Source organism: Notothenia rossii (assembly GCF_949606895.1).
Source record: "Notothenia rossii genome assembly, chromosome: 8".
In the NCBI taxonomy this organism is placed as follows: domain Eukaryota; kingdom Metazoa; phylum Chordata; class Actinopteri; order Perciformes; family Nototheniidae; genus Notothenia; species Notothenia rossii.
The window spans coordinates 32,781,486-32,918,602 of NC_136906.1; the positions used below are offsets into that span (position 1 = coordinate 32,781,486).

The following is a 137,117-nucleotide window of genomic DNA, read 5'->3' on the forward strand; positions in this document are numbered from 1 at the left end:
TTCCGGATGTTGTCACATGCTACTCTCGTCTGTAAACAATAATGTATTCAAATAAACTGTACTTTCATTTAATATTCAACATGGTAGTATCTCGACATCTATCGTTGTAGTGTTAAATCAAATAGGTTTCGGTTTTCACCACACCAAGTCATTTCGCTCCTCAGTTCACCTCTTTAGGAAATCGTATATTAGCCACATGCTACATGCTAACCGTAGATGAAGGATTTTCAGAATAAAAGCTTAACTTCTTGTGCACAAGAATTTCTGGTTTTTCAGTATAAAAGAGCGTTTGAACTGACGGTATGTTTAAGCTACATTATACCATCAAAACATTGATTTTAATTTCTAACACAACCCATCAGAGACTGCATCGACCTCACCACCTTCAAAAAACTCACAAAAACTCACCTCTTCAATCTGGCTTTTAATGTGTGATTGTTTTTGTATTATTTGACTTTAACTTTAACTATATATTTATTTGTTGTTCCTTTCTTCTCTTTTCTTTTCTCTTCTCTATTATGTGTAAAGCGTCTTTGAGCACCTGTAAAAGGGCTAACAAATTAAATCTATTATTATTATTATTATTATTAATATACATGTTTTGCATGGAATATAGTCGACTCAAGTTAGCTACCTAGCTAGTAGCGAGCACGTTAGTTAGCATTACATTACATGACTTAGCCTTGTCATTTGTATTAGCCATAACATGAAGTAAACCAAAATGTTAAACAATAAGATTAGTCATGATGGTAAGTATTTTGTGAAACATTTGAAGAGGAGCCTATCGCCCCCTCCACCAGGTGCTAAGGGGGCGGGAGGTAGGCTAACGCCACATTAGCATCGGGGATATTTTCTACTTCATGCTATCTGCACAAATGGTTAACATTGAACATTAAAATATCAGGCAGTTCAGGGAGAGTCGAAGGAAGGAAGGCAGGCAGGCAGCTTTGCATGACATTCTTCTGGACGTGTTTCATTGTGTAAAAGAGATAATTATTCAGTGTTGTTACTTTAAAGTGTTGTTACTGACCTTTTTCTCTTTTATTTTCTTTACCTGACCTGTAACTGCTGAGACCCTGAGGAACATGCACACTGGACTGACCTGCTCTGGCAACCTGATTTCCACTGTAGGTAATAGTATTTGGTTATGGTATATTATTTATATACATCAAAGGCACAATGCACCCCCCAGAGACACACATGTATTGAGTGTGATATTTTGCATTGGTCATGTGAAATCATCTTTACATACTAGAAAACTGTAGGAGCGGCAACTTGTTTTGAAATATAATTTTTAATATCCGATAATAAAGTTGATCCGTTTTCTTTATTCTTCTCTCTTCCCAGCTCCATCCATCACCATTCTCTGTTCCTGCAGGTCCTGCTTGCTAATCAATGCTCATATCTTTTTACACAATTACAAATAAAGTAAATGTATTGTATGACATGAAGTTGTGCTTCATTCTGAGTCAATAATAAATTCATTCTGCCTTCAACTGGAGAATTATTGTGGACTGCACTAGGGGTTTCACCAACTAATCGACTAGTCGACTACCTTTACCACTACTCGGCGCTGTAGGCCCTAGTCAACTAGTCGTGAAAGAAATGGAGGTAAACGAGGTGCTGCAAAATGCTCCAAAACACGTCCGACATTCTTATGTATGGCAGTACTTCAACGAAGATGTAACCAACTCCACAGTGAAGTGTCAGTTGTGTACAGCTGTACTGAAGTACAATACAAATGCATCTGCTATGCGCAACCATCTGAAGACGAAACACCCGCTGCCGACAGCTAGCACTAGCAGTAATGCTAGCACCAGTGAGCAACGGACCGGCGTCAGCACTGAACAGAGGCAAACGAACAGCAAGAAACCACCTGTCAACAGTGATGCGGATGATAAACTACGGGATTACTGCCAGCGGACACCGCATATCCCCACAATGGATAATCCACTGGAGTGGTGGGCAGAAAACGTGCACCGCTTCCCCCGCTTTCGAGGAGCTACCTGGCTATTCCAGCCAAGCACCCCGAGTGAGAGGGTTTTTTCCCTGGCAGGCAACACTGTCACCCGAAAGCGGTCAAGCCTCCTTCCCTCACATGTCGATGCGTTGGTGTTCAAACCAAACCAAAAATATGGAAAGGTGTTATCGTGGAGGACAGCGAATAAAGTGTTGCGTTGTTGGGCACTGGATTTACGTGGCATTTATGTAAACAAGAGTTTTTTGCTGTCGATTTTGGTGAGTACAGTTACTGTTTGTTATTTACTCAGCCATGTAACACAAATTTAAAATGCAGTGTTTAATGTTACTGTATGAGTTCCAATATAAAATACAGTTGTACACCTCTCTTTGCGTGTCTTTATTATGACGTTACGACTAGTCGACTAGTCGACTGCTATTTTGAAAAACGTGTCGACTAGTAAATATTGGTAGTTGTGAAACCCACCGACATCCATGTAGTTGCCCCCCAGCAGAGGCGTCAATTGGGTATGGCAAGGTATGGCAGCTGCCACACCTTGGCTCCAGGGGAAAATGTAAATGTTCGTTTTAAAAAAATAAATTTATGGAATTACTCTGTGTCAATTTGTATTGATTATTCTATTATTTAATACATATAAATTAAATACAAATGAAAATCAGAACAACACAATCGATTTCTCTAGTCTAGATATTATCTTTCCCAATACTTATCGTAACGTATCCCCCCTCCCTATCTTGAAATGTGGTATCTCCTGACGAGAAGCCGCCGGAGGTCAGAGCGGGTCATGTTTTCGCGGTTTTTTTTATTTTTCGGCTAAGCTAATTAACTAAAATGAAAAGAAAGCAAAGAACTTTAGAATCTTTTTTTATCAAAAAAAAGGCAGGTGAAGGTGATGGCTCCAATGTTGCCCCAGCAGCAGAGGGAGAAGGACCAGGTAGTGAAGGTGGGATTCAAGCTGTTAACGAGGCTGTTAGCCACTCCAGCACCTGCGCCGGGGATGCAGATGCTAACAGGGAGACGGAGACTACATGCATGGAGGCTGAGAACTCGTCCACACCGACTTCTCGAATTGAATCCGAGTCTGAGTCCCCACCAATTTCTCAGATTGAAAGAGCTGGATCAGACGTGGACAGCGATAAGGAAGGTCAAGGCCCGGGTGCAGCAGCAGTAGCAGCCTCTGGGTCAACTGGAGCAGAGAAGAAGGATATTAGTGGATGTAAAACAGACGGACTCAGGCGTCCTCGTTTGACCCACTTCCCAACTAGAAATGGAAGACGCTTTAATGTCAGTGTGTATCAGGAATATGACTGGGTTGAATATTCTGCGCAAGAAGATGCAGTTTATTGCTTTGCATGCCGTCATTTTGGAGGAGCCTCAACTTTAACAGGTGACAGGCATGGACTGCGTGTGTTCATAGACACTGGATACACATGTTGGAAGAACATGAAAAAAAATCTCCGGGATCATCAAGGGAGCAGTAGACACAATTGTGCTGCATTAGCGTGGTCTAACTTTAAGGCTGTGATCAGCGGACATAAGGAATCCATCGCAAGTCGGATTGACGCAAACAGGACAGATGAGGTGCAGGAGAACCGGGCTCACGTCAAATCCTTGTTCAAAATCACGTCATTTCTGGGAAGACAGGCCCTCCCTCTCCGTGGCCACAACGAGAGAGATGAGGATGAAAATAAAGGAAATTTCCTTGAACTTTTGGACGTTATTGCAACAGATGACAGGAACGTGAAAAGCAAACAGGAACGCAGGTATGCGCACTATTCTTCCCCAGAAGCCCAGAATGATATGGTGAGAGTTATTGGGGAAAATATCAGAAGTATAATCATAAATGAAGTAGGAGAAGCACGGTACTTTTCAGTGTTAGTGGATGAAACGAAAGACCTGTCTAAGAAGGAGCAGCTGGCCATTTTGATCCGTTATGTACATGACGGGATTATAAAGGAAAGAGCCATTGGAACCTATCACATGAAGGACCTGACAGCTGAATCCCTGGCCCAGAAAATAATAAAGGAATTATCGAGTTTAGATATTCAGCTGTGTGTTGCACAATGCTACGATGGTGCAAGTGTTATGCGGGGTAATGTGCGTGGAGTGCAGGCTTTAATACGTGAAAAAGTGCCGCATGCAGCGTATATACACTGTCATGCACATAGACTAAATCTTGTGCTTGTGAGCTCGATAACTGAAATACCAGAGATGGCAGAGTTTTTTGGTGTTGTTCAAACACTATATACTTGTATTGCAAATAGCAATACCAGACACATGCTTTTCATTGAGGCTCAAAAGAAGTTGGGACACAACAAAATACTGCACTTGGAGCGCACCTGTCCCACTCGGTGGCTGTATTGGTATAGGGCTCTACAGAAGATAAAACTGCGCTACGAGGCTATACTAGCTGTGTTAGATGCCACTATTGACGCTCATGCAGAGGGTTCAACTGAAGCTGCTGGACTTCGGACAAATATGCTGACAGTCACTTTTGTTGTGCGTCTTCATGTCCTAGAAAAAATCTTAAATCTCACTTATGGACTGTCTGAACAGCTTCAGACAAAAGACATTGCAATCACGATGGCTTCCAACCTCATACGGAGTACTAAGGCCCAGCTGGAAAAGATGAGGTCAGATAAAGAGTACCAGGACACACTGAGCAGAGCCAAGGCATTTTCCACAGAGCTCGGCCTCCCAAGCAGCGACACTGCCCCTCTGCGACCAGCAAGAGCACGGAGTGTGTCCAAAGCCTTGGCAGGGTTTATTGTCGGATCATCCAGTGGCCAGAGACAAACAGGAGATGACCAAGAAAAAAGACTATACTTTGAAACACTGGACCGCTTCATCTCTGAGTTAGATCGCCGATTTACAGATAATGATGAGCTACTTAATGCTATCCAGGCATTTGATTGTTCATCTCCCCATTTCATGGATGTAGTTCAAATGGAACAGTTTGCACAACTCTATGATGAACTGATCGACACCACCCTTCTCAGTTCCCAGTGTCACACAGCAAAAGCTTTCCTTGAACTTGAGATGAAGGAGGACGTGGAGGAGGAGAAAAACATAATGCTGGCTTTGACACGACTGAAGACCATGTCTGTCGCTTTTTCAGAGGTCATCAAGCTATTCAAGATCGCAGCAACAATTCCTGTCTCCACTGCATCCAACGAAAGATTATTTTCCGTTTTAAAAAGAGTCAAGACTTACCTGCGGACCACCATGAGCGATGACAGGCTCACAAACCTCATGTTGATGGCTGTTGAGCCTGCTGTCGTAAAATCCCTGGACGCAGATGAACTCGTCAATAACTTTGCTGCTTTGAGGACCCGCCGTTATCCACTTGTGGAATAATTAATAAAGTTCATCTCAAAGTAAGATACCCAAACATCTTATTAATATGATTTCTCTTTCTCTTTTCTTCTCCCTCCCTCCCTCCCTCCCTCTCCTCTCTCCCTCCCTCCCTCCCTTCTTTATATTTGGACTTTAACAGTTTACAGCAGTTTACCTGGTATGTTCACGTGATATTGTTGCAATTACATAGTGAATGAAGTGAACAGAAAGAGTGAAATTGTGTCAGAAAGGCTATTACTGCTGTCTAACCCTGCCGCTTGCTATCCATGGTGCTGAAAACGGATGCGTAACGGCGCATTTGACTGAATTGATTGATTGACGTGCGTAGTTAAGTGTTTGTGTCCATAGTTACTTGCGCTAGCGGGATGTGAGTGAGGCTGCATTTGAAAAAGTTCAAATTTTCCTAACCACACAGAAAAGCTACATAGCAGACTTGTCACTTTTGTTATGATTATTTGCTGGGCATGTATATTGATTGATACTGTAGTTAAGTCATGTGAATAGTAACCTTGCCATACCTTAGCTTTGGCTGAATTGACGCCACTGCCCCCCAGTAAGATGAACCAAGCTAAGTTGACATACTCAACATACAGCTGTGCTCTTAAGTTTACATGAAGAATTTGTGAAATATTGGTAATAACAGGTTTAAATTATTATTAGTAATTAATTATATAATTTTCTCATTGTAGACGAGCAGACAGGGAGCCAGATGAGAAAAGCAGAATATGCAGCTGCCATTTTCCAAATGGAAAAGAGAAAGGGCCAAGTGTATTTGAGTGGACAAAAGAGAAATCCCAAATACGAAAAATAAAATTATACAATTTACAGATATGTATACAAATATATATATATATATCCTATATACACCATCATGTATAATGATGGTGTATGATGTAGAAGGAAGTGTGGTAGATAACAAGTTAATATAGAGTTACATACAGATCCATGTTACAGCAAAAGATGGAATAACTAAGAAGCACGCAGTATAATGATAATTACATGCAACAATTAAATAACTGCTCAGCATCTCCACCACAATCCCAATCTGCTGTGTCCTGTTTTCCTCCCCACTGCATAACACCCCATCACACATACGAAAACCAACGCAGAGTCCGAGGGTGTTAAGAGTATGTTTATTTAAATGTCCTCCTCTCTACTGGCCAACACAGGGAGCATATGCTGGGAGTAGAATTTTTCCAGGAGGAAGAGATTTCCATGCCATGCAGGGTCTTTGGGGATGGGGATGATGATCGCCTCCTTCGTGGTCCACAGTAGCAGAGACTCTGGTCTGTGATGTGCAGCTGTTATATAATATACAATACATTTTTGAAAAACATTTGATCAACAAAAAAGGATTTGGTCAGGATCTAGAGTTAGTGTGTAGTTTATTAATTAATCAATGCTCTCTACATTAGGAAAACACATACCAGTGTAGCAGAGGGAGTCACACACAGCTGTGCCTAGATAACCAAACAAATTGACAAGATAACCAAAATCCTTGAATCTACACACAGCAAATAAACTCAAATGACACAACGAGATGTAAAAAGGAGATCACACATATAGTCGATATAAAACTGGCCGCTTCAATCTGAAGAGCAACTAAAACAAAACACGGGAGTGTATCTTGTTCTTGTGAACACTAATGTTATCCACAGCATACACAGAGACCACGAAGTTCTTAAAGAGCATCTTGCAGGGTTTTTTTTTTTCTACATTTATGCTTAAACTTGCTTGAAAATTACAATTCAAAAAGTGAATGTAGGATTTGATATGTTTTAAGAGACATAAGGGCAGGAATTCAGAGGGAAAGGAGCAATTTTGAGCTCTGCTCTTAAAAACGGCTTTTTTTTAAGGTCATACGTCAAACGCGTCATATTACATCACAAAGGGGACACATCTCCGCTCTCTGACCGCGGGTATAGTTAGTAGTTGCGTTGAGTTGAGCGGTTGTGTTTTAGTGAGCTGGTATTTTTCGGTAGTTTTACATTGTATTTCACCATTTGTAATCATGGTGCAGTTTTGTGTTTGTGCAGGTTGCACAAATACCAGCCTGTCAGGACATCGAGTCCACAGTAAAAAGGACCGGAGCTAGCGTTCATTCCTGGGTGCGTTGTGCATCCACCTCCCTGCAGCACATACTCTCCACAGCTTTATCAGGAAACCGTATTACTTCTCTCTCCCCCCCTTCGCTGCTCTCTCTCTCTCTCCCCTCCGGTACACGGCACCGTAAGACGTAGTGTGGAGTTGCATTAGGTAACGCTGTGGTGGCTGTACTGCTCCAGCCGTCTCATTTGTGTTTGTTTGTTTCCCCCTGTCTGTGTTGTTTGTGTGTGCGTGGTGGCTGTCACTCCTGGCTCCCGGCTCAACCTCCACTCACCTGCTGCAATCAGCTGTGCACCCTCCCCGACTACACACCTGCTTTCCATCGAGCCATTTACAACGGCATATCAACGGAGGCTCCACAACCTTTTTCTGCCAGATCGTCAAGTATCAGCCATATCTCGCGTCTCCCCTCCGGTACACAGCACCGTAGTGTGGAGTTGCATTAGGTAACGCGAGATAAAGCTGATACTTGCGCATTAGTTTCTGTTATGGATCAGTATCTAGTGATTGCAGTTTGAAACTGAAGCTTCGAACGGAGCTTCAACCCTGGACTTCCAATTCCATAGAAGCAGTGCTTCGAAGCTTGCTTCAAATCACGTGACATGTGACGTCTGAAGCAGCAAATGCTTCAAATCACGTGACATGTGAAGTCCGAAGCAGCAACGGCTTCATTTCCTGAATGAATCAACTCACTGGTTCGCCGTCCAATCAGGTGATTCAATGCACTGCCTCGTCTCGATTCTGACTGGTTGAAACTGTTTGAATTTGAGCGTCACTTAGTAAGTGACACTTTATAACCGCTCAAAAAAATTCACAATTTGGCAATCTGTGGGATTGTCGTCGTAGTTTGCCTTGTTGCTGTTGAGTTGTTAGTATTGCGTTTGGATCATTATGGAGCCAGCCAGGAAGAGAGGTCGTTCCGAGATGTGGGATCACTTCAATCTGATTGCGCATGATAAGGTTGGGCAACTACAGTATTATAGCTATGGTTTATCTCAAATCTATATTAAGTAGCATTAAAGTACAATTATGTATATGATCAATGTAGCCATTAGGCTAAAGCTTTATAGACTGAAATTGCATTTTTATTTACAAATGCCTTTCTCTACAGGTTCAGTGCTTGGTGTGTTCAACTGAACTGAAGTATCATGGGAATACTTCCTCCATGATTAGGCACTTCACTGCCAAACATGGAGCTGCTGTGAACCAGGGGAACATACATGGTATTTATTATATTATTATTAACTAGTAACACTAACACAATATGCTATGACTGTATTCCATGACTCACAAGCATAGACTGCTCACAAGTCTGCTTCCTTTGAGTGCAATTTCACATAAATTCTTATTTGCTTTTTTTGGTTTTGGTTTTATTCTTTATGTCTTTATTTCTTTGTTTTAGTGGACCGGAAGCGAGAGCTGGATGGGGCTCTTGTGAATATGGTGGTGAAAGACTCACAGCCTTTTTCCATCGTGGATGACTGTGGCTTCAAGGAGCTTGTGGCCTTGCTTGATCCTAGATACACTCTTCCATCCAGACGGGTTCTAAAGGAGATGGTGGTCAAGCGCTATGAGGAGGAGAAGACGAAGGCCAAGGCTGTCATGCAGAGGGTAGAGGCTGTGAGCCTGACTGCTGATATGTGGACCCCCATTAATATGGACCCATATCTAGCAGTGACCTGCCATTATGTGGATGACTCTGCGAAGCTGGCCACAGTGCTTTTGGGAGTGCCGCCTTTCCCTGAAGCTCATACAGCGGTTAACATCACTGCTGCAATGAGGTCTCTCATGGAGGAATGGGGCACTGAAGGCAAAGTGACCTCAATTGTGACGGATGCAGGAGCAAATATGGTTGCCTCTGTCAGAAGTTTAAATCTAAGACATGCACTTTGCTTTGCTCATTCACTAAATTTAGTGGTGAAGAAATCTCTGGATGCAACTCCTGGCCTACAAGACCTACGCACAAGGGCTAGAAAAGTAGTCACGTTCTTTAAAACCAGCAAAACAGCAAAAGAGAAGCTCAGAGAAGTGCAGGAGCAGATGAATCGCCCTGTGCTGAAGCTTATTCAGGAAGTGGACACCCGCTGGAACAGCACCTAGTATTACAACGCCTTTTCAAAGAGAGGCAGTCAGTGGGAGCAGCTCTTGCAACGCTGAAAACAGATGTGAGACCTCTGTCCTCTGAGGACTATGAAACAGCAGATGCATGCGTGCAATTGCTCTCCCCCTTTTTCCAGGCAACAGTGGAACTCACCGAGGAGAAGAGAGTCTCAGGGTCCAAGATCATCCCAATGACGAAAATGTTAATGCTATACTTGTACGACACAATTGGAAAAACAAGCCACGACACAGCAAAACTAATGGGACAGAACATGGTGTCAAATATGCAAAACAAGTTTGACACCACGGAGAGCCAAACTGCATTGACCCTGTCAACACTGCTGGATCCTAGATTCAAAAATATTGGATTCTACAATCAAGTACAGGCAGCGGCATCAGTTAAACGACTGACAGCATTTTGCACACAACTGAGGAAAAACGCACAACCTGACATACCTACAGAAGAACAGCCCTCCACATCAGCTCAACCGGCACCAGCAAATGTTGACAATCCATCATCCACAGGTAATGTTATAAATAGTTAATTGATCAAATGCAGGACAAAATAAGTACAAGTAAAAAAGGATACACATTGAAACCTTTCAGTACTGATGATTACAGTCATGTTTGTCTTTCAGGTCTTAACCTTTGGGAAACTCTGGACAGAGATGCTTCTGAAGCGAGGACGGCAAGGAATGCCACAGCAGATGCTACAGTGGAGGTGCAGCGGTACATGACTGATCCACCGCTGGAAAGATCGAAAGACCCACTGGCATACTGGGTGGACCATCAATCCCAATCTTTTCAAACTGGCGAAACAATTTTTATGCATGCCAACATCATCGGTTCCATCTGAGCGAGTGTTTTCAAAATGCGGGGAAATTGTAAGCAAGAAAATAAATCGGCTCAATCCAAAAACTGTTGAAAAATAATGTTGCTGAATAAAAATCTTTGAGTGTTCCCCATCCCACATGAACACCCCCTGCCAAAGTTAAACAAGCACACCATAACCTATGCCATATTTTGCCAGAACCCTCTCCTCAATAACACAATACACGCATTCATCCATCTTTATTTGTAAATGATATTCATGATACATACAGTTTATATATATATTTATATATACAGGACTGTCTCAGAAAATTAGAATATTGTGATAAAGTTCTTTATTTTCTGTAATGCAATTAAAAAAACAAAAATGTCATACATTCTGGATTCATTACAAATCAACTGAAATATTGCAAGCCTTTTATTATTTTAATATTGCTGATTATGGCATACAGCTTAAGAAAACTCAAATATCCTATCTCTAAATATTAGAATATCATGAAAAAGTATACTAGTAGGGTGTTCAACGAATCACTTGAATCGTCTAATTAACTCGAAACACCTGCAAGGGTTTCCTGAGCCTTGAAAAACACTCAGCTTGGTTCAGTAAACTAAATCACAAGTATGGGGAAGACTGCTGATCTGACTGCTGTCCAGAGGACCGTCATTGACACCCTCCATCAGGAGGGTAAGACACAAAAAGAAATTTCTCAAAGAGCAAGCTGTTCACAGAGTGCAGTTTCAAAGCACATCCACAAAAAGTCTGTTGGAAGGGGGAAATGTGGCAGGAAACGCTGCACAACCAAGAGAGATGACCGCAGCCTTAACAGCATTGTGAAGAAGAGTCGCTTCCAGAATTTGGGGGAGCTTCAAAGACAGTGGACTGAAGCTGGAGTCCAGGTATCAAAAGTCACTGTTCACAGACGTGTCCGGGAAATGGGCTACAATAGCCGTATTCCCATGGTCAAGCCACTTCTGAACTCAAGACAACGGAAGAGGCGTCTGACTTGGGCTAAGGAAAAGAAGCACTGGACAGTTGCACAGTGGTCCAAAGTCCTCTTTTCAGACGAAAGCAAGTTTTGTATTTCATTTGGAAGTCAAGGCGCCAGAGTCTGGAGAAAGGCTGGAGAGGAGCAAAATCCAAGTTGCTTGAAATCCAGTGTGAAGTTCCCACAGTCAGCGATGGTTTGGGGAGCCATGTCAGCTGCTGGTGTTGGTCCACTGTGTTTCATCAAGCCCAGAGTAAATGCAGCTGTGTACCAAGAGATTTTAGAGCACTACATGCTTCCGTCTGCTGAAAAGCTCTATGGAGATGAGGAATTCATTTTCCAGCATGATCTGGCACCTGCCCACAGTGCCAAAACCACCAGTAACTGGTGTACTGACCATGGCATTACTGTCCTCGATTGGCCTGCAAATTCCCCTGACCTGAACCCCATAGAGAATATGTGGGGTATTGTGAAGAAGAAGCTGAAAGACACCAGACCCAACAATGCTAATGAGCTAAAGGCCGCTATTGAAGCATCCTGGGCATCCATAACACCTCAGCAATGCCACAGGCTGATTGCCTCCATGCCACGCCGCATTGATGCAGTAATCCGTGCAAAAGGATTCCCAACCAAGTACTGAGTGCATTAATGGACATTTTCAAATGTTTGATTGTGTTTTGCTGTTATAAATCTTTTTTTTTTACTTGGTCTGAGGAACTATTCTAATTTTTTGAGATAGGATTTTTGAGTTTTCTTAAGCTGTATGCCATAATCAGCAATATTAAAATAATAAAAGGCTTGCAATATTTCAGTTGATTTGTAATGAATCCAGAATGTATGACATTTTTGTTTTTTTAATTGCATTACAGAAAATAAAGAACTTTATCACAATATTCTAATTTTCTTAGACAGTCCTGTATATATATATACATATTTATATTTATTTATAGTTCTTCATACACATATTTATATTTATTTATAGTTATATATATATACATATTTATATTTATTTATAGTTCTATATATATATACATATTTATAGTTTTATATGTATTTATAGTTCTATATATATATATACACATTTATTTATAGTTCTATATATATATAAATATACATATTTATATTTATTTATAGTTCTATATATATACATATTTATTTATACCTATTTCCGACACAATTGTCCAAGTGGTTCGACTGCTTCAAATCACGTGACATGTGATGGTCGAAACAGCAATTGCTTCATTTCCTGAATGAATCACTTGACTGGTTCGCTGTCCAATCACGCGATTCAATGCACTGCCTCGTCTCGATTCTGACAGGTGACAGGTTGAAACAGTTTCAAATTTGAGCGCTTCAACACTTTATAACCGCTCTAAGCAATGAGTGGGTTGTTGTCGTAGTTTGCGTTGTTGCTGTTGAATTGTTGTTGTTGGCATTGCATTTGAATTGGATCATCATAGAGCAAGCCAGGAAGAAAAATAGGTCGTTCTGGCTCGTAAAACACTTCGAAATGTGGAGAAGTTGTGAACAAAAAGAAAATGACTAATATAAAAAGACTTCATTGGTCTAAGAAATAGATAGTCTAGTGGATAGAGCCGGCGGCCAGGATGCAGCGATGTCCTCCGCGCAGCTGGTTCAAAGCCTGGAAGAGTTAAACTTTTAATCATTGCTTTTCAACTTTAATACTTTAATGACTGATAAAAGGCCCTCTCCACCCAAAGAAATGTCTAGCACTCTCTAGTCTCTTCTCAATAACCCAATACACACAATTATCAATCTTTAATTGCAAATACAACATGATATTCAGTCTTAGTGTGTGTGTGCATTTAATATTTTTCAAGGCAAAGATACGTTAAACCCACTGCAGCCTTGCACTTCGCCAGGAGAGGTCGCTGTAACTGAGGTTACCTACTGTAACCCCAGCTTCGATGAGTAAATGGCGGAGCCCTCTAAGGCTATCGCTATTGGGTAATCCCCCTGCGTCCCCGCGCAGCACTGAAACACTTGTAGTCCACGCCCACCCGCAAGGTGGGCACCACCCTCGAGCCTTCTTCCGGTGTAAATAGGAAGGAGGCCCGGCAATCTGCTCCCATACAAAATAACTTTTCTTCAGCTATTCGTAGAGCCAGTGGGGCCCAGCGCTTAGAGGGCTGCGCCATTTACTCATAGAAGCTGGGGTTACAGTAGGTAACCTCAGTTCTATTTCGTATATGGCTTCGCCCTCTAACGGCACGTCTACACTACAGGCATCAAAAAATCTTGAAGCTGGGCGTGTCTGAAGCTTGGCGATTTTTTGCGAGCAACACGACCAACAACCAATCACATGAATCTCCCGCCCCCGACATACAAAGCAATAGCAATGTTAAAACGAAGTAAACTGGATATAAACTCTCCAAACAGGCGAAAAACCTACCAGTTTCACCCACTGTCTCTGCCACCTCCCTCCATGCCTGGTTCCTCCGGTTTGTATCCCGGTAAATAGTTCTGGTCATAAAGAACCGGGTGATTTGCTACCGTAATATCTCGTTTGGAATATGAGGAAATGAACTGCGGTCTGGCTCTCCCAGCTTGCACGGGGTTTGATTGGCTGCGCTTGCACTGGCGGGATTTGCATAAACGGGATTTGATTGGCTGATGCCAAGCATCGAGCCTCAAAAGTTGAACATTGTTCAACTTTTGATGCCGATAGATGCTCGTGATGCTTGCAAAGCCATGCCATGCTCCCCATAATGCAGTTCGGCGAAGATTAAAAATCTTCTACGTCACCCCATTCAAGTGAATGGGCGAAGCGTTGAAAGCATTTTTCGATGCCTGTAGTGTAGACGGGCCGTAAGGCTATCGCTATTGGTTTAAGGGCGAAGCATGATGTAGTCTGCGCCCCACTGGGTCCGCCCGGCACTAGAAGCACAGACACACCTGCTCAATAACACCCCATGCCTGTGGTGCCATGCATAATGGCGCATCACCGTCCCTGGAACATAGCAAAACATGCCGCTTTCCGCGTGCCGAGAGGCAGGAGAGAGGCGCACAGCTAGATTCCTGACATCACTCACTCTGACAAGACACTCCGTACCGGGTGTGTCAGAGAGGAATGGGAGAAATCCCTTAAATACAATTGAATAAATTAACAGGGGGAAGACCAAGATGCAGCAGTGCAAATGTCTTCCACTGACATTCCTCCGTGCAAAGCCGCGGAGGAACTGGTGGAGTGCGCATTGATGTTCTCCGGGGGATCCACCACATGAGGAGACATATGCCTGTGATACAGCCTCACACAGCCAGTGTGACAGCCATTGTGCAGACAGAGGTTGCCCGATCGAGCGCTCTCTATAGTGCACAAACAGGCGCTGAGAATGGCGCAAGGCAGCCGTGCGCGCCACTAGCAGGACAGCGCGCGCACAGGACAGAGGAGATGAGACGCGGCTTCTTCCTCCGACCTGTGAGGAGGGGGAAAGAAGCCATCCAAGGTGATCACTCTTGACTCTAAAGAGCTTGTGATGACCTTTGGCATAAAAGCCGGGTTAAGGCGTAAAACAGCTGAACTGCCATCTCCTTGGATCCGGAGGCATGACGTAGCCACAGAGAGAGCAGACAAATCACTCACCCTTTTCGCTGATAGAGCCAAAGTAATACTACTTTGGCTGATAACAGTTTAAGGGGAACCTGGTCTAAAGGTTCAAATGGGGCTTTGCTTTAGTGCGCGTAACACCAAAGCCAAATCCCACTGAGGCGCCAGTGCGCGTGACACAGGTCTGAGTCTCCGTACTTCTCGCATAATACGGCTGCTGCGCTCTGCGAGCCCCTCTGTTCAATTTGCCGGGAATACCTTGCTCTGATGGAGAGCAACGTGTGTGCGCGCCCAGAACAGCAGCCGCCTGGCTGCGTTCAGAAGCTGCGCAGATCGTACTGCTCCCTGGCGATTGAGGTTGCTTCCATAGCTGTGGCCTGTTGTCTTTGCAAATCAACACATTGATTGTACAGCAACGGGGCGACTCCCCCGTTCTTTTCCGAGATTTAGAAAAATAGCGGACTAAAAACCGCGACAGACACTGTTTCTGGGATGACAGGAATGTTTCTTGTATCCCATGGAACTGCTGGGAGGAGAGGCTTCTCTGTGATGTGCCGTAATGGTCGTCATGGTGACGAGCCACGCCATCGTGGCCGCTGCCCGTGAGGCAAAAGGGCTGCGAGGGAGTTTCCACACGCTGCATTTCACTCCGTCTCTCATCATGAGGCGTGTACACGCCCAGGGGATGAGAGGTGTGTGCATGCTGTCCACAAGAGGCGTTATAACGGTGCTCGTGGGTTATTATGACCGTGTGTAGGAGGCATATCTGGGACAGAGGAATGCCGCGAGCTGCAGTTTATAAACCAATAGGTTAAAAACAGCAGGCTTCTGCAGCGAATGAAAAACATCTGGAGTCCCCCTGTTGGAAGAGACCCAGGGCTATCATCACGTGACCAGCTGACGCCAACGCCGAGCAGCTGCGTCACGGAGAGGGCTGTGTGGGTTGTGACACGCCGGAGGAGAGCTGTCAGTTCCTCCACTCGCTGCCGCGAGAGCCGCGCTCTCATGCTGGCTGAGTTTAACTCCACTCCCAGCTAAAAGATTGTCTGAGAGGGAAGAGGACAGCTCTTCTTCCAAGTTATTATGAAACCCAGGCTTTGACAGATGCGATACGAGATGAACCGTCTGTAAAGCGACTTCCTCTCTGGAGCGAGCCAGCAAATAGCAGGTCGTCCAGAGAAAAACCACACTCTCATCCCTCCTCTGTGTAGTGGCTCCAGGCTTCTCTACACAAAAAAGCGAGGAGCCAGGAAATATCCGAACGGCAGACTATTGTCTTGTCGGATATTCCCTGAAATGAGAAAACACAGGAATTTCCTGTGTTTCGGGATGATGGGTACTGAAGGATTATTTGAATTATTTGAAGTATTAAAGTAACGTGGTATGGCAGGAAAGTTCAATCTGGTATATTCCTTTTAATGTCACCTTATATATATTCATGTGTGTTAAATTTGAAGGGACAAAGTATCTTTTCCCTCCCCCAATATATTGAGGTGAAGTCCTTGTGTTTAGAGAGAGGGGAGCAGGGGACACCCTTATTTGGAGATAGTGCCAATACGCTGGAATGTTTCCCTCGTAAAAGAAGGGTGTGCGTTACACATTCTTGTAGCAGATGTGTGTGTGTTTTCATTGCAGTAAATATAAGTGCTACATGATTACTGGTCAACTATACCTCTGTTCTTATTCTTTCATGTGTGGGTACTAAATGGCTACAAACATTGTGGAGAAATTAGCTTAAACATCTTTTATTACTCTATATGAAATGGAAGCAGCTTTTTATGACAGGGACGAGAGAGTTGGGGGAGGGGACACATTCCGAAGAGTTTCAGCATGTCAATTATCAGGGAAATCGACTTGGTTTCAATAGATGTGTGTGGTTAGTTACTTTGTATTAATAATAACAGTATGTGTAAAGGAAGCTGGAAATATGCAATGTGAAACCTTTTAATTGAAGTAAAGATGTGAACAATAGCTCAAACAAATGGAAAGGCTGTAAGACAAATGAGTGTGTTCTCTATATTAGGCCTGTGTGAAGTTTGACTATTTGAAAAGCATCTCTAATACTGCTTAAGAGCATAGGTAATGTGTTCCTCGTTGTTATTGATATGAAAGTAATTAACATGTATTACGTATATTTAGCCAACTATAACAACTATATCTTAAAACATACTTTTAACTTGTGTGTGGTAACCTGAAGGGGGGAAGATGGACTCAGGGACAAAGGGCCATAAAGGAGGTGTGTGCTGGCTACAAGATGTGAACCAGGTTTCTTCTGCTGTGTCGCACTGATTGGGTGCGACAGGCCATGTGTTGGTCTCTGCCAATAAGATGACCTCGGGGGGAAAGCCCGCACACACCCCCTCCTGTGTTTTTAGTATGAAACACTGTGTTTCCCAGGGGTTCGACCTCTTTTTCTTCAGGCTGACCAGGAGGGTAGGACAAGAGAGAGAGCAGGAAGTACTTCCTTTGTCTTTGTGTTTGTATTTGTATTTTGTGTTGTTACTGTTTATCATTAAAGCAAGATTATTGTTTAACTTGTATTCTGGTGTTTCTTAATCCCTTCCTTTTCACGAATTCACCCAGCTTATCAAACGACACGCGGAGACGAGGTTGGTTTTAAACATCCTCCAAATCTCCAACAGTACGTGGAAGTATGCATCCTTCAGTTGGAAGTGAACCAGTCTTCCTGGTGAACACATTCCAGCACCTGTTTGATCGTCAGCATGTGGAATACTGACAGATCGAGGATGACTCATTCCCCCAGTCTTTTTCGGGATTAGAAAAATAACGGGAGTGAAAACCCCTGATTTTCCTCCCTTTGAGGAACCCTGGAAATATCCTCTTTCAACAGGAGTTCCAGCAGCTCGGATTGGAGCGCAAGACATAGCTTCTGGGAGGACAGGAGTGTTTCCTGTATCCCATTGAACTGTCGGGGGGGGGGGGGGGAGAGGCAAACTGCAGGACATATCCTCTGCTGATCAGCCTGCTCATCCATCTATCCATCAGACACACGTGCTGCCACTCTGAGAAAAACTCTGAGTGGTAGTGGATCGCCGGAGCTGTTAGATTAACATTAACATGTTTATATGGTAGTTCTAAGTGCAATGCCTTGCGGCCTGTAGCACCGTCCTTCATGGAGCATATGTGTGGGCAGGAAAGGAGTGAGCAGAGAGTAGAGTAGTTGTCGATTTTTGTTCTGTTTTCTGTGACTATCTGCCTCACCCTCTCAGACTTTCAGTTGCGTGCGCTACTAAAGAGACGTGTTACCATGGAAACCAAACAATGGTGTAGCTGTATTAAAGTCCGAGTGGAAACAGTCCTGAGTCAATCTGATTTTGTCAGAAATCAGGAGAAATGCGGGACAAATATGACCCCGGGAGGAAACCGGGAGAGGGCAATGAAATCGGGAGTCTCCCGCGAAAATCGGGAGGGTTGACAAGTATGCTCCAGGGACATGCTGCCGTCCACGTGCTCCTGGACGGGCCAATCGTCCTCCTCGGCCGCAGCAGCTAGAGCGTCCGCTCTTCGCTTCCAGTCGGCTGATGGGAGACGGGCGCAATGTGAGCAAGCGACCTGCTGGCTGAGAGCCGCGTCCGCGTGCTCTGGCCCCAGGCAGGATTCGCACATTGCGTGCTGGTCATAGCTCATGATCCTGAGCCACATGAGGGACAATTTCGGACGCAGTTGTTGCTCATGATGATTAATGGTTCTGTGCTTCAGTAACTGCCGCGGTTTGCTGAAGAAAAGAGGGAGCAGATTGCCGTGTCTCCTTCCTATTTATACCGGAAGGATGCCCGAGGGTGGGGCCTACCTTGCGGGTGGGCGTGGACTACAAGTGTTTCAGTGCTGCGTGGGGGCGCAGGGGGATTACCCAATAGCGATAGCCTTAAAGGGCAAAGCCATATACGAAATAGAACTGAAGCTTCGAGAAATGAACCTATTTCCGACACAATTGTCCAAGTGGTTCGACGCTTCATTTGACGCTTCATTCAAAGCTTCATTTTGCCATCACTATCAGTATCAACAGTCCTGCCAGTAACGTTACTATATTATCAATGCTACGATAGTTATAGCCTGATATATGATAGCTAACTTCACAATGTTGTGATGTGACGTTAGCTAACATTCTGTAGCTAACGCCGGTCACTCACCAAGATAGCTGCCCAGTTCTCCACTGGTTCTCCTCTTTTATGCAGAAGTGAACATTTCTTACAAAAACGACGCCAGATGTCACTGTAGTGCAGGGGTCGGCAACCCCTGGCACGCGTGCCAGCATTGGCATGCGGCACCGTAACCAGTGGCACACTAGGAATAAGTGGAATAAGTGTGCAAAATATTTAAATTGTATTTTTGGATCCTGAACGAGACCGCCGCCAGAGCGCGTCTCCCCGTTACCTGCAGAAGGAAGCCATGCACGCAACGCAGCCCCGCTCTCTTTATCTCCAGGTGACTTTCTGCCGCTTTCCTCCGTGGTGCAGTGCTGATCGTTTCACCACGGAGGAAAGCACTTCACTAATTGCAGTACCCATAAGGAGCTGTAGAAAATGCCGCAGTTTTTGCGTGGCTGTGTATTTAATTGAAAGCCCAGTGGCGACCTGCTGATCTCTCATCGAAATAATATGCTACAAAGGGGCGGACTGGCCATCTGTGTGTTGAACTTTCCTGTCAGCTCCCAGACCGTAGTCGAGGAGGGCAGAAGCAACAAGCTTCAGGTTCAATAACCCACTTTAGCTTAAATGACTGAGGCGAGCACTTCTTGGGAGGCCGTTGCATTTATTTAGCTGTTCTTCTGTTTCACAAAACTTCTGTTTGTCTGCTTCCTTGTTTCACTTCCAGAAACATACACACGTTCCCTCACTGTCCCTCTACCATCCACAAACACACATGCACAAGCCACACCCCTCTCTCTCTCTCTCTCTCTCTCTCTCTTAAACGGACAGCGATCTCATCTCACACTGCATGACCCTAATATCATAACATGTGTGCTCAGTCTGGAGAATCACAGAACGGACGATCGTCCTTATTATTATGCCTTTTAAACCAATTATTTAAATGTGTTTGTTAAACTCGGCATCATGTAAGTTGCGCTGACAGGTCCACACACTGCTTCCACGCAGCGAGGCTCCCCCGCCCTCCTGCTGATAGTTGACGAGCGTCAAGCTCCTCAATGCCTCCCCCCCCCCCTTTATAATTCTCGTTCGTTGGCACGCTGATAACATTTTTTTTTTTTAAATGGCACTTCATATCAGAAAGGTTGCCGACCCCTGATGTAGTGTATATTTGTATATTTTTTTGAAAATCTAGTGTATTCATAATTTTCCTACACATTTATTCACAGGTGTCTTTAACCTGGAAGTTGCTCTTTAAGGAGAAAACTAGTTGCTAAAACAAAACACGTGTACCTTGTTAGATAATGTTAGCTAGCTGACATTAACGTTAAACATTGCACTCGTATTACTTACTGAAACCTTGTAAAGCCGGTCCTGCATGCTGGCTCTTACAGAACCGACTAACTCCCCTTTCGTGTATGTTCAGCTCTCAACATGCCCAGACTTGTAGTGATTTTCACCTCGTTTTATACTTTTTCGCCTCATTCTGTAAGAAACAGGTGAAATGTGCTAATGTAACCGGCTGTGTCTGACTCTGCGTTGTGTTGTGTAGAAAGACGACGACCCAGACGTGTAGCTTCATTCAGGATGTACATTTATTTTCACTCCTGACGAAACAGCGACAGAAAGAAAACATTTCTCCAGTCAGTACTCTCTTTAACGTGCCCCTCTCCCACAGAGATCAGTATCAAAAGGGCATAACGTAAAAAGTAACACAACATACCTGACGAAACAGCGACAGAAAGAAAACATTTCTCCAGTCAGTACTCTCTTTAACGTGCCCCTATACAAATTAAACAACACAGAAATACATTGTGAACACCCGTGAGACACTACAACAAAAATAAGTAATAAAAAGTAACTTAAAGTGCATAAAGTCGACACTAAAACACGGAAATTGCTTCTGGCTGAAGAGCCGCCTACCTCTCCCACAGAGATCAGTATCAAAAGGGGAGAAAGATGCATGAACCCCGCGAAAAAAAGGGGAACAGTGTCACATACATAAGGAACGTAGGGGTACACGCTAAAATTATAGTTCCACATACTGATGTGAGTCCTACTGCGTCAGGTATTAACACAAGATGAAACAAGAATAAACACAGATTTTGTGTAATTATATAGACATATTTACATAATATATTATATACAAATGAGACATAACTGTCCCTGTTACACTCACCCCGCTAGAATTATGCAAAATTCTGGGTCGCAAAACAATCCACATATAAACACACTGGCCATTACAACAAGCAACAAAACCATATGAAACAGCAATAAGAGCTTCCTACCTAAAGGATAAGAGAATGAGGGACTCGCTTGGGCCCAGCAAGAACCCACAGTACTCTACAGACAAGGTGAGGTGCAGTTTACACCCCACACCCTGGCCAAACGATGTGGATGAGCGAAAAATAAAATAAAAAAAGGCTCAATACAGCAGTATATCACCAGAGCACAAATAATGGCTAACACGCCACATTTCACACATTAATAACAGCACGCGGCCTTATCTCAACCCTCAAGAAGGGACTCAAGTTGTGCCATGGACTCAATGAAGCGGCGCACAGGTCTAATGACTCTGCCGAATCGTGAGGTAACCTGGCCATCTACATGTGATGCTTGACGCTTATTGGCAGGGGGCCGTTGTGGCAGAGGAGCTGGGAAAGCCATTGGGGTCTCTACAGCAGTTGCAGGGTCACTAGAAACGGGGGTGACCAACACAGAAGGAGGTGGTGGGTGGTCTGGATGAACAGAGTCATCAAAAGGGGACTGCTCAAGGACCCATGAGGCGGTGCGGCCATCCTCCCCGTCAACATCCGAGAGGGAACCAGCTAGGGATGGCCCAGCTGTTGCAGCTGCTGTGTCTAACTCGGACACCTCTGTCCCATGCCAATCAGATGCCGGAGCGGTATCGGTCATGCTAGGGGTAGGTGCGGGCACAGGAGCATCATCTTCACCATCCGAGGCCTCCTCCAGCGGAAGGAAGTTGACTTGCAGCAGCAGGTTTCGGTGAACAACACGCTCATGTCCCTTTAACGCACCTGCCGTCGCAGCAAGAGAGGGGGGAAAAAAAAAAAAAAAAAAAAGAGGAAAAAAAAAACACACACTCCAGTCTTTCCTTCTTCCCGCCGGTGGGCAGCAGCTTTACCCCGGGGACCAGACGGCGCTGGTCGCGGATACAACGGGTCGTCACGGCACCAAGTGTAACCGGCTGTGTCTGACTCTGCGTTGTGTTGTGTAGAAAGACGACGACCCAGACGTGTAGCTTCATTCAGGATGTACATTTATTTTCACTCCTGACGAAACAGCGACAGAAAGAAAACATTTCTCCAGTCAGTACTCTCTTTAACGTGCCCCTCTCCCACAGAGATCAGTATCAAAAGGGCATAACGTAAAAAGTAACACAACATACCTGACGAAACAGCGACAGAAAGAAAACATTTCTCCAGTCAGTACTCTCTTTAACGTGCCCCTATACAAATTAAACAACACAGAAATACATTGTGAACACCCGTGAGACACTACAACAAAAATAAGTAATAAAAAGTAACTTAAAGTGCATAAAGTCGACACTAAAACACGGAAATTGCTTCTGGCTGAAGAGCCGCCTACCTCTCCCACAGAGATCAGTATCAAAAGGGGAGAAAGATGCATGAACCCCGCGAAAAAAAGGGGAACAGTGTCACATACATAAGGAACGTAGGGGTACACGCTAAAATTATAGTTCCACATACTGATGTGAGTCCTACTGCGTCAGGTATTAACACAAGATGAAACAAGAATAAACACAGATTTTGTGTAATTATATAGACATATTTACATAATATATTATATACAAATGAGACATAACTGTCCCTGTTACACTAACGTGACGGCCATCTTTGTGATAGTAACGCATATTGTGCGAGACCAGAGACCTGTAGTTCACTGAGCAGTTTCACACAAAAAAATGTGTAACTTCACAGTATGACACATTTTTATTTTATTTATTTTGACTTGCAAAATGTTCTTTTAATTTGACAAACATCATATGTGTCATTCGTGGCACAATTCAAACGGGATCGAAAGATGACTTTTCTCTCTCCTTCAATGTATAATTTTCCGCTTCCAGGGTCCCATGGGTCGGAAGTAGATGGGCGGGACTTCTCTCTATTGTTGTTGCAGGAAATCCCGACGGAGAATACTTTTTCATCTTTCAGAACAAATTAACAAAAAACTAAAATGGCATTCTTCTCAAGAGAGTACCAGAATGTGTATTTTATGTTAGTATTTCAAAAAATCTCCTAGGGGAGAATCCCCCCAGACCCCCCTGCAGGTGTTGGGTTTTCAGCATGTCAACTCTTTCACCTGTGGGGAAATTGCAGGATTGGCTCCAGGTCGCCCTTTTTATTTACTACAAGACAAATGTGCCTTTTTATTTCATACAGTTCAATTTGGATTGGGACAGGGAAATAATCTAAACCTCACGTGTGGCGTTTCGGTGTTTCACTGTCAAGGGGAGCGTGTACGGTGTATGTAATTACATTGCAAATACTGACTTGAGCCCCACCACTGTATGGGTTAGCCCTACCATAGATTACCCAACAAAAATACTCTGGTGCCGCCACTTTTTCCAGGATTGAATTTTTAGAGCATTGCCATCCTCGTGTCTTTTATTTTGAAATATGTTGTTTAACTTCCGGTCCACCGGACTGCTTTTCTTCATTCTTCAAAACGCAAAATGTAATCAAGGGTTGCGGTCGGATAGTTTAAAAATCAGCTCCTAAGTTCTAACCCTATCTCCTATTCCTTGACCTCTGATTGAAACGTCACGGGGTTAAGGGATAGTGGATAGGAGAATTCAAAAGGACTTAGGAGAAGAGACTGCGGTACTTTAGAGAATCCGAATGCACTTTCACTATCCGACGTGTTTATGAGGCGCCAGCGGACGTCATTGTGTGCGTCTGCTGCTGTGGGGAAACTATGGAAACTACATTGTTCTATACAACGGACTACATGGATGTTTATTAAGAACGAGGGACTACTGTAAACTCATCTAGAGACTCTGCACCGTGCTCTGATGCTGTTGTTTTATGCTTTATGAACGTGGGCAACAGAGAAACATTTTCTTCAGGACCAAAGTTGTAATTGAAATAAAAAATTTAAAGTGAAATGTATAAGCTCGTCACCCTCTCCCTCCGGTCCACATTAATACAAATGATCTCAATACGTATGATTGTATGAAAATATCTTAAAAATAAATACAAATGTATTTATTATAAACGTTAGTCCTTAACATCTATAACTTTGTATATCACCATTCAAACATCTTTTAAAAGTTGAACAAACCCCACACAGCTCAGTGAAATGTTGACTTTATTTGACAATTTCAGTAAAAACTAATGTTCATATTTCTCTTTTTGATTATAATACCGATGAACGTTCAAAACAAAGCACTTTGGCAAGTTACCACAGAAGTTTTAAAATGCTTAATAAGCACCGCAACTTTCATGATATAACTTCTCCGTCATAATCGTTTGTGTCCGTGAACGGCCGACTGTTGTGTGACGGCAAATGCTGCGGCTGCAAGGCATTGTGAGGCAGCATTTTCTCCTCTCCTTTCGGTTAGGGAGGACCAGTGGTTCCTAAGCTAAAGGAGGTTATAAAGGAAGTTTGAAACCTCCTTTCCTATCATTTTAGAGAATTCGAACGGCACTTATCATGGCTGCCACTGAGGGACTTCCGGGTCATTTCACTCCGTTAGGAAGGTTCCTACGCTAAATGGACTATTCGACTTCAGCCAAGTTGTTATCAAAAACCAAAATCGGACCGTTTTTCAATTGGGTCTTCTTGTTATCCATTTTTTGTATTCAGACAACATAAACGGGAAAACGGCCGAAAAAAGGCTGCTATTTTCGTTTTGGCTTTTGGTTTAAACCAGTCTATGGTTTAAACGAAAAATCAAACTGACAAAACATACACGGAGCGAACATGCTTAGACTAGTAAAGATGTGTGCCTTAACTAGTCGACTTTTTGAGTGTGTGTTAACTAATAGTAGAGTGTTTTCTGTTTTGACTTTACCAGTCTACTAGTTTAACTAGCGAGCAGTTCGTTCCTGTTGTGTTTGGTGTAGTCGGGCTTGGACAGCCGTGATCCTCGGCACTTTAGAAGTAGAGTAAAGATGTCCAGCACAACTTTACCCCTGAGGTGAAGAAGGAATATGTGTGAAGAAAAAACTCATCACCTGTGTACAGATCAACTTAACAGACAGGACTTGTGGCCTTTACTCATTGGCTCCGTGTAGACATTGAAGGCTTGACCGCACTGCCAGCACCCCTGACCTACCTGAGAATAATTTTGTTTCACTTCCTAAGCACCACCTTCAGGAGAAAGAGAAGCACTACCTTTGGTACGGGCCACGCTGCGCTCCTGCAGTGAAGAGGGGACACTGGTATTCTCACCGTCTCATTTGCTTTCTGAATAGAATATAAAAGTGCTTGAACTAAGCACAGGAAACGTTCTCATGCTGACCCCCTGCTTGGTGCAGTAATAACACATTTCTGTAATCCGAGCCTGAAGTTAGCATCCCCCTGGTTCCCTCCACAAAAAGCCAATGGGATTTTTCCACTGGATTTTAGAATGTTGCAGAAAATAAGATATTTTATGTGTATAACTCTTAACAAGTTTTTTACAACTGGATAACCCACACAATAACCTTTTTAATAATAGTTGAAGCACAAATGCACAAGTTAACGTTAGGCTATAAACAATCTACATCACGGTCACATGACTTCATGTCGCTTAGTTAAGGCGGCTAATTCAGTTTGTAGTCATATTTAGCGACCGGCATTTAAGACATAGCGTTTCTGCCATTCACCAGTGGGATGGGACAAACTTAAAAATCCCTTAAGCGAGCGAAAAGGAAGTGCTTAAATCCTGACGACTAATTCCTGCCCTACTAAGTAACCAGTGGTTCTTTATCTATTGCGGATTTTTGCTTGATACTGCATTATCTGTCTTATTATATATAGTTTGTTTGAGCAACCTGAGTGCAGGCACTGAGTCTGGATCAGAGGTCATATTACTGGCTGTTGAGTACACACACTCTTCTTCACACTGTTCCATGATAGTAGTGCTAAACTGCCACATGCTACACATCAAAGTACTACAACACTTGATTCCAGGATGGTTTCGGAACATCTCCAGCACATTTAATTTGCTCTCTTTTTTTTTTATATCGTTTGTTGTTTTTTGTGAAAGAAAAAAATAAAATAAAGAATAACAAAAAGGTTAATCCTACAAAGAGACATTTTCTCTTAGCTTTCTTAAAACTTGCTAACTCGTAAATTCCAAAGTCCGATAGTTGTGACACTGGAAGCGGTGCGTACACGTATCAGTCCTTCTCTGCATGACTGATGACGGGGGGGTGGGGGTGATATGTTGGAGGTTGTACATAGTGAGCCGGAGGGAGACTGGGGGATTGGCCCTGTCCCAAACATGCCCCCCACCCGCACATTGAAGTGTCTTTGCGACAGTCTCAGGAGATTCCGAGGAGAAGCAGGATGTAAACTAGGACGCCGCGCACCCAGCACAGCTATTCTCATTCCGCCTGGGTTCTTTTGCCCCCTTTACAATCCTTCTGCTGGAGCATCGGGCTCTGGGGGGGTGGGGGGGGGTGATGGAAGCAGCAGGTGCACACACACCTTCAGAAGACTCATTGGTCACCTTCCGTGTAGAACTCCTCTCTCGTTCCCACAACTTGTACTGTGTGTACAACTTAACAAAATGTTTTTTCAGGAGATGTTGGAGGGATCAGGCTCGGGGGGTGATGGAGGTGTGAACACTTGTGACCATCCCGAGGCTCTAAATCCACCCCAGTGACTACATTAAAACCTTTAGCAGCGTTTCAGGAAATATGCTGCCTTAATATTTTAATTTCTTCTACAGATATCCGTCTAAAATACGTCTTCCAAACCCTCTATTTCCTGATTTGGCTTATCGAGAAGATAAAAAGTGTCTCCAGGCTGTTAGTTCACTTTGGACGGTGCTCAAACCAGCTGTTCCACTATGACTGCTCACTAGTCTTACATTTAAAAATAGAACTAGGGTAGGTGTGTTTTTGACTTAAGGGAGTTTCTTCCTGCTTCTAGTCTAAGATAACGCTAGGGCCTAGGCTAACCACATCGCGGGTATGGGTAGGATGGTATTTAAAGCTGCACTAATCAATATTTTTGTATTTTAACAATAGTGATAGCAGTGTATTTCTCTCTCTGCTAAAGGTGTGCCATTCTTCCTAATCCTGATGTCCATCAACACTGCTGCTTTTAAGTAAAACTACACATATAAAGGTGTCCAAGTCACAAAGAAAGCATATTTCCCATACTCCTTAGGGTGCCTTCACATATAGATGGCTTCAGTTTTTTGATACATCTGCCTAAAACCAAAACTATCTGCATGCGCAGAGCAAATATGTGTTGCATGAGTCTCCGTAGAAAAGACCGGATGAGATATGAAACGCCCAGAGAAGAGTGTTAAGAAGATAATAGTGTCCTGTACACATGAAAGCCTCAGCTGCCGGAAAGGAAACACTTTGGGGTTCATTATGACACATAAAAATAAACGAGGGGGAGGGGGGGCTGAGAAACACGTAGAGGGAGGAGCTGTGCATCTCAGCTAATCAAGTCCCAGTGGATCCACGAGGGGGGGAGGAGGGTCTCAGTGTGGACGGATACGCTGATATGGGGATGGACTGAACACAGAAGAGTGAGCAGGACGACACTGGGAGGGGGGGGGGGGGGGGGTGCAGTGCGAGCACAGCACTGCTTTTGGCTGCATCAGTCTCCACCGGGGGAGGTCGGGGGTCTCTTGTCTTGTCATGCGGGGGAGGGGGGGTCGAAGAGGTCTTGGTGAGTTCTTAACTGCCATAATGCATGGTGTTGCTGGGGATGACCATGGGGGAGGCCATGGAAATGGCGGCGCCCCCCAAGGTGAACTGGTTGGTGACGGGGTAGTACGAACCGCTGCTGCTGGGACCGGATTGGCCTGTGGTGGCTCCTGGGGGGGGGGGGGGGGCAAAGAAAGCATTTAATTAAACGTGCCCTCTTGTAAAGGGTCTCCTTTTTTTTTTTAATATAACTCCCAACCATTTGCAAAAACAGCTACTTTGCACAATTGTTATATATATATATATATTAGTGAGATTAGTGAGATTGTACGGTACTCAATTTATTCAGTATTTTCATTATATTGTGTAGTATTTAGATACTCTAGTGATACATGTCCTTTCTATTGTGAATTTGTATATACGTTAATATACATCGTTAATTATTTTAATATATACATACCTTTAATATATCTGTATCCTATTTTATCTTTTAAATATTTTTAACTCAAGTAATGCTTGAAAACACTGCTGCTGGGACAAATTAGTTTCCCAATTTAGGGTAAATAAAGTGTCTATCGATTTATCTACGTATTGCAAACAAGAATGAAGGGTTTTTGAGAAAGTGACGAGGGAGACGTACCCTGAACAATACCTGTGCTCATGATGGAGCCCATCCTGGAGTGGGTGTGGTTTACAATGCCGGTGTTCACTGTGACCAATCGGAGAGGAAAGCAGACATTAATGATGTGTGCAGGATCAAAACAGACATTTATGCATGTAGCTTCCTATTCTGAGCAAAAGGCGCAAAGATGGCATGTCCTTGTTTCCATTAACAAAAAGCTTTGAGAGATTTTTCCATTGGTTTTTGGTTCACAGGTTTATGATACTTTAGTGTTAAGTTTAGGAGGACATACATTGTCCGCACTTAAATATAACACCACTTATGTAATGGTTGAAGCTTACAATCTTCAGAATTAAAAAGCTCACATTAGGCTATAAACCAACTACATGTTGGTCGAATAACTTCACGTTACCACCGCTAAGCTAAAGGCGGCTAATGTTGGCCCTGATGAATTTTGTTGTCCTATTCAGTCACTGGTTTGCAACCACCTTTTTTAAGACACATAAAGCTTCAAAAATTCACCAGTGGAGTATTCATAAACATTTTGTGTCATAAAACAAGTGAAAAACTGTTAGGCTTGTATAAAACACATATCTTATTTCAGGCATCTAACCAAAAATATGTTCAAAATGACAGACTTGAAGACGGGTTTATTATAACTGTCAGAAAACTTGTTAAAAACACTTTCACATGCTAGTTTGCCCCCTGCTAACACTTAACAGCCGAGACATTAGACAATGCTTAGGTCCTAGTGTGGTAAAGTTTTAATTTCAGTTGGAACCGAAGCTCTGAAAGCAGTTAAAGTGAAGGTGTTACATTGAGTGGGAAGTCCTAAAAGAAAACAGTGCTAGATTAAAAGCATAAACTAAAGATGGGGTAAGCTGTAATGATATGGCAGTAAAAGTTAAAAAGAAGTTTGTGATTTGAAGTATATGTAATAAAAAGACATGCATAAGGTATACAATATAGACATCAAATTATGACACCATCCTCCACAAAGGCTTTGTGATTAGTAACACACCGCATTTTTCCCATTCAATAATCCCTCTAAACAACATCCCCCAACATGTGAGCACAGTGAGAATATGATGAGACCCTCCCCGTGTGAACAGTGCTCACTGGAGACGCGTGTTCCGCACCGCTGTAAGTACCATTAGATGTAGAGAAGTCAGGAGGAGTGCGGTTCGTACCCAGGGGGATGAGGTTGTTGTGAGACACTGATGGGCCGCTGCCAATGACTGTGCTGAGGTCATAAGCTGCAGGCATCCCTGGAGGAGACACAGACACACCCATCAACACTTCATACAGACACATCCTGACAGGCAGTGGTATAACTCAGCCACATGGGAAGCTACGAGGAGGGGGGATTCAGGGCAAACATCACGCAAAACATGATGGCTGTTGCACAATAGGTGGATTTATTATAATATTGGAGCAGGGGGGGGCCAACTCAAACTGCATGGCAGGCCACAGTAGCATCAGAATCAGAAATATTTTTAAGTCCCACAGCAAACACACAAAATTACAGTGCTACAGCTAAAGTGGCATAGCAGGTTAAAAAAAACACCCAAAAAAACACATTAGTAATACAATAAAAAAGACAAATAAGTACACAACTGTGGCTTAACAATGAGTAGCCGCAATTTAAAAACATGAAGTGACATAAATAACATTCAAGTACTAAGACCCTATAAAAAAATCGAGACTCTTGTAAAAATGTATGCTTTTACATAAAAGTGACTATAGCAAATTTGAATTCCAAGTTCAATGATGGTTACCCTCAAAGGGCTGGTGGTAACTTCAAGACTATAAGAAATATATCTACTCTTTATAATATTACATATTTGCTTTACAGTGTAGATGTAGATTTTTTGTTAAAGTAATAATTTAAAAAGCGCTGTGTAGCAGCACACTGCCTGGAGTGCTGCTGCTAGAAAACGCCTGAAAAGCTTCAGTAGTCACAAAACGAGATGCATCGTGGGACATGTAATTTATGGACACTGTACTTATGTAAAGCGGCATATAATTGATGTGCACATTTTGTTTTTGCAAACTCTCGCAGGCCACATAAAGGAGGTTTGACATTCCTGCAATCCAGAAACTCAGTCAACTTTTTGCTAAATTATCGTTAGACTGTGGGATTTAATTCAAGATTATAAAACAGGCACGTCTGGTCCTTTAAAACGATTGGCCGAGACACTATCTGTAGACGTACAGCTGTGACCACACTACAACAGTATCACTGCACCCTTTACTTACATAAGTTGTTCAAAGACAGGATAAAGACAGATGAATAAAGATCTAGGGACAAGATCTTGTGCTACACTCTCCGGTCCAGCAGGTGGCAGTATGTTATCTCGTTAATAATGGTTGCAACTGGCAATAATAAAAAAGAAGAAAATAAAGAAGAATGGAGACAGACGCTGAAATAATAGAGAGCTGATGGGGATTTTTTGCTTGAGCAGCACTATGCTGGCGCTTCATTGGATAACAAATCCAACATCTTTTATCTTCATACAGGCAGACAAAAGGCACCTGACATTAAAGTTATGGGTGAGCTAACATGATATTTTAAATAACTCCATGTTTGTATTAGTAGCCTACCTATTATTCCCACTTTTGTGTAGTTATAGTGACTTTGTGTACTTTTGTGTAGTTATAGTGACTTTGTGTACTTTTGTGTAGTTATAGTGACTTTGTGTACTTTTGTGTAGTTATAGTGACTTTGTGTAGATAGTGACTTTGTGTACTTTTGTGTAGTTATAGCGAGTCGGTGTTTCCATAAGAAAAAATTAATAATTTACAGAACAAATGGGAAATGTCCATCAAATATAATCTATTTATTATTGAGCTTGAAAAAAAAAAATGACATACTCCAGGCATGTGCATTTATATTTTATTGAAATTGTGAAATGAAAGCTTGCATGACTGCAGAGCTCTGTCTGTAGTGCTATCTGTAGCGCAGTGCATCAATAACGCGCACGGTTATGGCTCGTTTTGAAGTGTATACAACCATTGTCAATAAACTATCTCCAGCCAGAATCAGCAAAATAGGAGAGTCAGTAAACGTCCGCTCACAGGGGCGCATTCAAGCTTTAAGAGGAAATATATTGTCCTCACATACATATAACACCACTTTTATGTAGTTGAAGCGTTATTTCAATCTCCAGAATAACTAGCTAAAGTTAGGCTATAAATAAACTACATGATGGTCGCATAACTTCACATCAACACTGCTAAGCTAAAGGCAGCTAATGTTAAGTGTGATGATGTTCAGTTCTATTCAGTCACTTGTTTGCAACTGCCTTGACAAAAGACATTCACCAGTGGTATATTTATCAACATCTTTTATGTCGTAGGATAAATGTGAAAATCTCTTCAGCTTGTATAAACCACAGGTCCTATTTCAGGCTTCTAACCAAAAACATATGAAAAAAACTTTAACTTTGAGACGAGGGAACCCCGAAGTGATCGATCTTGTATAACTGAGTGACAATTTAGCAGACAACAGCTAATAGTACAGCCAATTAGGTATACATAAACTTCTTCACCAAACCAATTGGATTATTTATATCAATATAATAATTGAAGTAACTTCCTGATGTTAAATCGTCCTTCATCTGTCTTTGTGGGACGTGTGCTCTTTAGAGAACATTAGAAAAGTAAAATGATGCGCCCAGGTCGCGCTGAAAAATAAGTGTGTGTGCGGTGGATTTGAGCGCACAAAACTGTAAATATTATTTATCCTCGGAAAATTAAGTCCTGAAGGCATCAATTCTTTTTTCCCCACCCAGTTTAGATTTAGCCACGCCCACTGCTGCATTATGAAAGCATCGACTCAGTCAGCCTTGGATTTTCATCCCACGAAATATGAATTTGTCATCTACAGTCGCTTCATAGAGCATCTTTTACAAAGGCAATTGATCAAAAATAGCGCTTTAAAAAAAAAGATATATATGACTGACGATGAAAGTTATGCACAGCTGAGTAAATGTTAGTTCATCGTTTAATATTAATTCACCCTGGATTTAAGAAGAATAAACAAGCAAACAATCTGTAGCCTATTGCCTTGTTTGTCACATTTTTTACATGAGTATAGTATTTGAGTATATGTAATTTGTTACTTTCCAACACTCAGAGAATATTAAATATTCCTCTTGACACTACATTTATTAAATATAGCGGCCCATATCAGTTTTTATTCACAATCTAGAGCAGACGTGATAATACTTCTGTGTTGTTAACATGGGAACAGCATATTCTCGGTATACGTCCATAAGCAATCATGCTGAGCTACGTCAATGCTGAAGTGGGCGTGGTTAAATCGAAATTGGGTTGGAAACATGATAGACGCGCCCTGGAGTGTTCTCACAGTGATGGCATCTCGTTGTGCGCTTTTGAAATCGATGAGAGCGGCTGAAAGCGTATTACTATTAAAATATGATCCACTTATAGTCTGGTTGCCAACATAGTGAACATGGAAATGTTGACTACCCCAAAGGTTACTGTTAGAAATGATAGTACGGGTCCCCAGAACATAGAAACTGCTGGATGCTAACATGCCTATGTTGGGCAATTTGCACACTAAGCATTAGTTGCGTTTATTGAAATGAATGGCATTATAGCCTATGTAAACAATAGTAAAACAAAGACTTGGCTGATTTGGAAAATGTTGAGGTGGTTTTGGGGGTCATTTCTGACATTTTCAGGATCAACAATTGCCGTTTTAAATAGAAAGTGGCCATATTTGTACTCCCGGCTGGGCTGATTTTAACTACCATGAGTAGTTTTGCAAACATTGAAAATAGAGCACAAAATGAAATGATTACCTCTACTGTGGACAATTATCTTTCAAATAAATAAGCAATGTGTTCAATCAAAATGATCCAGAGCCTCCTAAACCTTCAAAATGGACCCAAAATGTATTAAAATCAGAGGGTACAAATATGGCCACTTTCTTGGCCAGAAATAGACTAAGAATTCTCAATAACCCGCCAAAACCACTCCAAAACTGTCCAAATCGGCCAAGCCATTTTTGAACTCAATATTTCCGGGTTCACTACAGGAATATGAGCTGGCAACTAGACTATTCTCCACGATAAGCATGAAGCGGTGAAGCTGTGCCCCCTGTGAACACATGGACTTCCAGCAGTGTCTGTGTGTGTTCACCTGATACAGCCATGCCCTGCCCCATGCTGTAGGCCCCCGTGTTCCACATGTTCTCAGACGGGGAGGTGTAGTGTGAGCCGGGAGGGGGGTTGGGGGTAGTGCCTGTGTACCTGCAGATACATACACACACATTTAACATGGGCGAGGCGGACAGCGCTCCCCTCTCACATGATTCATGGAGCTGAGATCAAGGAGTGTTTCTGAGCTCAGGAGACCCCCTCACCTGAAAAAGGGATTCTTCAAGTCCAGGAGGTTGCTGGACTTTGATCCCGTCTGGTCCACCTGGGCAACAATACTGATGTCGTAGCTTTGTCTGTGGAGAAGGATCCAATCACATTAAGTTAGCATATTAGTATAATACCATTGTTATTTCAATGCATGACAACAAAAAACCTCCAGAGAAACTGCGAGCTGCGGTCCAATAGTCAAAGTATTCATGTCCTAAGTCTTTTCCTAACCAATTTTACCAATGTATCGGAGAATCCATGATTACTTAGAAATAACAAAATTACAACTGGAAAAGAGGAGGGGGGTGCTGTGTACATCAGTGAGGCCTGGAGCTCAAACTTCAATGTTTATGGATACAAATTGAAGAAGAAGCTTAGAAAATCCTTAAATTCATAGTTGGAGCCATTTTAATTTAACAAGATTAGTATGGTTGGAATACTGTTTAAATGCTTTAGATCAGGGGTGGGAAACCTCTGGCCCCGGTCCGTGAGGCCATTTGATACCGCCCTCGAGGTAATTTATAAACACATGCAAAAAATAAATAATTAAAGAAATCTAGACTGCAAAAGAATTAAACAAGCGAGTGCCTGTTTTTCCTGGCCACGGTCTGGGTCCTTGAACACAACACGAGCCTAATGTGTCATCGCGTGGTATATGTCTCGTCTGGCAGGGGTGTAGTGCTGACGGAGCGCTCCGGCACTTCACAAATTGCAGTACCCATAAGGAGCTGTACAAATTCCGCAGTTTTTGCGTGGCTGTGTCTTTAGTTGAAAGCCCAGTGGCGATCTATTCATCTGGCATACTGATCATACAGTCAATAGCGCATTCGAAAATAATATGATACAGTACAGTAACTACTGCTGGGTCTTTGTGTGTCATTCAAGCTCGGCTGTGTGTGTCTGTGTGTCTGTGTCTGTGTCTGTGTCTGTGTCTGTGTCTGTGTCTGTGTCTGTGTGTGTGTGTGTGTGTGTGTGTGTGTGTGGCAGGAGCGTATTTTGTTTAAGCAAGCGAGTGTTTGAAGATGTGAAGACGTATCCATAGCTCTCCTAATGTTGCTCTCAAAGTGCACCAGATTGATGCTTTTGCAACCTGCACAAACACAATACTGCACCATGATTACAAATGGTGAAATACAATGTAAAACTACCAGCTCCTTAAAACACAACCGCTCTACTCAACGCAACTCTACTATACCCGCGGTCAGAGAGCGGAGATGTGTCCCCTGTGTGATGTTATATGACGCGTTTGACGTATGACCTTAAAAAAAAGCCGTTTTTAAGAGCAGAGCTCAAAATTGCTCCTTTCCCTCTGAATTCCTGCCCTTATGTCTCGTAAAACATATCAAATCCTGCATTCACTTTTTTAATTGTAATTTTCAAGCAAGTTTAAGCATAAATGTAGAAAGAAAAAAACCCTGCAAGATGCTCTTTAAGTAATTTTTTAGGACAACTTTGGGAATTTTGTTTGTTTGTTTTGAGATTTAAATATATTTTGAAAGTAGAGATAGAGAGAGAGAGAAGCAGCGCTGTCTGCTTATCTGCAATACTGTAGCTCAAGCATTTATGCAACTTAGGCCTATACATTGTTTATGTTACTTATATGTAGTGTTAATTTTGTTGACTAAAACTATGACGAAATATGTTCGTCAACGACCTTTTTTTCCATGACGAAAACGAGACGATGACGAGACGGCAGTAAACAATAACTGTAACGAAATCATCATGCAATATCGTTGGCGAAAAGTGACGAGACGAAAATGTAGTTTACTAAATAAAAACTATGCCAAAATCTCTCTTTACTTTCGTTGACGAAAAATGAGGAGACGAAATATTATCAAAGATAATGTTACATCTCTGATAGTCAGTTTTCCTCCCAGCAGTTCCATTTCCGGTGCTGCGGCTGGGCAGCAGCTGTGTGTTTTTGCTGCGTGCGGCGGTACATTTGAATTACAACGGGCAGCGGCACACTGTGAACTGTCAGGAAGACCTGGGTCTAACGAACCTTATTTAACAGAAAATAAGTTTGACTGAAATGTTCTATAATCTGATGACTAAAAAAGACTCAATAGTTTTCATTGACAAAAAGTAGAGAATAATTAGTTTTCTTTGACCAAAATATGACTAAAATGCTCAGACTTTTAGTCGACTAAATCTTGACTAAAATATTTACTGTTTTAGTCGACTAAAATAAGACTAAAATGCTCAGACTTTTAGTCGACTAAAACTTGACTAAATAAAAACAGGATGAAGGTGACTAAATATGACTAAAACTAAAAAGGAAATTTAACACAGGACTGAAACTAAAACTAAATAAAAAAATAGCTGACGAAATTAACACTACTTATATGCCTGTGTGTCCGTGGTTTTGAGTCTGTGTGTGTGTTGAGCGCAGCACCGTCTACTTTTTGCAGTACAGTAACTAAAGCAGGACTAAGATTACCGGTAGTCTTTTGTAGACCTGTCTGCCCGTTTTGTGAGTGCACTGCGCGCGCACTTGTGGCATTGTTTGGGATGACCTAATTAAAATACCGTCCGCCGTCCTCTTTGAGAAACATATACAACGCTGACAGACACCGGTCACACGTGCAAAAAAAGTATCAGATAGGCTTCAATTTACTTTTGATTGTCTATAATTAACAATAAAAACTATCTGCATTTTAACACTACGCTTATACAGTGAGGCAAAAAAGTATTTAGTCAGCCACCAACTGTGCAAGTACTCTCACTTAAAAAGATGAGAGGCCTGTAATTTTCATCCTAGGTACACCTCAACTATGACAGACAGAATGGGGAGAAAGAATCCAGAAAATCACATTGTCTGATTTTTAAAGAACTTATTTGCAAATTATGGTGGAAAATAAGTATTTGGTCAATAACAAAAGTTCATCTCAATACTTTGTTATATACCCTTTGTTGGCAATGATAGAGGTCAAACGTTTTCTGTAAGTCTTCACAAGGTTTGCACACACTGTTGCTGGTATTTTGGCCCATTCCTCCATGCAGATCTCCTCTAGAGCAGTGATGTTTTGGGGCTGTCGCTTGGCAACACGGATTTTCAACTCCCTCCAAAGATTTTCTATGGGGTTGAGATCAGGAGAATGGCTAGGCCACTCCAGGACCTTGAAATGCTCCTTACGAAGCCACTCCCTCGTTGCACGGGCGGTGTGTTTGGGATCATTGTCATGCTGAAAGACCCAGCCACGTTTCATCTTCAATGCCCTTGCTGATGGAAGGAGGTTGTCACTCAAAATCTCACAATACATGGCCCCATTCATTCTTTCCTTTACACGGGTCAGTCGTTTGGTCCCTTTGCAGAAAAACAGCCCCAAAGCATGATGTTTCCACCCCCATGTTTCACAGTAGGTATGGTGTTCTTTGGATGCAACTCAGAATTCTTTCTCCTCCAAACACGTCTTGTTGAGTTTTTACCAAAAAGTTCTATTTTGGTTTCATCTGACCATATCACATTCTCCCAATCCTCTTCTGGATCATCTAAATGCTCTCAGCAAACTTCAGACGGGCCTGGACATGTACTGGCTTAAGCAGGGAGACACGTCTGGCACTACAGGATTTGAGTCCCTGGCGGCGTAGTTTGTTACTGATGGTAGCCTTTGTTACTTTGGTCCCAGCTCTCTGCAGGTCATTGACTAGGTCCCCCCGTGTGGTTCTGGGATTTTTGCTCACCGTTCTTGTGATCATTTTGACCCCACGGGTTGAGATCTTGCGTGGAGCCCCAGATCGAGGGAGATTATCAGTGGTCTTGTATGTCTTCCATTTTCTAATAATTGCTCCCACAGTTTCTTCACACCAAGCTGCTTACCTATTGCAGATTCAGTATTCCCAGCCTGGTGCAGTTCTACAATTTGGTTTCTGGTGTCCTTGGACAGCTCTTTGGTCTTGACCATAGTGGAGTTTGGAGTGTGACTGTTTGAGGTTGTGGACAGGTGTCTTTTATACTGATAATGAGTTCAAACAGGTGCCATTAATACAGTTAACAAGTGGAGGACAGAGGAGGCTCTTAAAGAAGAAGTTACAGGTCTGTGAGAGCCAGAAATCTTGTTTCTTTGTAGGTGACCAAATACTTATTTTACAGAGGAATTTACCAATTAATTAATTAAAAATCCTACAATGTGATTTCCTGGATTCTTTCCCCCCATTTTGTCTCTCATAGTTGAAGTGTACCTAGGATGAAAATTACAGGGATCTCTCATCTTTTTAAGTGGGAGAACTTGCACCTTTGGTGGCTGACTAAATACTTTTTTGCCCCACTGTATATGTACTTATTTTTACGGTTTGCATATGAGGTGGTCCGCGAAAATCCTTGATAATAGATAGTGGTCCGCACAAAAAGTTTGAGAACCCCTGCCCTAGAGGAGGTTAGGTCCCTCCCCCCACTTAAATCATGTTCACATGGATAGGAAACTAAATACATTTGCAAACCTCTTGTGTCCATATTTTTCTGTTTGGGTGGTCATGCCACAACCGTGCACGTGCATGCATGCGCGAGTCATGGTGAGATATCTGGATTAAGAGGTTGCTTTTTCTTTGCACAGCATGAAAGAAACGCCAAATGAATGGGCTGTGATTTTAGTACTTTTAAGCAGAGGTTGAGTTCAATAATTTGTACGGCCCTCGGAGGATGTTGTAAAAATTGAAATGGCCCTTGAGAGGAAAAAGGTTCCCCACCCCTGCTTTAGATGAAAATAACTTAATTATTTATTTTGTGAATTACACTTGGATTTAAAACATGCTAATTTAGATAATAAATTTGGTTTAGGTCTCTCTTTACTGACAATAAATGTGCGCTGTGAGGCAGGATATGACATGCAGGACAAAAACACCACGACACTCATCAATGCAATGATTCATTTAACTTTGAATGATTTGTTTTGTTAGCTCTTTTTCTATATGTGCCAATGGGTACTTTGAGAGATTATTTATAGGCCATATGGCCCAGCCCCAGTGAACCAACATGCTAGAGAACATAGCGTTTAGCGTCGTACCTCTTGTTGGCCATCAGCACGGCGGTGCCGGACAGCGTGTCTCCGGCCTTGGTGAAGAGGGGGGACTGCAGCAGACAGCGCACCTGGTACCAGTGGGTGAGGGGCTCTGTGGGGGCCGTGGACAGCCAAACCGTCATCCTGCACAGACATGAGGGCAGGTTAGTGGGGGGAATTATTCAACACACATGCAGCATGAGTGGAACTATGACTTACGATGAGCCCACAAACGCAACGTCAAACCAGAAGGCCAGGCCGTGCACCAGACCAGAGTGCATCATGTGGAACTTAAAGGGAATCTCTATCCTGAGAGCAGAGAGAGGCAGATTAATGACACACCACAGAAACATACAGTACACATACAGAGTACAGACACACACCTGTAAAGATCCTCTTCTTTGGCCTCCAGGAAGTTGACTGTGTATTTGACTGACTTGGCCATCAAGATACGGATATCAAATGTGTCCTGTGGAGGAAACACAACAAAAACAACTTCTGTTTCACACAACTGTGATATTGTGTAACTATATCTTATCTGTGTGTGTGTGTATTTGTGTGTTGGATTACGTACCACAATTGGCTGGCGGAAATACTCATCCACCGCTGCCGCCCGCAGGGCAGAGAGGTCTACACCGTGGAAGGAGGGCTGGTACCTGAAAGAGACACATCAGTTCGATCAGTATGGGACGTTTTCATTGGTGCTAACCCTAAGACAATGAAGGCTTGATTATGAAAAAAGCTTCTAAAGCTTCAGCTATTCTGGCAGATTAGACCTCTGCTAAGGTTAAAAGGTGTGTCGGAGCTTTACATAGAAATTATGAGGTGACAAATCTTTATCTACTCATAATAATAGAGTGTTGCAGGAATGAGTGCTAAAAAGTGAGTGACCTTATTGCATGCGACCATGATGCATTTCATTTATAGGGAGTCCTTGAATTGCTAACTTCAAGGTCACCTTGACCTGCACCACTTGATGATGAAGGTGTACTTGTACAAAAAAGGTAACAGGAGATATTCAAAAACAGTGTAAACATGACAGTCTAATCAGCCAAATTCACTGAAAACACCAATGCAACGTATGGAACCTTTAAAACATTGACTGTCTTTAGGAGTTTAGGGTCAACTAAACTGCAGTGATCATTTTAAGCATCTTGACACTGTGCTCGAACATTAACTTAAAACACAAAAAACACTGATTTAAACTAAAACTGACGATTTTCCCTTCAACTGTGGCCGCCCCCTGCTCACCAGAAGTTGGCCTTTGTGAACTGCTCCATGTAGAGCTGCTCATCTGTGAAGGGGGCCAGGTGGACGTCACCGATAGTTGGGAACATTTTGCCTGAAACGCACAAACACAGAAAAACAATATTAATATACAGGCGACAATTTACAACAAACGCTGCTGCGCCTTCCACCCTCCATCTTAACATTTAAAGAGGCCCTATTGCGCTTATTGGGGTTTTACCTTTCCTGTAGTGTGTTCTATATCGTTTCTCTCTGCCTGAAACGCCTCTAAAGTGTTGTCACGTAACACTAGCGCTTCTATTATATTGGCTAGCACTCCAACACATTGTACGTGATAAGACGGTGGTTCCCAACATTTTTCACTGAGGCCCCTCTTGGGTAATTGGAAATATTTTCGATCATTGTCATGCTGAAAGACCCAGCCACGTTTCACCTTCAATGCCCTTGCTGATGGAAGGAGGCTGTCACTCAAAATCTCACGATACATGGCCCCATTCATTCTTTCCTTTACACGGATCAGTCTTCCTGGTCCCTTTGCAGAAAAACAGCACCAAAGCATGATGTTTTCACCCCCATGTTTCACAGTAGGTATGGTGTTCTTTGGATGCAACTCAGCATTCTTTCTCCTCCAAACACGTCTAGTTGAGTTTTTACCAAAAAGTTCTATTTTGGTTTCATCTGACCATATGACATTCTCCCAATCCTCTTCTGGATCATCTAAATATTCTCTAGCAAACTTCAGACGGGCCTGGACATGTACTGGCTTAAGCAGGGAGACACGTCTGGCACTGCAGGATTTGAGTCCCTGGCGGCGTAGTGTGTTACTGATGGTAGCCTTTGTTACTTTGGTCCCAGCTCTCTGCAGGTCATTGACTAGGTCCCCTCGTGTGGTTCTGGGATTTTTGCTCACCGTTCTTGTGATCATTTTGACCCCACGGGGTGAGATCTTACGTGGAGCCCCAGATCGAGGGAGATTATCAGTGGTATTGTATGTCTTCCATTTTCTAATAATTGCTCCCACAGTTGATTTCTTCACACCAAGCTGCTTACCTATTGCAGATTCAGTCTTCCCAGCCTGGTGCAGGTCTACAATTTTGTTTCTGGTGTCCTTTGACAGCTCTTTGGTCTTGGCCATAGTGGAGTTTGGAGTGTGACTGTTTGAGGTTGTGGACAGGTGTCTTTTATACTGATAACGAGTTCAAACAGGTGCCATTAATACAGTTAACAAGTGGAGGACAGAGGAGGCTGTTAAAGAAGAAGTTACAGGTCTGTGAGAGCCAGAAATCTTGTTTGTTTGTAGGTGACCACCATAATTTGCAAATCAATTCTTTAAAAATCAGACAATGTGATTTTCTGGATTTCGTTTCTCATTTTGTCTCTCATAGTTGAGGTATACCTAGGATGAAAATTACAGGCCTCTCTCATCTTTTTAAGTAGGAGAACTTTTGGTGGCTGACTAAATACTTTTTTGCCCCACTGTAAAAGGTGTACTTTTCCTCCACTACCTTTAGTTACTTTACAGATGTGGATGAATGATGTGAAATATGATCAAGTTTTAAATCAGACTTTAGTTACACATGGAGTAAATTCACAAGCTACCCTGCAGTATGGTACTTTTACTTAAGTACTTGATCTGAGTACTTCTCCCACCTTACTTACTTATTGGAGCAACAGACCTCCGAGTTAAGGAAGTCGAAAACGGTGCCTTTCTCCATATGAATATGATGCCTTTTGGCCAGCTGATGGGACAGATTGCTCGTGTTTCCGTGAAAAAACTTATGGCAAACGAGCATTGTACACATCGAGCCTTGTAGATTGTCACTTTTGTTTGGGTCCCACACTTCCGTTTCGCTTCTCATGCACTGATTCGCTAAACTGAACAGCCAATCAACGATTCAACATGTCGAATCGGCGGCGGAAGGTGTCTGCACGGCTGAAAAGACACAACGGTGCAGTACACACCAATCTGAGTAGAGCGACACGACATCTATCGACGCCGAAAATCGGCTTGGTTGTGTTAAAACATGTGTCAATTTTACAAGCAAACAATGTTTGTTTGCAATTTCTTCCCAAGCTTCACGTGCCCTCCCTTCAATTGCGCTGCGCCCCCCAGAATGGGAAACACTGGGCTTAGAGGTGTGATAAGCAGTTGACCAATCACAACAAAGCCGACCAGCTAACCAATCAGAGCAGACTGGGCTCTGGTTTGAGACAGAGGGTGAAAAGAGGTGATGCAGCACAGGCAGTATGAGAAAAATAAAGAGCTTTTTGAACATTAAAGCATGAGACATGTTACAGACACTGAATACTAATATGAACTTAAAAGAATGAGAACGATATGTCCTTTTTGAAATGTTTTCCCACGAATCCCAAACTTCCTCACCGTTGGGCTTGAGGAACTTCTTGGCGTGCAGGTAGCTCTCCAGCATGCGCTCGTTGAACAACATGTAGCCCATGGGCTCTGAGATGATGATGTCCACCTGCTCCGGCAGCGTCACCTCCTCTACCTTCCCCGGGATGACGACCACCCGGTCCCCAAGGCGGTTACTGTTCACGAGCACCTGGAGGCACACCACACATCAATGTTAAAGTAAGAATTTATCAGCGGAGTGATATGGTATCAGAACATATGTGACCTGCTCTATCGAAATCAGTCGCATTGACCTGAAGACACATTTTGAGTTGTATATAGTGTTGGAAAGAGGAGATTCATAGCTTTCTAATGATATCAGGATTATTTTTGTACTCCAAATATTAAGCGAAATATGTCACATTATATAATGACTGTCACCGAGTCATCATTTTAAGAAAAAGGCCTTCAAAGTTTCCTCTTCTCTGGAATCCATCGATCTGATTGATTATTAGCGGAGCAAACTGATGAAAATACTACGGAGGGAAGATAGTTTTGTTTGGATAACTGGTCTGGGGGAAGCTCGCGAGTGTGTGTATGTGTATGTGTGTGTGTGTGTGTGTGTGTGTGTGTGTGTGTGTGTGTGTGTGTGTGTGTGTGTGTGTGTGTGTGGTGTGTGTGGGTGTGTGTATGTTTGTGTTTATTGTGTTTGTTTCCCGGGGAAAACCCTCAAGAGAAACACTGGCTGTTGTTATGCCTGCAGTTACGTTAAGTTACTCCGTTCTCAGCTTTTAATTATGCCGTTACAAGCTTCAAAGTTGTATTTATCATCTGAAATTGCCGAAACAAGTTTAATATTCTGAAAGCCAAGACTTTGTTTATTTGAAATCAGATGAAAACAAACTGTAACGGACCCTGCCGTGTTATCTATGCTTACTATACGTCTTACATTCATAATTTCAGCCGGAGGGAGAGGGGCGGCGCTACGGAAGAGCAGATTGCGAGTGAGAGGTGTCACCTTCCCTTTACAAGCTTCAAGCATGTATTTATCGTGTGATTTTGGAAATAAAAGTTTCATATTCTGAAAGCCAAGATTTAGTTTGTTTAAAATCAAACAAAACACCCGAACCCCGAAAAAATAGTTTTTTACGCAAATCCACGTTTAGTTTTAAATGAGCCGTTGCGACTTCCGACTGATTTCGATTGAGCGGGTCACATATCAGTCAGGCAGCTGATAATAGCATATTAAAAATGGATGGACCTCTGCGTGCTGTGCCATGGTGCTGGCCTCCACTGCGTACACCTTCCTGGCTCCAGCCTGGGCTGCAAAGAAAGAGAGGATCCCTGAGCCGCAGCCCACATCTAGCACCACCTGGAGGGAAGAGAGCGGGGTTTATTACAGGTCTGTGCAGCACCATCAATCTGTCAATCATTTTAAAGTGTGTGTGCATATCTGAATAATAGCCCTGAGCCTGTTTTTCACGTCTCAGGCTCTATATCTTCACTTCTAAAAAGGGGTAAATTAATAATCTTTTTTCTCAAAGCAATGATAAACCTGTGAGTTGGATGTAGAAAAGTCAGAATCAATATAGATTTTTTTTATTTTAAAGTAAATTCAGATTGAACATAGTAAAAAAAAAATGTAAATTATAGTGTCCCTCCAAAAAGAAAACATTACTTTTAGCGAAAAGCACCCTTGAACGATGGGATGGTAGACTAAAAGCTTTAGGAATCCAAAAGATAACATAATAAGTACCCTGTATCAAGATTGATGCAAAACAAGTGACATTTGACCTTTTTAGAGAGGTTTAGAAAAAAGAACCAACTTCTGGGGTCATGTGGGTGCATTTTCCATATCTCTGGAACCCATCGGTCAATTTTGATGATTGACACCTCTTTTTAACCGTTCGAGCCAATAGAATCGAGGGGACGTTCCTAAAAATCCATTGAAACATTACTCATTGGTGAATAGATTGATGCGCAGCCAGAATGCCCAAAACCGGAAGCTGTCATACACTCTCGTAGCTATCATAATAGCTATATATGAAAACTCAGTTTTTGCCATAGATATGACGATGGATTATAAGTAATCATTTCAAAGTGAAAGACACATTGGATTAACCATTGGATTAACCTTCAGCAGCGTTTTTATCGTTTTAATGCCATTGAAGACAACTTTTGATCAGAAACAGCAAAAGGTAAGACAATGTCCCGTGTTTGCTACGTTGTGTGTTGTGTGTGTGTCTGGGTTTGCTTCCCCTGCCGCGAGTTTTCATCGCTCAGTGATGATACTAATACCCCTAGAATCTGTGGAATCTCAGCTTGCTAGCTGATATCTTGTTTGTGCAGATCCAATAAGTAATTAGTAAGTAAAGTATTTATACCGTGAGTTCTGTGCTAAGTGCGTTAGAATTTTTTCGCTCAGGGCTCATTTAGACGCTTCTTGTGAGACTTATGTTTAGTTTCGGTAAAAAATGGTTTGTATCGTCAGTTAGCTGAGCTTCTTCCCGTTAACCTGTTAATCCCTGAGGCTGTTTTTCAGGTATCAGGCTCGAAAATGACATTCCCAGAACAAATTACCATAACTTCACTTCTAAAAGGGTTAAATTAATAATCTTTTTTCTCAAAGTAATGATAAACCTGTGAGTTAGATGTAGAAAAGTCGGAATCAATATAGATGTTTTTTCTTTTAACCTGTTAAACCCAGAGCCTGTTTTTCAGGTATCAGGCTCGAAAATGACATTCCCAGACCAAATTACCATAACTTCACTTCTAAAAGGGTTAAATTAATCATCTTTTTTCTCAAAGTAATGATAAACCTGTCAGTTGGATGTAGAAAGGTTAGATTCAATATAGATGTTTTTTATGTTAAAGAAAATTCAGATTGAACATGATAAACTGTAAATTATAGTGTCCGTCCAAAAAATACTTTGTACTTATAGTGAAAACTAACCTTGGATGATGGGTTAGTAGACTAAAAGCTTTAGGAATCCAAAGTACAACATATAATAAGTATCCTGTGGCAAGATTGATGCAAAACAAAGGATATTTGACATTTTTAGAAAGATTTAGCAACAAAAAAAAAACTTTTCTGGGGCCATTTGGGTGGATTTTTCATATCTCTGGCTCCCCCTGCTGGATTTTGACATGTGACATCTCTTTCTAACCGTCAGAGCCAATGGAATCGAGGGGAACTCCCACATAGTCCTTATTTGGTCATGTGTGTGTTTTATACTGCCGCATAGCCAAGACCGGAAGCAGCAGCCACTCTGGTGGCTACCATTAGCAGCTACCTTTTGCTCTGCGATTTTTACATAAAAATGGAATTATGGATTATAAATAATTCCAATTATTGCCCAGGAACTTTATCAACCTATGGATTAAACGATTCAGACGCGTTTTTTCTCGTTTTAATGCCATTGAACACGTCTTTTGATCAGATTAACAGCTACGGTGACACGATCTCCCTAGACAGACATCACAATACGTAAAGGTACGTGTTGTGATGTCTATCTTTGCTTCCCCTGTCGCAAGTTTGGATCACTCAGTGATGATACTATATATCTAAATAATCTGTGGAACCTCAGCTTTAATCGGAGATCTTGTATGTGCAGCTACGATAAGTAATAAGGGTACTTTTATCTTGAGTTCTGTGCCAATGTCCGTTAGCATTTTTTGCTAAGGGGTCATTTAGATGCTTCTTATGAGACTTGTGTTTTGTTTTGGTAAAAATGGTTTATATCGTCAGTTAGCTGAGATTATTTCCGTTAATCTGGTATAACACATTAATAGGTTCTTAAATATAAAGATCCCCTGAGACACAATGTCCTGAAAAAAACCCAGGGTCCCCGCCTTAACATGTTAAAGAAAATTCAGATTGAACATAGTTAAAAAAACTGTAAATTATAGTGTCCGTCCCAAAAATATTTTTTACTTACAGTGAAAACTACCCTTGGATGATGGTAAGGTAGACTAAAAGCTTTAGGAATCCAAAGTACAACATATAATAAGTACCCTGTATCAAGATTGATGCAAAACAAGTGACATTTGACCTTTTTAGAGAGGTTTAGCAAAAAAAACTCCACCTCTGAGGTGATTTGGGTGGAGATTGGGGTTTTACCGTTTCTCTGGAACCCATTGGTCGATTTTGGTGATTGACATCTCTTTCTGACCGTTAGAGCCAATAGAATCGAAGGGGAATCTCCCCACACACAGTAAAACAAAAAGGTGGGGGCTTCGCGCACGCAGTTTTGCTCCAGAGTGAACATATCTCTAGCTCTGACTTCTGAAAACCGAAAAGCAGGTTTATTGTTTATGGATTATCAGAAATCATTCAAAGTGACACAGACACATTGGATTAACTTCAGCATCGTTTTTATGCCATTGAAGACCACTTTTGACCAGACTACCACACAGGTGAGCCATTTTGCCGTTTTTAGCTACCTAGCTCCATATGTTTTGATGTCTGTTCTTGTTATTATCTACAAGAGTTCGTATAATTGAGTGATAATGAAGCGTATGCCTCGATTCTGTTTCCCCTCACGATGTGAAACGATGGGTTGAGATGTGCAGCAAAGATAAATAATAAGGTTTTGTGAGTGAATTTCGGTGCAGTCATCTTTTAGCAATTTTTCGCTTGTTTCTAATTCAGAAGCTCAGCGTTAGCATTGTTTTTTTTTTGTTTTTTTTTATTAAAATGATCAGTTAGATGAGTTTCTTTCCATTACATGGATATAAAACATTCATAGTTTATTAAATAAACATGCCCTCAGACACTTTTCTGCAAGATGTTGCGGGAGGGCCCCGTTACCGGGGTCTCTCGGGCTTAACAGGTTAAGTGGGTATGACACATTAATAGGTTTTTAAATGTTAAGAAGCCCTGAGACACAGTTTCGTGAAAAGAAAAACCGGCAGCCCCCGAAGTTTGAAAAAAACACAAAAAAAACTCATTAACTACCCCTTTTTTTATTTATCTATGGAGCTACTGAATATTATGGCTGCAGTCTTATTTTTTGTAAGTGTAATTTATAAAACTATACAGCAGTTGAAGTTTACCTTATCCTTGAAGTCGGTGTGGTTCTGGAGAATAGCCCGTTGGTAAGTCCCTGTCCGGACGTAGTCCTGCATCATATTCTGTTGCTGAGAGAGGTAGCCATAAAACTACAGAGACAAAAACATTAATGCATTTTTTATCTAAATAAATCAATATTGTGCAAGCAGCCTCAGGGAGGACAAACCAAAACATATCCTTACATTTCAATAAGTTGAAAAAAGTCACAATGTATTGCAATCAAAAGCCTAGGTTAACCCGGGTGTGGGACACAACATATCAGTGTTTATTGAATAAAGAATGCTTAGAGTGAGGCTTCATGGGACTGACATTAAATACACATTTCTTCCTTCACAGATCTTACTTCTATCCCTCAGAAGGGAAACCAGGACATGTTATTTACAGAGCAGATCCTGTTTCAGTTTTATTATTAGATATTTGCAAAGATATGTGTATAATATCTCAATATCGTGAGAAGTAAATAAATCCAAGTTTAGTGTAATCTTTTATTTGATTGAGATAAAAAGGAGTGGCGGGGTTAGACCTTGGCATTATGAGTAGCCCTACACGTCTAAAAACTGCTGTTATATGGAAAGGGATTTCAAAATATTGACACCGTACAGCCACAAGACAAATTGGTGATCTTTGTGATATTGGTCTACATCAATAAAAATGTATGCAGAGGTGGGAAAGGTACTCACATCTTGTATTTGAGTAAAAGTAGAACAAGAGAGTGGGAATACTCTGATTCAAATTAAAGTCATGCATTCAAAATGGTACTCAAGTAAGAAACTAAAGTATTAACATCATTGTGAATTTACTCCAGGTGTAACTAAAGTCTTATTTAAATGTTTATTATATTTCACATCATTAATGCAAATCTGTAAAGTAACTAAAGGTATTAACCAGTTGAGCCCGGAGCCTGTTTTCCAGGTCTCAGGCTCGAAAATGACATTCCCAGAACAAATTACCATAACTTCCCTTCTAAAAAGGGGTAAATTAATAATAGTTTTTCTCAAAGAAATGATAAACCTGTGATTTGGATGTAGAAAAGTCAGAATCAATATAGATTTATTTTTATTTTAAAGTAAATTAAGATTGAACATAATAAATAAAATGTAAATGATAGTGTCCGTCCAAAAAAAAAACATTACTTATAGTGAAAAGCACCCTTGAATGATGGGATGGTAGACTAAAAGCTTTAGGAATCCAAACTATAACATATAATAAGTACCCTGTATCAAGATTGATGCAAAACAAGTGACATTTGACCTTTTTAGAGAGGTTTAGAAAAAAGAACCCACTTCTGGGGTCATGTGGGTGCATTTTCCATATCTCTGGAACCCATCGGTCGATTTTGATGATTGACACCTCTTTTTAAACGTTCGAGCCAATAGAGTCGAGGGGAAGTTCCTAAAATCCATCTAAACATTACCCATTGATGCGTAGCGAGAATGCCCCGGAACCGGAAGCTACATACACAGAAGTCACCATTTACCTCTGAATTGAAGTGGAGTAAAAGTACAAAGTACCATAACATGGAAATACTCAAGTAAAGTACATGTGTCTCAACATTTTACTCAATTACAGTACTTGAGTAAATGTACTTAGTTACTTCACACCTCTGAATTGTATTGACTTGTAAAGTCATTCAAACAGGTTCCAAAACCAACCTTTTAAAAATGAATGAATGCAATGAGCGTTGTGAAACTATAGATAGTCCCCTAAGAACAGAGTGAGTCCAGTGTCATGTCTGCAGTGTGATGAGTCCAGTGTCATGTCTGCAGTGTGATGTGTTCAGTGTCATGTCTGCAGTGTGATGTGTTCACTGTTTGAGAGCCGCTCACCTGGAAGTACTGTACAGCAGAGGAGTCCTCTGTTCTATCGCTGAAGACGGAGCGCTCATTGACGTGTCCGCGACTGTTCTTCAGCAGGTTATAAAAGGACTGGAAGTCTAAACACACAAACCATTACAATTCACACTACATTACACCATGAGAAAAGTTATGGTGAATGTTTGGAATTACGAATTGAACTACGCCAAACAGTTTGTACGCTCGTGTGTCAAAGACTGTTAAACACATCATGTGTTTACATATTTATATTGTGTGTAAATAGTGTCTTTATTTTTTATATGTTGCAACAGTCTTTAAAATGGTTTTATAATTTTACTATTTCAGCTCCTCTATTTTTAAAATAAACGTCTTTCTGTGTCTTTGTATGCATTGTTTACACAAAAGCAAATTCCTCATATGTGTACCCCTATGTGGTAATAAAACTGATTCTGGTGTGTTCATTGGGTTGCCCCAACCCAGGACACGTACATTAACATTACTGCACATCTAAAGCTCATTTATTCAACCAGTCCCTTCATGGGAAGTATGACTTTAGTTAATAGGGCTGCACAAGCAATGTGTATTTGATCTCGCTGCGGGGACATTCTACAGATGGCCAGTCCGCCCCTGAAAAATGTCTATGTACACATTATTATTAATAATAGTAATACAAATAACATTGTTTCCCATACATCGACATACAAACCCCACAGATCCTCAACTCCGGTGTGTCTCACTCATTAAGGCGAGACACGGCAGGCAAAAGCATTGTTTTTCACGCACTGGTCAATTTTGAGATGTTGTGCTATTTTGATTCCATAAGATGTTTTCTTTCAGGCTTTTGCCTGCTCTAAGAGGCCCTGGCTGTTTCAGCTCCCTTGCACGTTCCGTGTTGTCCTGTAGCAGGCACCGCCGATGTCGGGGAAACGATCTTCAATACTCCGAAAATAATCCCACCAGACTCCTTTGCCCCCCCCAACAGAGGGATGTCCTTGTCCTTTTTCCTTTTCGTTATTTCAAGCGATAAAAACTCTCGATCTTCTTATTAATATATTTGACGGCAAGACGCCCCCCTGGCGGAAACGCTGCTTCTGATATACCGGAGGCAGAATAGTGCTGAAAATGGCATGAGCTAGATGGACATTTAAATGAAAGTATAAGGTGGAATATTTAATGAGAAGATTACACTTATTTAGGGTATTGCAATGAAGATCGCTGCTTTAATAATTAATTATTCCAATGTTGGGTAACAAGTTCTTCTAAACCGGAGCCCATGGAGTGGTGCAGGGATATGTACTAATCCAGGAAATGAGTCAGCCTTTTAGCACTTCTTGTTCCTAGTCTGGAAGTCAACTTTTTTTTTAAAAGTGTTTTTGGTTAGAAGCCTGAAATAATACAATAACATAAGCTGAGGACATTTTAAATGTTTTGTTCTGTAACATAATTTGTGCTTATGCATAGTTCCGTAATGTTGCTAGCATTAATCCTGAACCTTTGTACCATTGTTTTCTGATTATTTTGGTTGTTATATTTGGTTATTTCATTCAGTATTAAGAGCAAATATAAGAATAAGACCAAACATAGAGACGTGCAGGAACGAGTCCTAAACCTAGAAATGTGTTGGCATCTAAGCACTTCTGGGCTCTAACGTTGTAAATTAAATGTTTTTTTGACGAAATTATTGGTTAGCAGCCTAAAATAAGATCCGTGGTTGGTTAATACAAGGTTACGAGATGTTCATGTTTTGTTCTGCAACATTAAAAAAATCAGTAAACACCCCACTGGTGAACGTCTGAAGTTTCTATAGGCCATAAAAATAGCTACTGTTAACAGGTGACTAAATGAGACTAGAGACTACTAAAAGTCATCAAACTGACTGCTAGCCGCCGTTAGCTTAGCGATATTGACATGCAGTTGTGTGACCGCAATATTGCCTACACTTACTTTTGGTGATTGCATTTGTTCTTAAACTATTATTAAAGTGCTGTTTATATGTGGAGATTATCCTGCTGAACAAAACGTGTTAGTATCATAAACATGTGTTTGCCACATTGAAAAACCCAGAGGATAAATTCCATTGCTTTCTGTCGAGGGAGCCCTTGTGATGCTAACTTCCAAGTCAGCCTATAAAAAGACATCATCACTGCACCGCTCTATAGAGGCTCTTGTACATCTCTCAGCCTCGTTGTGCGTGTGTGTGTGTGTGTGTGTGTGTGTGTGTGTGTGTGTGTGTGTGTGTGTGTGTGTGTGTGTGTGTGTGTGTGTGTGTGTGTGTACCTGCAGGTGAGGAGAACTGCAGCAGGACGCTGTTGCAGCCCAGTGTGATGATGAAAGACTGCTTCCCAACACGGCTGCACTCAGTCTCCCTGGAAACCGAACACTTGAACACACTCTCCTCTCCTGAAACAAAAAAGTTAGGACAACATGAGACATGTGTGCAACAAGGTTTCCAAACGTGTATCCCTCCACCTCAAAGCCTCTGGACTCTGTATTATCACAGGTGATAAATGTCTTACTCACCAACGTATCTTACAAGAATCTGAAGTGTGTTTATTCATTTTATTATCATTTACTACCTAGATAGCACTACTCTGTGCTCTCATTTTGAGACTTGCAATCAGAGGAGATTTTAACATTAGATGCGCCTCTTTTTTACTTTGAATTTGGAAGAAGTGGCTGCAAACACTGAGTGCCAAAAAATATGATTACATCCTCAAAAAGAAAAAAGGCTGTACTTTTGTATTTGCATTCACACACGCATATTCTTTTGAACATGGGTCTCAATGAAAAAGAGATTTTGATCTTAATGTGACTACCTACCTATGAAGGATTTAATAAAACGATAAAGCTGCAGTAATTGCAATAAAACATTGGTTTGCTGAAAGCTGCACTTTTAAAATCCGGCTCTGGAGGTGACGTTTGGTCATAATAACGAGCACTGAGGACGAGCTGGAAGTGGATCTCTTACTGACACCTAACTCATGTGAAATGTGCATTTTCAGAAGAACAAAATGTGCCTTGATGTTTTCTGCATTTTGCAGGACAGCCACAGACTGTTTCTTCTTGCTGCAGGCACATGTTCGGCATTACATTTCAATTTCAGATAGCACACAAGCTGCTCCTGTGTGGGAGAGCCTCTTCATCCCCTGCCTGCTCAGACTGTGGACCATTATCCACAAATGCTCAAAAATATGTTTACCTTTTTTTTAGATCTTGAAAAGTAACAGAGATACATTTTTACCTAATAGACTTTGGTAGTATTTTTTATAGTATGTCCTGTGAAATAAAAATCTATTTCAGACGTACTGATGATATCAATGTTCATTGTTACATGAAGATCCAAATCAATGTCTACGCAAGACGTTATAGACAAAAGTAAATACAGGGTTCATACACTTTTTCACCAGTGATTTTCAATGACTTCTCCATGACCTTTACCTAATTTTTCATGACCAAAGAAATGACTCTCTCAACGGTACCACTGAAAATGGTTTATTTTAACATGGAACAGGAAAATAAGGTCTGTGGTAATCAGCAGCGAACCGCTTCAACACGTGTATTTCGGTGTATTCACGGCATTCATTTAGTTATTCTACAGTATTGTTGTTTTATAGTTATTAACCCAATTTGTGTTCTTTGAAATTGAAAAGGATATCGCATTGTGTGTGTTACTTTCGTTGCAGTTGTATATGTCTTAAGTGTAATTTGGCTTGGCTTCCTATTTATGGACATGTTTTTATTTTGAAGGAGAGTTAGCGCTGTTGACAGGGAGTTGTTGATGCTATGGGAACAACGTGACGGAGATTAACGGAGAAAAGTAATATCTACATATAAAGACGCAAAAAGTAAACTATAACGTTGATGGTTAAGTGTTAGCACCCCCCGAAGAGGCACAAGCTCTTACGTCGATATTGGAGATTTCAATTTGGGGGGGAAACGGGGGGAAAACAAATAACGAAATTGAAACCCGAATAGTACTCCAACGAACAAATATTCGGTTACAGCCCTAGTAAGAACCCTGTAAATAGAATATATCAATATTGATTTCGATGTTCGAAATAGTAATATCATAACCGTATTTTCTTCCTATTTTTAAAAGCTGCATTGCAGGGATTTGATTTAATTTGCAAAAAGACTTTTCTTACTGCCCTCTTTTTTTGCTGTAGTCACTGCACTAATCCACATAAGTTATGTTTATTTATTTATTTTGTATTAACGTATTGTGTAAATATATTGTTAAAGAACCAATGGTCAACCCTATAATATTGTCACCACATGAATATTGACATTTAGTTTTGGTATACTATTTCTTCATTCCGCCCAGCCCTGTACTTGCCAAAAAAACCTGACAATTATCAACCAACTGTCTGTGAGTCCGTCTCCTGTCCCTCAGTGTGAGGGTTCATACTGCAGATTTAAAAACACAAATATATAGTTTCATGAGTTACTTGAAGCTGGTCACTGTAGTTTTTATCAAGCTAACAGAAGTGCGTGTGTCGGGACTATTTTCAGCGGCGGACTCATCCACATGAAGTGCTCTTGTGAGTATTTGTGGCTTCAAGAGGGTGTGTGTTGTATAAATAAACCAGAGTGTGTGTTTATGGTAATGGCGGAACCGAGCCAAAGCTATCCTTCCACTTTAGGAGAGAGACGTGTGAGGGAAGCATTATCACCACCACTGTGAGTGTACGCCGTGGCTCGTCTTCATCATACATCCATAACTGGTATTACTATGGAATTCTTATGGGACATTTACTATATTGATTGTAAGATAGCAAAACTAAACAGAGTGCAGACAGACTACTGAAGCCTCCTTTCCACATGAACTTCAACCTCTCTGTGAAGGTCAGGTTTAATGCAGTATGCTGCTTTTTTGCTTCTGTAGACTCTGTGCTCTTTCATTCCGGTAAAACTCCTCAGAAAACATTAGAAACCAGTATTTGACCAATAAACAAAACAATTGACAAAACTTTGAACTATGAAATATGTTAAACTTTGGTGAGCTTCAGCGGGTTAATGCCATATAGGAGCTCCCTCACAAATACCCAGGGGTTAAATTGGGCTGGGGCTGTCCGGGGCTAAGCCCTGGCACATAAGACGATGCTCTGACGTCATCACCCTCACACATTTGTCATATGTTTACAAAAAAGGATATATATGTTAAGACTTTTCTCGTTCTTAATATAGACTATATTTAGGGTCTATATGTGTTGACTTTACTTTAAAATAGCAGATCTCTGTGACCGGATATAGTTTGGCTTAGACCCCGGCCCCACAAGGACGCATACGGTAAAACGCAAACGCAAGCGCAAAAAAGGCTTCCGTTCACACTTATTCGATTCATTAACGTGTCCGTTCACACTAGACCGCTGGAAATGCTGGAAACGATGTAGTACATATGCCAGGCCTGTAAGTGGCGCTGCTGCCGCCCGAAATACACCAAAAGCAGCGAAGAAGACCCCGGAGCATGGTTGCCCTTCTGTTTATTCTCCGCGGTGGACGGGGTGTTCTCCTGCTGTATATTTCTCAGGTAGTCCACCAGCAGATGAAAAACACCCACCTCTCCGCCTCTTCCAAGGAACGAGGGGACCGTGCGGCAGTTTCCGTAAAAAAAATGTTCCGCCGGTCAACATGTCCTTTAAAGTTTAAATCTTCCGTACAAAATTAGGAAAGTGCCGGTCAGAGGTCTTTTTTGTTATTTATTGAGCTTTAAAACAAATTGATAACGACTCTGTTCTCTGTATAATAATAATATATAATAATATAAGAATTTTTAATAAACGGTGACTACCTCTCTTTTTCTCCCCCTCTTCTGACAGCCCAGCAGCAGCAGGAGACGTGGGGAGAGGGAGGCGGGCTCTTTCATCGTTATCAGAAAATGATCATATAGGGCACACACGGAGCCGTTGGACCCCCAGAGCGTTGCGTATGCCGGTCTACCCACCTTGGGACCCGTTACCGTAGTCGTTTAGTTCCCCCCACACACACACACACACAGAGCGGAGCAAGGCAACGAAACTTAAAATAATAAGCAGCATTTTACGGCGCGCTATGAATGGGGCCGCCTTGTGGGGTTTCCCCGACATGTCGTTTCAGTAAATTAAAGGGTGTTTCATGTTGTCGTTGCTGTGAACCTTCTTAATACCTTGGAAAATGCCGTTTAATACTTTTTAATAGCCTTAATCTTCGCTAAATTGATTTATCAACTTTTAATACTTTTTAAGACCCCGCGGACACCCAGATGTTACACATGGAGCTGCTGTGATGCAAGTCCAATTTCAGAGTTGATCTGACCAATAAAGTATTATCGTATCGTAATGATCAATAATTATAAAACATATCATATATATTGTTCTGAAATGGACATAATGAGTACTTTAAATATATTTGATGCTAATCATTTTTGAATTTTACTTGAGTACCATTTTGAATGCAGGACATTTACTTGTAACAGAGTATTCTTATACTCTGGTACTTTTATAAATTCAACATCCAAGTACTTTTCCCACCTCTAAGGATGAGATATAAAGCTGTAAAGTGACTACATCTAGCTACTGTTCTGCCCCGTCAAACACTTGTGTAGCGGGAGAAGCCTCCAGGTGGTGCAGCAGGCTCACAGACTCAGTTAGCAGCCTGGGATAATCTGAAACCTCCGGAAGGATTAAGAGCAGCCCTGCAGATTAAGAGAGATGCATCCTCTGGGAGAGAAGCCAGCAGCCACGCAGCACGGCTCTCCTTCCACAAGCCGACCACTAACACCGGTGAACAAGAGACAAGACATTGAATGTTTCCAGAGGACATGTTGACTGCAGGGGTTAGGGATCAAACCCCTGACCCTTTGATTGGTACACACAGTTACACCAGAGACATAGTCGCCCACATAAGGTGGCAAAATGTAGGAACACTTTCCTTTGTCACGGTTGACTACTTGATTATAAAGTGAGAGAAGTACCTGTATACAGAGATTAACCTGTACGTCTGCATTTTTGTTAAACATTTACATTTAATTATTGGTAATTTTATATAAGTAAATAAGGTTTTGGCGCTGCGCACTCTTACTTTCGTCCTGGTACTCTATATTTGAACTACATTTTCAGTAGCAAGAGTTTTTTTATTTAAATCATTTGTACTCAAATGTAGTGTGATGAAGACAAGAACAGTGTTTGTTTACGTTTCAAATCATACAAGTATCCTGCTGTAAATGTGTTCTTTTGAATGTATTAACTGTATCTACAATGATTGATAAGGCTCCCAGTCGGTTTCACTACAGGATCCCCTCACTCATTGGAAAAGGCAGGGAACTTTCTCCATCCCATGGAGCTGACAGGAAAACTATATGTGCTTCTTTAAACTCCTCCAGTCAGTCAGTCTGGTTAATTATACACAACACTGCTAGTGATGTAAGAAGATGTGTTGATACACTTGAGTAACGCAATATTATTATACTATTTGATGTTATCCCGTCTATCTTTAGATTTAAGCACGGCCACTTCCGAAAGCATCAACACAGCGTCAGCGTTTGTGTTTTCACCCCACCAAATATGAACTTCAATGAAGCTATATAAGCTACAATCGCTTCCTAGAGGATTTTTATCAAATTCAATTGATGAAAATAGAAAGCCCTTTTTTTAATATGAAAGAAGATCATAATTATGCAGAGCTGAGTAAATGTTTATTATTTTTGTAATATTCACGTTGGATTTAAAAATAATGAACTAGAAAGCAATATGTAGCCTACTAGCTCATTTAGTTTGTTACATTTTGTACGTGAGGACAGTATTTGACTACATGTACCTTGTTACTTTCCAACACTGTCAGAGGATAACAAATATTCAAAATATTCCTATTGCTGCAAATGGCTGTAACGTTTTTCTTTTGCGCCGACTGATAAACAGCCCAAAACCTATTTTCTCAAGCTAGAGTAGACATGATATTACTTCTGCACGGTTAACATTAGGGACGGCACGTTTCCTTAACCTCTTAAGCCCGAGGGTCCCCCCAGTGGACCCCTCCCACAGTTTTTTTACGAGACTATGTCTCAGGTAGGGGTGCACCGAATGGGAAATTCTTGGCCGAAACCGATACCGAAAATAGGATACAGTTGGTCGAAAACCGAATGCCGAAAGACCGAAAATGATTTATATATATATAATGTATACATTTTTTACCAATGTTGTTCAGCTACCTGATTATGGAAAAATACATGATTATGGCAAAACTTAACTTAAATAATAATCACTATTATGGGTCCATAAAACATTTATTCAGCACTTTTGAATGCATACAGTACATTAATTCCAAGTCAAGTGCATTTTCTTTTCTCTGTAGGATAACTACAACAAAGTGCATTCAGAACAAAGCCAAGGTGCTTTAAAACTGCTAAAACATCTAGGCCAGTAGGCCTACAACAAAATAGTGTAAATAAAGACTGTAACAGCCAGGCCTTCAACAACAACAAATGCACCAATAAGTGCATGCATACAAATGTGCAAACTGGATAAACCCACATGAATGTAACTATTTACAAATTAAATTACAATTGAATTTCAAGAATCTGTAAATAAGGCTGTCTGTCCTCATAAGCAAAGTAGTAAACATTGTATAAAGATACATAAAGTGAAAACTGGATGCAAAATCCACAATCAATTACAAATTAAATTACAATTTCAAGAATCTGCCAATAAGGTGGTCTGTCCTCATGAGCAATGTAAACAACACTGTATCATTTAGATCAGGGGTGGGGAACCTCCGGCCTCCGGGCCGTATACGGCCCGCGAGACCATTTGGTACGGCCCTCGAGGTAATTTATAAACACACGCAAAAAAGAAAAAAATTGAAGAAATATAGACCGCAAAAAAAGAAAAAGAGCGAGTGCCTGTTTTTCCTGGCCAAGATTAGGGTCCTTGAACACAACACGAACCTAACGTGTCTGACAGGGGTGCAGTTTTGACAGAGAGCACCAGAAAGCCAGAACGCCGGTCCGGCACTTGAGAAATTGCAGTACCCATAAGGAGCCGTACACATGCCGCAGTTTTTGCGTGGCTGTGTCTTTAGTTCAAAGCCCAGTGGTGATCTGTTCATCTGTCATACTGATCATACAGTCAATAACTTTGTTGTTATTAGCATCTGGTTAGCTAGCTATGCTAACGAATATAAGAAGCTTTTTCTCCAACCAGTGAGGTAAAGGCACATCTTTATCATCATCTTTATTTATTTTATCTTTATTTATCTGTTGTTATTTTGTTTTACTTGCTTGTAAGCGCTTTGAGCACCAGAAAAAACGCTTTATAAATGTAATGTATTATTATTATTATTGATATGATCATTATAAAAAAATAAGACAATAAAGTAAACAGGTATAAAATACTGTATGACAGTAAAACAAAGTTGTTATTAATAAAGAAGAATACAGTTTGAAAGGGGAGTGATTTGTAAAATATCCATAAAGAAAAAGAAAATCTGCTTACAGTTCTGTTTCATATGGATGTTGAGAGATGCCATAGATCTCTTCATGTTGCTCTCAAAGTGCACCAGATTGATGCTTTTAACTTCAATATTTAAAAACAAATCTTCCCGGGGAGCGTGCCTCCCGGACCCCCCTAGAGGGTGTGAGGTACCCCCCCCACTTAAATCATGTCCACATGGACATGAAACTAAATACATTTGCACACATCTTGTGTCCATATCTTTCTGTTGTGGTGGTCATGCCACACCATGCACGAGCATGCATGCGCGAGTCATGGTAAAATATCTGGATTAAGAGGTTGCTTTTTCTTTGCACAGCATGAAAGAAAGGCGAAATGAATGGGCTGTGATTTTAGTTTTTTTAAGCAGAGGTCAATAATTTGTACGGCCCTCGGAGGATGTTGAAAAAATTGAAATGGCCCTTGAGAGGAAAAAGGTTCCCCACCCCTGATTTAGATACTGAAAGTACAATATATTGAACAATGTGCTGCTGTCATTTCCTCTTAATGATAACCTGAGATGGTGAATTATAATTCACAATGAAAATTGTTCAGGAAAGTGGGTATAGAGTAGACATGTAGAACTAGATAAGCTTATGATAAGCCAGCCTTGTCTACTTATTAAGGAAAAGTGGGAGGTTCTTTTTAATGAACAGTAGCTTCTCTGCTTTATCAGCCATAAGTCTGTTCCTCTTCTCATCAAGCACATGAGAGGCAGCGCTGAACAGTCTCTCGCTGTCAGTGCTTGTGATTTGATCTTACTCTGCGTATTTGTCCGGGTGTTTTGATTTCAAGTGGTGGAGTAATCCCGAAGTGGTGAAAGTCTTTGCAGTTACACCCCCTCGAGAAATGTCAGCTGAACACGTTTTACAAATCGCAATCTGCGCCTCTTTCTCTGATATTTTTAAAAAGCTCCAAGCGGCAGACATGTTGACTGTGAGCCAGCCGCGAGCATGGTCGCACGCCGTGTTTGTCGCCGCGTTTTGATTACGTCATCACAACAACACGTTAGCTTACCAACGTAACCCTGTTCTCTGACATTCGGCCGAAAGCCGAAAGGGCCTTTTTAACCATTTTTGGCCGATAATTGTCGGCGGCCGAATATTCGGTGCATCTCTAGTCTCAGGGCTTCTTAACATTTATGAAACTATTAATGTTCCATACCCTTTTAACGATAAGAAACTCAGCTAACTGACAATATGAACCATTTGTAGTTAAAAGAAACACAAGAGTAATACCAAGACTTTGAATTAGCATGCAGTGAAAAAATGCTACCTAATGCTAACAGACTTTTGCACAGCACTCACGGTAGCAATGCCCTTATTACTTATTGTCACTGCACAAACAAGATATCCGATTAAAGCTGAGACTCCACAGATTCCACACATGTAATGTCATCACTGTACGACCCCAAATTCGGGAACTATCAGCCAGAAAAGAGAAAGTAAACAACATCCGGTTTCAAAAATATTACAATAATTACGTCTTACCTTTTTTGATTTGTCATCAAAAGTTGTGTTCAACGGAATAAAAACGCCGCTCAAGGTTAATCCAATGTCTTTGTGTCACGTAGAAATTTTTACTGATAATCCACCATCACATTTATGGCAATATACTGGGTATAAAGTTTTGCCGTCCAGGCTTGTACTTTCAGATATGCTTCGTTTGCTTCTCTATTACGTCCGCAATGGTAATGTTTACGTGGATTTGGGAACTGCCCCATCGATTCTATTGGATGTAATGGTTAAGAAAAAGGTGTAAATCACCCAAATCGACCAATGGGTTCCAGAGATATGGTCCTGCGTAAAGTATAACGAATGCCAGCCAGCGTAAGCACTTTACGCAGCAGACTTTACTTATTGTTTACTCCGTAAGGAAGCAGGAATTGCAGGACCGAGAGCGCACTTGTTTTGCATCAATCTTGATACAGGGTACTTATATGTTATAGTTTGGATTCCTAAAGCTTTTAGTCTACTAACCCATAATTCAAGGGTGGTTTTCACTATAAGTAGTGTTTTCTTTTTAGGCGGACATTAGAATTGACATGTTTTTACTATGTTCCATCTGAATTTACTTTAAAATAAAAACATCTATATTGATTCTGACACTTCTAACTCCATATGTAACCTTACTTTGAGAGAAAAGACGATTAATTTACCCCTTTTAGAAGTGAAGATATAGTCTTTGCTGTGTTAGTGGCATTTTCGAGCCTGAAACCTGAAAAACAGGCTCAGGGTTAAGAGGTTAATACATACATGATCAGTCACGCTGAGCCACGTTAATGCGAAAGTGAGGTTGGTTAGATCTAAACTGGGTTGGAAAAAAGTGCAGGGATAGTAATGATAAGATCCCACTGATCGCTCATCAAAGCCAATAAAGTTCTGTTACTTGCCAACCGTCCACGGCTCCTCGAGAAAGCAGAGACTCACGGAGAGAAATACAGCACTAAAGTAAGGCCATAAGTTGCAGCAATACTTATGGAAGGAGTACATGAACAACACTGATACTCTGTCAGCTCAAAGAGGAGGATCAATGCTTTATTGTCAATGGCAGAAGCAAACCATTATAACTTCCAGGGGTAGACATTAAGGGTAACATTCCACTGGCCCTCCGGGCACGATAGTCTGTAGTAGGGCTGAACGATGCATCGTGTCATGGCGATAACCGCGATATGCGCGATATTCACATCGCAGGGACGTGCGATTTTATAATTTTTTTATAATATTTATTTATTTATTTTTAGGGCGTGCGATATTAAGTAGGTACATTAACTCAAACACGTCATGTTACAATTATTTTGCTAATTGCTACAAAAGGAAAACTTGCGCAGCTCTCATGTAAGGGGTACTTGAGTGAGTGACATGTAGGCTCTGCATGCACAGCAAACCACCAATCACAATCATCCTTGATCAGATCACAGCAGGCCCCGCCCCGCTAGTTTGCAGACCATCAAAACACCGGTAAAAAATTAGTGAGGCACAGGAGGACAATACCGGTGAGAATGAAAATGTACTTCCAAAAAGAAAAGCAACATCTGCCATCTGGAACTATTTGGGATATAAAAAGGTTCTTCTCTTCTTCATTAACAGATGAACCCCCTTATTTGAGGGTAAGCAACATGCATTATCATGACATGTTAGATCATGACTTAAAGAGCATCTTGCAGGTTCTTTTTTTTTACTACATTTATGCTTAACCTTGCCTGAAAATTACAATTAAAAATGTTAATGCAGGATTTGATATGTTTTACAAGACATAAGGGCAGGAATTCAGAGGAAAAGGAGCCGTTTTGAGCTCTGCTACTAAAAACTATAGGTTACTTACGTAACCCCAGTTCTCAGAGTAACATGAAGTGAGATGTCTCACTATGGGATGTGCCTAATCGCGGAGCAAACAGAAGCATCAATCTCATTTACGCCAATTCTGATTGGCGGGTGATATCGACGTCATCGTCAGGGAATCCTCACCCTATAAGTAGCTTGTGCCACGACGCATGCGTCATTCAAAATAAGCACCTTTTCTCGCTTCACCATAGCAAGGAGGGCCGTCTGGTGAGACATTTCATTTCTTGTTACTCTGAGAAATGGGGTTACGTAAGTAACCTTTAGTTCTCATTCATAACACTCCGTTTGATGTCTCACTATGGGAAATCGTAACTCCCGTATTGCCAGACGAGCTTATCTCGAAAATCACCAAACCAACCAGAACCTAACAGGTAGAGCTCTGACTCAGCGGGGCGCCCAGCACTGCTCAGGCCACACTGGGAGCAGAAACATCTAGCCTGTAAAGGCGGACAAAAGTGAGCGGCGAGGACCAGCCCGTCGCTGCACAAATGTCTTGGATGGAAACACCCTTGAGCAAACAGCCCAGGGTGTTGCCAGACCCCGAGTCTAAAGAGCACGCAACCCGAAGGTGCCCGCAATTTCCGACTCGTATAGGCCAAAGCAATGGTCTCTACCATTCGGTGGGAGAACCGTCGCCTAGTAACGGGCCTATCCCTGTAAGGGTTAGCCCAGGACACAAAGAGTTGGTCATTATGACACAAAACTCCCTTGATCTGTCCACATAGGTGCATAAGCAAGGGCTAGACATAGCAAATTCAACTGCTGTTCCCCGGGTGGACAAAGCGGCGAAGAAAATTGCCTCAATGTCAATTGGGGTATCTGAACCAACCACCTTAGGATAAAGGTAGGATTGGGCCTCAGCAACACTCTAGTTTGCCCTGGGACGAACTAGGTGCGTGGAGGATGCACAGATAGCGCATGAAGTCACTGACTCGCTTGGCGGATGCCAGAGCCAGCGATTGCACTGTCTTTAGTGACAGATGCCTCATGACAGCTTCTCCCACAGGCTCAAATGAGGTACGAGTGCACCCATCTGAAACCACTGTCAAGTCCCATAAGGACACTAGTGACCTGGAAAATCCTGTGCTTCCAATTAGGTCCTGTGGAAATGATAGAATCACTCCACCGGGACATTGAAAAGAGGTGTGTCCTCTTTTAAGGACATCATTCCTCCCCATCTTCCACTTTCAGTCATAACGAGACACAGTGGAGGAAACTTTCGCACTCTGAGCAGTGCTCATCGCCCCTCGGGAGACTCACTGTATTCAGATTGCACCACCTACGTGTCAGGTCCATAGGACGAAACACCCGGGGTGTGGGCGAAAACATCGTCCCCTCCGCCCCGGACAGAATGTCCCTGGGGGGGTGGGGGGGCTGTCATGGCTGACCGCACAGCCACTGATAAATCCCCGCCTGCCAGTACATTACAGGTCAGTGCGGAACTATCAGGATCAATGCGTGGTGCTGTTCTCTCACTCTGGTCAGAGATGGGTTCTCAACGGTGCGTATTAGAGCGCGCATTGAAAGAACAGCTGATAATGAGCATAATCTTTTCAATTCGAACAGATCTATCGCGGCTCAGCCGCGACACACCCACAGCTGACTCACAACCATTTGATGTGAAGTCCAGTCTGCATATGGTGATACGCCTCTGGGCAGCAGGCGTACAGGTAGGTTGCCAGGCGAATACCCTGTTGTCTTAACGGGGTTATCGCGGCTTCTGTACATCGTACAAACACTCCTGGACTGAGAACAGACCGAAGAGAAGCAGTCCGCACTTGTAAGGGACACCCTGAGATGTAAGTCACAGATATTCCCTGTGTGGGTAATATAGTGGAGCGTGTAAACATGCATCTCCCAGGTTGACTGATGTGAGCCAGTCGTCCTTCTTGTCGCACGAGACATATTAAAGATGTGTGAGTGATAGGGATGTAACGATATACCGAATACCGCGGTATCGCGGTAATGAAACGGCTCAATACCGTCGTGAGACTGAAAAAATCTACCGCGATATTACCGTTCATTCATTTATATCTCGCCCTGTAAATAAAAACTGTAATGTTTTTGTTTGAACAGCAGAGGACGCCATAATACTCCCATCATCCTTTGCGTGCAAGCCCGCCCTCACACTCAGACCCAACGAGAAAATGGCGAATGGAGTAGACGAACGTGCTGACCAACTAAATAGAAATTGTGAAATTGAGGATGCTCCATCGACTTTTAAAGCTGTTGTGTGGCAGCATTTTGGTTTTCCCGTTTCAAGAAATGACAAAGGTGAAAAGCAAACTAACAAACGCCAAACTATTTGCAAATCCTGCCGGGCGACGGTCGCCTACAATTCGGGAAACACATCGAACATGAGAAGTCATTTGTCACATCACCACCCAGAAAAGCTCCGAACACAACAACCTACTGTGAGGAAAATGCCTAAGCTAGGCCAACTGACTGACAGAAATATTTGGAGCGCCACTTCCCCCTAACGGTCCAAGAGCTCAGGAAATAACAAGGTGCATCGGCGAGTACATGGCCAAAGACTTAAGGCCGTTTTCTGTGGTCGACAACAGTGGATTTCGGAGGTTAGTAAACACGCTGGAGCCCAAGTATGCCATTCCATCACGGCCATACTTTAGTCGAACAGTGCTACCCGCTCTGTACCAAGAGACAAAAGCTAAAGTGACACAGAGCCTCAAAGAAGCAGAGTGCATCTCAATAACAACAGATGGGTGGACTTCACGAGCTACGCAGAGCTATATTACAGTCACGGCTCATGTTATGACCAGCGAATGGGAAATTAAAAGTTTTGTTTTACAGACGCGGCCTCTTTTCACATCACACACTGGACTAAACATTGCTGAGGTGTTAAAATCTGCTGTTTTGGAGTGGGGACTCAACAATAATCAAGGCATTGCTGTCGTAACAGACAACGCAAGGAATATGGATGTAGCGGTGAGAGAGGCCGGTCTTTCCCCACACATAAAGTGTTTTGCCCACACTTTAAACCTCGCTTCAAAAGCGGGTTTGAACGTAAACCGGGCAAGCCGTCTGCTTGGTAGAGTGAGGCGTGTAGCTGCGTTTTTTCACCGCAGTTCAACTGCCACAGCTGTGCTGGCCACCAAACAGGGAATGTTAAACATGCCTGCGCATAAACTCATCATGGATGTGGTCACAAGATGGAACAGCTCGCTTGACATGCTCGAGCGCTACCTGGAGCAACAACAAGCTATCGCTGCAACGCTACTCAGTGTTGAAGTCAGGCGCAACGCACGAGAGATAGACACTCTGGAACCAGCTGACATCACGGACGCCGAGGACATGGTTCGGCTTCTCTCACCGCTGAAAAAAGCAACCACCGTGCTGTGCGATGAGTCTCGACCTACAGTCTCTCATTGTGCCCCTCAAGCACATGATAGAGCAAAGCATGGCACAGTGCGATGAGGACTCCTCCACCATCGCCCAAATGAAGAGAGCCATACTGAAGGACTTTACAGACAGATACCAAGGGGAGCAAAACAAGTTTCTGCAAGAGAGCACTGCGTTGGACCCCCGGTTCCGGAGCTTGCACCAGCTAAATGACAGTCAGAGGGAGGACGTTTTCGACAGGCTGAAGTTGAAAGCCACACAGATGCAGAACCAGGTACATATTTAAATATTCTTTTTGTGTCTGTGTAACTTTTTCAGATAACGTAAGGTGTGTTTGCCTCTGTTTTTGTGAAAAGAAAGATAAGACGTTTTTTTTCTACCTCTGCTTGCTTGCATAGAACCCTAGTGAAACAGAAGGGGAAAGAGCACATGACGCTGAGGAACAATCTTCTCCTTCCAAAAAGACAGCACTCGAAGATCTCCTTGGGGAGTCTTTCAGTAAAGAAGTCCACGTCGCACAGCACAACACTGGTATCGAGGCTGAAATTGTCTTGTACCGCAAAGCGACCTCTATTTTACTCTCTGACTGTCCTCTCAAGTGGTGGAGAGACAATGCAAAGTGTTACCCACTGCTGTCCCCCATGGCCAAAGCATATCTCTCTGTCCCAGCCACATCAGTGCCGAGTGAGAGAGTTTTTTCCACAGCAGGGGATATTGTAAACGCCCAAAGATCCCAGCTTCTACCTGGAAATGTTGACATGCTCATCTTCCTGAAAAAAAACCTGTCTGATGAGTGAGTGAGAGAGAGTTTGAGTTGAGTTACTTGAAATCTATTTTATTGCAGGGTCTGATTATTGAATGTTCTTGTTTATTTGCACAAAGAAAATGCATACTTTTGTTTGGTAGTACTTGTTCTTGTTCCAGTCTGTTACTGTTTTGACACTTTAAATGTACTACTATACTAAATGCTGTACAAATCAGGGGCCGTATTCACAAAGCATTTTATCTTACCGCTAGGAGTGCTCCTAACTCGCGCTAAAACATTTTACGTAGGAGTTTTTTCTTAAAAGTTATTCACAAAGCCGCTGAGACCTACTCATATTAAGGATAAATCACTAAGGGTGAACTAAGAGTGACGCGCCGTTGCTATGGATGACGTCGATTCTCGTGCATGAGTTTAGAAGCGGTCAGTACGGTGATTGGTTGTTCAGAGTAGGCGGTCTCGGTGAAACTCATCCGCAACATCCCACAAACGAGCCCACTAAATCACCGAAAAACAAGAAAATAGCCTAGGCTAGAAATGTATTCCTATCAAATAGTTATGGACAGTGCAGTTCGCAGAATACACGCATGATGACAAGTTTGTGCAGACCACGATAATGACGTTGTATATGCACGTTAAAGAGAGAGCAAACAATAAAAATACGTAAATTGCATTAAATCGAGGAGGCAATTAAAAGCACCCTGCAAACTATTATATAATGAGCATATTTCCAGCACTTAAACACTTTCAATAACAGCCCATACCGCCGTTCAAGTCTCCCTATCATGATGAATGAAAACAATCTGCGTGTTGATGGAATGTACTTTCTTTCTATTGACGAACACGTCCTCATCTTTTGATGGCGCAATTATTTGTATGTGCGTCCCGTCAATAGCACCGACCACACCGGGCATACCTGCATTGCCATGAAGTTGGCTTTGATCCTGTGTAGTTGTTGATTGTCCAAAGGAAACCGGATAAACTGTTGGATGATATGTGGTCTAGAGAGCGCGTTGATGGTTTGGTTTATGGCACAGCTGACTGATGGTTGCGATATTCCTAAATCGTCGGCATTGCAAAGTTGCATTTTCCCTGTTGCTAAATATCGTAGTGTTGCCAAACATTTTATTTCCGGACTAATCGGGTTATTCCTGTTAGTCGGGGATATTATTGCATCCCGCACTAATTCCACAACAAGTTTGATACCCTCACGATTTAGCCTATATCTCTTGATCAATTCACAGTCTTCCATTGTCTCCAAAACATTTCGTCTCTCAGCCATTTTCAGATTCTTTGTGAATAGGTCTTACTGAGTTAGGAGTCCTCTCGAGGACTTTTAAGCTCTCCCAGACTTAGGTGCTACTTTTAGGCCTAAAATACTTTGTGAATTGCTCTTAGTGAATAAAATTAGGAGTCCTAAATTTAAGACTGACACGCCCATTATGCTTAGGAGTTTCTCCTAAATTCACCAGTTAGGAGCTACTTTTAGCCACCGCTGATGGACCCCAGACCGACACAGTGCGGGGTTCAATCTTAGCGGGGAACGTCCTCGTGTCCTGATAGCCATCCGGCGCATCAGAGTACGTGAGGAGGTCCCATCTCGCCAGGCTAGTTTTTAGCTGTCGGCGGAGGCTCTTTCGGGACATGCGGGAGCAATGCCCGCACGAGCCGGGGTTATCGACAGCCTCCTGGGCGTGTTCCAGCCCGAGGCAGGACGAGCAGACCTGGTGTGTGTCTGTGTCCGAGATCCAAAGAGCCTTGCAACTGAGTTCCCGGCTCCTCTGTTGTGAGGGAGAGAGGCGTCCATCTTGTCTGCCGTGTTCACGGCGTGGAGAGGGCCCGCTCTCAGCAGGAAAGTTGCCGGGGAAAAAAATCGAAAAACTCGTCCTTAGTCCGGAGAAAAGCGACGGCGTAGATTTATTTCCAAAAGGTAATTAACTGGTGTGTTAATAGCCCTTAATTATTTTCTTCTCTGGTATGAGAATAGAAGAAAACGTCCTCGCCATCGTAGTATCGATAGCGAAGGAGACAAGCTAGCGGCTTGGTGTGCAGCTAGCTTGAAGTTAAAACCTTACCTCTCGATTTCCGGAGAAAAGGAAAAAAAGGTGAGGTCGAATGTGGTACTAACTGGTGTGTTAGTACCTACAATCTTCTTCTAAGGAGCATCCGTCGACCAAATTTAGCTAGGATAGCTTGGTTCCGTCTGTGGACAGTTAAGCTGCGCGGCTGCCGATAACAGATGTGCTCTGAAGCGAGAAGAGGTGTTTGAATAACGCATGCGTCGTGGCGTAAGCTACTTATAGGGGGTGGATTCCCTGACGATGACGTTGAGATCACCTGCCAATCAGAATGATTCAGCTGTGCACCCTCCCCGACTACACACCTGCTTTCCATCAAGCCATTTACAACGGCATATCAACGGAGGCTCCACAACCTTTCTCCGCCAGATCGTCAAGTATCAGCCGTATCTCGCGTCTCCCCTCCGGTCAGCACCGTAGTGCGGAGTTGCATTAGGTAACGCGAGATACGGCTGATACTTGCGCATTAGTTTCTGTTATGGATCAGTATCAACAGTCCTGCCAGTAACGGTACTATATTATCAATACTACTTTAGTTATAGCCTGATATATGATTGCTAACTTGACAATGTTGTGATGTGACTGACGTTAGCTAACATGCTAACGCCGGTCACTCACCAAGACAGTTGCTCTGTTCTCCACTGGTTCTCCACACACCAAAGCTCCATTTCTCTCCGATGGCCTTTATTTTTTCTAATCCTTGGCTGGTCCTGGTCTCTTGGACGCCTAGCAGGCTCATAATTATAATCATATGCATTCGAATATATATTTTCAACCTCTTCTGTGTCAAAACTAGCATTGTGAACCATGTTTATTCATACGTTAAACCGGCCGTTCTCCCACTTGTTTTGTCACACGCGGGAGGTCACGTGCGGAGGCTTTTTTATGCGGAAGTGAAAATGTCTTACTAAAACGACGCCAGATGTCACTGTAGTGTATATTTCTGTATATTTTTGGGAAAATCTAGCATATTCATAATTTTCCTACACATTTATTCACTGGTGTCTCTAACCTGCAAGTTGCTCTTTAAGGTATGAATAGTCAACCAGTTAAGATCCATACGTCCGTGACTAAAATCCTTCATCCGTTTAAATAGTTAAAAAAACGCAATATATATTGCAGGGGGAAAAAATATTGCAATGTCATTTTTTTTTCAATATGGCACCGCGCCTCACGGGAGCCTGCTGGCGCTGCGCCGCGGCTCACGGGAGCCTGCTGGCGCTGCGCCGCGGCTCACGGGAGCCTGCTGGCGCTGCGCCGCGGCTCACGGGAGCCTGCTGGCGCTGCGCCGCGGCTCACGGGAGCCTGCTGGCGCTGCGCCCCGGCTCACGGGAGCCTGCTGGCGCTGCGCCCCGGCTCACGGGAGCCTGCTGGCGCTGCGCCCCGGCTCACGGGAGCCTGCTGGCGCTGCGCCCCGGCTCACGGGAGCCTGCTGGCGCTGCGCCCCGGCTCACGGGAGCCTGCTGGCGCTGCGCCCCGGCTCACGGGAGCCTGCTGGCGCTGCGCCCCGGCTCACGGGAGCCTGCTGGCGCTGCGCCCCGGCTCACGGGAGCCTGCTGGCGCTGCGCCCCGGCTCACGGGAGCCTGCTGGCGCTGCGCCCCGGCTCACGGGAGCCTGCTGGCGCTGCGCCCCGGCTCACGGGAGCCTGCTGGCGCTGCGCCCCGGCTCACGGGAGCCTGCTGGCGCTGCGCCCCGGCTCACGGGAGCCTGCTGGCGCTGCTCCCCGGCTCACGGGAGCCTGCTGGCGCTGCTCCCCGGCTCACGGGAGCCTGCTGGCGCTGCGCCCCGGCTCACGGGAGCCTGCTCGAGCTGCTCTCCGGCTCACGGGAGCCTGTTCGAGCTGCTCTCCGGTAGGCCTGTCGCGATAATCAATAAATTGACTTATCGTACGATAAATAAAAATGGACTCGATAACTTTTCTGAGCTCGATAAATTGCCGTTTACATAAAGATGTGACCAGCATTTTAGCCTGGAGCGCTGTGGCTGCCAGGCGCGCTGTGAGGGGCGGGGCTGACACACAGCCAGGTCAGGACACTCCGCGTGCACGTGCAGCAGCGGAGCAGCCAAATTAATAATATAGCGACAAGCGGGAGACAACGTGTGACTTACTCGCGGGGAATTTAAAGTGAAATGGAATTGGTTACAAAACCTAACTACAAATCTCGATTCTCCGGTGTGGCAGTATTTTGGATTCAAACCAAATCAACGAGGCGAACCTACGGACTTGAATGAGCCGGGCGGTGTGTCGCATTGGTTTAAAAAAGGTAGCGACAAAAGTAGGCAATACCACGCATTTTAAACCTAAAACACAACCACCCCATTCCGTTTTTCCAGCTGGGAGCAAACACGGCAGCTGGAGATGGAGAGGCCCCGACCGACAATGCAAACATGTTGGTGTTCCTTGCTCGAAAACTTAGAAAAACAGATTTGGATATGGCCTGTTGAGGCATCTGGGTCTTTGACAGTGGACTGTACACTTGACTGTTGTTTTAAGGAGTTTTTTTTGCTTGTGAGATAATGTGTGCTCATATTTATTTATTTATTTATTTATTTATATATATATATGAGAGAGAGAGCTCTGTTTTCCAGCCTGACTATTTAATTTATTGTTTTGGTTGTGTGATTTAATTAATTTAATTAATTTGTTTTATTTATTATATATAATTTATATATTTTAATATTATTTCACATTTCATTTGCAATGTTGAATGTTCAATAAAAAGTTATGTTTGAAAGGATGTACTTGAATTATTATTATATATTATCATTATGTCTTAAAACGGTGCCGACAATATTATCGTTTATCGCAATAATTTCCAGAAAAATGTATCGTCCAACAAAATTAATTATCGTGACAGGCCTACTCTCCGGCTCACGGGAGCCTGCTCGCGCTGCTCTCCGGCTCGCGCTGCGGCTCACGGGAGCCTGCTCGCGCTGCTCTCCGGCTCGCGCTGCGGCTCACGGGAGCCTGCTCGCGCTGCTCTCTCCGGCTCGCGCTGCTCTCCGGCTCGCGCTGCTCTCTCCGGCTCACGGGAGCCTGCTCGCGCTGCTCTCCGGCTCGCGCTGCTCTCTCCGGCTCACGGGAGCCTGCTCGCGCTGCTCTCCGGCTCGCGCTGCTCTCTCCGGCTCACGGGAGCCTGCTCGCGCTGCTCTCTCCGGCTCGCGCTGCTCTCTCCGGCTCGCGCTGCTCTCTCCGGCTCACGGGAGCCTGCTCGCGCTGCTCTCTCCGGCTCACGGGGGCCTGCTCGCGCTGCTCTCTCCGGCTCGCGCTGCTCTCTCCGGCTCACGGGAGCCTGCTCGCGCTGCTCTCTCCGGCTCGCGCTGCTCTCTCCGGCTCACGGGAGCCTGCTCGCGCTGCTCTCTCCGGCTCGCGCTGCTCTCTCCGGCTCACGGGAGCCTGCTCGCGCTGCTCTCTCCGGCTCGCGCTGCTCTCTCCGGCTCACGGGAGCCTGCTCGCGCTGCTCTCTCCGGCTCGCGCTGCTCTCTCCGGCTCACGGGAGCCTGCTCGCGCTGCTCTCTCCGGCTCACGGGAGCCTGCTCGCGCTGCTCTCTCCGGCTCACGGGAGCCGGCTCGCGCTGCTCTCTCCGGCTCACGGGAGCCTGCTCGCGCTGCTCTCTCCGGCTCACGGGAGCCTGCTCGCGCTGCTCTCTCCGGCTCACGGGAGCCTGCTCGCGCTGCTCTCTCCGGCTCAAGGGAGCCTGCTCGCGCTGCTCTCTCCGGCTCAAGGGAGCCTGCTCGCGCTGCTCTCTCCGGCTCAAGGGAGCCTGCTCGCGCTGCTCTCTCCGGCTCAAGGGAGCCTGCTCGCGCTGCTCTCTCCGGCTCAAGGGAGCCTGCTCGCGCTGCTCTCTCCGGCTCAAGGGAGCCTGCTCGCGCTGCTCTCTCCGGCTCAAGGGAGCCTGCTCGCGCTGCTCTCTCCGGCTCAAGGGAGCCTGCTCGCGCTGCTCTCTCCGGCTCAAGGGAGCCTGCTCGCGCTGCGCAGCAAACAGCTGTTTGCTTTTCACCCAACAATGATAACCGACTTACGAAACGCTATGTTGTAGCGTTAATAAACGAAACAATTTAACAAAATTGCTAGTCAAAATACCTATACCACAGGACCATTTTTTTTTAAAGCAATATTTTTAGTGGCCCGAGCGGGCAAGTGGAAAGTACGTTATGCTGGCCCGGGGTGTCTGAATAGTGCTTCCGGGCCATTTATAATGTCGAGCCCTGACTTCACCCCTTGAGTTCTAACCTTTCACAATAAATGCCTGATTCCTACAGTAGGCTTTACTTATTAGAGGGAAGTTCAATTAGTTCTGATCATTTAAAGCAACTCAACAAAAGAGTTCACAGCATTGCCTTGCATTGAAAAACCTGATTATTCTAAATGGCAAACATACTTCTGTTTTAGATTTTCCTGCAACAGAAAATCACATGTTTATTTATTCCCATACACTTTTTCAGGTGCTTCTCTGCACACAGCACAACAGCTTAATAGGGGGCGTTATGCTAATAATACACTTTTTATAATCCAGTTGATTGTTCGTTCGGCACACCATCTGGGAGGTTGAGCATCTGGATTTGACTTCTCTTATTTTGTCTCTTAAAATAAATTATAACGGAAATGTAAGGCAATGTAACAGCTGAAGCAACTACATGAGAAACTTAATGGCCATATGTACATTTACTTATATTTAGTACACTGGGAAATGTGTTCATTTTAAAATTGAATATTGTGATTTCATTTTCAGTAACATACTATTAGATATATTTAGAAGAGAAGCTTTTCGTATCCCTGCACATCCACTCGTTCAAATTGGGAATGCATAATTAATTGAAATTGTATCGAAATTGCAAGGTAGAGCAGGTTTGTTACAGGCTAAATGTGTTTTCATGTCATTTTTAAATGAAGTTATGTTGAGATGCAGAGATGTTTGGGCCTACAAATCGTATTCTACAGACTTAACAAAACATGTATGTTCTCCTAAAAACATAAAACAATCATCATTGAATATATTTGTCTAACTATAATGACAATTATTCTTCAAAAATAGTAATCGCAATTAGTATTTTTTTCCAATTTTTGCAGCCATTGCCCAAATGCAGTTCAACTACTCATTGATCTGGTCAAAGTTTGATCAAATATTTTAGAAAATGTTCCTATGGATGGCAGATATGTCATTTAGTGGCTGATTAACAGTGTGTTTACCATACCCATAATGATCTCATCAGTCTTTTTCCCTTTACAATTATATTACGTGATTTTTGTCTTAGGGCCTAAATTCCCATAGGGATACATTAAACTTTATAACATATGTTTATGTGTGCTGCCAGAGATGTATGGGGGCGGTTTTCTCTGTACCATTCAAATTGGATGCGGGGTGTACCGCATCTGAGCGGAGGAGGCCTGTGCCGGCAGCTGCTGCTTCTTTTCAGCGGGACATCCCATTGACTAAGAAAAGCCTCCCTCCCTCCCTCCCACCACACAGGAGCGAGGAACCCGGCTATTGTCCCAATGAGAACAAAGATGAATGTATAAGTAATGAGGGCCCGGCCTCGCTATGCTACCCAAAATACCACTATATCCAAAAAGTTCAAGTGTATGTGTTTACGGCTCCTGGCTGAACGCCGCGCTGTGCAGGACTCAGGAGGGATGCCCTATGGTCCACACAAGCTAAAACAGCAAAGAACACGTCTCTAAGAGGAACCCAGAAACATGTTCAATTATTATTATGAATGTGACAAAATAAACGTTAGTCAGACATAACAAGACGTTAGACGACCGTTGGTGCATCACCGGGTTGGTGGCATTGTTTAGCTAACGTTAGCATGGAGCTAAACACAACTTAACGCCACTGGAGTGACTAACTCCGCTCACGTCCCAGGTTAGGTGCTAGCTGTGTTGGTGTGGGAGCGGGCGGCTGTGTGGGAGTAGAGAGCTGGGGCTCTAACAGCGTTAACACCCCATCAAACGAAGACAATTGTGGAGCTTATGGGGCTCCCTCGTGATGAACATGGGGAGGCGACGTGGTTCTCCAAAACGGGTTAGCTTATTGGCGGCTAACACTAAGTATGACCAGATTAGCTGTATAAGCATTAGCACTGCATAGCATTAGCACTGGCAGTTAAGACAGGCCGAACATCCGATAAGCCGCTACGGGAAAGGTCAACTCACCATTGGAGAGATTGATGAGAGCAGCATCCTGTGTGCTCCTCACTTCTAGCCGCAGGGGCTGCTGCTCTGAATGTCGCTGTATGTCTCCATTCGCGTCTCCGATGGAGAGGAGCCGCACGCCGGGGAACACCGAGACCGCCATCTTCGATCTGGAAGTGGAGACAGGTCGATGGCGCTCACATCCAACCCAAGCCCCCAGGAAGTGCGCCGGACTCTGAGGAAAATATTAGTTGTGGCCAAACAGCGGTACTACACTTCCGTATCAGTCGCTGGGCCCGGAAATACTTTTTCCCATTGACTAACATTGAGAAAGAGACGTCTTTAAATCGTTGGATATTTTTTTTTAAACTAAATAAACTACCCAGTATGAACATTTGTATAGCTCTTATTAACAACATTCGGTCCTCAAGTTGTAAAATGTCCTAATAACGTTATTCTGAGAGTTATTTTCCTCGGCATTATGAAAGCAGATCTAACCCACGGGACCGCGCCGCCCGGCACGTTCATGTGACGTGTTTAGTACTACATGAGTTTTACCCATAGACAGCCCATAGACTGTTGTACCTCTATCCATGGATGCACAATAAGAACGGATATGATTATATGAATACTTTTGTGACGTTTCGCTCTCTCAAAAGTTGGGCCATTTTGTATTCATGCGCCAATGAGCAACTCTCATAGGAATGAACGAGGCCCCGCCTCCCATGCTGTATCCATGATCCAATCACGCACTGCTCTCTGCTGGAGCGGCTGGAGGCAGCGGGCCGGGCTTCGCTCCAACAGCGCTGCCTGGCGGTCAGACGCGGCATGTCATCCTCTCACTTTCATTTTACACAAGACTTTTACCTACCAGAGGTCCAGATATACCGTAAGAAAAACCAGTGTATACCTTAACCGCCATTTATAGGCTGGTGAAAAATCCCCCTCCGATATAGGAAAATGAAAAATATCAAGAGGGAACCAAAAACACGCAACATTGTTGTGGTAATAATTTAATGAACTAATAGCATATACAAACATGTAGCATCTTAATCAACAATGTGCTATGGATGCAAGTAAAGTGGTGTGTAATCATGACAGTCTGTATAAAACTCATCAGTAGCAGGGAGGATATTATGACAGAAATCTAAACTTTAAACACCACATTGAAGTTCTAACTAAGAAATTGAAATTCACTCTTGGCTCAACTTTAACGTTGTTTTTCAACTTCTTCCCGTAAAAGGTTGGTCTCTGGCTTATTCCTGTCCCAGCTTGATTAAGGTGATACAATCCATAGATTTGCCTGTCCCTCTGTTTTGGCCAAACTTGACCCACTCTACCATGCTGCACTGCGATATATCAAATGCACTCATATGACTCATCATTGCACACTGTACAGCCTAACTGGATGGTCCTCACTTAGTATGCGTAGGATGCAGCATTGTTTTTTTATTATTGTATAAAGCCATTTTAGGTAAGCTTCCACTCTACATATGTGCCAGATTTGCCCCAGTTTGTGACTCTTACAACCTCAGATCCAGTGCCTGGATACGGTTCCAGGTAGGCCTACCTGCCGTGCGGACTGAGGCTGGAAAAAGGAGTCTTTTTTATTATGGTCCTTGGTCTTGGAATGATCTTCAATCAAGCCTCAAACTGACGGCACTTGTCCCTATAGCCTGTTTTAAATTAAAGTTGTCTGAAGCAGTGGCGATTCTAGAGTCTGTGGGGGCACTAGGCAAACATTCACTGGGAGCCCCTCAATCCAGCTTTTCAGCCCCAAGCAGTTGCCTGCCTGCCAGGTTAGCATTGTAAATGAGATTTTGTCTCAATGTTTTCACCTGGTTAAATAAAGGTTAAATGAACAAATTAAAATGACAATGAAGGCATCTCAATTCTCTAATTGCCCCTCCTCGACTCCCATCCTTGACTCCTATCCTTGTGTCTTAGTCCCGCCCACAGGGGAAGCGAGCGGAGGAGACAAGGAGGGGAACCGAGGAGAGAGGAGGGGAGGCAGCAGGAGGTTAGAGAAATGAGAACTCCTCTCCTCTGAGCGGTCATTTTAAAGAGACGTCCATTAATGATGACAGGAGGCACAGCAGCCCTCTGTCTGATGGACAGATGTGTTCATGACGACTTTTTTATGTACTTTTAATTCATTCACAGTGCGGCATAATGAGACAATAAGAGGCTGCGGACATTTATATAAATATATACCATTTCAGAATCAAACAAGTATGAGAGCACTCTCATATTAACGTAATACAATCAGAGACTGGCAGGGGCGGACTGGGACTAAAACTCAGCCCTGCAAACTGACCCAGTCCGGCCACATGAAATGTCAAGGGAGGGGGGAGGGGGCATAACAAAAATTAGAAATTATTAGAAATTCGCTGTTTATTAGGCTGCATTTATGCAGTTCAAGGGATAATTCTCACCTAAAGAGGGAGGACACTCCTCAGATGTCTTAAACACATGGGACATCATAAAAAAGTAAACACACACACATACAGTAGCCTACTACTGGCAACTAGTTATTAGAAATCAGCTGTTTATTAGGCTGCATTTATGCAGTTCAAGGGATAATTCTCACCCACCTGTTGCGCTTGCCCTGCACTTGTATGTGCCAGTTGAGCTGGTTCTTCCACCAGCTCAACTCTCTGTCCCTCATTGTGAACGCAGGAGGCGGGCTGTTTATCTGAACTCGCTTCTTCATCATCTTGCACTTGTTCTAAGCTGCTGATGATAGTGCTTGTAAAACCAAAAAGGTCTGTCAATTTTCGACATTTATATGCTTCACCTTTTTTTCTCTTGCCTTCTCAGCCCCACCTTTTTCTTTTCGTTTTCTTTGATTTGTATCCATGTTTTTTCATTCTCCCTGTCAAAAAATATTCGTTGTGGCCTAATGGCGGTACCACACTTCCGTACCAGTCGCTGGGCCCGGAAAGACTTTTTCCCTCTAGCCGCGTTCACACCGCAGTACTTTTCCCACTTTAGTTCCGATATAGCTCCAAAATGTTGCGTTCACACCAAAAAGAGCCGTAACTAAAATGAGTTAATCAGAACCTTTTTTACCCCCTTTTTCCGTCCTTGCTAGAGAGCAGGGAATTTCGTGGGGAGAAAAAGGTTCCTATGATTGGCTGGGCGGAATGCAAACCACGCCCCGTAAAACTCCCCAAAGGTTTTGTGAAGCCGCCATTTTATTATCTAGGTTATCTAGGTTGTCGGAAATACGGTGGAGCTGCGGAGGAACCATCAGTGTCTCCTCGGTTAGAGCTCCTCCAGAGAGCCTCCTCGATGCTCGATGCTTGGTCCTCGATGTGCATTTAGAGAAATGAGATGTCCTTCCACATGGCGCGCTGAAATACATTTCCGGGTCACTACCGGAGAACCGAGGAGTTGAGGAGTCGAGGAGGGGAAATTATATAATTGAGAAGCCTTTAATGTAAGTTATTATCATTAAAAACATGTGTTGATTATTTAATTATGCAATATGTGCATTTAAATATATCAAGGGACTACTCTCTTTCTACTCCTTTCATGGTAATTTATATAAATTGTATGCTCTATTCCAGTTTATGTTTTGAACACAGGTCAGTGTGTCGTTGGGAAAAGTCTTGCAACCATAACTAAAAACACGATTTATGTGATCTTATTTTAACAGAAAATAATAATAATTAGCATTAAAAGCAAATATTGGTTTAGGTAATATTATTTAAAAAAAACTAAGATGTAAAAATGATGCAAGACACAGCTTCAAAGACAAAGGACAAAAACAAACATGTGGCTTTTAATGGTGAATAATACAACTTCCCATCCATGTATAACAGTTTGTCAGCTTTACTTCCTCTTTTTTTCAAGAGTTTATTCTGCTTTATAGATCATTTTTGCCTAGCGTGCACAAAATGGCATTTAGAGGCTCCTGTGTCTCCAAAATATACTACAGGAATCAACATGTATTTAAAAGACCTGTTGGTAAATAGAAACCTTTTGCATTATGAATTTTTCTAACTTTAAATCGGAAAATTCAATGCAGTCTGATATAACACTTTTGTGTTTGGTGTATGTGTTTGTTCTTGGCTTCCTTTTCTTCAGAGGCATCAGAGCACATGACAGAAATCCACAGTGATCAGGCGTTTGTTTTTTGCACTCTTTCACAGCTTTAAAAAAGAGAAGAAACACTTTTAGTTGTAGGGGATGAGTCTTGTGCTCCAAAACACAGCAGGGTCATTGTTCAGACATTTCACGAGTTACAATAAAAAGGAAAATACAATTTTCTTTCTGGATGATGTTAAGCGATGAAAAAGAGCTCCACTCACGTGTCAGAGGAGGATGCATGACTTGGGGGGCCTGAAGGGGTTATCACTGGAGGGCACCCCGGTGAGGAGGGGGTCTTTGTGGGCATTCTGCAGGCAGAAGGTCTTCAGTTCTGCAGCCGCCTGAGAAACCTGAAGACCCCGTATCACAACATTTACTGTTCAGTCATATGATTAATATGTTTTAAATTAGCACTGTTACTTAATCCAAAAAACAGACTATACCTGGGTATAATCAATATTTTTATATTTAGTTTTGATACATCATGAAACTACTTTCTGGTCGGAGGAAGTCTGAAAATGTTCTTGCAGCAGCTCCATTTGAAACATCAACAAGACCATTTAAAGAGGACATATTGTGCTCATTTTCAGGTTCATATTAGTATGTGTTGTGTCTCTCTCTACTGTGACATATCTCCATGATTTAACGTTAAAAAAACGTTTTATTTTTCTCATACTGCCTGTGCTGCAGCACCTCTTTTCCCCCTCAGTCTGAAACCAGTCTGCTCTGATAGAGAGGCGAAGTCCCTCCCTTTCCGGGAGAGCTCAATGGGACCTTATTTGGGAAAAATTATGTATTGAAGTCAATGGAGATAGAAAGATTATCTTTCGATTCCGTTTGAATTGTGCCACGAATTACACATATGATGTTAGCTGCACTAAAGGCCCGGACACACCAAGCCGATTTTGAACGACGATGAGCGTCGACACGCCCTACTCAGATTGGTGTGTCCCGCACATAGACTGTATATTTAAAGGTCCCGCACCATCGTGTCTTTTCAGCTGTGCCGACACCTTTTCGGCCGAAAACCCACCGATTCGACATGTTCGACATGCTGTCGGCAAAATAAATCACTTTGATTGGCTGTTCAGCTAGCGAATCAGTGCATGAAAAGCGAAACGGAAGTGAGGGACCCAAACAAACTATTAAGAAGGCAAATCTGAGATTTCATTTAACTCCAGCTCTCGACAAAGGTTCAGGAAAGCCCCATGAGCTTCTCGTTGTAGAGTGAACATGGAACGCACACGCTATTTGTTGTTTGTTTATATCACGCAGTCTGTTCTTCTTCTCTCGGTTATCACGCAGTCTGTCTTCCGGTTGTTGCCTCTTTTGAATGACGATGTTCAGCAAGAGCGAGAGGCTGCTCTGGCAGAGGCGCACCAGATGGTTATGGAGAAACCAGGCTTAGTGAAATTCTTACCTGGCTGGATTTTGAACTTCCTCTCGGTGTGTGATTCCCAGCCTGACACCATACGTCTCGGTGTGTTCCGTCTGGAGTCAACCCCTGCTTCTTCCCCATGTCCTGCTCCTGTCCAGGAGCCGTTCTCGGGAACTCGTCTGGCTTCCGGAGGTCCACGGAGTCTCCAAAAGGCTCCTAAGAGAAGGAGTCGCAAGTCCAGCCCGAGCCCCAAGAGCCATGGTTCCGACCCCAGTTCTGGCCCCAGCAGCCATGGTTCCAGCCCCGGTTCTGGTCCCAGCAGCCATGGTTCCGGCCCCAGTTCTGGCCCCAGCTAGCATGGTTCCAGACTCAGTTCTGGCCCCAGTAGACATGGTCCCGGCCCCAGTTCTGGCCCAAGCGCCCATGGTTCCAGACCCAGTTCTGGCCATGGTCCCTCCTCTAGTCCCTACTCAATTCCCTTCTCAAGTCCCTTCTCCAGTCCCCTCTCTAGTCCCTCCTCTAGTCCCTTCCCTAGCCCCTTCTCTAGCCCCTTCTCTAGTCCCTTCCCAAGTCCCCTCTCCAGTTTCCTCTCAAGTCACCTCTCCAGTCATCTCTCCAGTCACCTCTCCAGTCTCCTCTCCAGTTTCCTCTCCAGTTTCCTCTCCAGTCACGCCAACAACTCTTCCGCTGGGGCTCCTGCCAACTCCATGTCCTGTCCCGTTGGGGGTCCAGCCGACTACTCTTCTGCCGGGGGTCCTGCCAACCCTATGTCCTGTCCCGTTGGGGGTCCCGCCGACTACTCTTCTACCGGGGGTCCTGCCAACCCTATGTCCTGTTCCGTTGGAGGTCCCGCTGAGAGTCCTGCCAATCCCATGTCTTGTTCCATTGGGGGTCCCGCCGCCACCTGTCCCGCCGGGGGTCCTGCCAACTCCTGGTCCTCTTCCGTGGGGGATCCTACCGAAGCCTGTCCCACCGGCTCCGGTTCCTGCCCGGCCTCCGGAGCTGTCCCGTCAGCGCCTTCCTGCCCGTCCTCCGGAGTTGTTCCGTCGCCGTCTGCTTCGCCCTCGAGCCCGGCCCCCTGAGAGCCGTGGTCTTCGCCTTTGAGCCCGGCCCGATGAGTGACGCGGTCTTCGCCCTCGAGTCCGGCCCCCTGAGTGCTGTGGCCTTCGCCCTCATGCTCGGCCCCCTGAGAGCCGCGGTCTTCGCCCTCGAGCCCGGCCCCCTGACTTTCCCGGCCACTGTCCTCACCCTCGGGCCCGGCCCCCTGACTCTTCCTGCCGCTGCCTTCGCCTTCATGCTCGGCCCCCTGAGTTCGCCCGCTGTGGCCTTCGACCCTCCATGGACTCTGCCTTGCCCCCGGGCCGTCCGCCCGAGACCCCCTCCATGTTCTCTGCCTTGCCCCCGGGCCGTCCGCCCGAGATCCCTTCCGGGTCCTCTGCTGTGCCCCTGGGTTATCGGCTCAATCCCGTCCTCCTGACCCCCTCCACCCACCCTGGTGGCCCTAGTGATGCAAAAGGGAGAACATTAAAGGAACACACACACACCACAAGAGATAGCATGGCAGGGGTTGTCACACCACTCACGCATGCGCAGTTCGTACGTTCTTCTTGGCCGTCGGCTGAAGTCTTTGCGGTGTGTTCCAGTGCGACACATGGCCAAGACGCAGAGACGCGAGGCGACACAACAGTCGGGGGTCCGTCCATATATACGTATCTATGGGTCCGTCTGCCAGTTCTTTGGTGTTAGCTTGGTGTGTCGTGTGTCCGAGCCTTAACGGAAATAAGGAGCTGTGTGTTCCACAACAAGCTGGTGTAGAGTCCTCTCCTGTCAGACTGAGAGACTCAGGTGAGCTAAAGGACTCTCTGAGTATTTAGATAGTTAACTTCAGTCTAAGTTATCTCAGTGGGTCTCAAACGGTTTGGTCACTCACAAATTATGTAAAAGATTATTTCCGAGGCACACCTTCATACGATCATTATAGTTATAAAAAAAACAAGAGAATAAATGAAAAACAGTTATGAAATACTATATGACAGTAAAACAAGAATAAAGTTTGAAAGGGGAGTGATTTGTAAAATACCCATAAAGAAAAAGAAAATCTGTTTACAGTTCTGTTTCAAATGGGTGTTGAGAGATGTATCCATAGATCACCTAATAAAGTGCACCAGATTGATGCTTTTAACTTCAATATTTAAAAAAAATCTTCCCGGGTTAGGTCAACTCCCCACTTATAGAAATAGCACTTCACCCCTACTTACACCTACTGTATATGCCGTGAGCTGATTATCGAGCCTCCATTGTAACAGTCGCGGGTACACTGTGTGTGTGCGTGGGGATTGTTGCAGTCGAAAATCCCACTGTAGCGCCCGGTACATTAAAAGGGAAACCCTACATTGAGCACCCTCTATGAAATGTCAAGCTACCCCACAGCACCCCCAATAGAAAATCTCTGGCACTGCCACTGTGGGCTAAGCCCCGCATGTTTCCAGGTCCAGTAAACGCCCCTGGGTGACGCGAAGACATGCGACCACCATGTACTTCTTTTAAAGGTTAGCTAGATCTTATTTTCTTCAATATTTCAAAATCCAATGGAAATTTCCCGTTATCTAATAGTCAAGGGAGCACTTGCGATGCTAACTCCAGGATCGGCCAACAAAAATACACTGCGCCACTTTACAAAGCCAGTACCTACGGCTAGGGAATGCTCCGGTTTTTGGACAAAATTAACATGGGCTCACTCCGGTCAATCTACGTACTTCGTCTCACTGGAATATTAATGGCCAGATTGAATACAACATCAACCCAATTTCTCCGGTCAATGACAGGAGAGTTTTGAAAGTGACAAAACACTGTTCCACACATTTAAAAACCCTTAATCAATGTTTACCCAGGATCCATGCACCTTCCCTGGCTTGTAAAATGTGGTGATGCGCCCTGGAGGTATCCTACTATTTAAAACATGTATACACTCATGTACACCATTCATAGGGTTCCCTAACACAATCCACACAGCCTGGAGCAGCAACTCGGCCGTTTTCACCCGCTTTTCCATTTGCCTATCAGTTTGTTAACGAAACGGACGCATTTCCGTCCATTTGCCTATCAGTTTGTTAACGAAACGGACAGAGCCGGTGTTTTCCCCCTAAAAGTGATGTTTAATCGTGGCCTTTGCGTTCAAATGATGGATGTTATCATTCACATGGCCCCCTAACACAATGCACACAGCCTGGAGCAGCGACTCGGCCGTTTTCACCCGCTTGTCCATTTGCCTATCAGTTTGTTAACGAAACGGACGCATTTCCGTCCATTTGCCTATCAGTTTGTTAACGAAACGGACAGAGCCAGCGTTTTCCCCCTAAAAGTGATGTTTAATCGTGGCCTTTGTGTTTAAATTATGGGTGTTATCACTCACATGGTCCCTTAACACAATGCACATAGTCTGGAGCTCACTGGGGTCCTGCATATGCTTTAATCAGGCGTTTTAACACTTTCCCCCACGAAAATGATTTTTAATCATTTTTTTGGGGCTATATAAATCAAATTCCGGGTAATGCGGAGTACAATTGTACCTTTTACTATTTTAATGTATTTGCATTATATATCTTTGGGCTATAAAAGGGACATATTTGGATGACTTTGTCCGTTTATGGAGCTTATCCCACAAATCCTGGAAGTTCCAGGCTGAATTTGGGAGCTCATAGGCGGCCTGCCATAGGTCCCCACCCGTGGAAAGAAAAGAAATGAAAGAAAACGGTCAATTCTATCTTAAAATAATCCAAAATGAAGTTTTTAAAAATTCTCGAAAAAATGACTGAGTGCCAACGGAGCTCCGAGATGCTCAACCCTTCGGCGCTTCGGGCCGAAGCCCCGAACACTTTTCCACCCTCCCCCGTTGCAATTTACAACGGAGAGGGGAATCCAAGCTTCCCCTACTCCGTCCGAAAAATCCGTTCATGTTTTTCAAGATACTGTCTGCACAAAATCTGAAACCCGGTTTTTGAGAGAACTCAGAAAAAAAACGGCTGTGTGTGAGGAATTTATCCGCTGTATGTGCACTCTGGCTCGGATACATTTTGTTGCCTGGAGACCCCCAGCATGGTTCTTCACAAACTGGTTTCTGGAGGAATTCAGGCGTTGTCAAGGAATTATGAGACACAATTTTCGGATACATTTCAACACTTTTAGCCATTTTGTACGGTTCTCCAAAAAGTAAAGTGTTACTTTTTGTGACCGTGGAGGAATGCAAGGCGAGTTTTCAGGAAACTGTAGCCGCATTATGAGCTGTATTTTCAGACACATTATTTTTGTACATACACCCCAACTGGATTCTGGCTTGCATACCACTTGTGGAGCAACCACACTCTGTCATGGTTGCAAACTTTGAGTTTCCCGGACACATTTGTTGCCTCGGAGACCCCCCAGCATGGTTCTTAACAAACTTTAAGTTTTTTAAATGACCTCTGGAGGAATGCAAGGGGAGTTTCATGGGACTCTACCTGCCTTATGAGGCACTATTTTGGGATACATTTGAACACTTTTAGCCCTTTTTTATGGTTCTCCAAAAAGTTGAATTAGACTTTTTCTGAGTCTGGAGGAATGCAAGGGGAGTTGACAGGGGACTCTACCCGCATTATGAGGCACTATCTTGGGATACATTTTTTCATTTTCACCCATTTTTTATGGTTCTCCAAAAAGTTGATTTAGACTTTTTCTGAGTCTGGAGGAATGCAAGGGGAGTTGGCAGGGGAATCTACCCGCATTATGAGGCACTATTTTGGGATACATTTTTTCATTTTCACCCCTTTTTTATGGATGTCACAGATCGAATGGCAAACGCGACCCGCCATCGGAGGGCCTCTGCCGGCCCGGCCTCGTGCCGGTGCTCTGGCGGTCGGTTCCTCCGAACTGCGGGTTCGACTCTGATGGCCGGGAGGGACGAGGGAACCGTCGGGGGGGTCTGCTGGAGGCTCCTGCTGGAGTCCTGCGTTTCACCGCGACCTGGCTCGAAAAACTCGAAACCCTGACTCCAGTGCGGTGTGGCGGCCGTGCGCCTCCAAGTACCTGCCTCCCCTGCCTCCTCCGTGTGCTGCGTGGGCTGCGTGGGGGTAACCCTGCGTGTCCGTTACCCTGCGTGTCTCTTAGCTCCCGGGCCGACCAATATGAAGCGTTTCCAAGACGAACCGTCTGACTCAGGGGTCCCACCACGGGTTCCGTAGCGGGGTGGAAGTTCCACCTCCCCACTTCGCCGCGGAATGCAAGACAAACACCTGTTTCTCTAATCCTCCACTGTTGCATAGCGGCCTTAGTCGGCTGCGGCATTCAGCAATTGGCCTTGCTCCGGGCACAGGACCCTACTTCATCACAGGCTACCTGTTTGATCCTGCGTAACAACCACATATATGCTTGTCTGCAAAGAGGGAAATGCCTGGTCCCGCCCAGGGTTTCCTCTACGGCTAGTGTCCAGCCAGCTGCGGTATCAGCAAATTTGACCCGCCATCGGAGGGCCTCCTCCCCGGGTCCAGGTTCCGGTGCTTGGCGGTCGGTTCATCCAAACTGCGGGTTTGACTCTGCTCCTGGAGCGGACAAAGATATGCGGCAAATGCCGGAGCGCATATATGCTTGTCTGCAAAGAGGGACATGCCTGGTCCCGCCCGGGTGTTCTTCTACGGCCAGTGTCCAGCCAGCTGCGGTATCAGCAAATCTGACCCGCCATCGGAGGGCCTCCTCCCCGGGTCCAGGTTCCGGTGCTTGGCGGTTGGTTCCTCCAAACTGCGGGTTCGACTGTGCTCCTGGAGCGGACAAAGATATTTGTATTTGCCTGAAGGATGGAAATAAACAAAGAATGATATTTTACAGGACATGACGGATATGTGTTTTTTCCAGGCTTTTTGGAAATAAACCAAATGTGATTTTTGCTCATTTAACGATATGGTGTACCAGGAGAAGTGGGATGCTGCCATGTCCCAACTGGTCTCCGGAGGAATATAAGGAGAGTTGACAGGGGACTCTGCCCAGTGCTTATGAACCGAATGAGGGGTGTGTTAGAGGGGAAGGCTCTGGCTGTTTCTGCAGCCTCTGCTTCTACCTTCTCTCCCCACCCCGATACCAGCGTGTGCCTGCTGTAAAAGGCAGGTGCACGGGCTCTCACTGCCACTAACTCTGAGCCTGGCTCCCGAGCAGCACGTTCTCCCCGGCAGTCTGCCAGCAGATGAAAAACATCCACCTCTCCGCCTCTTCCGAGGGACGAGGGAACCACGCGGGGGGGTCTGCTGGAGGCTCCTGCCGGGTGCTCCGTACTGCGTTTCACCGGGACCTGGCTCGAAAAACTCGGAACCCTGACCCCAGTGCGGTGTGGCGGCCTCGCTCTGGCCGTCCACCGTGCGCCTCCGGGTACCTGACTCCCCTGCTTCCTCCGGGGGCAGGTGCGAGGGGTTCAATGCCTCCTCCCCCCGCTGCGGCGAAGGCCGGAGCGGGATGGAGCGCCCGGAGGTACTGTTATCCCCACGTTTTCGTACCCAAAACTGTCTTGTGAGCTCGTGGCAGAACCATGAAACAAAAAACAATCAATGTATCGGACCCATCACCAGCCCCGCGTTGGTGCGGAGGTGGGACCATTTTAACCAGGTGGTAACCCAAGTCCTCCCCTTGGTCCGTGTTCCCTGCATTGAAGCATCGGACCCATGGTTGCAATCACCAGTTAGCTAACGCATATAAACGGAGAAACAGAAAACCATTTAAATAGAATTCATTGTGTGTGTTTTAGGAAGGATGGTGTCCGAATGCCCGGTGTGCAGACTCTGCTATCTGGCTTCGAATAAGCACCTTAAGCACAAACATGCAGTGCGGAACCTGGAGGAAAGAGGCATCATTCTTAAAATGGCCAGTGGCAGAATAAATGCTCGGACCAAACCCTGTCCCATCACAGGGTGTTCGTATGCTGGGAAGAGACTACACCGTCATGTAACTCGTGACCATCCTGAGTTCTCCCGAGATGAGGCACATCAGGTCATGGCAAGGCTGAAGCATAGTGTGGCCATGCAGTTGCTCCATGACCTCCGAGAGACTAATCCCATCATTGGAATGGCTACATCATTGGATATAGACAATGAGGAGGAATACCCGGTGCACCCTCCACCCTTCTCCCCACATACCGAGTGTGACGAAGAGGACTGCAGGCAGGTGAGGCTGGAAAATGTGGCATTGAGGGCTCAGAAGGATGCCCTCATTGATGAGGTGAAGACCCTGCGCTCCAGGCTGAAACAGGGTCTAAAACCCAGGAAGCAGAGTGCCACTGCTGCTCTGCTTGAGAAAGACGAAGAATATATACGATTTAAGGGCCTAGCAATCTCAAGTACCCCCGGCATGAACAGAGTAACCTCCGGCAGCAATACCCCTCTCAAGATCCTGGTGAAGACTTTGATGCGGTCCCCAGAAGCCTCCGGTAGTGAGACCCCGGTGAAGATTGTCATGCGGGCCGTAGAAGCCTCCGGTAGTGAGACCCCTCTCAAGTCTGTGATGCGGTCCCCAGAAGCCTCCGGTAGTGAGACCCCGGTGAAGACTGTCATGCGGTCCGTAGAAGCCTCCGGTAGTGAGACCCCTCTCAAGTCTGTGATGCGGTCCCCAGAAGCCTCCGGAAGCAAGACCCCGGTGAAGACTGTCATGCGATCCGTAGAAGCCTCCGGTAGTGAGACCCCTCTCAAGTCTGTGATGCGGTCCCCAGAAGCCTCCGGAAGCAAGACCCCGGTGACGACTGTCAAGCGATCCGTAGAAGCCTCCGGTAGTGAGACCCCTCTCAAGTCTGTGATGCGGTCCCCAGAAGCCTCCGGTAGTGAGACCCAGGTGAAGACTGTCATGCGGTCCATAGAAGCCTCTGCGAGTGAGACCCTTCTCAAGTCTGTGATGCGGTCCCCAGAAGCCTCCGGAAGCAAGACCCCGGTGAAGACTGTCATGCGGTCCGTAGAAGCTTCCGGTAGTGAGACCCCTGTATGCCAGAAGACCCGTGCGTCTGTCTCCAATAAGCTGAAAGCTAATCTGGCTAAGGACTGGCCCTCTCCCCGAAATCACTGGGAAGGGACGGGGGAATACCATGCGTGAAATCACGTTGCCTAAAAGCATGGAGACGTACATTCAGACATACAGAGGTCATTGTGAGGGTGTCGCACCGACAGTAAAACGGAAAGAGAATTGTATGTCCAATGTCAGCCGGATAAAGAACTTCCTAGTATTCATGGCCCATGGTGTTGACCGGCTGTCAGACTGGCTGTTTCTAAAAGACACAAAGAGGGTCCGTGGCTGGAGCGAGTATATTTCAAAGTCGGGCCGGGCAGTCACAACATCGCTGTTGTTCCTGAAGACTATGAAGAATTTCCTGAGGTACTTGTCTGCGTCAAAGCTCCGGGGGTGCAGGCTCACCCAGTCTGATATGATCCACATCATCAGAGAGGTGAAAGCCAACATGAACGATTTGAAAAAGTCTGTCACTGTCCACCAGTTTAAGGTGAAGAGGAACAAGCTGGATCGTCTGCCGAGCCAGGCGGATCTTCTCGCCGCCATGGCGGCCGCTGAGAAGCGCATCCCTGATATCCTCTTGACCTGATGGCTAGCAATCCGACCTCAATCACCCAGTACCTGCTATATGGCTATCTAACCCTCCATTGGAGCCTCCTGTATGGCCACCGTCCGGGTGTGTACGCAAACATGACCAACACGGAGGTCTTTGAGGCGGACAGAAGGGGCACTGCTGAGGGCTACATCATCCACGTGCAGGATCACAAGACTGCCAAGACATTTGGCGAAGCACAGCTGGTGCTTACAATAAAGGAGTTTAGCTGGGTCATGCGGTGGATGGGGATAAAAGAGGGCATGTCGGGTCCTCAGAGTGAATTCTTCCTTTTCACAACGGGGAAGCACGCTTCCAAGAACCTGAACGCTCACTTGAAGAGGGCTTGGGCTGATGCTGGGCTAGAAACAGCCGTCACCTTCACCATCTTGCGCACTGCCCTGGCTGACAATATCAAGCATCACCAAGATCCAGAAAGCAGGTCGATTCTCGCTAGGCTTATGTGTCACGACGTAAGCACTGCAGACCGGTTCTACGCGAATACACCTGGAATAAAGGAGGGATTGAAGATCCGCTCCATGTTCAGGGCGGCAGCAGCTGCAGCAGCATCATCATCAGAAGGAGGTCTACCACCGTCAGCTACCTCCAAAGAGGACTCAGGGGCGGAGAGCAGCGATACCTCTTCTTCAGGGCCGGTTGATACTCCTGATGAGGGGACAGGGGCGTGTACTCAACCTTTTTTCCCCGGTGCACCGTACAAGTTAGACGGCTAATATGGCCCCCAGGCCCCTGCTAATCATGTTGTTATTATGTTAATTATGTATATTTTGTATACTGTTTTTGTAAAAATTGTGTGATAATTAAATAAATAATATAACATTAGTATAACCTTGAAGGTTCCCAGGGGCAAATACAGTGCCAGGTATCAGACTATTTAAACAATGTTTACCCATGATTAAGACAACTTCCCTGGCTTGTAAAATGCGGTGATGCGCCCTGGACGTATCAGACTATTTTAAACAACTTTTCCCCGCCTTTCAAACACGTATCCCTGGGTGTTTTAGCCTGTCATTTTGCAGGATATCATTTAACATTGACCCTCTCCTGAAAATGAACAGATTCTGTGCATTTCCGGCAGAGGTTACATGTTAAATGATATCCTGCAAAATGACAGGCTAAAACGCTCTTCCATACGTTTAAAAACACTTTTCCGACTATTTTAAACAACTTTTCCCCGCCTTTCAAACACTTGTTCCTGGGTTATAGCCTGTCATTTTGCACGATATCATTTGACATGGAATCTCTCCTGGAAATGGACATATTCTGTGCATTTCCAGGAGATTGTTCAATGTTAAATGATATCGTGCAAAATGACAGGCTACAACTCTCTTCCAGACGTTTAAAAACACTTTCCCCGAGCATTTAAACATTATTTCTGGCTTGTAAAGTGCGGTGATGAGCCCTGGTAGTATCAGACTATTTAAAGGGTTACCAGGAGCATGAGAATATCCTCCAAAGAAGGGGTGGTGGTGTCGTGAAGAAGGCCGAATATGGATGCCGATGTGCGGACGGTAAAGCACCGCAAAATCCACCCCCTTTAGGGTTACCAGGGGCATGAGGTTCTGTAGGGTGTGATCATCTGGGTTTAGTCCGTGGGGGAGTGCTTAAGTCCGGGGGCCCGGGGACTCACGGTGCACGAGGTTATGGAAGTGCCACTGTTGCCGGAGGTCCTTAGTCCGTCCTTTGGGGCTCTGTGAGGGGCTACAGAGAGGTGGTTTTCCCGGTCCCTCTCCTGGAGGTATCAAATAACCTGAGCTCCATGTGAGGGAGAGAGGCTGGAGGTCATTAGGCCGTCCTTTGGGGCTCTGTGAGGTGCCAAAGAGAGGTGCTTTTCCCGGTCCCTCTCCTGGAGGTGTGAAAAAACCTGTTTGCCCGTATTAGGAAGCCGAGCTGGAGGTCATTAGGCCGTCCTTTGGGACTCTGTGAGGTGCCAAAGAGAGGTGCTTTTCCCAGTCCCTTTCCTGGAGGTGTGAAAAAACCTGTTTGCCCGTATTAGGAAGCCGAGCTGGAGGTCATTATGCCGTCCTTTGGGGCTCTGTGAGGTGCCAAAGAGAGGTGCTTTTCCCGGTCCCTCTCCTGGAGGTGTGAAAAAACCTGTTTGCCCGTATTAGGAAGCCGAGCTGGAGGTCATTAGGCCGTCCTTTGGGGCTCTGTGAGGTGCCAAAGAGAGGTGCTTTTCCCGATCCCTCTCCTGGAGGTGTCAAAAAACCTGTTTGCCCGTATTAGGAAGCCGAGCTGGAGGTCATTAGGCCGTCCTTTGGGGCTCTGTGAGGTGCCAAAGAGAGGTGCTTTTCCCGGTCCCTCTCCTGGAAGTGTGAAAAAAGCTGTTTGCCCGTATTAGGAAGCCGAGCTGGAGCTACTTCAGGGGTCTGTGAGCAGCCACAGAGAGGTGCTTTTCCCGGTCTATTTCATGTAAGTCTGACATGAGCAGAGTGTTCATGCTTTGAAACTAATACACCCACGCTTAGCATGCTATTTTAGGGTATAAATCTTATCTTATCACCATGGATGTACCTGTATTTAAATAAAGCTTACAGCACCGGGTATTCCCAGGCTGGTCTCCCATCCAAGTACTGACCCGGCCCGACCCTGCATTACTATGGGTCTCTGACACAATCAGACTTTTACCACACTGTTAGCAGGCTTTAATCAGATTTTTAGCACTCTTTTCCCCGCAGAAACTAGTTTAAATCACCGTGGTCACCATGGTGGGGATTTAGGAATGTACCTGTGTGTGGTGTGAAGCTTCCCTGCACTTTAAATCCATTGATTTGCCCTGTTTTTGTTGTATTTTTTACTGTTAATGCACTGTGCTCCCTGGGATGATGCGTCCTCCTGTGGGGACACATGAGAACTGCACTCAAATCACTTTGTGCTTTTTAAACAGTTTAAAATAGTTTTTTCCACATTTAAAAACCGCTTTCTGCCCTGGAAATCATTTCTAATCATTATTACCGTTATGGAGGGGCTGCAGGAACACTTTCCCCGCCTTGCAAACATTTATTCCTGGGTAAAATAATCAATTTGTTCCGCCTGCTTTCCGTCAGCACCTGCGGCTGTCGGATTAAAACAGTTTAATGCACTTTTAACACTCATGTACACCGTTCATATGGTTCCCTAACACAGTGCACACAGTCTGGAGCTCTCACTGGGGCCCTGGACAGGCTCCAGTCCGGCGTTTTAACGATTGGCCATTCAAATGTTAACGAAACGGCCAGACTTCCGTGCGCATCAGCGGCTGTCGGATTAAAACAGTTTAATGCCTCAGCCTACCCACAAATCCGGCTCATTGCCTGGGTAAAAGTCTGATATGAAGCAGCCTGTCCTCTGTTGAATTAAAACCAGTTTAATGCACCTTTAACACTCAGCCTACCCACAAATCCGGCTAATTTCCTGGGTGACACAGTGAGATTGTCAGCGGCTACTGTTGAATTAAAACCGTTTTAATGCACTTTTAACACTCATGTACACCGTTCATATGGTTCCCTAACACAGTGCACACAGTCTGGAGCTCTCACTGGGGTCCTGCACAGGCTCCAGTCCGGCGTTTTGATGAAACAGACGGATTTCCGCGCATTCAAATGTTAACGAAACGGCCAGACTTCCGTGCGCATCAGCGGCTGTCGGATTAAAACAGTTTAATGCCTCAGCCTACCCACAAATCCGGCTCATTGCCTGGGTAAAAGTCTGATATGAAGCAGCCTGTCCTCTGTTGAATTAAAACCAGTTTAGTGCACCTTTAACACTCAGCCTACCCACAAATCCGGCTAATTTCCTGGGTGACACAGTGAGATTGTCAGTGGCTGCTGTTGAATTAAAACCGTTTAATGCACTTTTAACACTCGTGTACACCGTTCATATGGTTCCCTAACACAGTGCACACAGTCTGGAGCTCTCACTGGGGTCCTGCACAGGCTCCAGTCCGGCGTTTTAACGAAACGGATGGATTTCCGCCCATTTGGCCATTCAAATGTTAACGAAACGGCCAGACTTCCGTGCGCATCAGCGGCTGTCGGATTAAAACAGTTTAATGCCTCAGCCTACCCACAAATCCGGCTCATTGCCTGGGTAAAAGTGTGATATGAAGCAGCCTGTCCTCTGTTGAATTAAAACCAGTTTAATGCGCCTTTAACACTCAGCCTACCCACAAATCCGGCTAATTTCCTGGGTGACACAGTGAGATTGTCAGCGGCTGCTGTTGAATTAAAACCGTTTAAAGCACTTTTAACACTCATGTACACCGTTCATATGGTTCCCTAACACAGTGCACACAGTCTGGAGCTCTCACTGGGGTCCTGCACAGGCTCCAGTCCGGCGTTTTAACGAAACGGACGGATTTCCACCCATTTGGCCATTCAAATGTTAACGAAACGGCCAGACTTCCGTGCGCATCAGCGGCTGTCGGATTAAAACAGCTTAACCAGCTTTTACCACTCACGCAGCCAGGATTCCTGCTCCTTTCCTGGGTTACAAAGTGAGGTGACGCAGCCTGTCCTCTGAGTCTCCCCGCCTCTCAGAGACTTATTTCTGTGTAAAAAAAGCCATGTGCTCCGACCCCTGGATCTCTGCATGTGTGTGTGCCTGTGAGTCTCTGGCTACTGTCCAGATGCCCGCATTATGAGGCACTATTTTCGGATACATTTTCTCATTTTCACCACTTTTCCCTGGGTAAAATTAGGTCTGTCACTTTGGCTAACCGCACCACTGTCGGTCGTCTCCCGAGAGTGGACGTCCATTGCCTGTAAATAGGGCTAACATTAGGTCTGTCACTTTGGCTAACCGCACCACTGTCTGTCGTCTCCCGAGAGTGGACATCCATTGCCCCTAAATAGGGTCAGGGATGGGCAACTTGGATGGTGGTGGGGACCACATAATTTACGTACTGGCCACCAGGGGGCCGCAGATTCACTTGGAACACACACACACACACACACACACACACACACACACACACACACACACAAATTCCATGTACTGTATGTAATTATTAACAAATATACTAAGTCTGACATCTTCATTGACATTTTACAATCTTTCAGGGAACATCCTATAAGCTCACTAAACAAATATCAGTTCCAATTGTAACAGGACTGGGCAGATAAAGAGAAAAGTGGTAGTGTAGCAATCACGACAGAGGCGGTGTTCAAGTCCAAAAAAGAGGCTTTATTGCTGTTAAACTCAAAAATACCTTTAACTATATAAAGGCTAACGTAGCCGGGCCGCTAACCGACTTACCAGCTTACAAAATGTTCCCTCACGCTGGGACTCTCCTGCTCCCTCCATGTGCCACACACAACTGAGCAACTCTGTGTGCTTTGTCTCCCTTGAGGGAGTGATTAGCACCAGGTGTGAGGTCTCCACACCTGCTCCCAATACTGTTAATTGGAAGCGGGCGGAGCCACCTATTGGGAATGTAGGTGCCTCCCACTACTCTGCCTCTCAGTTCCTTACACACACCCCCCCTTCAGTTCTGGCCGAGGAGAGGTGACCATGGTCCACAGGGCATCTCTACGGGACAGAGCATCTGCATTCCCATGCTTGGCTCCGGCTCTGTGGATGATAGAGAAGTTAAACTCCTGTAGTGAGACAAACCACCTTCCTACTTTAGCGTCTGTGTCTTTTTTATTTGCCATCCAGATCAGTGGGGCATGATCAGTTACCAGAGTGAAGTGACGTCCCAAGAGGTAATACCAGAGGCGCTCAAGCGCCCATTTTATTGCTAGGCCTTCTTTCTCCACAGTAGCATACCCTTGTTCCCTTGTGTTCAGCTTCCGGCTGATGTACATGACGGGGTGTTCCTCACCGTGAACCTCCTGGGATAGTACTGCTCCTATGCCCACCTCTGACACATCCGTCTACACAATCATCCCCCGGCTGAAGTCTGGGGTCACCAACACCGGCCGTGCGCAGAGAGCCCTCTTAAGTCCCTCAAAGGCGTGTTCAGCCTCTCCTGTCCACTTGACCATTAGCGGCTGCTAGTCTCTGGTCAGGTCTGTAAGGGGAGAGGCTACTGTGGAGAAGTTCGGGATGAAACGGCAATAGTAGGACGTCAGACCCAAGAAGGTTTTCACCTGTTTCTTTGTTGACGGTCGTGGCCAGTCCTGGATCACCTGAACCTTCCTTTCTTGTGGTCTAACATGGCCCCGCCCAATGGTGAAGCCCAGGTATTCGGCTTCCTCCAGTCCAAGCTTGCATTTTCTTGGATTGGCTGTCAAGCCCGCCTTGCGGAGAGATTCCAGCACTGCTGCAAGCCTTATGAGATGGCTATCCCATGAGTCACTGTTGATAACAACGTCATCCAAATAGGCAGCTGCATACTCACGATGTGGCCTCAGAACCTTGTCCATCAGTCTCTGGAAAGTGGCTGGTGCTCCATGAAGCCCGAAGGGAAGCACAGTATACTGGTACAGCCCTGCCGTCTTCTCTCTTGAGGCTGCTTCAAGTGGGACCTGCCAATACCCTTTCGTCAAGTCCAGAGTGCTGATATACCTGGCTTCCCCAAGCCGATCAATTAGCTCATCTATCCTGGGCATAGGATACGCATCAAACTTGGAGATTTCATTCAATTTTCTGAAATCACTACAGAACCTGTTGGTTTTGTCTGGCTTAGGAACCAGAATGACAGGGCTGGTCCAGTCACTGTGAAATTCTTCAATCACAAGCATTTTCTGCACTTCTTGCTCAATGGCCGCCCGTCTTGCCTCCGGCACCCGGTAGGGCCGCATCTTTACCTTTTGGCCAGGCTCTGTGTGGATTTGATGTTCCACCATCGTTGTGCATCCAGGTCGTAGTGAGAACACATCCAAACTCTGCTGAACCAGTTCCTTGGTTTGCTGTAACTGAGCTTTGGACAGCCCTGGACCGTATTCAACTTCGGCCACCTCATGGTCTGGAGAAGAGGGGGACACAACCGGGGAACAACAACACAGCAGTGCCTCTCGGGCGTACCATGTCTTTAACAGGTTAACATGGTATATTTGGGATGGTTTGGGATGGCCAGGTTGGCGTACCTTGTAGTTGACTGGTCCCACCTTCTCTGCCACTTCATAGGGACCTTGCCACGATGCCAGGAATCTGTGTTATGTGGTGGGGACCAGGAGAAGCACTTTATCCCCGGGCAGGAACTCACTTGGTTGGGCACCTCTGTTAAACACTTTCCTCTGGGCTTCTTGGGCTTGAGCCATGTGCTCTCTGACCATGGGCCAAACATCTTTCATATGCATCTGCATCGTCTCTACATGCTCAATCAGGCTCCGATGGGGGCTTGGTTGCTCCTCCCAGGCTTCCTTCGTGATGTCGAGAAGTCCTCTGGGCTGTCGGCCATACAGCAGCTCGAAGGGGGAGAAACCGGTTGAAGCCTGTGGAACTTCCCTGATTGAAAACAGGACATAGGGCAGAAGCTGGTCCCAGTTACGACCATCCTTGTCAACAACCTTCTTTAACATGGATTTCAACGTCTTGTTAAAGCGTTCTACAAATCCGTCTGTCTGAGGATGGTAGACAGATGTACGAAGCTGCTTTACCTTGAAGAGCCTGCAGAGATCCTTCATTATCTTGGACATGAAGGGAGTGCCTTGGTCTGTTAGCATCTCTTTAGGAATCCCAACTCGGCTGAACAGGTGAAGCAGCTCCCGTGCAATCACTCTCGTTGTCATGTTCCTCAAGGGAATGGCCTCCGGGTACCTGGTTGCATAGTCAAGGATCACAAGAATATACTGATGTCCCCTGGCAGACTTCACCAGCGGTCCCACTAAGTCCATGGCAATGCGAGAAAACCTTACCTCGATTATCGGTAGAGGTATTAGGGGATTTTTAAAGTGTGGCTTGGGACTCATCTTTTGACATTCAACACAGGTGCGACAATAATCCTCTATAGCTCTTACAACCCCTGGAAAGTGGAACCGGCTTCCAATCCGCTGCCTTGTCTTCTCAACCCCTAGGTGGGCCCCTAGGACATGGCTGTGAGCCAGATGCAGCACTGTGGACACATATTGTTTTGGGACAACCAACAAGTCTCTTCGCTGACCTTCAAACTGTTTGGCATAGTACAACAGATTATTTTTTATTAGGAAATGAGGACATGTAAGCTCACCTACTCCTGGAACTGGTTTTCCCTCTATTTCCGTAACATTGCTGCGTGCATGCAACAGATTGGGGTCTTCCATCTGGGCGGTCCCGAACTGGCCCTTCAAACTTGGAAGCAATGCAACTTCACCCTCCTCATCACCTGTGCTTAGGTCTCCCGGGAAAGCAACAATAGGGTTATTATTGGCCTCGTCTGCACCGGAAGATTGGTTGCCTCTCTGCTCCTCCGGCACAGCACACACAACTTTGGGGGACTGCTGAGGAGACTTACCCAAGGTGGCAATTTGTCCTTTCTCTCGCTTTCCTTTGGCACGCTTGGGCTTTTGGGACTCACCTCCTTCTGGTGCCGCAGGCGCTTGTATAGTGGGCAGTCTCGCCCCACCAAGACTGGGACTGGTAGGGAAGGAACCACCTCCACTTTCAGCTCACAGCTGTGATAAGGTGGATGAGGCAAGTGGGGTATAATTTAGTGTCCCTATGGACACAGGAAACGGGCACAGTCTCTTCAGATGGCAAATGGTCGAGGAGGTGGGGTTGAATGAGGGACACCACACTTCCTGAGTCCACTAGCGCCTCTGCATCTTTTCCATTTACCTTGACTGGTATCATTTGAGACAGGGAGCTTTCCTGTACCCAGCAAGAGTCAAGAAGGTGGCAGGGCCTTGAACCAGATGAGTTGGCGGTCGGTATTAGCTCTTCCTTCCCTGGGCACTCCCGGGCAATGTGGCCTGTCTCCCCACACTGGTAGCAACGCGGTTGGCCCTCTGGCAGGTAGGAGTGTCGTCGCCTTACCTCTTCTGGTTCCCATCGCGGTTCTCGTGCCCGTCTAGTCCGTGATGCTTCCCCACTGACTTTCCGGCCCCACTCGGTGTCTGGTCGTGCGGACTTAAGCAGGTCCGCTGTGACCACGTGGCTCTACACTACGATAACCAACTCATCCAGACTTGCTGGATTCTGCTGGCTTGCCATTTTCTTGGTCTCATAAGGCAGAGACCGAATCTATTTGTCCATCATTATCCTCTCTAAAACACTCAACTTTTCGGGGTTGCATGTCAGCCATGCTCTGGTTACCCGGCCTAGGTCATACATCTGGGCCCTGGCTGACAACTCTGGCTTGTATTTCCAGTCATGGAACCGCTGGGCTTTTGCTGCTATGCTGTAGCCATACCTCGCCAGGATTTTCCTCTTCAAGATGACGTAATCCTTTGCTTGGTCAGGAGGGAGGTCGAAGTAAGCTTGCTGTGCCGGGCCCAGGAGGAATGGTCCAACCAGATCAGCCCAGGAGTCCCTTGGCCAGCCCTCTCTTTCAGCTGTGCGCTCAAAAGCTGTTAAGTAGGCCTCTATCTCATCACTCTCCGTCATTTTGGGGATGAATCGACCTGGGTTAGGCTGCACGGTTGCTTCCCTCTGGATAGGAGAGGCTGCTGTTAGGCATTTTTGGACCTCCACATGGAGAAGCGCATTCTGTTTCTGCTGCTCCTGTATCATCTGCCGTTGCAGAGTCTGCTGCTCAGTAGAAATACGCACCAACTCCCTTAGTACATCCTCCATCTTGAAAACCCAAAACTTTTTTTTTCTGACTGCAACACCACCACTAGAGTCCTTATGCCCGCATTCCCCAGTGTAACAGGACTGGGCAGATAAAGAGAAAAGTGGTAGTGTAGCAATCACGACAGAGGCAGTGTTCGAGTCCAAAAAAGAGGCTTTATTGCTGTTAAACTAAAAAATACCTGTAACTCTGCAAAGGCTAACGTAGCCGGGCCGCTAACCGACTTACCAGCTTACAAAATGTTTCCTCACGCTGGGAGTCTCCTGCTCCCTCCATGTGCCACACACAACTGAGCAACTCTGTGTGCTTTGTCTCCCTTGAGGGAGTGATTAGCACCAGGTGTGAGGCAGCGACGTGCAGTCAGGGGAGGCAGGGGAGGCAGAGCCTCACCTGTCATACTCCAATGTAACGGAAAAACAACTAAAGAAAAACTAAATAGTAATAATAATAAAATGTCTCCACTGATCTATGATGTAAGTGCGATTAATGTATGATTCCAATCGCTTTTTAAAGTCAAAATCAGCAAATTTGCCGAGCTCCGCTACAACTACGGGTAGCGATGAGAAGTTAGGCAAGGACGAGCTCTGCCTCTCGTAAGCCCACAGTAACTTGCTGGAGCGCGGGCACTAATTTAGCGCTGACACTTATTTTGTGAGCGCGCTCAAGCCAGTTACTGTGGGGTGAGGTGAGGCACAGATGAGCTCTGCCTCACCTCAGAATGTGTCACCCCACAGAAACTGGCTGGAAAGCGGGCCCTAAGAGCATGCCTGTTACCATCTCACTGTAGGTCACCAATGTAATGTTTGTAGATCCCTTTATTAAATTTATCCTCGCCATCCATAGTCTCTAAATAACTTATTTAACGTATATATGATATTTAGGCTCACTGGTCTCATCATATAACGGCAATGAAAAAAGCAGCAGGAGAGGCAGCCATAACCTCTGCCGCACTGAAGGGGGCGCACGTGAGCCCACAGGTTCTTGTTGCTACTGTTATTCTACGCAGAGACGGTAGACACAAACAACAAACTAGACTTTTGAAACTACAGGAAGATAAGGAGGACTTTTACAAAAAACGAATAGAGATTGCTGTCCAGAAGGAGAGCATGGACTTAAAGGCCCAGTGAAGTGCATTTTTTTGCACCAAAATGAAATGGCAGTTTCATTCCTTACATATCATTGTGCCTGTTCATGGCTAAAATAATTTGTAATAATTCATAATTAATGAATTAATGAATTATTAATTTTGCCATCTGAGCCTAACGGAAGTTGCAGACGATAGTGGCTGTGACGTCACAAGATGTACCCAGTTGCGATTGTAAACATGGCGGAGACTCTGGAAAGTGATACTAGTGTGAGAGAAATTATTGATTTGGACAGCTTTTCGGACAGGATAGATGAGGAAAGTGATCAATTTGGTGCACTTTGAGGGCAACATTAAGAGATTTATGGATACAGCTCTCAACACTCATATGAAACATATATTTCAATAATCAAAAAACATTGGAATGATTTCTTAACCTATTTTATACAACTAATATTACATAGATGGAAATATTAGTTTACATAGATGACCAAACCCACTGAGATAACTTAGGCTACAGTTTACCTCCCTGAGCTGACGTTATCTCTCTCAGTCCCACAGGAGAGCACTCTCTCTCTCCTTATTGTTGAAACAGCTAATCTCCGTTAGCTCCGAGCTAGCACCAGATGCTAACAACAACCCTGTAACTCTGTCAGTCTCTCTTTCTCTCTCTCTCGAATCGACCACTGGCCTTTATTTATCATGATCAATCGAATAATCTACGAAACAATGACCCCAGCCAGGCTCACCTTCATCTTTTGGGAACAGAAACATCGCCACTTCGGCAGACTTGACATTACTACAGCCAGCGGCAATGCATCGTTTCCCCTGTGTTTTTCATCCCTCTTTCTTCACTGTCGCCTCCATTGTCAGGTTTTCTCGATTGAAAATCACTTCCAGTCGACTCCGACACACTTTCCAGGAAAATACTAGCTCAAAAACGTTGAGAAATTCGACTTTGAAAAAGAGAAAAAACGAACGGTGGTGAATGTAAACAGTGCAGCGGCGTCCATCTCGTGACGTCACGCAGTAGATCGCAAGCCACGCCCACGAAGGCGAAGGTCGACTGCAGATTTCCCCGGAAAATTCAAAACTCGTCAAATTTGTTGCTATTCCAACATTTTTTGATATGGGTTCCAATGGACAATTTTGGTCATTACTATACGTATTAGCATAACAGATCATGCACAGGTGCACACTTCACAGGGTCTTTAAAGGCCCAGTGAAGTGTGCACCTGTGCATGATCTGTTATGCTAATACGTATAGTAATGACCAAAATTGTCCATTGGAACCCATATCAAAAGATGTTGGAATAGCAACGAATTTGACGAGTTTTGAATTTGCCGGAGAAATCTGCAGTCGACCTTCGCCTTCGTGGGCGTGGCTTGCGATCTACTGCGTGACTTCACGAGATGGACGCCGCCGCACTGTTTACATTCACCACCGTTCATTTTTTCTCTTTTTCAAAGTCGAATTTCTCAACATGTTTGAGCTAGTATTTTCCTGGAAAGTGTGTCGGAGTCGACTGGAAGTGATTGCCAATCGAGAAAACCTGACAATGGAGGCGACAGTGAAGAAAGAGGGATGAAAAACACAGGGGAAACGATGCATTGCCGCTGGCTGTAGTAATGTCAAGTCTGCCGAAGTGGCGATGTTTCTGTTCCCAAAAGATGAAGGTGAGCCTGGCTGGTGTCATTGTTTCGTAGATTCTTTGATTGAGCATGATAAATAAAGGCCACTGGTCGATTCGAGAGAGAGAAAGAGAGACTGAGAGAGTTACAGTGTTGTCGTTAGCATCTGGTGCTATTTCGGAGCTAACGGAGATTAGCTGTTTCAACAATAAGGAGAGGGAGAGTGCTCTTCTGTGGTACTGAGAGAGATAACGTCAGCTCAGGGAGGTAAACTGTAGCCTAAGTTATCTCAGTGGGTTTGGTCATCTATCTAAACAAATATTTCCATCTATGTAATATTAGTTGTATAAAATAGGTTAAGAAATCCTTCCAATGTTTTTTGATTATTGAAATATATGTTTCATATGAGTGTTGAGAGCTGTATCCATAAATCTCTTAATGTTGCCCTCAAAGTGCACCAAATTTATCACTTTCCTCATCTATCCTGTCCGAAAAGCTGTCCAAATCAATCATTTCTCTCACTAGTATCACTTTCCAAAGTCTCCGCCATGTTTACAATCGCAACTGGGTACATCTTGTGACGTCACAGCCACTATCGTCTGCAACTTCCGTTAGGCTCGGACGGCAAAATTAATAATTAATTCATTCATTAATTATGAATTATTTAAAATTATTTTAGCCATGAACAGGCACAATGATACACTGAAAAAAAGAACACATTGGATTTACTCAATTCAATTGTGGACATTTGTTGCACACAAATAATTTGCTTTGGCAGCAACCTATAGAATTGTTTTAAATCAACACAAACGATTTATGTCCAATCAACGCAATTACTTTGTGTTGATTCAAAGTTATTGAAATGTGTTTCAATAAAGTAAATTAAACACTTTCATCATTTTACTCCAACCCATGTTGATCACTTTATTCAAACACAATTCAATCCCTTTTATTCCAACACTATTTGATCACATAACTCTAGCAATATTTGTTATTTTAATATTCCCATGTCTATTACATGTTTTCAGAATTGTAATTTTTTTTGTTATACATTATATTTATAAATATAATTTTATGTAAATATGAAACAGATTTTAAAAGTAAACATAACCCACTTTTTTTGCATTGAAAACGATTAGAAAGTTTTGTTTCAAGACCTTTATTCAAGAACCTGGAGATTAAATAATCACTCAAGTCTTTCCAAAACTAATCTCCAATTTGAGAAGTACAAATATTAAAAAGGACCTTACATATCGTTTAGCAATTTCGTTACAACAACAACAACGTAAACAAAAAAACAATATATATATATATATATATATAAATAAAGCATCCCCTGCTTTTTATAAGGCATCAATAACTGCGATGGTGGGAGAACCAGCCACACCACTCAGTCCAGGAATGTATACTCTGCATCTCAACTACAAGAACAGTGTAGGAACAGCGAGCCGTGAACATGGACAGTGAACATGGACAGTGAGCTCTCTTCACTCGTGCATTTTCCTCTTCAAGTTTTGGGCCTTTCTTGAAAGGTCAGATGCATCCACCTCCATTATAAGCTTCTGAATAACTTCTAAGGTGTTGCGGAGCTTCAACGGGTAATTCATGTTTAGGGCATACATGAGTCCAAACAGCATTACAGCTGCAAGAGCCACATTCTCCAGATCCTGAAGCACCACCACACCCTCGAGGATAACTCCGACATCAGAATAGTCACTGCTGGGAGTCTCTCTGGCAACATAGATCCCCACTGTTGTTTCTTCTACCTCACGTAGTGTGTTGGCCTCAGTCATGTCCTGGTGGAAGATAAATTATTTCTTTAAGGATAAGATTTTTTTTACTCGGACCTCATTAAGACACAATTTGCTTATTTGACTCTACTGTGGCACTACACTAATTAGCACAATGCTTGCGAAGAAGAATACCTGGTTTGTTTTCACCTGTGGGTTTCACCAGCCTGGCTATCAGATTGTAGGTTGTACATTAAATTGAGTGAATGGTAATTATTATTGGTAATATATATATCAGCGACTTTAAAAAGAGGAGAAGGTTGGAGAGAATAGACAGGTGAAATGAAATGACACCAAATGCTGGAGACTAATGAGCAAAGCATTAGGTACTACTCCTGATTCATAATTCATCCTATGTGATGTAATATAAGCCCTACAGGTGGAAGATACTGCAGCCTGAGGAGGATAGAGCTGTCCTTAAGACTATTGCATTAGTATTTGAATGTGTTTCTGGAATCAGAAGAACACAAATCATGATAGACCATGTTAATTCTAACAAAACCAATTATAATATCAATTTCAGGAAGACAGCTAAGTAACATGTCTGGTAATATGGTCTGGTATATCTGGTCAAATGAGGTTCTTTTAACTGAGGCTATTTTTCTTCTTAAAAACATGTTCAAACTAACTTCTTTTTTGTATGTGGCCTACTACTTTAGCACACACTCACCATGTACTCCTTCACCAGATCCTCAGGATCCTCATTGAGGTAGATGCAGAGTCCTTTAATGAGGCACTCCCTGTCAGCATCGATGTCTTCCTTAAGGATTAAAACAAAGAATATAGGGACATTTTAATCAAATTGAACCTATGGAGTGGTCACATTTTGGGATAATTTACCATTGTAATTGATTTTAGACTGACCTAATGCCAAAAAGGAAATATTATATATATACACACACACACACACACACATATCTACACATATACACACAGTTCAAAAGTTCTTACCGTCATCATGGCAGCCATGTCTTTTAACTTCTTGCCCTGCTGCCCCGATTTTTTCGAGAACACCCTCAGCAGACTTGCGGAGTGTAGGTCAAGCTGTGACAGGAACCTTGACTGTAGAGCCATAGTTGTAATCCGCTTGAACTCTGCGTTAACCTGAAAAAAAAATGAAACCATTTTTTAACAACACGGCCCACTGACATACACACATTTGTTTCATTAAACTTACAGCTGCCAATCACATAACTGTATGCACTATGCATGTTTGCTCAGCATTTGATTTCGGCTATGGAATATTGGGTGTGAATGCTGAAAGCATTTTGCTCTACCGAGATGTAATCCAGCTTGACGCGATCTGATATATTTTAGACAAACTTATTTTTTTAGGCGGCTTTGATGTAGTGCTAACTTATACAATCATATTCGCCACAGTAGATACGAGATTTGGACCTGAAAATCGCCAATAATATGTTTGTGAATGTGTGACGAATCTGATGACAGAGGCAGACCACAACTGTTGTGTTCGGTAAACACAACATGTGGAAACCAGTTAGTCTGAAAACCAGTAGGGACATGACACCAGCAGTATGTGCTGTGTGTTTCTGTTCTCAAGGAGGTTTAATAAGAACTTGTGCTAAACAAAACTTGCAGTCATTTTAATTTATGACGTTATCACGGTATTTTTCCTTTTAACTCTAAGCCCAAATTCCTCGCTAAATAAATGTTCCTCCTCCTCAATCCTATTTTTTTCGGCCCCCGGGATGACGGACATCCTTAAACTCAAGCCCTACTCATCTGCTTCAATCATGTTCCCACTTTTTCAAATATTCCTACTACTTCACCTTCTTCTTACACATTTAAGCCAGCAATGCAGTGAAGCATCAGCTTTTCAACATCCAGCATTCATTTGCACCTACTTCTGAACAACATCGTAATGGGGCCAAGCTTTACTCTAACAGTTGCATATACCATCTACAGCACAAAAAGTTACACCATTATCTTTGTACTCACCTCCATTACACCAAAGAGAGCTGGCCATCTCTCTTGTACATCACTGGTCATGGGAACATCACTAATGACTTCTTGTCTTCTCAATGCAAATGTTTTCTCCATTTTAGCCTTAACTGTCTCTCTGTTATTACGCTTCTTGTAATCTGAAAGGAGTTCAACCCTCATCTTCTCCAAGGACTGGGCGCATTCTCCAAGTGGAAAGTCAGGGCAGTAGGCCACTTCACCCCTCTTTGGTTTCTTAACTTTAAAAGCAGGAGAACGTTTCCCTTCTGGTTTATGTTTCAAAGTATTTACACATACTTCAGGACATCCCACTTTCCGGAGATGTGTGCGGTAGTTGGACAACTTGTATTTGAGACTAGTCTTCCATCCCCCATAGCCAGAGGCTGAGCCTTTTTCTTGTAAACATGGATGCTTCATGACGAGCGCCTCTGCAACTTGGTCAAACTCCCTGTCCGTGGCGTAGACTTTGTGCTTAACTACCTCCTGAATCAACCCCTCTAGTATATCAGACTTGAGCTTTGAATCAGGGATCAACAGTGTCCCTTCTTCTCTGAGAACTCTGTGGGCCTTTTCAAGCTTAATCTCTGCATCATACGAAAAACGGGGAACATGGAACACACCTGGCCATGAAGACCGTGAAGAAGTGGACTCTGGAGATGTGAGAATCCCGGTGCTGTCGCCTAGAGAAGATGTGGTGTCATCAGGATGACTGGTTGGTGGAAAGGAGCAACTGTCCACACATTGATCTGCATCAGCATTGAGAGGTCTGCATGATGTGTATATGACCTTGACTGTAGCTTTGTCTTGTATTTCTCCCATGGAAGTTAAGTTCATAAATTCATCGCCAAAAAGCGTGTCCATGAACTGCAGCCGAAAGGGTTCCTTTATATTACACTGAGTCTTTATCTCATTCTCCAGTTCATTCACAGTTGAAGGCAGGCCAGCAGAAATCACCACCCTCTGACAGCTGTCAGCCCCTAGGATTACTCTGAGAACAGCTGATGTCATCATGGTCTTTCTTCACCGTCTGTTAGGAAAGAGAGTATATAAACAATAAAAGGTTTAGAATTAGTTTTATTTCAAGTACATGGGGCTTGGTAGAAGAGTGAATGCTTGTCATTTTTTAAAAGGGTTCATTGTGAAGAACAATAACAATGTTATTGGACCAATGTATAGGGTTGGGTACTGTTCACATTTGAACCCATAGATATAAACAATAGATGGCTCACCCATGCTGCTGGCCAATGGAGACCGACGTTGCAACATGGCCGCCATCTTGCTGCAGTCAGCTCGCTCATTCATAACATTATGGTTTACTATTTAAATAACCATAGTTTGCTCAATTTTCAAACGGGTTGGTTTGTTATAAACATCAAAGATGTAGTTATGGTACTGCATACTTATAATTATGATTTTTTTTTCAACATGTCTTGTTGTCTCCTGTATCATAGCCATGCTAATAACGTTTATAATAAACCAAACCGTTTGTAAATCAGTCAAGATTTCAGCGAGTTAAGAGTATTTTTGTGCAGATCACTCACCTTACAACAGTAGCTGGTGACTGCAGCAAGATGGCGGCCGGTGAGCTACGCTGGAAAATCTCCCATGAGCCATCTAATGTTTATATATATATGTGTTTGAACCGATACCAGTACCCAACGGTACCTATTCTCTGTACTTTAGTCTGTACCTGCCCAAGCAGTGTTTAATTTGTTGCTTTACCTCAGACACAGATTGATCTCTTCAAGGTCACCATCCGCACACATCCAACCAGATAGGCGGCCAAGGGATATTCATCGACCAGTTCACAGACTTCCACAAGAGCAAGTTCTCGTGACGGAGATGGAGTCACCTCAAAGGCTCTGTAGTGCTCACTATACCATCCACACAGCAGTTTCAAGACAAAAAACACTCTCTGATGCAAAATGCATATTTGATGGATTTCCCCAAATTCGGGCAAGCCACCTTCCGACCCATGGACAACTACCATACCTGTCCTGTAGTTTATTCCCTTGCTCCAAACATTTTTTGCAAGGTGTATTTCAGATATGTCAGGATCTTTCTGTTTAAAAGCTTGAACTAGCTCCTCCTTCAAAACATCTAAGGGGACAGAAGATACATCTGAGACATCCAGCATTTGTTTATCAATACTTGGAGACGACAAGTGGTAGCCAATCATAAACTGATGTTTCACAGCCAGAGATAGGGGCACGTTTTTAAAGCAACTGGTGTGTTTGATTATGTTTTTAAAGAAACTGTGCTTTGCCTCAAACCTCATAGTCCAAAGTCCCACAAGAGGCCCAAAAAACCTTATTAGTTGTGGATAATGTTCTATGTAGTGGTGTTTGGGACGCAGTCTATTGTTAGGAAAAACCTCTTGATACCTTTGTCTATGGTCTGAAATGTTGCTCTCAAGGTATGCAATAGACTCGTCGTTGTGAACTGGGGAAACCACAAGCTCAGCAATCTGTTTTAGGTCCAACAAGACCTGCCATGCTGGATCATGCTCAGGAATCTTAGGCCCAATTATAAATGGGAGCAATCTTAACAAGCACCAGTTTTCATGGGCATTACCACCTATGGTTTTCCTGTGTGAGAGATTTTGTGGCAAAATATGAGGCTTATTTGTTTTGTCTGTCCACTTGTATGGGAAATGTAGAATGGAATTGTTAATATCTTCCAAGGTTATGTACTTCTTTGAGATTAGAAATGTTAGACAATGTGCTATTTCAACAGGCACAATGCCTTCAAAGAGATCGTGGGCAATGTCAGGAGGATAGCCACTGATGACATTAAAATGAGAAAGCGCTTTAGTCAAAGGACAAGCTCTTTTAACTCCAAAACAGCTGCTGCCACTATCTAGGGCTGTTCTGACATGAGTGTCATGTATTTCTTTTGTTCTGAGGCTGAAAGTTCCTGCTCTAACCTCATTTGATGCAATGTCTGAAGCTGTTGCAGTACAAAAACGACAAAAATAGGTGCCTGAAAAATTCTCAACAAAACCCGCTAATCCATGAGCTCCTAAATTGTCTGCAGCAATAGTTTGAACTGTACCTTTGAGCGATGTTCCCAGTTGTGCGACAAAAATTCCATCAACTTCCAAAGACCTGAGATCACGTAGAAGTGGCTCTAAAACCTTGTCATAGCCATAGGTCTTAACATTGTCTGTTTTGCACAAAATAGCTAAGTAAATGGAGGACAAAGAGGAATGAGACCCTGGGGGTAGGTTACTCAGCACCCAGTACACAGCACAAAGTTTGTGGGTTTTACGGGAGGTGCCAAGAGGGTTACAGACCTCAAAGTCATCAACATACAAACCAATAGATACCCTTAACTCTTGACCTGACAATAAACTGTTTTGCTTACAATGCAGACCATCCCTGAAACACTTGTACACAATTTCTTTTGCTGTCTCTGTTTCCCTTTGCGTTTTGTGACTACAAACTAACTTGTCCACAATATCTTTCCTATTCAACAGCACCTGTAGAGATTCAAGAATGGGGACATACTGGAAGGTTTTCTTCTCTTTAGCATCCAAAATACATTCAACTGGTTCAACAATATTAAAGTTTGCCTTGTAATACTGCTTACGTTGATATGTAGAACTCAAAGGACCACCCTTCTCTATGGCTTTATTTATAGGATTCCCAGTGCACAGAGAAGTGGTTATTTCCTCTATGATAGCTCTGTCAACCTGGAGTTTGTGCTTCTGAAAAATATCAACTAGAACGCCATCAGTGTGGGAACTCGAGAGAGAGCTAGTTAAGTTGTGAAGCTCTAGCAAAAAATCATTGATTGCTGTGCTTGGTACATGGGTTAAATGTTCCAACTTTAACAAAGCTGCTGCAAAAGTTTGTTCAATTACATTTGGAAGGTCATTCGGGGCATAAACACTGCAATCTGGTTGTGCATCAGAGTATGCCTCACCTATTTCATCATCTGAAGTATTTTGCGCAGATTCCAGAGAAACAAAGGTGGTTGATGTCACAATTTCTGGTTTAAAATCTGTAATTGAATAATAAGTATGTTTTCTGCTCCAGTGGGATTTAAATGTTCCGTAGATATTTGTTTGAAAGTTGCAATCTAAAAACATGCAAGTTACAACCTCATTTTTGTTAAGGTGTGCATTAATGTGAGCCCAGTAATACCTTTCCGAGACAAGATCCTTACAAGGACATAACTGGCACCTAAATATACAGCTCTTGGATTGATGACTGGTTTTAGTCACATGAAATCTATTCAAATGAATTAAAAGCGCATTCCACGTTTTAAAAGTGCAGGGGCAGCTTACATATACACAAGGAAAACGATTATTATTCCCATAATATCTATGTTTCACTCGATAATGTTTTAATATTTGGGACCTACTTGGTAAAACTGAGGGGCAGGCCTTACAACGCCACATTCACAGCAACATTCTGGCAAACTTGCAGCACCATTCACTGCAAAAGACAAATGGAAACAAAGAAGGATTAATGTCTAATGAGAACATTCTGACAAAAATGTAAGACAAGCTGTCAAAATGAAATAACAAACATCAATCAATAATAAAATGGGGAAGGTCTAAGTAACAGTAGTGACACAACTGTTTATAAAAAGCATTTCAAAAAGTATGACACATCACACAATGGCCAATCACACCGAGTGGGACAGGGTTAAACCAAAATACAATTGTATTCTCACCACATCAATTTGAGCCCACAGTAAAAGCGCCGACTCCAGACACGCACAGAGTTCGCGTTTCAATCTGCTGCAACAAAGAGCAACACAAAAAACACTTATACAATGCAAAACAGTATTTCTATAGACAAAAATTGTAAATACTCTAGTCTACACATACGGGAAGTAGGGGTTCTGGAGGTGCTGCAGCACCCCCTGTTGGTGAATGGTGTACATTTTTTAATGGTTACTATTATGTTCATGTTACTGTTGAAATCTCTCCCCACTTTTGGCCTCACCCCCTAAGTAAAATGACTTCCCACGGCTATGACTCTACAGGTCAACAGATTATGTTATTTTGAGGGATGATGCCAATCTTTTTTATAGCAGATCAACAAATAGCCAATATACATGTCTGCATCTGAAAATGTAAATGACACCATTGCTCCCTTCAATGTACATGTATATATACGGCTGGGTACCTACCGAAATAATCTGGTACCAAGTAGTATCGACTTCTCAAGTCAAAGGATACCTATCCTTATCATAATAATCACTGCTACATGGGGCACTGGGAAAGTCAGATGATGTCAGTCTGCATAATAATTAACCATGTGCTGCATAATAATTAGCCATGTGCTTCTGGTAACTAGAGCATATAGCCTGTCTGTATCCCCTAGAATGACGCACAAACATATATGCCCTAAAGCTGATGCACCGGACTGCTAACCATGCTAAGCCGTTAGCCCTTAAGTAGCCGTTAGCCCCGTTAGTACCTGTTAACTGTGTTCGTTATTCTCCCGACCAGGAGAGAAGCTTTAAAATAGGAGACTAAATGGAGTCTCTGTGAAAGTTCAATTGGGTACTTTAATTTAAAAAGGCGCGGGTTGGTCACAAGCATGATATTGTTCAGTCAGACAAACAGCTGTGATCTGGCTCTCCTCAATAGGGAAGAGAAGAGAATAGATCTCTCCTCCGGTGCTTTTTATATATCCTCTGCTGGCTCCTCCCCGCCAGCCGGCTCACCTCGTCTCCAATGTCCGTTATTGCATTTAAACAGAGGATAGGTTCTTTTCACATTCAATATATGCTTAACACGCCGTTTCTCCTCATATTCTCTTTCATCACTTTTCATTTAACACATTCTAAACGCTGTAATCAATACTCTAAACAATACTTCTCGGCTCGTTTGGTTTCCGGTCATTCCGGATGTTGTCACATGCTACTCTCGTCTGTAAACAATAATGTATTCAAATAAACTGTACCTTCATTTAATATTCAGCATGGTAGTACCTCGACATCTACAGTTGTAGTGTTAAATCAGTAGGCTTCGGTTTGCACCACTCCATATCATTTCGCTACTAAATTCACCTCTTTAGGAAATCGTATATTAGCCACATGCTAAATGCTAACCGGAGATGAAGGATTTTCAGAATAAAAGCTTAACTGCTTGTGCACAAGAATTTCTGGTTTTTCAGTATAAAAGAGCATTAAAACTGACGGCATGTTTAAACTACATTTCCCCATTAAAACATTGATTTTAATTTCTAACATACCCCAATCAGGTTTTAAGGGTAGCCTACTGGTATCATAATTCTGATAAACGATACCCACACTTCTAATCCTGTTATTTACAGATAAAATACATACTCACCACAGAACTTGAGCCACAGCAGAGGCACTACGGTCGTCTGACGGCAATCTACAGCAGCAATCTGCAGCAGCAACAACAGCATTGACATTAAAAAAGTATTGCCGTTTTTCCCTTGCTAAAATTTAGCATAACTTTGGAGCGTGGCTTGGTTAAAAAGTGAGCGCCCCAGCCTCTTAATTAAAAGACAGTAATGTAAACTCGTACTGCTCGTTGACCAAAGCTTTCGTTTGAAAGCTAACGTTAATCCTAATGCGACGTTAGCTAACAATGGCTAAATTAACAGATAGCATTAAGTAACTACGAACCAACACCTTGCGGCGGGCCCCACCCGCCATTTTCAAAGAGGAAACGTAGCACATGGTAATTCAACAGCACGAGAGCAAATAACTTCATGACAGTTCATTAACTTATGTTGGTGACTTTCAATGCATTATATTACATATAGTTACGCATTAACTAATATTCCAATGTATTCCAACCATCCATACTTACCGATCCAAGCTGGGTAATGGCGGGACAGAGCTGCCTTCCTTGCTGCTGTCTTCTTCCACAAAGAAATGCATTGCGCGATTTCGCGGGGTATATTGCGGTGGAATTGATACATTTATTTGATTGACTCATTTTATCCCAACATGACCTAAACAAGTTCATGTACTCTCTCCACATAAAATGTAGATTCTACTCAATACTATTACATTTTGCTTCGGAACATGAGGCAATTGTATAACATTCACACAATAGGCTTGGATAAATCCAACAGATGGCCAGTCCCCCTTTTTTCAGTGTATGTAAGGAATGAAACTGCCATTTCATTTTGGTGCAAAAAACATGCACTTCACTGGGTCTTTAATCTTCAAGTCAAGGTAAGACCACAATTGTAATGAAAATGGGATCTTAGATGTTGGGTATCCTTTTGTTGAACGGTCTGTTTAAAATGAATCGAAGCATCAGACTAAAAAACCTTTTGAAAATAGCCAAATATTTTGATTAAAGTCAAAATATAATATTTGTAAATCTGACTCTGAAAGAGTCAGTGCCTCACCAGCCATGAAGCTCACCGCACGTCACTGGTGTGAGGTCTCCACACCTGCTCCCAATACTGTTAATTGGAAGCGGGTGGAGCCACCTATTGGGAATGTAGGTGCCTCCCACTACTCTGCCTCTCAGTTCCTTACACCCCCCCCCCCCCCCCCCCCCCCCTTCAGTTCTGGCCGAGGAGAGGTGACCATGGTCCACAGGGCATCTGCATTCCCATGCTTGGCTCCGGCTCTGTGGATGATAGAGAAGATAAACTCCTGTAGTGAGACAAACCACCTTCCTACTTTAGCGTTTGTCTCTTTTTTATTTGCCATCCAGATCAGTGGGGCATGATCAGTTACCAGAGTGAAGTGACGTCCCAAGAGGTAATACCGGAAGCGCTCAAGTGCCCATTTTATTGCTAGGCCTTCTTTCTCCACAGTAGCATACCGTTGTTCCCTTGTAATCAGCTTCCGGCTGATGTACATACTCTTAATAAAGTGCACCAGATTGATGCTTTTAACTTCAGTATTAAAAAAAAATCTTCCCGGGTAAGGTCCACTCCCCACTTATAGAAATAGCACTTTACCCCTGCTTACACCTATATGCCGTGAGCTGATTATTGAGCCTCCATTGTAACAGTCGCGGGTACACTGTGTGTGTGCGTGGGGATTGTTGCAGTCAAAAATCCCACTGTAGCGCCCGGTACATTAAAAGGGAAACCCTACATTGAGCACCCTCTATGAAATGTCAAGCTACCCCATAGCACCCCCAATAGAAAATCTCTGGCACTGCCACTGTGGGCTAAGCCCCGCATGTTTCCAGGTCCAGGAAACGCCCCTGGGTGACGCGAAGACATACGACCACCATGTACTTCTTTTAAAGGTTAGCTAGATCTTATTTTCTTCAATATTTCAAAATCCAATGGAAATTTCCCGTTATCTTTTAGTCAATGGAGCACTTGCGATGCTAACTCCAGGATCGGCCAACAAAAATACACTGCGCCACTTTACAAAGCCAGTACCTATGGTCAGTCAACCCGCAAAGAAAATTTTCAATATTCATGCCCTAAAATATGAATAATATACACAACTGAAAGAATGGTTGAAAAACTTACATGAAATAGAAAAAAACACTTACTTTCGATGTCAAGTTAATGTAAGTGGCTCATTCTAAGCATAGAAGTCTCTTTGCCAGCTCACAGTCATATTGTGAACACGGAAATGTTGAGTAATCCAAAGTTTTATGTTAGAAATGTTTAGTATAGGTCAGGGATGGGCAACTTGGATTGTGGTGGGGGCCACATAATTTATGTACTGGCCACCAGGGGGCTGCAGATTCACTTGGAACACACACACACACACACACACACACACACACACACACACACACACACACACACACACACACACACACACACACACACACAAATTCCATGTACTGTATGTAATTATTAACAAATATACTAAGTCGGACATCTTCATTGACATTTTACAATCTTTCAGGGAACATCCTATAAGCTCACTAAACAAATATCAGTTCAAATTGTAACAGGACTGGGCAGATAAAGAGAAAAGTGCTAGTGTAGCAATCACGCCAGAGGCAGTGTTCAAGTCCAAAAAAGAGGCTTTATTGCTGTTAAACTCAAAAATACCTTTAACTATGCAAAGGCTAACGTAGCCGGGCCGCTAACCGACTTACCAGCTTACAAAATGTTCCCTCACACTGGGAGTCTCCTGCTCCCTCCATGTGCCACACACAACTGAGCAACTCTGTGTGCTTTGTCTCCCTTAGCCGCATTCACACCGCAGGACTTTCCCTGGTACTTTGGTTCTTTAGTTCCGTTAGTACCAATAATGTCGCGTTCACACCGCCGGGACTACTCAGTGCTGGGAACTCTTTTGGCCATTTTCAGTCCCTGCTAGAGAGGTGGTACGAACCTGGTGATAAAAGAGTGCCAATTTCTATTCTATTTCTATTGGCTGGGCGAATTGCAAACCACGCCCCGTTAGAATCTGAATTTCTTTTTGTTAGGCAGCCATTTTTTTCCTCGCTACAAAACCACATCCACACCTGAGCGAGAATTTTTTTTTTACTTTAAAGCAGTTATGACCACACGTACTACAACACCGGAGCGGTGGAATGATGAGGAAGTGTTGGCGCTTCTGGCAATTTACTCTGAGGACGGGATGCAGCAGCTTCTACAGAAAGCAGTTACCAACTCCAAATGTTTTGAGCGATGTTCGTAAAAGCTACTTGAGCGGCGTGATGCCGTTATTGTTATGTCTTGACTGTGCAATAAGACAAACAAACTGGCGAAGCTTTATTTATTGTGTCCCACCCCACATTTGCAGAATCGAAGAATGTGAGAGCAGACAGGTGTCGGTGGTTGAATTTATCTACAATGTTGCAACCCTTGTGAAGCAATGGCAGGGGCAGAAACACAAGTCTTACACACATAAACACAAGTAATTTACATAGACTGTATATATAATAATTTAGGTAATTTATCATGTCATTTGTTTTGATAAATAAGGGATAAACACCAAACAACGGTTAATGTCCTTTTCCAAAATCAGCCTGAGGGGGTAATATATAATAAATACATAAAGATAAAGTCCATTGTTATAATGGGGTATTTTATTTTTAAATTACCCTTATAACCCAGCCTCATGGTGCACATGATTCTTTGTTTGGACATTTTGTTGGTTTGAGTCATTTGAGCTCGGATTCTAGTAGGGACATAAAGTAACACGTATCTTAGGAAGATACGAACTTCATCTTGGTGAAGTTGATGCTGAATTCACTATTTAGTAGATAATCATGTGACACTTTATCTTTGCACTACGGTCTGTCTGCTGAGCCTACCTATTATATATATATATATATCATGTACAGCGGGTGGGCTTTATACCCCCTCCCCCGTGTAGTTCTTCTTCTCTTGTTTTTTTTTGTACTCGCCGTGAAGTGGTTTTGCGGCCTGCCAGTAAACCCAGAGAAGAAGAAGACGAAGTGACGTCAGCGTAATCTTGCCTCAGGGAAAGTACTGCAGTGTGAATGCGATTGGCACTAGCCCCCTGGCGGATTCAGTGCCGTGGTACTTTAGTGCCGGCACTAAAGTACGGCAAGTCTTGCGTTGTGAAAGCGGCTCTAGAGGGAGTGATTAGCACCAGGTGTGAGGTCTCCACACCTGCTCCCAATACTGTTAATTGGAAGCGGGTGGAGCCACCTATTGGGAATGTAGGGGCCTCCCACTACTCTGCCTCTCAGTTCCTTACAAAATATAAGTGGCATGTTTGTGTTGAACAGGTTATTTAACAGTGGAATAAAACTATTTTAAACTATTGAAAGCACGGAAAGTGCGTGTGCATTGAGATGAACCATTAAGATGACATAAACATGAAGTCATGAACACTAACCCAGACATTAATTGTCTAACTTAAACCTAAGACACTTTTAGCCTGTCTCTGCTGACGCACAATAAAGGGAATGTCAACACAGACACCTGTCAACCCGCACTCTGCTGTTCCTCTACTTGAATTTAATTAGTTATAATGTAAAAGGAATCAACCACCCCATAAAGAGGAAGAAAATTATCAGTCAATTGAAGAGATTGAATTGCTCAGTAGCACTACTGCAGGAGACCCATTTGAGTGCAGAGGAACACAAAAAGCTGAGAAGGGAATGGGTGGGGCAAGTTTTCAGTGCCTCATGTGGAGGAGAAAAAAAAAGAGGAGTAGCTATTTTGTGTCATAAGTCGTTATGTTTTGTTCCAGAGAAAGTACATGAAGACAAAAAGGGACGCCATGTTTTGGTGGTGGGGAAAATTGGGAATGTAAATATAACTATTTTGAATTGATATGCTCCAAATGAAGAAGATCCCGGCTTCTTTAAAGAAATTGCAACAATTCGAGCAGAAAACGCAAAGGGAATAATCATAGTCGGGGGGATTTTAATTGTGTTGTGAACCAAAGAATAGACAAACAACCACCTGTAATAGGACCACAAACACTAAAAGCTAAAGCATTATGTAACAAGATAGAGGAACTTGGGCTCACAGATATATATTTTTTTTTTAAAAGTGCACAAGAGTTACTCCCGAATCAACCTTGTCTCCTAAAAATTACGTTCCCACAGAACTAAACTGCATTTTAAATTACGTTTAGCAAAAAACTTATTTTCTCCCACGTTACGTTCGTTATGAACGTATCTCAAATACGTTTATTTTCTACATATCTTCGCCATTTATTGTCTTGCTTATGATAATGATAATAGTCATTTATAAATATAATTTTAGAGCACACATTTGAAATCAGTAGGCGAGGCTGTAATTTTGCCAGCTTTTACTCTCATGAGCGAGGCAGAAAATAATAGTTTTATCATGCCAAAAAGCTGCTGTGTCGTTTATTGCACCTCAAACATTAAAACAAATCCAGAGTTACCTGTTTCTGTACTTCCTCTAAGAACAAAGGACAGTAAAATAAAAGCTCTGTGGCTTCAGGCTTGATCGCTGTTCAAATGACAGCGTTGGTTTCCCCAAAAGTGGGCGGGGCTGTAAAGTGACGTAGATTTTACTCTCATATATTATTCAAAACCATTCTATTTATTTTAACGTAAATTACAGTGTTTTATCTTTCTATGGTTGTGACTCGACAGATATTTTAGGTTTAGTTGTTTTCTCTAGTTTTGTGTTTTGATCTAGTCACTTCCTGTTTTTATTTTGAAAGTAATCTTTCCTCTCATTCCAGATTCCAGATTTCCTGCCTTTGTGTGTTTCCCGCCCGTGAGATTGCTTGGCCCTGCCCTGATAGTTTTCACCTGTGCCCATCCCCCTCACCTATATATAGCCCTGGTGTTTCTTTATTCCTTTGTCAGTTCGTTATGTTTCATGTCGTGAGAACCTGGGCCTTTTTGACTCCTGATACCTGCCTTGAGATTTAGACCTTTTGCCAAGTGAGTTTTTGTGTTGCTGTACAACTTAGTTTTGGCTATTTCACTACTTTCTATTTTTTGAAAGTATGATTTAGTTTTTGTTATTAAAGAACATTCTATTTTTGGACAACTGTCTTCGAGTCCTGCTTTTGGGTCCTGCGTCCTGTGTCTCGGTTCAAAATAGTACGAACTGACCAAAAATATGGACCCAGTGGATTCAGAGACAGTGAAGATAGCTCTGCGAGCTCAAGGAACGAGACTACACCAGCATGAGCAGCAGCTGGGCGCCATCAACCTGGGGGTGAGGGAGGCAGCCAGAGCACTGATGCAGATTAAGCAGAGCCAGTGCAGAGTATGGCAACAGGTGGCAACTATGTCATTGAGTTCAGGATCCTTGCAGCAGATAGTGGCTGGAATTCTTCAGCACTGCTCGACGCCTTTTTGTCTGGTCTTTCGGACTCCATTAAAGACCAGTTAATACCTTTGGACCTCCCAGAAGACTTGGATTCTGTCATTGCACTGGCAGTTCGAATAGACAATAGACTGGCCGAAAGACAAAAAGAAAGGTTCAAGAATGTGGCACGTCTGCCTCGACACCAAGGTGACACACCAAGCCATCGTCCCGCCTGGAGACCTCCTGCCGATACTCCTCCTGAGAGAAGAGTGCTCCCAAGTGTCTCAGAGGAGCCCATGCAGTTGGGTCGGGCAAAGTTGACTCCGGAGGAACGTCTTCGGCGCATTCAGGAGGGCAGGTGTTTTTACTGTGGGGAGCAGGGGCACCTCCTGGCTTCTTGTACAGTAAAAGGTCGGGCTCATCAGGGACGAGGAGGACCCTGTTGAGCCGACTGTCATCTGGATTCCCTCCTCGTACGTTGACACAGGTACAAGTAAAAGTAGACAGACATGTTTTAACTCAGGGGTTCTCATAGACTCTGGTGCAGATGAAAGTTTAATGGATTGGGGGTTGGCCAAGAAGTGGAACTGTGTGGTAATTCCTTTGAAGCAACCGTTAAAGGCCTCTGCTCTGGATGGTCGGTTATTGTTTACCGTTACCCATTGTACTATGCCCATTGAAATAACCGTAAATGCAACACATACTGAACACATGACTTTCCATTTATTTGACTCTGCTCAGCATCCACTTATTCTTGGTAACCCATGGTTAGTCAAGCACAACCCACACATAGACTGGAGATCTGGGAGAGTTAAGGGATGGGGAGAGGACTGCATGCATTTCTGTTTGAGAGACAATAAGACTGGTGACAACACTCCCCATGCTAGTAGGATTGAGACCCAAGATGTGGTCCAGATTGGATGTACAGAAATGACTGAGGCTATCCAAGTACAGGAGCAAGATTTCCCTGACAAGTCCAAGGTGCCCAGTTGCTATTGGGACATGAAGGACGTTTTTAGTAAAGCCCGAGCCACTGCCCTGCCACCACATAGACCTAATGACTGTGCTATAAACTTGGTATCTGGCTCCATACTTGCCAACCTTGAGACCTCAGAAATCGGGAGGATTTCAAAACCACCGCCGGAGCTGTATTATATTAACATTAACATGCTTATTGTAGCTGTAAGTCCAATGCCTTGCGGCCTGTAGCACCATCCTTGATGGAGCATATTTGTGGGCTGGACCTGTATTTTACAGGAAAGGAGTGAGCAGAGGGTCGAGTTGTCGATTCTTGTTCTGTTTTCTGTGACTATCTGCCTCACCCTCTCAGACTTTCAGTTCTGCGCGCTACTAAAGAGACGCGCTACCATGGAAACCAAACAATGGTGTAGCTGTATTAAAGTGAGAGTGGAAACAGTCCTAAGTAAATCTGATATTGTCAGAAATCGGGAGAAATGCGGGAGAAATATGACCCCAGGAGGAAACCGGGAGAGGGCAATGAAATCGGGAGTTTCCCGCGAAAATCGGGAGGGTTGGCAAGTATGCCTGGCTCCCCCATTCCCAAGGGTCGCCTCTACTGTCTTCCGGACCTGAAAGGGAGGCCATGAACAATTATATTGAGACCTCCTTGCAGGCCGGACTCATTCGCCCTTCCTCGTCACCGGCGGGAGCGGGCTTCTTTTTCGTCGACAAAAAGGATGGATCACTCCGGCCCTGTATAGACTACAGCCCTCTGAACGCAATCACCATCAAAAACAGGTACCCTCTCCCACTCATCTCCTCCGCCTTTGAACTTTTGCAAGACGCCAACATTTTCACTAAACTGGATTTAAGGAATGCTTATCATTTGGTGAGAATCAGGGAGGGGGACGAATGGAAGACTGGATTCAACACACCAAGTGGACACTATGAGTACCTAGTGATGCCTTTTGGCTTGACAAACGCACATGCAGTGTTTCAGGCCCTCATATATGAGGTGTTGGGGGACTTCCTGAATAAGTTTTCTGTTTGTATATCTTGATGACAATTTGATTTTTTCTCCTGACAACATAACCCACCAGCAGCATGTCCGTCAAGTCCTCGACCGCCTGCTACAGAACCAACTTTATGTTAAAGCAGAGAAGTGCGAGTTCCATGTCCAAACCACATTGTTCCTGGGTTTCATCATTGCCCCCGGTCAAATAAAGATGGACCCTGCCAAGGTCAGTGCCGTGGCCGAGTGGCCAGTTCCTGTCAACAGGAAAAAACTACAGCAGTTCCTGGGGTTTGCACATTTTTATAGACGTTTCATCAGGAATTTCAGTTCTATTGCTTCCCCGCTACATGTACTTACCTCTCCTCATGTCCCTTTTGAATGGAACTCCAAAGCTGCTAACGCTTTTCAAGGTCTAAAGGAGATGTTCACCTCTGCTCCCATCCTCACCGTCCCAGATCCACTTCGACAGTTCGTGGTAGAGGTGGATGCCTCTAACCTCGGTGTGTGGGCAGTTCTCTCTCAGCGGGCTGCAAAGGATAATAAGCTCCATCCCTGCGCTTATCTCTCCCGTAAGTTGTCCCCAGCGGAAAGGAACTACGACGTGGGCAATCGTGAACTACTGGCAGTGAAACAAGCCTTGGAGGAGTGGAGACATTGGCTAGAGGGGGCCGCTCAGCCGTTCTTGGTATGGACAGACTATAAGAACCTTGAATACATAAAAAAGGCTAATAGACTGAATTCACGCCAGGCTAGATGGACGCTTTTTTTCAGTCGTTTTGATTTTACCTTGTCATTTAGACCTGGTTCCCAGAACACCGAGCCAGATGCCTTGTCCCGTCTGTTTGACCCTGAGCCTGCTGCCAAGGAACCAGAACCCATCCTACCACTGAACCGTGTGGTAGGAGCGGTAACTTGGCAGATAGAAAAAGAGGTGCAGCAAGCCAATGTTGAGAGCCCAGCACCTAGTGAGTGTCCGACTAATAGGCTGTTTGTTACAGTGCTCTTGCGCTCCAAGATCATTCACTGGGCTCACACGTCCTTGCTCACTTGTCATCCTGGGGTTAGGGGAACCATGTTTGCACTTAAGCAGCGTTTCTGGTGGCCGTCCATGGCTAAAGATGTTGGTGAATATGTGAATGCCTGTCCTGTTTGTGCTCGCAGCAAAACTTCTTCCAGGTCTCAGGCGGGGATGCTGCAGCCGTTGCCCATTCCTCAACGGCCCTGGTCTGACATATCCATGGACTTTGTTACTGGACTCCCGGTGTCTCAAGGTAATACTACTATGCTAACAGTGGTAGATCGATTTTCTAAAATGGCTCATTTTATTCCATTGACCAAGCTACCCTCGGCCAAGGAAACGGCTGAAATTATGATGATCAATGTGTTTCGGATACATGGATTTCCCAGGGATATTGTGTCAGACCGGGGCCCACAGTTTGTTTCCAAGTTCTGGAAAGAGTTCTGCAGTCTCATTGGAGCCACTGCTAGCCTCTCCTCTGGGTATTACCCCCAGTCCAACGGACAAACGGAGAGATTAAATCAAGTGTTGGAGACATGTCTGAGGTGCTTGGTGGCTCAGAATCCCTCATCGTGGAGCAAGCATCTAACCTCGGTGGAATTGCCCTCAATTCTCTTCCTACCTCTGCCACAGGTCTGACTCCCTTCCAGTGTGTCTTTGGCTACCAACCACCCGTGTTTGCTGTGACTAAAAAGGAGGTCTTGGTCCCTTCTGCACATGCCCTGGTTAGACGTTGCCACCGCATCTGGGCGGCTGCCCGTCGAACCCTTCTAAGGAGTTCTTCTTCAATGAAAAGGGTGGCTGACCGACACCGCCGGCAAGCTCCAGTGTACCAGCCTGGGCAAAAGGTTTGGTTGTCCACGAAAGATCTACCCCTCCATGTCGCTTCAAGAAAATTAGCCCCCAGGTTTGTTGGTCCCTTTCCAATAACGAAGATTGTGAACCCTGTGTCTGTGCGCCTGTGACTCCCCAGGTCCCTGCGGTCCACCCTACATTCCACGTTGGGAAGATCAAGCGTGTCAAGGAAAGCAGTTTGGTGAACGCAACTAAACCTCCGCCACCCCCCAGAGTTGTTGATGGTGGCCTTGTTTATACGGTCAAGAAACTGCTGGCAGTCCGGAGAAGGGGACGTGGCAGGCAGTTCCTCGTTAACTGGAAAGGCTATGGAGCAGAGGATAGGATGTGGATCCCTTCTCGCTACGTTGTGGATCAGGAGTTGATCAGGGATTTCTACAGGCAACATCCTAATCTGCCTGGGCCGTCAGGAGACGTCCCTAGAGGGGGGGTAATGTTATGACTCGACAGATATGTTAGGTTTAGTTATGTTTTTACTCTAGTTTTGTGTTTTGATCTTGTCACTTCCTGTTTTTATTTTGAAAGTGATCTTTCCTCTCATTCCAGATTCCACATTTCCTGCCTTTGTGTGTTTCCCACCCTTGAGATTGCTTGGCCCTGCCCTGATAGTTTTCACATGTGCCCATCCCCCTCACCTATATATAGCCCTGGTGTTTCGTTGTTCCTTTGTCATTTCCTTATGTTTCATGTCGTGAGAACCTGGGCCGTTTTGACTCCTGATATCTACCATGAGATTTAGACCCTTTGCCAAGTGAGTTTTTGTGTTGCTGTACAACTTAGTTTTGGCTATTTAACTATTTTCTATTTTTTGAAAGTACGATTTAGTTTTTGTTATTAAAGAACATTCTATTTTTGGACAACTGTCTTCGAGTCCTGCTTTTGGGTCCTGCGACCTGTGTCTCGGTTCATAACATCTATTTGTTTTTATTTTAAATCGTATAATGTCGGAAATGTTTTGCCGTCTGCGAGGAAAAGAAATGGGGATTAGCCTCAAAATACTGAAATCTGTATTTTTAAAATCTTTTTTTCCTTCTAATTTGTTATTATTTTCTAAATAACACACTGTTATTTACTCAACAATAACACACAATTATCCTTGTGTTTATTTATTCGTTTAATTCTATATATGGGATTTTTAGCCGTAAATAAAGTCACCGGAAACAGACGTAGGCCTATAAGGGACATTTTGAGCGATACACACCACTGTCACTGTCACTACCCGATCCGTCCCCGTGCCCAATCTGTACTGCGCATGTGCGAGATGGTCCGCCATATTGAAGAACTCCGGACGGCAACCCAAGAAGGGCACTTGACACAGTGGCCTTCAGCTTAGATGCTGACAAAGCATTTGATAGGTAGACTGGCTATATTTGGAATGTACACTAGAGAAGATGGGATTTCATTCAGATTTGTTGAATTGGGTTAGAGTTCTGAATTCCGATCCGGTATCAAGGGTCCGCGTTAAAGGTTACACATCTGAACAATTTAAATTATACAGAGGGACCAGACAAGGATCGCCTCTCTCCCCACTGCTATTTGTGATTAGTATAGAGCCACTGGCAGAAATAAGGGAGAACCCTAGAATCCATGGAATATCAGAGGGGGGAGGAACACACAAACTATCGTTGTACACAGACGATGTGATATTATATATTAGTGATCCTCTAACCCAGGGGTCAGCAACCTTTTTCATATGAAGTGCCATTTAAAAAAAAAAAAAAAAGTTTATCAGCGTGCCAACGATCGAGAATTATCAACAGGGGGGGGGGGGTTGAGGAGCTTGACGCTCGTCAACTATCAGCCTCGCTGCGGGGAAGCAGTGTGTGGACATGTCAGCGCAACTTACATGATGCCGAATTTAACAAACACATTTAAACAATTGGTTTAAACAGCATAATAATAAGGGCGATCGTCCGTTCTGTGATTGTCCAGAGCACACATGTTATGATATTAGATTCATGCAGAGTGAGATGAGGTCGCTGTCCCTTTAAGAGAGAGAGAGGGGGGGGGGGGGTTGTGGCTTGTGCATGTGTGTTTGTGGATGGAAGAGCGACAGTGAGGAAACGTGTATGTTTCTGGAAGTGAAACGAGGCAGCAGAAAAACAGAGGTCTGTGATGTATTTTGTGAAACAGAAGAACAGCTAAATAAATGCAACGGCCTCCCAAGAAGAGCTCGCCTCTCTCCAGTCATTTAAGCTAAAGTTGGTTATTGAACCTGAAGCTTGTTGCTTCTGCCCTCTTCGACTACGGTCTGGGGGCCGAAAGGAAAGTTCAACACACAGTTGGCCAGTCCGTCCCTTTGTAGCATATTATTTCGATGAGAGATGAGCAGATCGCCACTGGGCTTTCAACTAAATACACAGCCACGCAAAAACTGCGGCATTTGTACAGCTCCTTATGGGTACTGCAATTAGTGAAGTGCTTTCCTCCGTGGTGAAACGATCAGCACTGCACCACAGAGGAAAGCGGCAGAAAGTCACCTGGAGTTAAAGAGAGCAGGGCTGCGTTACGTGCATGGTTTCCTTCTGCAGGTAACGGGGAGACGCGCTCTGGCGGCGGTCTCGTTCAGGATCCGAAAATACAATTTAAATATTTTTGCACACTTATTCCACTTATTCCTAGTGTGCCACTGGTTACGGTGCCGCGTGCCAATGCTGGCACGCGTGCCAGGGGTTGCCGACCCCTGCTCTAACCTCAATTCCAACCCTATGGAGTTGCCTGGATAAGTTTGGTGAAGTGTCAGTGTATAAAGTTAATGAATCCAAATCGGAGGCTATGATGTTAGTGAGTGATTGGCCATCTCAATTAGACAAGGAGGTTTCATTTAAATGGTCAGCACAAGGCTTCAGGTATCTGGGAATCATTATCACTCCAAAAACTTCACAGTTATACAAGGCAAATTATGGTAGATTAATAACGGAAATAAAATTAGATATGGCTAGGTGGGAGATTCTCCCACATTCATTATTCAGTAGAATTGACACTGTAAGAATTAATATACTTCCCAGATTATTATACAGTATCTGTTTCAGTCTCTCCCCCTCTATGTTCCAGTCTCGGTCTTTAAAATGATAGACAAGTTGATTTCCACATTTATATGGCAAAAGAAGAAGCCTAGGATTCAATTGAAGCTGTTAACACATTCAAAGAATCAAGGAGGCCTCAATCTTCCCAATTTGAAGTTGTACTACTGGGCAGCACAACTGTGTGGTATGGTTGAATGGCTTACACAAAATGGGGAGACGACTTGGTTGGAATTAGAGAAGGAATCATGCCCATTAATGCCTCTTGAGATGCTGCCATTACTGGGACAAAAGAGCTGGAGGAAACTTGGGGTAGAGAATGAATGGATGAAGTGCACCCAAAAAGTGTGGTCAATAGTGAGAAAAAAGTGGAAGCACTGCTAACAATTTCAAGGGTGATGGAGATTGCAAAGAATGGGGACTATAAGCCAAGTAAACTGGATACAGGATTTAGGAATTGGGCACGGAAAAGACTTATTATAATAGACCAAATGTTTGAGGGTGACATTTTTTTTTCATTTAAACAATTACAAGATACATTTGGCTTAGGTTCTGATGATTTCTATAGATACTTGCAATTGAGAAATTATTTAATGTCACATAGAGAATGGAACACACTTAAGCGAACACCCACTTCCATAGAATTGTTACTAATAATGATTATGAAAGAAAAGAGTGTCACAAAAACGGCATCACAAATATACAAATGTCTGCAAGGACACATGTCAGGGAATACTTTACTTTGGATATTAAGGAAAAATGGGAGATGGAGATGAATGTTATTATTGATGACGACTCGTGGGAAGATGGGTGTGAAAGGGGACATAAAATAACAAATAGCCCTTCATGGAAAGAATTTAATTGGAAAATAAAAATGAGATATTTTAGGACTCCTCTTATTGTTTCAAAATATAACGGAGCGTTAACAAATTTGTATTGGAGGGACTATAAACAGATTGGAGATCACACTCACATTTTTTGGGAATGCCCGAAGCTGAAGTCATTCTGGGAAGGGATTCGTACAGAAATATTGGCCATCTTGAATATTAATTTACCACTAGACGCACGATATTACATTTTAGGAGTAATCCCAGAGGGGGTTATGGATAAGACAGCGTTAAACCACTGCCAACCACCCTACGTCAGTGGCGAGACAGGCTACTGATGGTGTTCTCAATGGAGACTCCAGAGGCCTGTACTACGAAGCTGGATTTTCGCTTAGCCGGCTAACTTCAGGGAAAGCTTGGGCTTTCCGGTCCTACGACGCTGGTTCTCTTTTTAGCAGGCTAGATTTCCATGGTAACTTATGCTGTGCGGCTAACCTGGGGGGTATACTACGAAGCAGGATTTTCGTTTAGCAAGATAACTTCATATCCGGTACTACGAAGCTGGTTCACTTTTTAGCGGGCTAGATTTCCATGGTGATTTATCCTGGAACATAGTCTGTGCTCCGAAGCTGGATATATTCCAGGATAAGGGATCAGCTGTGCGGAGTTCTTCTTCTTCTTTGCTTTAATGGCGAATTGCTTCCACTTGGAGCATATATCGCCACCTACTGTTGATTTATTTAATGTATAAACTGCCCGTATTGTTCATGTAGAACAGTGTTCACGTAAGCCTGCACATTGATTTTATTTTTTCATTGAATGTAACCGTTTCAATAAGGATACATCTATTACAGGTTGAGGTAGAAACCATGGTGGAACAGCTGATAACAACAGTGTGCAGAGTTTAAAGCAATCAAGTCATATTACAGGATAAAGGATACAGTTCAAACTGCCGTTGCAGTTCAAATAACCGACAGTGTGAACGTGAAAATGAATAGAATATCACCTCCCATCTTCAGAGCAATCTGACTATTATAACATTAGCGTTAAGAAACTTACTTAAATATCTGCCACAACATAAGTAACCGGATCAGAGTAACATTAAGTACAGTCCGAGGCATATCACATCATAATGTATCATATATTTCCTTATCTGAGTCAGCTGAGCCGTATCTGGCCATGCAACACTCACAGTGTCACATACTGTATGCAGAAGTATTATTTTAAGCAACACATTAAGTTGACAAAAGACTCGAGTCAAATGTAATTAAAGTCAGATCGTGTCTTAGACAGGGCATTGATATCATAAACCTGTTAATGTACGCATTTAAACACTTTTTTCTTTTACCAGCTGTATTCATCTTGCAGGTGCAGCTATGTGGCTTTTATCCTGGATAAAGTGTTTAAGTCATGGATGTTTAAAGTTTAACTTCTTCATATTTGACTAATATTATAGTTTTCATGCAGAAAGTATGACGCTGCGCTGTCATTAGGCTTCTCCATGTTTGTGATTGGTCGAATGCTCCAGATACAACCCCTTTTATGTGAACGCGCACCTAACTAGATAGGACACGGCTGGCTTGAGCAAACGAGTTGATACCCAGCGTTGTAGTTCCAAAGCAACGAGTGTGGAGGGGGGAGTGGGCTATCAAGCCCTCAAACAGCGAGTCTGCAGCGGTGCTGACTTGAGACCGGTCTCTACCTGACCGGAGTCACACTGTGTGTGTCCGTCAGGAAACACGCTGTTTACAAGTAGTTCCAGCAAACATCCACTGATAAATTACTATGTTAACAACCTCATGATAACCTCATATGTTTTTAACTTAGGATCAGTGGCGGCTGGTGGAAAATATTTTTGGTGGGGCTATGGAAATGGTGACAAAAACATACTTGGGCATTTAAAATCAGGAGACTAAATACGAACTGTGTGTGTGTGTGTGTGTGTGTGTGTGTGTGTGTGTGTGTGTGTGTGTGTGTTTGTGTGTGTGTGTGTGTGTGTCATACTTGCCAACCCTCCCGATTTTCGCGGGAGACTCCCGATTTCTGACAAAATCAGATTTACTCACGACTGTTTCCACTCGGACTTTAATACAGCTACACCATTGTTTGGTTTCCATGGTAGCGCGTCTCTTTAGCAGCGCGCGCAACTCAAAGTCTGACAGGGTGAGGAAGATGAAAACTGAACAAGAATCGACAACTCGACCCTCTGATCACTCCTTTCCTGTAAAATAAAGGTCCAGCCCACACATATGCTCCATGGTGCTACAGGCATTGCCCTTACCACTACAATAAGCATGTAAATGTTAATCTACAGCTCCGGCGATCCACTAGCACCGGAGTCTACACCTGCAGACGCAGCCATCCCCTACTGTACCTTGGATACGAGTCTAAACAACTCACAGATACACAGGCCAGGGCCCTTTGAGCATCAGATCTGATGACGCTGATTGGCTGAAATTATGTTTCGGCGGCATAGTTTACAGATAGCAACAGTCAGCTTGTTGGCTGCAGCTGCTCTGGCTGAGGGCTCCTTTCTACCGCCCGGACAAGAGAGGGTAACGGCCCGTCTACACTACAGGCATCGAAAAATGCTTTCAATGCTTCGCCCATTCACTTGAATGGGGTGACGTAGAAGATTTTTAATCTTCGCCGAACTGCATTGTGGGGAGTATGGCATGGCTTTGCAAGCATCACGAGCATCTATCGGCATCAAAAGTTGAACAATGTTCAAATGAAAGCTGGCTGCTGTCAGACGATCAGCTGTGCAGCGTCATCACAAACGGACGTCGCTTCACGTGACGCTCCGGAGGAAAGGACGTCCCATTGCTCTTTGGCCCAATCCCAAACCACTCCCTCGACCCTACCCCTCCGTAACCATTGTTACAAATGAAATTACAATTGAATTTCAAGAATCTGTAAATAAGGCTGTCTGTCCTCATAAGCAAAGTAGTAAACATTGTATAAAGATACATAAAGTGAAAACTGGATACAAAATCCACAATCATTACAAATTAAATTACAATTTCAAGAATCTGCAAATAAGGTGGCCTGTCCTCATGAGCAATGTAAACAACATTGTATCATTTAGATACCGAAAGTACAATACATTGAACACTGTGCTGCTGTCATTTCCCCCTAATAATAACCTGAGATGGTGAATTATAACTCACAATGAAAATTGTTCAGGAAAGTGGGTATAGAGTAGACATGTAGAACTAGATAAGCTTATGGTAAGCCAGCCTTGTCTACTTATTAAGGAAAAGTGGGAGGTTCTTTTTAATGAACAGTAGCTTCTCTGCTTTATCATCCATTGTCTGTTCCTCTTCTCATCAAGCACATGAGAGGCAGCGCTGAACAGTCTCTCGCTGTCAGTGCTTGTGATTTGATCTTACTCCGCATATTTGTTCGGGTGTTTTGATTTCAAGTGGTGGAGTAATCCCGAAGTGGTGAAAGTCTTTGCAGTTACACCCCCTCGAGAAATGTCAGCTGAACACGTTTTACAAATCGCAATCCGCGCCTCTTTCTCTGATATTTTTAAATATCTCCAAGCGGCAGACATGTTGGCTGTGAGCCAGCCGCGAGCATGGTCGCGCGCCGTGCTTGTCGCCGCGTTTTGATTACGTCATCACAACAACACGTTAGCTTACCAACGTAACCCTGTTCTCTGACATTCGGTGATATTTTTTCGGTGCTAAAACCCTTTCGGCCGAAAGCCTAAAGAGCCTTTTTAACCATTTTCGGCCGATAATTTTCGGCGGACGAATATTCGGTGCATCCCTAGTATAAACTGAGGAGTGACTCCCGTGAGGTTCATGTATTTTCTTCACTCCGCTGGGAAACTGCTCTCAAGAAGCATCAGATCAGTGCATGCACTGCATCGTCCAATCAGTGAGCGATACACAATAAGGGGGCGGGGCGAGTGTCTGAGGATTTCATCGGAGGATGGTCTGGTGGTTCCTCGATTATAGCTCCTCCATTATCGCTCCTCCGACAAAAATAAGGCCATAGACAACCGCAGTGACGCGTCATAAAACCCGTAAGTAAACTTCTTCCGGTTCCTTTGTCAAAAACCAATGCAATTTCTCCACAGGATTTTGGAAAATAGCTCGAAATAAGCTCTGTGGTTGACACACATTTAAGAGAGGGATCACGTTTTGTTCAGCCGGATAATCTCCACATGTCAACCCTACTTTTATAATTTTTGAATCATAAATCTAGTCGCCAGAAGCAAAATGCTAACGCTATGCTATAGACCAGGGTTCGGCAACCCGCGGCCCTTTAAGCCCTCTGCTCTGGCTCCCTTGAGCTTAGACAAAAATAAGAAGGAAATAAAATAAAAATACTTGTAGGACTATTTATATTTTGTTGCACGGTTGAAAATGTTTCGTATCTTGTATTTTGAGGTGATACTGTGACACATAAATAAAAAACAAAACGGTTTTAATTAGGTCAACTAAAATATGCGTCACATCCTGCTACGGTCCCGCGCTAGCGCCTTTTCTTGGAGGCACTCGCGCGGGGACCCCCGGCTCGATGAGCGAACTATGGATAAATCAAAGAAAAGTACCGGAGGAACACAGGATTTAATTCTGTGTGGACAGAGTTATATGCTTTCACAGCAAACGATGCTGGTTTACCGGTATGTGTGATATCTAGAGAGAAGTTGTCAAAGGTGCTGCAGCCTTTACGTATCGAGGAACAACACGGGAGAGGAAGACAGCTGACAATAATTCATAATTCATAATTCAATGGGGTATGTAATTTATTTCAGAAAACACTTTTTGTAAATATTCCATGGAATGCTCTTAACGTCCCGATAGCAATGAATATATTAAATGCTTTGACAATAAATACATACAAAAATTCATCTCTGGAAGCCGTAGCGCTGTAAAAATCACGACCAATCATTTTAGCCGACCCGGCTAAAATAACTGGATGGCCTACCTGCCTGTCAGCCTTCCATCTCTGTTCCATCTGTGCACAAACTTATCTCGTGGCCTCATTGATGATGCCCGTTCGTATGTGTTGGAGGAGGGACTCTGTAAGAAAGTCTGAAGGAAGAGGCCTATTTTTTCCGGTTGTGTATTTTCAAATTCGAGCGCACTCGAGCTGGTTTCTCCATTCTTACCTACCCTACCTTTAACTCTTTTTAGGGTGCAGCTATATGTTTTATTTATTTCAAAGTGGGCCCATTTTAATAATATTTTTTTTTCCTTCAAATGTTCAGAGGACTCCCCAAGTGCTGTGTTTAATTTATTTTAAAGTAGGCCTGTGTATTATTTGTAATTCTCCTTATAGGAGTTCTTTGTTTCTTATTAGAGGTTAACAGTTGTATATAATGTAATAAATAGCCTAATAAATGCAAAAAAACTGTTGTTTTTGTCTGATATAACCATAAATACAACTTTATTAGCTATGAAATATGTTTTGCGGCTCCAGACAAAACAATTTGGGGGAAAAAGGAGCAAAATGGCTCTTTTGGTCAAAAAGGTTGCAGACCCCTGCTATAGACGAACTACAAGCCAGTAGAGCAGCGGGGTCGCACGACTTCAACGTCACGCCAACTTAAGATCGTTTCAGCTGACTTGCACTGAAACTGCACTTTGAACACTTTAAATATATTAACATTTTAAACTGTATACCCCGGTTATCTAGGCCCTTTTTGTTTTGTTTCATGTATACCACGTTTATCTAGGCCCTTTTTGTTTTGTTTTATGCATACATGTCTCACTGTGGGAAACAATATTTCGATATTTCTGGATGTATAATATGTAGAATTTTTGACAATAATGCTGACTTTGACTTTCGCGCGCTTGCATATTTTAACAAAGCTTTTCATTTTAGCCACACTGAATTTAACTAGAAGTCATGGCTGTGTCAATTACCAGTCTGATATCGTTTTACAAAGATGACAAGAGTGTAGATAGGAGAGAACCACTACAAGTCAGGACACGTAAAACAGTGCAGCCGAGATGAAGGTGTGCTTACCGGTGTTGTCAGGGCTAGCATGAGGGACAAGGTTTATAGTGTCGGTGAGTAGTGATAGCAAGAGTACCGTTAACCTAGAGTTAATTTATTCACATACATTCCCATAAACAAATCCATTTTATGTGTCACATGAAATCTTTATTAGGCAAGGCAAGTTTATTTATATAGCACCTTTCAACACAAGGCAATTCAAAGTGCTTTACAAAAAATGAAAGACATTAAGAAAATGGCATTTAAAATCAGTCATTAAAAAGAAAAGCTAATCAAATAAACATTAAAAGAAAAAATACATGGATAAAAGTTACAGTGCAGTCTAAGATATGAATAGTTCAATTAAAAGCAGCGACAAAAAAAAAAGTCTTCAGCCTGGATTTAAAAGTAGTAAGAGTTGCAGCAGACCTGCAGGTTTCTGGGAGTTTGTTCCAGATATTTGGAGCATAATAACTGAACGCTGCTTTACCATGTTTAGTTCTGACTCTGGGGACAGAAAGCTGACCAGTCCCTGAAGACCTGAGAGATCTGGATGGTTCATAATTTAGCAGGAGGTCAGAAATGTATTTTGGGCCTAAACCATTCAGTGCTTTATAAACCAGCAGCAGTATTTTGAAATCTATTCTTTGACACACAGGAAGCCAGTGTAAAGACTTCAGGGGCCGTATTCACAAAGGATCTTAGGGCTAAAAGTAGCTCCTAACTGGCGAATTTAGGAGAAACTCCTAAACATAATGGGCGTGTCAGTCTTAAATTTAGGACTCCTAATTTTATTCACTAAGAGCAATTCACAAAGTATTTTAGGCCTAAAAGTAGCACCTAAGTTTAGGAGAGCTTAAAAGTCCTCGAGAGGACTCCTAACTCAGTAAGACCTATTCACAAAGAATCTGAAAATGGCAGCGAGACAAAATGTTTTGGAGACAATGGAAGACTGTGAATTGATCAAGAGATATAGGCTAAATCGTGAGGGTATCAAACTTGTTGTGGAATTAGTGCGGGATGCAATAACATCCCCGACTAACAGGAATAACCCGATTAGTCCGGAAATAAAAATTTTGGCAACACTACGATATTTAGCAACAGGGAAAATGCAACTTTGCAATGCCGACGATTTAGGAATATCGCAAACATCAGTCAGCCGTGCCATAAACCAAACCATCAACGCGCTCTCTAGACCACATATCATCCAACAGTTTATCCGGTTTCCTTTGGACAATCAACAACTACACAGGATCAAAGCCAACTTCATGGCAATTGCAGGTATGCCCGGTGTGGTCGGTGCTATTGACGGGACGCACATAAAAATAATTGCGCCCTCAAAAGATGAGGACGTGTTCGTCAATAGAAAGAAAGTACATTCCATCAACACGCAGATTGTTTTCATTCATCATGATAGGGGGGCTTTAACGGTGGTATGGGCTGTTATTGAAAGTGTTTAAGTGCTGGAAATATGCTCCTTGGATAATAGATTGCGGGGTGCTTTTAATTGCCTCCTTGATTTAATGCAATTTACGTATTTTTATTGTTTGCTCTCTCTCTTTAACGTGCATATACAACGTCATTATCGTGGTCTGCACAAACTTGTCATCATGCGTGTATTCTGCTAACTGCACTGTCCATAACTATTTGATAGGAATACATTTCTAGCCTAGGCTATTTCCTTGTTTTAGTGGGCTCGTTTGTGGGATGTTGCGGATGAGTTTCACCGAGACCGCCTGCTCTGAACAACCAATCACCGTACTGACCGCTTCTAAACTCATGCACGAGAATTGACGTAATCCATAGCAACGGCGCGTCACTCTTAGTTCACTCTTAGTGATTTATCCTTAGTATGAGTAGGTCTCAGCGGCTTTGTGAATAACTTTTAAGAAAAAACTCCTACGTAAAATGTTTTAGCGCGAGTTAGGAGCACTCCTAGCGGTAAGATAAAATGCTTTGTGAATACGGTCCCAGAACAGGAGCGATGTTATCCACTTTCTTAGTGTTAGTGAGGACTCGAGCAGCGGCGTTCTGAATCAGCTGCAGCTTTCTAATAGATTTTTTAGTGAGACCTGTGAAGACACCATTGCAGTAGTCCAGTCTACTGAAGATAAAAGCATGGACAAGTTTTTCCAAATCCTGCTGTGACATCAGTCTTTTAATCCTAGATATGTTCTTTAGGTGACAGTAGGCTGATTTAGTAACTGTTTTAATGTGACTGTTGAAACTCAGGTCAGAGTCCATGACTACACCTAGATTTCTGGCTTTATCTGTTGTTTTGAACATTGCAGACTGAAGCTCAGCGCTAACTTTTAAACGTCCTGCCTTGGCTCCAAAAACCATTACCTCAGTTTTATCTTTGTTTAATTGGAGAAAGTTCTGACACATCCAGTCATTGATTTGTTCAATGCACTTACTCAGTGTTTGAATTGGAGCATAGTCTCCTGGTGAAATGGTTACGTAAATGTGTGTGTCATCCGCATAGCTATGGTAACTTATTTTGTTGTTCTTCATTATCTGAGCCAGTGGTAGCATGTAGACGTTAAAGAGAAGAGGCCCCAAGATTACAAATATTACACACCAGAAAACACAGAAATATCCATGAAATAAACATACAGTAGGCTATAAACAATTAAAGGGATAATTGGGAAGGCATTACAAATGTAAATATATTTTAAATAATAAAACAATCCCACCACCACAGGTATCTACACAAAATGTGAATGCCCACGTGGAGAATGGAAATGCAGTCATGCGGCTGCATGAGCCATCTTTGCCATCCACAATTTCAGCTGCACTGACACCCCCTGTCAGTGGAAGAAGCCAAAGGCAGCTAAACGTATGCATTCAGTGCAGGATGTTGCAATGTTGTGGTTGTTAGAGTGTTAGGTTTCCTGTCAGCTCGTCTGTTGGGAAGATATAAAATAGTAGTTTCATGGAAGTCACACCGTCACATATAAGAGCATTAAGACATACAGTACATAGGCTAAAACAAAACATCTAAAGATATAACCTTGCACTTTGATAAGTCTCGTGAACATTTTCACTATTTTGACATTTTTATAGATCAAAATTGAACTAAAGAAGTAAATGGTAGATTAATCCATATTGAAAATAGGTGTCAGCTGCTACACTAATTATAGTAGTTATATTTCTTAATTAATTAAGATAAGATATTACTGTATTGATCCCAATTTGGGAAATGTTTGTGTTGCAGCAGCATAACAAGAAAAACAAAATATAAGTTATTATATATACAAAAGTATGTGAGGGATGGGATATTTAATTGAATATAAATGTAAAATGTACATGTGATTTTACGTCCAAGAGAAGCTATGGAGCAGAGAGTTCTCTGCCAGCCAGAGGTGATTTGTTATTAGTTCAATATGTCAAACTGATTTCCCTGACTACAATCTTTAGTTACATGTTGAAACGTTATGCTGCTTGTACTAATTAGACTTATCATATAAGCCACACAGGTTTTAATAGGATGTATTCATTATCTTTACTTATGTTGCGGTCTTTTCAGCAGCGCCATCTCTAAAACGGCGATACAGTCACTACCCATCATTTACATTTCACCGTGACATGGACAAAAATGTAACGTCAGCTTACCTCAAGACACGAATCCAGACTCTCCTTTGGAAAACATTGGCCGGGAAACGATAGAACAAGCACGTTTCATGCGAAGACCTGTGGCTGCAACCCGGAGCAAAGCAACAAACCATTGCGTAGCTAACTAGTAGCGCTAGCTTTAGCTAACGTTAGCTAACGAAACGAACTGCCGAGTAAAATTGGAAAACACTGGTAATTAATTATTCTATCATTTGTAAATATACAGTGTTAAAAACGACAATTTCAAAAATACAGATTCTAATGGTCAGATATACATATACAGATACTAAAGATATGCATGAACTTGCTTTCAAGCAGAACACAGGGGAAAACAAACTTAGCGGGAGTGTTTACGTGTTCGGCGTAATGACGTACAACGGCTTCGACAATTTCTGTAGTCCTATTCAGCCACTCGGTAACAACCATCGTTTTTCAGACAGGTAAACTCTTCAAAAATCCCCAGTGGGGTCACTGCTGATGTATTTATAGTCGTAGAACAAAACGTGATTTATCTCTTAAATTTGTGTCAACCACAGACCTTATTTCGAGGTATTTTCCAAAACCCTATGGAAAAAATGCATTGCTTTTTGAGCAAGGAGCCGGAAGTGCTAAAAATGCTAACTTATTTCCGGGTTTTTGGACGCGTCACTGCGGTTCTCTATTGGGACGCTACTCAAAATGGCGCAGAAAAATCAACTTCCGGTGAGACCGAGACAGAGGAGCGAGGAAATAAAAAATAAGAGAAATGAGAAGGGCCCAATGTCTAAGTGAACGGTGACTGTAAAAACTACACTGCGCATGCTCAGAGTATTTAACCCTTTCATGCATAGAGGTCACTACAGTGGACAGCTATTCAAAATGTGTTTTCTTGTATATGCATTGTTTTTTTTTTGCATAGTTGCACCATCAGCCACTACATAGGACCCTATTGCATCATCCCATACACTGCCACTCAGTGCCAAGTCAGTGTAAGTGCATGATACATGTCTCTAAACCAAGATGGACGACAGAAAGCCACATGGACCACGTCACCCATCTATATCTTGCCAATCCTTTTATGGAAAGCGTCCCCTGCAGGTATAACAAATGTGGTGACATCAAGTAACAACTAAGGAATCATATAATTCATAAATGATCAAAGTATTCATTTTATGTTTGCAGGAAATCATGATTAACCACCTGTCCACTACAGTGGACGTCATGCATCACTGGCTATATTTCAACTACAATGAATACTGGTACTGCTGCTGCTGTACCCAGGGCCGTCCCTCCCTACAGGCAGATCATGCAGACTGTGTGGGGCCTCACCTTGTGGAGGGGGCCACACCTTGCGGAGGGGGGCCTCATCTGAGGCGCGCTTATGTGGCGCAATTAGGGTGGCGCAGCACTGTTTCGCCGCTGCGAGGCTCCACTAGCACTCATCAAATAACTGTGCGTGGGGCCTCAAATTGGCCCCTGGCCCTGGTTATTTTTGAAAATACTTCATCTGCAATATCTTTTCGGGCCGTAAATCAATATACTTATGTTATTAAAATGTAATTTTAAGTTTGCACATCTTTATTTATGATTTTTTCAAAATGTACATGTCTTGAGTCCAAACCCTGAACGCATACTGTCCACCTGAGTGGACATATAAAAATCTCTTTGAAAAAACTAGATTAAAAAAGAAAAAGTAAAAATCTTGTTTTTCATGCCCCAAGAGCAATAATAACACTTGGTAAAAAAATCCTGACTGAGGCTTTCATAATTCATGCATGAAAGGGTTGTGTGTGGCAAAAAAATAATGACCATAGGGGCACTGAGCTGCCATCCCCACCATACGTCATCTCACATATTTCGGAGCTGATTGGCTGTAAGCTTGTGTGCTGCGAAAAAGTGTTGTGTGTGAAGAGGAGACGAGAGACGCGTCCTAAAAACCGGAAGTAAGCTGCGCACGGGTTCCCTCGTCCCTCCACAAAAAAGCAATGAGATTTCTCCATAGGATTTCAGAAAATAGCTCAAAATAAGATCTCTGGGAAATGTACCTGTTAGATAAATGCACGTTTTGTTCAGCCGGATAATATCCACATGTCTACCCTACTTTTATAATTTTCGAATCAGAAATCTATCGATTAGATTTATGATAGACTTTTGAAACTACAAGAACATAAGGAGGACTTTTACAAAAAAGTAATAGAGATTTTTGTCCAGAAGGATAGGCGAATGGATTTCATCTTCAAGTCAAGGTAAGACCCCAATTTTATTGAAAATGGGATCTTACTAAGAGAGAACAATTCAATGTTTAAATTATAAAATTAAATGTTTTGGGTATCCTTTTGTTGAACTGTCTTGTTTAAAATTAATCGAAGAATCAGACAAAAAAAGCTTTTGAAAATAATATTATATTTTGATTTAGGTCAAAATATAATATTTGTAAACCGGAAGAGTCAGTGCCAGTGCCTCACCAGCCAT

General features: G+C 43.6%; 4 protein-coding genes across 10 annotated transcripts; 2 read left to right on the forward strand and 2 right to left on the reverse strand.

Annotated features, from left to right (window-relative positions):
• Positions 1-6,257: 6,257 nt before the first annotated feature.
• LOC307017201 (E3 SUMO-protein ligase ZBED1-like) lies at positions 6,258-10,659 on the forward strand. 2 transcript variants are annotated; one of them, XR_013802063.1, is made up of 3 exons: positions 6,258-8,667; positions 8,847-10,069; positions 10,183-10,659. XR_013802063.1 is itself a non-coding variant. In XM_079646748.1 (2 exons), exons 1-2 carry the CDS (start codon positions 8,610-8,612, stop codon positions 9,542-9,544), a joined length of 756 nt encoding a protein of 251 aa, XP_079502874.1. In that variant the 5' UTR covers positions 6,258-8,609; the 3' UTR covers positions 9,545-10,659. The 2 variants fall into 2 exon arrangements, 1 of the variants encoding a protein (XP_079502874.1); XM_079646748.1 differs by having other exon boundaries at positions 8,847-10,659.
• A 15,055-nt stretch (positions 10,660-25,714) lies between these two features.
• On the reverse strand, positions 25,715-74,789 carry carm1 (coactivator-associated arginine methyltransferase 1). Of its 4 annotated transcripts, none has more exons than XM_079646916.1 (16): positions 74,566-74,789; positions 51,675-51,797; positions 49,410-49,516; positions 47,568-47,672; positions 43,774-43,884; positions 42,546-42,723; positions 40,166-40,256; positions 39,489-39,570; positions 39,298-39,383; positions 39,134-39,223; positions 38,921-39,058; positions 33,914-34,003; positions 33,691-33,800; positions 29,712-29,789; positions 28,552-28,608; positions 25,715-28,069 (listed from the first exon to the last, which is right to left on the reverse strand). In XM_079646916.1, exons 1-16 carry the CDS (start codon positions 74,705-74,707, stop codon positions 27,930-27,932), a joined length of 1,728 nt encoding a protein of 575 aa, XP_079503042.1. In that variant the 5' UTR covers positions 74,708-74,789; the 3' UTR covers positions 25,715-27,929. The 4 variants fall into 4 exon arrangements, with proteins under 4 accessions (XP_079503042.1, XP_079503041.1, XP_079503040.1 ...); XM_079646915.1 differs by having other exon boundaries at positions 29,673-29,789; XM_079646914.1 differs by having other exon boundaries at positions 28,540-28,608; positions 29,673-29,789; positions 74,566-74,788.
• Positions 65,461-68,226, forward strand: LOC307016950 (E3 SUMO-protein ligase ZBED1-like). Its single transcript, XM_079646340.1, has 2 exons — positions 65,461-65,839; positions 65,964-68,226. The coding sequence occupies exons 1-2, from the start codon at positions 65,567-65,569 to the stop codon at positions 66,360-66,362; spliced, it is 672 nt and encodes a 223-aa protein (XP_079502466.1). The 5' UTR covers positions 65,461-65,566; the 3' UTR covers positions 66,363-68,226.
• Positions 74,790-102,130: 27,341 nt separating the features above from the next.
• Positions 102,131-111,798, reverse strand: LOC307016776 (uncharacterized protein). Of its 3 annotated transcripts, XM_079646093.1 has the most exons (8): positions 111,545-111,798; positions 111,053-111,113; positions 109,423-109,489; positions 109,108-109,181; positions 104,737-105,766; positions 103,729-103,881; positions 103,448-103,537; positions 102,131-102,783 (listed from the first exon to the last, which is right to left on the reverse strand). In XM_079646093.1, the coding sequence occupies exons 5-8, from the start codon at positions 105,748-105,750 to the stop codon at positions 102,475-102,477; spliced, it is 1,566 nt and encodes a 521-aa protein (XP_079502219.1). In that variant the 5' UTR covers positions 105,751-105,766; positions 109,108-109,181; positions 109,423-109,489; positions 111,053-111,113; positions 111,545-111,798; the 3' UTR covers positions 102,131-102,474. The 3 variants fall into 3 exon arrangements, with proteins under 3 accessions (XP_079502219.1, XP_079502220.1, XP_079502221.1); XM_079646094.1 differs by lacking the exons at positions 109,108-109,181; positions 109,423-109,489; positions 111,053-111,113; positions 111,545-111,798 and adding an exon at positions 106,462-106,536; XM_079646095.1 differs by lacking the exons at positions 109,108-109,181; positions 109,423-109,489; positions 111,053-111,113; positions 111,545-111,798 and having other exon boundaries at positions 104,737-106,422.
• Positions 111,799-137,117: the final 25,319 nt, after the last annotated feature.

Coding starts and splice junctions, on each gene's coding strand:
- LOC307017201 (XM_079646748.1), top strand. CDS start 8,610: ATGATTAGGCACTTCACTGCCAAACATGGAGCTGCTGTGAACCAGGGG. Junction 8,668..8,846: donor GAACCAGGGGAACATACATG/GTATTTATTATA, acceptor TCTTTGTTTTAG/TGGACCGGAAGCGAGAGCTG.
- LOC307016950 (XM_079646340.1), top strand. CDS start 65,567: ATGAGTCTCGACCTACAGTCTCTCATTGTGCCCCTCAAGCACATGATA. Junction 65,840..65,963: donor CCACACAGATGCAGAACCAG/GTACATATTTAA, acceptor TTGCTTGCATAG/AACCCTAGTGAAACAGAAGG.
- carm1 (XM_079646914.1), bottom strand. CDS start 74,707: ATGGCGGTCTCGGTGTTCCCCGGCGTGCGGCTCCTCTCCATCGGAGAC. Junction 51,798..74,565: donor TCTCATCAATCTCTCCAATG/GTGAGTTGACCT, acceptor TTTTTGTTTCAG/GAGAGGAGAGTGTGTTCAAG. Junction 34,004..38,920: donor GTGCTGATGGCCAACAAGAG/GTACGACGCTAA, acceptor CCTTCTCCACAG/ACAAAGCTACGACATCAGTA.
- LOC307016776 (XM_079646093.1), bottom strand. CDS start 105,750: ATGATGACATCAGCTGTTCTCAGAGTAATCCTAGGGGCTGACAGCTGT. Junction 103,882..104,736: donor CTCTCTTTGGTGTAATGGAG/GTGAGTACAAAG, acceptor TTTTTTTTTCAG/GTTAACGCAGAGTTCAAGCG. Junction 102,784..103,447: donor ATCTGGTGAAGGAGTACATG/GTGAGTGTGTGC, acceptor ATCTTCCACCAG/GACATGACTGAGGCCAACAC.